Source organism: Neolamprologus brichardi, chromosome 19, assembly GCF_056152115.1.
Source record: "Neolamprologus brichardi isolate AB-2024 chromosome 19, ASM5615211v1, whole genome shotgun sequence".
Taxonomy (NCBI): domain Eukaryota; kingdom Metazoa; phylum Chordata; class Actinopteri; order Cichliformes; family Cichlidae; genus Neolamprologus; species Neolamprologus brichardi.
In genome coordinates this window covers 8,879,804-9,016,519 of record NC_142122.1, presented here as the reverse complement: position 1 = coordinate 9,016,519, position 136,716 = coordinate 8,879,804, and the positions used below count along the sequence as shown (strand labels likewise).

The window sequence follows — 136,716 nt, the reverse complement described above, 5'->3', positions numbered from 1 at the left end:
GGGAAAGAGAAGGAGGCAGGATCTATGGGAAGAAAGCTACCAGGTGGAGGTAGTGTGATGCTGGGTATTGTTCTGCTTGGACACACTGTGTCCTGGTACTCATAGTGATGTTACTTTAATCTCTACCATCTATCTTAAGAGCTCAATACAACTGAGCATCTGAAACAGGGGTCAGGGGGACCTACACTACAGGCAGGTACTTTTAATTAATATAGATTCATACATACGACACATTCATATTGGTTAATACTAATGGTAAGCCAGAAAGTAAGACTTAACACTTCACATGAAAGCTATAACTTTCCACATCCCTCTGTGGCTGTGGCTGTTTAAGCTCCTTTACTGGGCATGTGAGACCACAGAGTGAACTGAGGTAATCTGCCAATCACTGTCATCCTCTAATGGGAGTCGATTTAGCCAGGAGACTTTGTGGCTGTGTATCACACCTGTGCACGTAAGAGGTTTCCCAGGATAGTGCTAATAAGGAGATTATCGTGCAGGGAGGGACGTCTGAGGATTAGGCTTCGTTAATCGCTCTGCGCAGACAACAAGTGCAGACACTCAGCGGCACGGGAGAGAGGACACGAAGCTTGGACAAAAAGAGCAGAAAAGCCCGTAAAGGTGAATAAATAACCATCAAAGATGTCCAAGGACAAGCTGGAGAGCCTGGTGAAGCGTATGGAGGAGACACTGTCGGAGATGGAGCAGCTGAAAACGCACTGCGGAAGGCAGAGCGAGGAGCTGAGCCAGCTGGTGGTGGAGCTCCGGCGAGAGAACCAGGAGCTGGTGGAGAAGTACAACCAGCTCGCTGTGGAGATGAAGGAAGCCAAGGAGGTTATAGAACAGCTACAGGACACAAAATATGCCTTCAATGCAAAAGAAAGGCAAGCTCAGAAGCTCAGCAGGCAGCTCTGAGGGCCCACACGCAGAGTGGGAACCCGATGTGACCCAGTCCTGTAGGAAAATCAGACTGGAAGGCGAATGGAAAAAGAATAAAAAAACTGCTCATTGAAGATGATGTCTAGAATCTGGGTGGGCATGCAAAATAAACTGGGCACAGCTGTTTCCTTTAACATATAGAGTGAACATATGTGTACATTTAATGCCTGTGGCAGAGTGGCTGTAAAGCTTAGTAATTTGAATGTAACTTAAACCCTGTGGCTTAGAGTCCTTTTAAAGCTGCAACAAGACTTAATGACCAGGAATAAAAACCGAAAGTCTTTAAGAAATGTGGATGTGGAAAGTGTGGACTTGAAAATGCTCATTAGATTTCTATAATTAAAACAACATTCCTGGAAGCTAAGATACACTTCCCTGTAAAGTTATTACAGGATAAAAGCCACTGGATATTATTTTTAAGTGGGTGGTCAACTATTTTTGGTTGTGTAAAGGACTAAAAATAACTTGCTATCCCTCCCGCCCACAGAAAGAGTGCAAACACAAGAAAAACAGAGAAAATGTGCTTTGATTTGTTGTTCAGCATGTTTAAATTCTAAACATCTTATGCATATAAGACTGACAGTTGCTTGTGTTTAAGGCTTTTTGCATCATGTTAATTTACAATTTTAATGGTTTTACACTGCATAAAAAAATGATGTAGTCAATCATGTGCATTAAACATGCATTCTTTCTGAAAGCCAGCAGGTGGCGACTTCACTGATTTTGAAAGGAAGTCCGATTGTATAAAAGGTTCTGAGAAATGATTTTCACTTGGTTTGTTTTCTCTGTAAAGTTTTAATTGCTAGTTTAAAGTCTCAAGGAGCACAATCTCACGATCATTTTCAAGTTATAGTCATATTTAAAGCAAAACTAACAATATATCAGGGTACGTGTTAGGGTGCGGTGACTTTGTAATTGCTCTCATCATGTATTGTTTTTGGGGTTTCAGTCAAATCCACCCTTTGCCTACTTTTAACAAATCCAGATAGGGATGATCACCACAAGGCTTAAAATCAATCCACAAAAACAGTCTGTGGGCGTGGCTGACGTAGCCTTAAGCCTTCTCAGGAGCGAAGGAGGAGACTCAGTGCTGACAGCTATACAAAAAAATCTTTCTCTCTCAAATCTTATTTGTGGCATTTTGTTGTTTTCTTGTACTTTTGTCCATAAGAGTAAAATTCCATACAGCTGTTTTGAAAAACATTTGACCAATCACATCTCTGCTGACATCTTGTGAGACAGCAATGACACACGTGTGCCTAGATTTTTAAAAAAATATTCCACAACTCTGACTTCAAATCCTCTTCACCTGTTAATGTTCAGTTAGTATATTCTACAGAACACATCAGGGACTTTAATTTGCCCTGAAATCTGAGCTCACTGCCGTGAACCACAGCACAGATCTTCAAACATGCACTGAGATTCATGTACTGTATGTTTAAAACTCATGTCACAGGTGGCCTTTTGCCTTCAAGGACAAAACATATTCAAGATGATAAAGGACATTACTGTAAGATAACAACAGGAGACTTCAGTCACTGAGGTTTGCATTTTGCTTGTTTCACCTGACTGCATCCTGACTTTGGATCCTCTCTTCAATATTCCTCACAAGCTTTCTTAGTAGTAGAAATCCAACACTCTGATTGTGAGTATGTACAAAGTGAGTGGTATTGGAAAAAGTTCCTTTAACTCTAGAGAGTTTTGCAGTGTTGAAACTGTAGAAGATATCAAAATTGTTTGGATTGTAAAAATACTTTAGGAGGAGTACAATATAGATAAGAAAAAGGCCAGTTCAAAGACGTTCGTCATCAAATGAAAGCATGTTGGAACAAGCTTGTGTAGCATGCTTTCTTCCAATGACAACAACTCTGAGCTACTTTGTTAAGAAGAGTAATAGTAATGACCATGTACCAAATGACAATCAAGGTGATTTAAAGAGTTTTTAATTTAATTAAAGTGCACCTATTACCCTTATTTTAGCTCAATATTTTTTTTGTCATCACTCATCCGAGTCACTTCTTCAGTCTCAGCTGACTGCAGGTTTCCCCAACCTTCTAAACAGTACATTTGCACAATAACTGGAACCAGCCCACTGAATGAGCAATGGGCTCTGAAATCACGTCCTTGATCATTATGCAAAATTGTCACGACTATTCAAGCTCATTTTTCATAGATCCACGGTTTCTGAGAGTAGCACTAGCTGTGTTGTGAGATATATAAGTCTGAAAATGTATCTATCAAACAATATCGCAATGAGTTTTTTTGCTTTTGATGGTTTAAAGTACGTTTACCAAAACAGGCTGCTGTGGTCTCTTTAAACAACGGCCTTACCAGTGATAAAATAAAAGCACGCTTGTGCAATGTATAGGAAACATGTTATTGTAAATGTCATACACTGGATTGAAGACACAGAGTCTTGAGAGCTATAACTAGATGGTATATTTGATTTGGACCACAGGAGGTTACTCAGTGTCTTGTTGATGGTCCACTGAATTTAAGCAAGGTGAGAGGTGTGCCAGGTTTGCCAAGTTTGCACTAAGGTAACTGAAATTCTACATATTCATTCTTAGATTTGAGAGCCACTTAGTCTGGCTTAAAGATTTAAAATGAGGTTTCATTGTAAGGAGAAAAAAGCGCTTTTTGGAGCCAAAGATTCAGCAACAAAACACTTCAGGAAGGTTTCTGGACCACAGTGTCTCTCTGGACGAAAAACAAATGATGTCAACTGTAGAAAGCTGGCTCAAAACAACTACAAATCACACCCAAGCTGTATTTTTATGAATCCCAAACTATATAATTTTAGATGGTTGTGGAGTTTTCAAATTGTGGTTGGGAAAAGAAGAAGTGGGACAGAAAAAAAATAATTATGTTACATACTTGGAGATGTTTATAGATCTGGTTTTGCATTTAAAACCCAAAGGAAAGAAACAACAACCTTTTTGTGCTCGTATCTTCTAGTTTTAACATTTTCAGTAAGCTTTGAAAATGAAATCACCAAATTCTTCAAATAGACTTTTTGTCAAGTTTGAAATCAGATTTAAGAGTTATAGAGTTTAAAAATGTTCACCAATTTCACTGGGGCCCAAGTAACACTGGACAATGACTGCTATGATTGGACAACAAATCACTCTGAGGGACTGGAAGACACCCAGAAAGGCTTTGATACAAGACTGGGTGATTAGGTAAAGTGGCAACTTATAAAAGTAGCACAAATATATGTCAAAGTGGGGCATGTAGGTGGACTTTTAATCCACGCCAGTGTAATTTGATAAAACTGTTATAGGTATATTTACTGTTGTTAAAGCCTTGAATGTTTTGGTGCTATCAAATTACACATGTGTCTTTTTTAGTTAGTTTTCTTCAGTCTGTTTTTCCTGTAAGAACGGTAAGAATTGGGTGATTGTAATTAAGATGACCTCTTTTTGTTTGAGTAGGAGGTTATCAAAACACTTTGTTAGACATATGTCTGTTAAATTGTTTTGAGTATGAAAAAATGCAAAAAAAAAAGAGGAAAAAAAATCAGACTTTTGAATTATTGACAGCAGTTTTCAGTGTAGGGGAGACCGGGGATAGTTGTAACATTTTTGACATTTCTGTCTGTAAATTGGAGCTCTTTTAAGGTAGTGGATTCAAAAGGTAATGCAAAGTATTTACATGTCTCGGCTATTAAATAGTGCAGCTATTTTCTCTGCAGCACAATTACCCATTGCATAGTATGGTCTCAAACACAAAGAGTGAAATGTTACAATTAACCCCATAGTCTGGGTTAGTTGTAACATATCCTGGGGTGAAATGTAACACAATGAAATAAGGGTACTGACAAAACATTAACATGTATTTTTGTTTATTCAACACATGAATGCACTTAGAGCCATTTATGTATGTGTTTGTGTGACAAAATGCAGAAATTTAGCTTTTGAACATATGTCAACCCCCCAAAAAAGACAAATTATGGAATTTTCTGCAACTGAATATTTCATTAATTTTGGTTGGTCTTCGTGGAGTTTGGCCTCATTGGCTCAGTGGGCATTATAACCTACAACTCTTGCACCAATTTTGAACATAACAATGAAGCTGAAAAAATGTAGTTGTTCACCAGCATCGCAATTCCATTATTTTTTTTCATGGCTTACCTTGGTGTGGTTTGCAAAGTGCTTCAGAAAGATGAGGAAATCTGTTTCTTGCACCCATCCTGATTTATTTCCATTACCAATACTTCCTACTGGTCCATCTCTGACACAGTGGTCTGCATAATGTATGTGTGGGAACACAAACAGTGGAGGAATTGTGTTGCCAATGGCATTAACCGCATATACAAATGCGACCAGTGAACCTCTCTCTGCTGATGTCGTTGCCCCAACTTGTTTAATATAAGTTAAAGTAATAGTGTGGTAAGTTGTAACATCTGCATTATTGTTACAACTGACCCAGACTGTTGCTGTTACAACTGACCCAGACTCCTATAGCCATGAACTAGCTAACATTACAGCCAACGGCTAAAACATTAGCACTAAAGACCTACACAGAATATATCCCCATGGACATACAAATAACATAATTTAAGTTTGATGAGTTTAACTGCAAAGCAGATAATGCTATTAGAAACTGAAATAAAGTAGAAAAACTTTTTGGCATACAAATTACTTTTTTTCGTGTTAAATTGTCTGTGTTTGACAAAATGTGCTGATTTTTCACATGTGATAGCAGAACTGAATTGGGCATGCACAGGATGAGTCACATCATTTGAAACTTAGCCCTGATTGGAGAAATTGGAAGTGTTACAACTGACCCACTTTACAATCCCCGGTCTCCCCTACATCTTGACTGATTGTGCGGTAATAGTGGGAAGGTGGATATCTGAAACTAAAGAAAAGGATTTTCATGTTTTGTAATCTGTGACTTCTTTTTTCTATATTAGTCTACTTGGATTTCTGTTACTGCAATTCTCAGTAACGGACCACACAACCCACAGAGAATTTAGCATAATGTACAATTTTTCTTCTGAAAAAGGAAATCTATATTTGATGTAATTATTTATTTTTTAAATTTCTTTGGCTGTTTCTATTCTCAAGCGCAATTTCTCAAGACATAAAGAGGCAAAAGTAAAACACAAAGATTAAACCAACACATTCCTGCTGAACATACAATCCAGGGAACATTTGGGACCTATTTTCAGTTTTATAATTTGTAACTGAGCATTTAAAATAGAGCCACAACCTCCAGGAAAGATGACTTTGGATGATTACCTTGGTGTTACATGTTCTGTATTATATGTTCGGTGGGTACAGTGGGGGAGCATGATAATAACGCGTTTGGTTACAGCAAAGCGGGTCTTTTTCTTTTAGCGTTTGCTTGTGGGGAGCCTAGAACAAGCGAACATGCTGATTAACCCTTTTTTTAATTTTTATTTTATTACAGTTTGAAATTAGAGATGTTGAGTAAAATGTCCCCTCCTCTGCAGTTAGGGGGGGGCTGAAATCGGGTTGGATGAGCTCCTGGTTAAAAGGCGCGGTAATGACGCGGATGAGGTTTAACCAACGGGGCTTTCTCTTCTCCTCGTAGGCTGGGCGCACGGCAGAAAGAAAGAATTAGAGAGGGAGCGAGAGGTTTCCTCCCAGATAACTTTCCTCATATATCCAGAACACAGCACCGGTAGCATCTTCAGGTCAAAACTCGGAGAGAGAGAAACCAGCTGTCAGGTCTGCTGCGCGCTGCAAGCTCCGACGGGGAACTCCAAGAAAACATTATTAAACCCGCTGAACACGGTGAGGATCCAACATTATTTTACCTGACTTTACTTTAAGTTTTTAAAACTAACCAGTTCACGGTCACAGAGTCACCGATAGTGCTCTTGTAAATATCACTGAGGTACCATAGGAGGTAACATTTATTTTAATAGTATGTTTTATTATTATTATTATTATTTAATATGGAAATAGCACAAATAGGCTAAATTGTTATAATTTTCCCGGCTGATCAGGTGCCTGATGCAGAGATTCTTCACCCACAGTACAGAGGACACAAGACACTGCATGCCCTCGCTGCCTGGCGAATAATTGTTAATTTGGTTGGATAAAAGCATGCAATCGCCCGAGGATAAAGGCTTTATGAGCTGGCACAATAAAAACGGAGCGAGGCAGGAATCTCATAGGGAACTTCTAAATAGATCAGTGACCGATTATAGTCGGGATCAGTTTACAATCGCTGTTAAAACAACTAAGATTTATTAGCTTAAAACTTTAATCAATTAATATTTGACTCTAGTACTTTGTTTCAGGATTCATTAATATGTTGTAATACTTTTAATAAAGCTATAATATAATGATATGAAGTTTTTTTTTATTAGATGTTTCTGTGGGGGTATTTCTGTGTTTCTATTTATTTTCGAAAGTGCTTAATTTGGCGAGTTTATTTCTAAATTATTGTTTCTGAACTAATATTTATAGCTGAATTCACCGAAACAAATGAAAGCAGAAATTCACGATTAATGTGGTTGTTGATGGGTGTAAAATGAATTCATTAAAAAAAAAAAAAAAGTTAATAGTTATTAAGGAAAAAAATGACAAACCAGCCTTGAAGCCAAAAATAATAATAATCAATAAATAGAAATTATAACAATGTAAATTAAACATTACAGGGTTTGGATCAGAGATTTGTATTTTATTACCTATTTTATTAACTCATTCATGAAACCAGTTACCACTCCAGTAGTAAATGACATGACAAGTTTTATGTGGAGTTGCTGGTTTCATCATCAAGGACTGCTGCGGGTCTAGACAGAACAGCCTCAGATTAACCCCACCCAGGCCAATTATGGCATTAAGTTACTCAATTTTGTCCCTATGGCTCAGTAAGTGTTTGTGTATATATGTCTGAGACAGACCAGCTGACACCCTGTATTCTCTTCAATTGGGCACCGCCATCCTTTTTGTTTTGTTTTGTGTATTTGCTGTGAAGTAACTTTCCTTTCAGTTTGGTGGTCATGGCGAAGAGGTCAGGGGTAGTTTGGCTGCTACAGCCAACCCCCTTCTCACTCTCAGAGAGGCAGGAAACATGCAATTTGCCCTGGAAAAAACAAAACAAACAAACAGCCTCTCCACATGCAACAAAGGAAACATTTTAGCTCAGTTAAGCAATTAAGCAATGAGATAGCAGAGGGAAGTGATGGACATCTGATAAAAAGTGTTTTTCCTAAAGAGGCTATCTTCATGTCTGCATTCTTCCTGTCACTATATGTGCATTTTGGATTGTGAATGTCCAGTTTTAACAATAACTGGAACAACAAGTCATAAATTTGGTGAATATTTTTTCAATAATCACTATTTGGACCAGTGGAAAACATATTAAACTTACTGTTATAGAGGACTAAGAAAAACAATGCATATCTAAAGATAAGCCAGTAAATGTTTTTGCATTTTGCCAGGAAAAAAACTTTGTAAAAGTCTGTCTGTAAAACTGTCAAAGTACCCAACACTGAAGTACAAGCAGTGCAGAAGCACCACAAACTGATTGATGTACTAATTTTAGGAAATGCTGCAAGGCAACAAAAATTATGTCTACTGAGTGTCAGCCGGCAGTGTTTTGCTTAGTCTTTCCCCCTCTTCCTTAGAGCTCTGTTCTGCGTGTGTTAACCCATTTGTTGTGCGCCTAATCAATTACTGTTTCTCTCTCACTCTTGGCTTGTTTTTGAAAAAGTTTGCTGCATGTGCAGTCATCTTTATTAGTCACAGTGACTAACTCTGGATGCCCTTTAATTCTTCTTTTTTTTCCAGGGAATAACGAAAATGCTCCTGCCTTTGGCAATCCTACAGCTGCTCCTGACTCCAGCTCTCATGGTAATTTCCCAGCTAATACAGAAAAGCACAGGAAAAAAAAGTCATTTTAACAAATTCTGATGTCTAATTTTGCACCCAGGGGCCCAGTGTGGATTACTGGGACTCATGGGGTCCATATGGAGAATGCAGTCGGACTTGTGGCGGGGGTGTGACTGTGAGAACTAGGCGCTGTATTACTCACAGGTAAGTCTTCTGCACACTAACTTTATCCATTTTAATGCATCTTGATGTACATAAATACATGTATAAACTTATAACACACACACACACACACACACACACACACACACACACACACACACACACACACACACACACACACACACACACACACAGTTTCTTCCTGTTTGAATAAAGCTAATTGTGAGGTTCACGGGCACAGACTGTGTATTTTTATTGTGAAAGAATGCCTTGAAGTCACGAGGATGTCGGCTTGTCTTACTCCCAAAAAGCACACTGCAGGGAGGGGCCCTTTAATATTAAAAGGACGTCTCTGTGTTGTCTGTTGTCGGTTGTCTGCTGAAGAGGATCAGGTGGGAGGTGAACATTTCGAGCTGCCATTTTTTTGCTTCAGTAGTGGTTTTAAAAGTCAACATTAAATCTTAGGTTTCCTTTGCGGCACACGTGTCGTTACATTTAAGTAACACGTACAGTTTTTCTTTAGTTTTTGGATTGGTTTTTAAAGCTTCTCCTCTCACATGTGACTAATATGTAAGCACGCTCCCAGCTTTTCCCGTAAATGTTGCAGTATTGCTGGGGGCCGTCTGGCATATTGCCATTTGGAAGAAGTACTCAGTTCTTTTACAGAGATACAAATATGAGAAAATTGAAGTAAAGATACTATATTACACATAAAACTAGCATTCAAAATTCTACCTGGATATTGGGATTAAACTGCACTGCACATATAAAATTAAACACGCTTGTACAGTTGAGTTGAGTGCATTAAAATTCTGCATTATGATTTTTTTTTAATTAGCTGTAGATTTTATTGTTAACTTACTGGCTGAAGGATTTCAGGTGTGTGACAGACTGCTGTGGCAGCACTGACGGATCATTTCATTTTGAGACAAAGAAGTGAATGCTAGGTGAACTGGCGAGAGTAAATAAGCTATAGTTGAGAATGTAGGCAGGAATGATTGTCTGTCTCTCTGTGTTAGCCTTAGATTGGCAACCTGTCCAGGGTACACCCCCGCCTCTCTCCCTTGTGTCACTTCCCCGCTTTGTTTCCTGCATTTCCGCTCTTTTTCTCCAGTGTACCTTACAAAAATAGAGAAAAAAGTCTATCTTAATATAGCCACGCTATAAATAAAACTATCAAAGAGGCTTAAAACAAAAGTCTTCCTATAAAGTAGACGACGGAGTATCTCAGCGACCTATAATTTAGCTTAATATACTGAATACCTTTCCAAAAACAACAAGTCTTATTTTCTTTTGCGCAGAAATATTCCCACTAGACAGAACAAGTCTGTGAGGAGCTGTTTTTAACAGGCCCAAGTACTTTGTTTTACTTTGTGTCATATCTTGTTGCATTTACCTGACCACAAGCTGTTAGATATGTTGTTTTTTTTTATCATAAAGTGTTGATATAGCTGTTTGTGCAGCTTCTACATCTCTGTAGAAGCTTGATGGCAGTGTTTTGATGTCTGATGTCTCTTGATGCTTGTTTTCAACATGTTCGTGCAGTCAGTCAGTGAGTCAGAGCCTTATAGTGAGTCTGTAGCCCTTCTTTAGGAAAATGATGAATAATAGGGAAGAGGTCCTACCCATTGCCAGTCCGATGAACTCTGTCATATCTTGTCTGCCAGGCTTGCTGAATCACCCCTTTAAACACAGTGATTTGACAGCTCCCTCTGTGCTTTACAGGAACTCCCATGTCTCACCATACATTCATTTTAGTAAAAAAACCCAACACATTCATAAGAAAAACAAGCATGATTGGGGTTGTCATTTTGTCAGTCGGGGCTATAATCAGTTTCAATTATGTGCAATCAATAATTTTGCATGAATAACTGCCACTTTTCCACATTTCTGTTTTGTATCATTTTAAACCGAAAGTAGTGTTTAATGTGCTGTTTTCCATTACTAAGTGAAAAGCCGTTGTTTTGACATGTTTTAGTTTCAGTTCAGGTGTGCTGACAGGAGCATGTCTTGCTTTACGGCTTAAGGCCAGGTACTTTTGAAGGTGACTAAATCATGAATTATCAGCAGTGCTGGAATGGTGAGTGGCGAAACAGTCTGCTATCTCGCAGTTTACTGGCATGTGCACGGATGTCTGTGCAAAGCTAGGGCTTAGCAATGTTGATGTTGAAGCTTCTGCTGTGCTGAGAGGTCATTTTTTTAACAGGTACAGATTAAAGAGGAATGTTGTTTAATGTCAGACCTGAAACTTGTTATTTCTGCTTGTGCAGACAGTCTCTGCTGAATTTGCATACATTCATTGCACCTACTCATTAACTGTTTTTGTCTCGCAATGAGAAGCTGTCAAGTTTTAATGAAACTTTACTTGGGAAAGATGTGAGAGAGTTTGATGGGAAGTTAAGGGCAATTACTTTATACTGGATCGTCAGCCCATTTTCAATTCAGTTCAATTAAATTTTATTTATATAGAGCCAAATCACAACAACAGTTGACTCAAGGCGCTTTATATTGTAAGGTAGACCCTACAGTAATACATACAGAGAAAAACCCAACAATGAGCAAGCACTTTGGCGACAGTGGGGAGGAAAAACTCCCTTTTAATAGGAAGAAACCTCCAGCAGAACCAGGCTCAGGGAGGGGGGGCATCTGCTGAGAAGGAAGACAAGATAAAGACAGGATTATTTGTGAACATCTTCTTTTAACAGAAAGTCTGTGATACAAATTTAAATGAAGTGGTCATTCAGAAGCACAGAGCATCTAAAGCATCTAAAGAAATGTATCTATGATGTTGTGGAGTGTTTTTAAAGCATAAGGAGTAGTAGAAGCAAAGATAAAAGTCAGTCAGGAGGTCTTAGTCTCTTCTACTCTTGTGGAAATTGCTCTCACTATATCGGGCAGATCAGGGTTCATTCATAAAACTATTACATGAAATGTCATGTTTATGTTTTATTTTATTTGCACTCAGGGAGGATGGAGGGCACAACTGTGTGGGACCAGACAAGTCATATCGGTCCTGCAACATCCAGGTGATCACATGTGAAACTAATTTGGATTCACTTTTATTTTTATGTATACTTTTATATTTAGACCTCTACATTTTTTTTTATATATCAAAGGGCTTTTTTTTTTTAACACGATAACTTGATAGCAATAATCACTATGATGCACTAAAACCTAAGCCAAAGTACAAAAGTGTGTTTCTTTCTTAAAGAAGACATTGTAAATATATTTTTTTGAATTTGTATTAAACCTGTAGTTATTTTAGGATTACTGACCTTTGACCTTTGCTGCATCTCCTTATTCAACTCAGGACTGTCCAGAGGGATCCAGGGATTTCCGTGAAGAGCAGTGCTCCCAGTTTGATGGGACAGATTTCCACGGGAAACGCTACAAATGGCTTCCATATTACGGAGGTCAGAAACAAAAACAAAGCCGAGAGTTTGCTTTGACAGGCCATATTTATGTATACTATTGACTGAATTTTCTTGTGACATTTGCCAAGCACCAGCTATTTGTCAGCATTTGTATTTCTAAGTTCTTTAAATTGTTAAAATCAGCCTTATGTCTGTGATAGCTGAGAACCCCTGTGAGCTGAACTGCATGCCAAGAGGGGAAAACTTTTTCTACCGCCACCGCAGAGCTGTGATTGATGGGACGCCCTGTCACCCAGGGCGGAGGGATATCTGTGTGGATGGAGTGTGCAGGGTAGGATGCCCCGCCAAATATTGCGCACACACTTGCACACACACAAAGAAATTAATATCTGACAGGTAACGAAAACAGAGAGGGTGGGAAGGAGGTTTGTGACATCTAAATGTAATTCTATGTTTTCCAACTTGTCCTGAAAATGTCCTGAAAGCGTAACTTTTTATTAGTCCATACTTCTTGAGAAAGAGTATTAATAATTCTAATAATCAGTATTTTTTTCTGTTGGTTATAGGTTATGTAACGGGAAATTTATTGTATTATTGTAAGTGGTAAACTTTCCAAATATGAGTGTACTGTAAGTTCTTTAGTCTCAACATGCTCCTGTTGGCTTCTCCTCAGCACTTACCCCCAGGGCAATCCCTGCTGACATTTTTACCCCGGTTGTACCTGACACGAACGTGTGATTTGTATCTGGGGTTTTTATGTGGACAAGAAAACACGTGTTAAAGCAATTTATAATTGCACATAACACAGTTATATGCAGTAGTAATAGCTACATGCAGTCGTTAACGCACAAAAACACACAAAAGATTGTGTGAGAGTTTGAGAGCCAGCCTCAATGGGGCACAAGCTAGTCTACTCCTAGTGTTGGCCCAAGCCTGGATAAATGGGAGGGTGGTGTCAAATAAAATATGAAAATCCATCCGCTGTAGTGACCTCTTGGGAAACAAGGAGACAGCTAAAAGTACTCCTTCTACTAATGTACTAAATGTAATGTACTAAAAGTAAATTGCCTTATACTTGCATGCAGAATACGTAGTGACCAGCAGAGGTCAAAATATATTTGGGAAAACATGATTGCTAAAAATATATTGGTTGCAATTTAATAAATGTGTGCATGAACGTTTCAATTATAAAGTTGCAAGGCACATGTTTTGTAGTTCTGCTCTCTGCCCTGCAGGTGGCAGCTCAAATACCATACAGTATGTATAACATATGCAATTTGGTGTTTACCACACACTAAAGGAATGTGAAGAGCTGTAGAGGTCTTATTTAAAAAATGCAACACATAGCCTGATATGAGTTGCCAGTTAGGTCTAATGATTTGATTAGTCTGCCCATCCATGATTTGGGGTTTGACGACTTCAAATCTTGGAGTGCAGCATCACTTTGTTAATCAGACAGGACACAATCAGTGGAGCTGAGCAGCAGGATGAAAGATTAGCTTCACTCTGTGGTAACATCAAACACTTCTGCTCTTGTTCTTTTCTCATGCAATTATTGCTGCAACTTTTTCCTCATGAGTAAACCTTTTAATTTAACCTCTGACTTCATGTCTCTATCACCTTCCCTGAAGGGAACAGCTGTCCCAAATCCACTCTTTTCTCGGGTCTTTATTTATTTATTTTCAATTATTTCACCTCCAACCATGTTTTTCTTCAAACTACACGTTTCACAGAAATAATGTTTTAGCACATATATTCTCGGGACATTTGCTCAGCAGATGATTTCTAATCTCTTTCAGTTTATAGTGGAGCAGTGACTTTGACAGCTATCATACAAAGACAGGAATTTTACAGGATGAACACATCAGATTTTGATTAAGATCAAGATTTCAAGTTTTTAAATGATGTTATTTGTGCTTGTTTATATCTGCAGAAGACAACCTAAATGACACAGAATAAAGGTTGAGGTGAACTGTGGTTTTCATCTTCTTTTTTGATCATTTTTTCCAAACTTTTCCTTTCCTCAGCGTATGGGCTGCGACAACATGCTGGAGTCTCCTCAGCAGGAGGACCCCTGTCTGCAGTGTGGGGGTAACAGCCAGTCCTGCTACCGCGTCAAGAACAGCTTCTCAGCCCGCAACCTGCCAACCGGTATGATTCATATTTCTAATTTGGTCACGCTTACTCCCAAATGATATGCCAAATGATATATGTACCCAACATGTACCTGATAAATGTCATAAATCATCATCATCTAAATATGTGTCATTTAAATCCTCTCCTAAAGTTTAAACCCCAGTTTCTTCTTTTTTGCCACTTTTATTTCAGGCTACAACCAGATGTTCATCATCCCCGTTGGAGCCACCAGCATCAGCATCAGAGAGACACATGCCACACGTAACTACCTCGGTAAGTGTGTGTCAGACCTTTTAGAAAACACACTACAAGATAATCAAAAATAATTTACATTTACAACTTCTTTACAGCTATCAAGAATCTACGTGGAGAATACTATCTCAATGGCCACTGGGTAATTGAGTTTTCCAGAGCCACACCTATTGGCGGCACCATGCTGTACTACCAGAGAGGTGCTGAGGGCGACAGTGTCCCTGAAACCATCATCGGCCGTGGCCCCACCACCGAACCACTTGTTGTTGAGGTAAAAAACAAATGACCATTCACGATCAAATAGACTTCACAGAGTTATAAATATGAAATTGTAGAATGCACTCCACACACACAATGGTTGTGCTCACAGATGTCAAGTTTGTTTTGGTTCTTATACAACGACCCATGGTCTTGTCTGCACTGGTCTCAGCTTTCCATCCTCCCCTCTCTTTCTTTCTTTCTTACATTTGTATTGGCAGTTGGCAAACAATTGAAAGGTGCATTACCGCCACCAACTGGTATGGAGTGTGGTCTGGAACGACGCCCAAAAAAATAAAAAAATAAATTAAAAAAAACATCCTCCCCTCTCTCGTCTCCTGCCTCACTAAAAGGGGAAAAAAGACTGTCATCAGTCCAAACGCCACCAGCTGTGTTCTCACCTGCCTCGCTGGCACCGCCCCGTTGAGCTCCCTCCCCTGCAGCTGAGCCAGGGACCACACCTCCGCCACAGAAATATATGAGAAACATTTCCAGAAAAGCGAAACATTTAGTTTCTTCATGCCATAAGTGTTTGTTTAAAATTTTAAACTTAAGGTAGCGTTTTGGATGTGTGGATAAAAGTAGGAGTTAAAATGAATCAATAAGTATGTTTAACCCTGTCCCCTCAGCTGATCAGCCAGGAGCCCAATCAGGGAGTGGAATATGAATACTACCTTCCAAATGGACGCTCCAGAGAGGGCTACTACTGGAGCTATGGATCCTGGTCTGCTTGCAGCAAAGAGTGTGGATCAGGTTAGACTGCAACTTTTATGTGCTGCCAGCATAATTTTATTTAAAATGTTTTAAACATCCTTGTTTTTGGACAGTATAATAGCTCCATACCTTCCTTTATCAGGCTACCAGTCTCGTTTGGTCTTCTGTTCAATCGACAATGAGGCCTACCCTGACTACCTCTGTGCTTCTCTGCCAAGACCACAGAGCAACCGTACATGCAATCCTCAACCATGCCCACAAATCCGCAAGTAAGTAATGCTTAAACTTCTCAAATGAAATGTGTTATTTCAGTAAATGTAAGTTAAATTTTAGACGTTTCCAGAGTTTACTTTGCTCCACTCTTAATGAATTTAAAGAGTACCATAAATAACTCCCAGAGCAGCATTTTGACTGTTGTTGGTATGTTATGCCTGTCTGAAAGGATGGCGTACCTGTATCCACCACAGTTGTTGAGATCCTCAAAGAGGCCTAGAGCCTCTGTGTTCAGGTAACCCATGGTCAGCGGTCGTAGAGGAGTTTTAGGTGACTGCAAACACCGGGGGAAGATCTAAATAATTAAACACTTTCACTTATTTCCTTGAAAAGATTCTTTTATTAGCTCTGTTAGATCATTTCCATGCTTTCTGTCAAACAAACACTTTTACAACAAATCATTTTTGGCTACTTGTCCATAAAATTGGGCTGAAAATGTCAAAAATGACCAGAAATGTTATAAATGTTGATTGAAAGCGCGATCTCTCCCCCTTTAGAAGTGTTTGACTCTAGTCGAGTCCGTCTTTAGTGCCAAGTCTGTTCTGTCCATGTGAGATAAGGATGAAGGCATGGGGCAACTGTCCAGCTCAGAGATCTCCTTTCAACCTTTTAATGACCCTCATTTACCTTAGACAACATCCAGCACTTTGTAAAGTGAGTGATGGATGATTGGATGTAGCATTCCCCCCCAAAGAGCCAACTCTTCTTTAACCTTTAAGCTGTGGCACCTGTGTCTGATTCCTGAGCTGGGCTGCTGCCTGATCTCTTCAGCAAACTGTAAAGCTCTCTGTTCCTGTGCAATATTGTAGCCAATGTGTTGTGAGGCGCTTAGAGGTTAAAGATCGTCATGCCGTGGGTGTTGGGGATTGTGTACTTTTCAGGCTGGGACACAGCAGTAGTGCTAAGTAGTAAATAGTCGCTTTAGTCTGTGACTTTCTGGTATTTCCTGCTTTCTTTTCTTTCATGCTGCTGCAGCTTAGAAACCTGAGATGTTTATGTAGCTCAAGTGACTCTAACTGCACCCTCAGTATCCATTAAAGTTAACACCTAAAGCCAGAATCAGTAGATGCTTAATTTGCGGAGATGCGGGGAATTAAATTGCTGTTTATTGCTGCTTTCACTTCTGCCTGTGCTTCTAGCAGCCCCATTAGTGCCAGTTCTAACCTATTATAGTGAGAAAAACACTGTCTGAGTATCATCTGGGATCAGCTGGTGTCTCGACGTCTGTCTCTGAAAGTGTTGTTATCAGTGTGTATGTGTCCAGTAGTTTTTCTAGCTGCATGTGAGAGGCTTTGTTCAAACAGCCTCTTTTAAAGGCATTCGGAGGTTTCATTCCAAACAGCGATTTGCATCAAATATGAAATAATTATTGAATTTGTCAGTCAAAACAAAAAAAATGCTGATATGTTAACACAAATAGGTTTAGCATGTAGGTCATAGGTCAAGTTATTCTGCTCATTTAAAAAAAAAAGTAACATAAATGTCTTTGTATTTCTCACTGCTGAAAATCATAACGCTTCTTTCCCGTATTAGTTTATCCATGCATCCAACCAAAAATAAAATTTAAAATATATACATAATTTACTAAAAATTTGAATTCATTAGCCAAGAATTTTTGGCTAATGGAAGACTGTGTCTCTGGTCAGGTACTGATGAAGAAATGTTTACGTTATAGTTAAAGTAAAACGTAAAAAACCGGCTCTGAAGAGCAGTGAAGTCAAACTGGACAGTATTTGTTCAACTCATTTGTTTTTCCTGATTTTGGAACGAAACTCTTCCCATCACTCCTCTCCTGGCTGAAGCTGTGTATGCTGTATGTTCAGCTGTACAGTGTCTATATCAGCAGCAAAGAGACTGACTCCTGTTTCTTGTCTTTTGGTGGTTTTCTCAGCTGGCAAACTGGGGAGTGGAACGCCTGCTCAGTTACCTGTGGTGGAGGCTCTCAGGTGCGCAGTGTGCAGTGTGTTTCCAATGATGTCTCTGGACCCCGCGTGGTGGAGGATGCTGTTTGTGCCACTTACGGTGACGCTCCTCCTTCTCTGCAGACCTGCAACATGCAGAAATGTGCTGAGTACCATGTGACTGGATGGAGCATGGTGAGCAAACTGTAGAACTCTATTTAAATCCTGGTAAAAGACTTTATAAATAAATTAAATAAAGAAAAAATACAACCAGCACACAGTAAAAATGTGGGCTCTCTCTTCTACATAACATGTAGAAGAGATAGAAAAGATATCAAGGAAGTAGAACTTTAAGAGCATTCACATTTATCAAGGGAATTTCTGACAGTTTCTGGCCGTTGTGTCGATTACTTTGGGGAAAAAATAGGCTGCATACTTAAAAGCCTCTGGCCTCTGACTCTGGGAACAAATGTAATATATTGTGAGGGTGAAGATGGTACTAATTGCAGTCCCTAAAACAGCCTAAACAAAGATTTATACATAAATAATATGTTATTCCAACTAACTACAAAGCAGAGAAGCTGGTTTTTGCTCTACTGAGCTATAATAAACACTGGTATCTAATCTACACTCTGTTAGAGTAATTTGTTTCTAGAAAAAAGGGGCTTACCTCAACTCAGTTCAATTCATCCATCCATCCATCCATTCGCTTCCGCTTCTCCTTTTCAGGGTCGCGGGGGGCGCTGGAGCCTATCCCAGCTGTCATAGGGCGAGAGGCGGGGTACACCCTGGACAGGTCGCCAGTCTGTCGCAGGGCCAACACACAGGGACAGACAACCATTCGCACTCACATTCACTCGCACATTCACACCTAGTGGCAATTTGGATTATCCAATTAACCTATCCCCACAAGCTGCATGTCTTTGGACGGTGGGAGGAAGCCGGAGTACCCGGAGGGAACCCACACAAACACGGGGAGAACATGCAAACTCCACACAGAAAGACCCCGGCCTGATGTTGGAATTGAACTCAGGACCTTCTTGCTGTGCGGCAACAGTGCTAACCACCGTGCCACCGTGCTGCAGTTAAAAATTCAGTTTTTTTAATATAGCACCAAATCACCAAAACATAGACCTCAAAGCACTCTCTACTGTAAGATGCCATAGTATTCTGGAAACAGCCCTCTATGAGCAAACCTTGGCGATGGTGGGAAGCAAATACTCCCTCTACACAGGAAGAAACCTCAGATCAGATCGAAAGTCCTAAATGTAAAATTACATGATAAGCACATTTGACTATAAGGTTAAAATACCACACAAACATGTAAGGTTGGGTTATATTTAAAAATTTTCATCTTTCTTGGGTCTTTATGAAAAAGCGTAATCTATGCACTTTATATATAATCCTTGTGTTTGCAGTGCTCAGTGACCTGTGGTTCAGGTCAGCAGACCAGAGAAGTGACCTGTATGGGTTCAGATGGTACGAAGCTGGATGAAACATCCTGCAGTGCTTTGCTACGCCCGGCCGCTGTCCAACGATGTGAGATGGCCCCCTGCCCCCGACAGATCAGCTGGCACGTAGGAGATTGGGGACTGGTAAACCTGATGCACACATGCAACCAAACAAGGACTCATAAATGTAGTTATAGCAGCTGTATGGGTGAAAAACTCTCTCCATTTACCTGCAGTGCTCTAAGAGTTGTGGATCTGGCTCACGAGAGCGCCAGGTGATCTGCTCTGATCAGGAGAGGAACCTGTACCCTGTGGACCAGTGTAACACCCAGCCCAAACCATTCACAGTGGAGCGCTGCAACACCCAGCCCTGTTACAGCCCACAGGGTGAGCAAATGCTAACTAAGCAAATAAACAATACACCTGTTGTTATTTTATTTCTCAAGTTAAGTTGTGAAATTTCCATTTACTTAATAGACTGCAATCTATAAATACCATGTGCAGACTTACATTTAACATTTTGTGACTGCTGCCAGTCTTCAGTTAAGTTGCAATGGCATGCTTACACTGTTCTGCGTTTGTTTTATCCACACTTTGTGCAGTCGTCCCCAGCATTCAGGACCCACGGGGACATGACAGCACTCAGATTGGCTTCCAGCCTTATGTGCCAGATCACGCAACAGGTTAGACTCCACCTCTCAAAGGCATCTCATAATCACATCAGCATTGAAAATAAGCTAGTACATAAGCATTTTTAGCTACGTAGTTACTCAGAAAGTAAACAAAAAACCACTGAAAAAGCCCAATGTGACATCACCAAGGTGACATCACCAAGGTAACATCTTGTCAGCCAGTTGTTAACAATTAAAACTACCAAAACATACCATCTTCTTATTTTGGTGGGAGCATTAAAAGCTAATTGTAGGTGTGATTGCCCTTCTGTTGCTCAGCATCCCCTCTTCTCTGCTGATATAACTCCTGTCACTTTGTCCCCAGCAACCCCTCCACCCCCCTTCATCCCCATTCAGCCTGTCCCAGCACTAATTATCTGGGCCTGATTGACATGTTTTTATGGTTCCATGGTCATTGTTGGCCTGATTAAAATATTTCTGAAGCACTGAAGTCTGCTAGTGCTGGCAGTGGCGTTTCTGGCATTTTCAGCATCATGTGCTGTCCCAGTGGTCAGGAATTTTAAGTTTGACGTCTTGTGTGTTTATTTCCCTTCAGATTGTTACGTCAGATTGCTGATCATGATTTCTTTTATAATTTCCTCTGCTTTGTTAGCCCATAAACAAAAGGAGTATGGCTTTTTTTTGTTCTTCAGCATCCTGTACAGACTCACTGTGTGGTCTCAAACACAATGACAGACTCTATTGTTTATTCAACCGATGTGTGAACGTCCCTATTGCTTGTATGGTGTTGTCTTGTGAACCATGGTGAACTATGGGGTCTGTTTTGCATGTACAATGTGTGAATTCACCGCTCACTTGGCTTTGCCTGTAGCCCGCAGGCCTGAGACAAGAGATCCAACCCAGACGAATGCAGTGTACGACCCTCACAGCTCCGCCCCGGCTCTCCACTGCAGCCAGTCTTATTATGGCTGCTGCTCAGATGGGCATACTTCAGCCAGAGGCCCCCAGGGTCTGGGTTGCCCATCAGTTCCAGCTCCCTCTCCTGTCCCAACATCCTGCATTCAGACCAGGTATCCACCTGCACTCTGTTATTGCGCTGCAGTTGAGGTCATATGCAGAGCCTTTTTTTTTTTTTTTTTTTTTTTTTAGGTCGCTGACTTGGTTACTAACCAGGGACTATGTGGCATTATACGTGACCAGAAGCTCAAACTTTTAATACCAACTGTTCTTGCTCTCTTCCTGTTCTGTTTGTCAGTTATGGCTGCTGTGAAGATGGTGTGACGGCCTCTCAGGGCCCCAATAAGGAAGGCTGTGCGGAGTATGTGAACCCTGCACCAACTGTAAGCAAAAGCACACAAAAGTCTGAATGAATGAAACATTAGTCAAATGTCAGTCAAATTCTTTAAAGAATAGGAAAATATTGCCTTATTTCATGTGTCATGCCTTTTCAGGTTACACCTTCTCTCCCTACTGATAATGCAGTAGAATGCCGCACCACCACCTATGGCTGCTGCTATGACCGCACCACACCTGCAGGAGGACCCAATGGGGAGGGCTGCCCCAATCCTCCAAATTATAGTAAGTTTTCTAAACTCAATGAAGAGAAATCTTTTTTTTATTTTTATATTATTTCCAGTTAAGATATAATTTTGTGCTGTTGGTTACTGAGATGCTCCAATTTAGAGGTCACTCTAACAGTCGCTTTTATCCAGTTGATCTAGATCACCTGCATCTCATGGGCATGATTGATATCATGGCCATGATGGTGTTGTAGCAATTGGCAGTAATAATATGAGAAGAAATGATCAGACAGAGAAACAAAAAAATGGTATGCAGCAGAGGACGCATACTGAATAGAAAACATGGGAGTTGTTTTTCATGTTTACTCCTCAGGCCCCATAGTGCTGTAGTAAGAAAACCGACTATAAACAAATATGTGACTGCAGTAAACTGTAACATTTTAGTAGTAATACTGAACACAAACATTCAAATTATACTTGATAAAAATACTATGATATTGTTTTTCCTCTGTATTTGCACAATACATCTATGCAAGACAGCCCTGTTTGAGAAAATGCTTGACAATGACAAACAGCTGATCTGCATTGTGTTGTCTTTGTGCAGTTGAGCGATCAATCTGCTCCCTGCCCCGTGCTGCTGGCTCCTGCAGCAGTTGGGTGTCCCGGTACCACTTTGATGTGATCTCCTCCAAATGTGTGCACTTCTGGTATGGAGGATGCCACGGCAACAGCAATAACTTCATGACCCTAGCAGAGTGCAAACGGGCATGTCCACGACCTGCACCCAGCCGGCAGGCCCCGCAGCCTGCAGCTCCCTCTGGAGAGTCTACAAGAACCGCAGCTGGAGAACACAGCACGACTGGAGCAGAGACCTCAGCTGGAAGAGGATCTACAACGGATGGGCGGTCACGCAACATGGGGAGGATTTTCATAGTCCAGCGTGGCTCGACCAGCAGCACCAGCAGACAGGCTACAAGTGCAGCCACTAATGCCCACAGAGGTAGAGTCTACCTGCGGGTACGCCGGCCTTCACATGGCACAGCTGCACAGCACACCGGCCCAGCTGCGAGGTAAGACCCCAAAGACCCAGGGAGAGCAGTGAAAAGCTAACCCTACCCGATCCAACCCCACTACTACCACTAATGGCCTCGTAATGCTGTTCAGAGCCTTCTAATTCATGCTGAAGGAGCCCCAGTTCACTCTACCCTGCAGGGCCAAAGAGTGGGCTAGAGGAGATGGAAACGCAATCAAAAGACACATTCACCTATCCTGGAAATATGACGGTGGAGCTGAAGCAACCAAAAATCATATATAAGCAAATTATATTTTATGCAATCCAATTTTTTTTTTAAACTTTCTTTAGTAAAATCTATCAGGGAACAAAACGGAGAACATTAGCTAACTTAGTCTTACCCTCGATGTGGTTAAGCTCTCACTCTGACACAGCAGGGTGTGTCATTTTCCTGTAACATCTGGTGTAACAAAGCACACCTCTGACCACATCTAACCTCACCCACAAGTAAATCAGGCTGTGTGCTTTCCAGCCTGGTGTTGAGTTTCAACAACCTTTCCCATTTTTCCTGGATTTTGTTCAACAAAATACTTAATGTACTGTGCTTCTGTGTAACATGCTGTCTTTGTAGACTCTTTCGATGCTCATATAATCTAAACTCTTGCTTTATATTGAAGCCACAGCTCTTTCCAGCTCCACAGACTTTCACTCTCATGCCTGCTTATGTCGCAACACCTCATTTCTTCCTTTAACCTCAACCAAATCGGGAAGAAGTCACCAGACCTCACACACCTTATATGGACATCAGTGCTGTTTAATGCTTTTGGGACTCACTGCTCTCTGTCAGTCATTATTGTTGGTGCTTATTTGTGCATGCTACCTCTCTGTGTCAGTAACCACCATCACATCTGGGCTTTGGTGTCTTCACCTAAATGTCATGAAATCAAACTAATAAAAATTCTGCTGTGGTAATTCAGTCATCCTATGTGTGTGGTCCCTAAATCTCTCTTTCTTGTTTAGATGGTATTAGATTTAGATTTCTTTAGTGGTGTTTGGGTACTTTACATGAAAGGTGTCCTTGTCTCTTTTGTATGTTAGTGGTATTTTGTATTTGGGTTTTTTTGCACTGTTTGTCTCGTCACTTTTTGGGCTGCATGTGGATTTCTCTTCTCTGAGCTATATCTGACAAACTCTTAAAGCCAGGTTGTGGGCGCTCTTTATGCTTGCTTTGGTGGCTGCTGATAAAAGTACCAACAGTGGAGCATAAAGTGACTTTTTTTCTCTTCCCTTCTTCAAATGTCTCTTCCTTTGTCCTTTTTCCTTTCACATTTCCTTCTTCCTGTTCTCCTTTGTTTTCCTTCTGTTTCCTTTCCTTTTATCACTCCCTATTCTTCAGCTTGACTCTGGGGGGGGTAACGATTGATAAGACCGACCCATCCACAGTCGAGGCTTTAGTTGGCCAAACAGTTGTGCTGCCCTGCCGAGTCAGCCCTCCACCTTCCTCCACCGTTGTCGTGGAGTGGAGGAGGGATGGTATACCTCTATCAACTCACAGGTATGTAGAGAAACATACTCAGTGACTTAATTTACATTCAAGTTGTTTTTCTGTTTCCATTTTTATTTATATCTATCTTTTAATTGCATTTAGGCATCACCAACAGCCCAATGGCTCTCTGTTAGTAGGTCCTGTCTCTAAGCTGGACTCTGGCTGGTTCCTGTGTGTGGCCACTCGAGAACGAGAGAGAGACCACCGCTACATTTACCTGGCTGTCTCAGGTAATTACATTTCAGCCACAATCTCTATGGTCAAAACAAGACTGGTAGGTTCACTTGCAGATAATTATATCTGAAGGTAAGTAAGTTAAGATACAAAGTAGTGGAAAAATTTGAAAAACATTACTATGACAGTCCAAACAAACTGATATGTGGGACATGATCTGAATTACATATTCTTATAGTTGATGTCAACAGAGTGACCTTTGCTGACAAAGGGGAAATGGCATATTTTGGAAGAGGCTCAGAGTGATAAAGAGCTTTTAATCGATAAGCATTTTTGAGGGAGGTGATATTTAAAGGCTTTTATCTGAAGTCTTCATTTGGTGGTATGTCTCTGATTTCAGGACTCACCTGTTATACATATCCACAGACTAAATGGCATTGCAATTCATTGCAATTTCCAGGCCATTTCATTGGGAATCAATTCAAGCCTGGAAAAAGTAAAATCTACCTTAAGAAATGTTTCAAAATTCCTACAGAGGGGTCTCAGATGGTCTCAATTGAGAATCTGTGTGAAATGACATCCTATATATACTATGGAGTCTGTGTGAATGTAACATTTTGCTTCAATAAAAAGACAAAAGTTGTAAAAATTTGCACCTGATTGTAAAGGGGTCAGTTTGGAGGCTGATTTTTCATGGAATGACGTTCTCACACCCTGATATACAATCGGCTAATTGGGGCTGGATTCGGTCAAACTGCTAATTTGACTGACTTTGACCCCAATTAGTCTGTCACATGAACATGTAGAAAGTTTGGGGTGGGTCTGATGTCATAGGTTGTGTCAGAACATGCTGATCTTGCAAACTCACTTGGTGTTTATGCAATGACATTGTGCAAGTGCTCACTGCAAGTGTGTTGAATTGTTTGCGAGCATTCATATGTGCTTGTGTTTGTGTATTCGGCCACAGAGGGACCATCTCCTACCTCGCTTCCCCGAGACGGTCCATTTGCAAGGTGAGAAGAATATCTGTGGATCTGTGCACCTGAAGATGGTTATTTACGGTTTCTGTTGATATTAAGAGCCCGGGCACATGGAAACCTCAGTATTCTGATTTATTTCTAACAGTATAAATGAATTACTTCACATTGTCTTTGCTTCCCTGTAATTTCTGTCAGGTTCAGTATTGAGCGCTCAAGCTCAGCCCAGGTGGAAATGCGAGCAGGACAAACTGCCAGACTGCCCTGCACTGTTGTCCCCTCCTCAGCTCGGCAGTCTGTCAGCATTGGGTGGACTAAAGATGGACAGATAATCAGTGATCCCAGGTAATAATTGAAGACATTCAGAATTTTATGAACCCTTTATTAAAAACATTGCTAGCAGTGAAAGTTCTTTGATTTTATTCACTGGTCTTACTATTAGTATTTTTATTTTTGAGATCTATTACCTTCAAGCTGAACTTTGGAGTCTAAAGAAAATAACCTGATCTGTCTTTATCCATGTGAGATTGTTTTATTATCCAAGAGATGCAGACACTGTTAAAGCCAGCTTGGTATAAATTTCCGTGGTTTGCCTGTTAGGGTTTCGGTAGTTTATCATTTTAAACCATAAAAACGAGTCATTTACGAAGAAGTCGGTGTAAACTGAGGTCCTGTCTGCTGGCTGTGCTGCAGGTTTACTCAGCATTCAGATGGCACCCTCATCATCGGCCCTCTGAAGTCTGATGACTCTGGTGTCTACACATGTACAGCCTCCAACCAGCAGCAGCTGGAGCAGCGACAGCTGCAGCTCAGAGTCCAGCGTAAGTTTTATTCATAGCCTCATCATTTTTTTTTTTAAAAACATGTACCATTTGGATGCTTGTGTGCAATAGATACATAGCTAGATAGGTAGCTTATCAAACTCAGAAGGGAAATTATGATTGCGAGACTGAAACCCGAGGCTGCAGTTTCAGATAATCACCAGCAGAGATCAGTAAATGTCACTGACTGCCTGATTCTCTCTCTGCTTGCACTGTTCAAATACAATGAACAGTGCTGAAATAGAATGTATGAGTGTGTGTTAATAGACATAAACTGTAGTAGAAGTCTCATAGAAATATATTAACTAAATTACTATTAAACTAAATTATTATTATTTTATTATATAAAACCATATTTTAAGTCTAACACATATTGTAAACGGATTGTTTCCTTTCCGTTCAGTTCATTCCCGACTGTGTGGGAACACCAAATAAACACTAATCCAATGATCCAGACCATGAACATATTATTTATGAATTTACATTCCTAAGATTTTACAGCTGAGTTGATCACATAATTAAGAAATCTATTTCTCTGTCAGACCAATAAACTTGGGAAAGAAGTGTTATGAGGAAGTAAGGCTGTGTAGTTTATTTAAAATCAACAATTATACATCAAATATAAAACTGGAGTGTGATTATTATTGCTTATGAAACATTCCTTTATTGTTAATAATTTGCTTAAATCTTGTGGTCGTTTAGAATATGCACTGTACAAAGGGTGGGTGTAATAGCTAAGCTGTTTTTTCTGTTTAATTTAAGTATTTGTTGACCAATTTTATTTTGGGGTATTGTTGTTGTTATTGTCTTTTAAAAAAATCTTTTACCCATAGGGCAACACCCAGGATAAAACTGTAAAAACTGAATATGAGAAAAACGTGACATTAGTGATCTTTTCTCTTGGTTTCTTTGTCCAGCTGATCTGAAAATCACAACAGCTCCCAATAACATCCAAGTGTCAGAAGGCAGCACGGGCATGCTTCCCTGTGTGGTGTCAGGAGACAACGTCAATATAGGCTGGTCAAGGTGAAAACTACTTTATTAGACATCATTAAGAATAAGTGGAAGAGATGCATGAAACATCTGTTAAACTGTCTGATTTTAGGTTATATAGCATTCAAAAAGAATCCCAAATAAAAGTAAAAATGACCCCAAAAATACACCCTATAACTTTAAAGACTTAAATGTTAAATAAGGTGATATTTGCCTACAAAAAAATATATAAATCCAGTTCTTGTTGTCATCAACACTGACATTATTTACTTTCATGGCCCTAAAATCCAGAAATAAAGCCATGAGTTGTATTTCTGTTACTTGCAGTTACAGAGCACACATGCATTAATATAAGCATTAAAAAAAGTGAACTGATTTTTAATTTAAGTGCTTATTGAATGCATTTAAATAATGTACCTAAACATTTCCTGTCGCTCTCTTTAAATACAGAAATGGTGTACCGGTGCGTCCAGATGGGCGCAATATCCTCTTGTCTTCTGACGGCAGCCTGATCCTTAATAATGTCAAGCCTTCTGATCAGGGCACGTACACCTGCAACGCGTACACCGGCATTTACTCTGTGAGCGCCACAGCTGAAGTAAAGGTCATTAAAGAAACACAGCAAGGTGAGAACGCTAAATCAGCTCAGACCTGTTATCTGCACTGCAGAGGGAATGTAGAAAAACTTGATGATATCGTGGAGAATAAATAATGTATTTATTTTTTTTAGCTTGAGTTTAAACAATGATTTTGCTTTAACCCTTTAAAGTGAAGTGTATCATATTTTATATGTGAGTGACTTTGAGTTTTTTAGATTTCTACATCACCAGTGTGACTTTTCCTCCTGAAAAAAAACAACAACATAAACTGCACGGTGCATTTTTAAGAAATCAATTGCAGAAAAATGACTGAATATTATCTACATTTTAACAGATTAAAATGATTTAAATTAATTTGATATATGCAAATTAATATTTAATAAAATTTTATTTCATCATAGGCACTCCATTTTAAAAAGAAATTGAATTTTCTGGCAAATATTTCATTGCTCAGGCTTTAAATTTTAACGTTTTTTTAATTAAATTAATTTTTTTAAATTTTTTTAAATTTTTTTAAATTTTTATTTTAGCTTTTTTTTAAGTATTTAAAGATCCACAAAGGATCAAAGCAAAAAAAATTAAAAGATTTAACAATACATTTTATACGACATAATAAACAAGAAAGCTGTTTAATGCAGAGAACAAACAGTTAAAAATAAAGTGTAGAACCATAAAAAGTGTTATATGTAGCTTGATTAATCTGTTGTACTTATATTTATGTGACTCTGATCCTGTCTACTGTGCTGCTGCAGGCGCTGACATCCCGCCAGAATGTGTGGACCAGTCTGATCTTGCCAACTGTGAGCTGATAGTTTACGCCCGACTTTGCTCCAACTCATACTACTCCAGTTTCTGCTGCGCCAGCTGCACCAGGCATTCACAGCAGAAACGACAGGTTTGGTCGACCAGGTTAAAGCCACAGAGGGTGTAAAAACTATGTGATGTGTGGTGGTGGACACTGGGGTGGGATCTGAATTCCCATTTAGATTCTAAAAAACTCGAGCTGTCGACTGCGAGCTGCTGCATTTGCCAAAAGGACTCAAAAAACCCTGAGCAGATTGTACAGAAATGTAATTCAATATTGCAATCTTAAAAAAGGGACGGATCACTGTAGATGCACAGTAGTTAAAGCTACAAAGTAAGTGGTGTTCAGGGAATCTTATGGAGCGATAAAAGATGGGCCTTAAAATATAACGTAAACCTGTGTAAAGTCTGAATGTGATGAGACGATGAACTCGTTCTTACTCTGCCACACCTTTAAAATGAGTTATGCTCTCACTTGATCTATATATTCTCTGTTTTTTGAGAATCATGATGATAATAACTCTTATATATGTTATTAAAAAAGGGGAAATTACTTTTTTCATGCCAGTAAATCACTGATACAAGGCTGCACTCATTGCTACTTCTGTATCATATAATGAAACTCTACAAGACTTTTCCACTATTTTTTTATTTCTATGTAATTATTTGACAATAAAGGTCATATTTTGATAAAAAACTTTGGTTGACTTCAATGACTGTATGTTATACACCTGTGTGCTGAATTGTTCCAGTTTCTACCACAAGGTGTCGCACAACATGAGAAGCACAGTTTCTCATTCACTTGATGGAAACTGAACATGAACATAACTGAACCTTCACTGGAAAATAATTCAGTGACATCTCTAAATTTATTAGAGATGTTTTCCACTGCATATTGCAGTATCTACTCAAACCGTCAAGTCAAGCAATGTCTAACAGTAAGAATAAACTTTAAGATGAACATTTGTAACATCTCTCAGCAATCAGCTTTTTTTGCTCTTGTGTTGTTTTCATAAACATAATTTAACTACTTACATTCTAGCTTTAAGATGGATTTGCTGGCTCTACAAACAACAATCTTTAGCTAACTATCAGTATTTAATCTCCTCGCCGTGGTGTATATTTGTGGAGCATTCTCTTTATATCTTGAATATTCTTTAGTATAGTTGTGAGCTATAGTACGGCACATCTGGTTCAGACAGACAATAAACGGTATAGTGCAATATTTTACTTTTTTTTTTACTTAGCCACTAAGTAAAATAAAACTCATTGTTTAATAATCTTTATATTTACAGTTCAGGTCCAAGGCTTTGCACATTAGGATGTCATAAAAAAATAATCTGGCCCTTTCCCTAAGATTATGGAAACACAACCTCAGACAAACATCATGTTATGTCATGTTATTGTTTAACAAAATGTGAGCCAACATGAAGAGGTAGTTTGAACTGATCAATTGCAAGTGCTCCTTTATAAATGCAGACATTTAGGAAGCTTGCTGGTCTGGAGCGTTCAGGTGTGTTAACACAATACTAAGGAGGAAAAACGGTGGTGCTGATCTGAGACAAGCAACTGTTGCTGCCCTTCAGTTTGGGAAAATGTATGAGGTAATTTACAGATAATCTGAAATCCATTTCGCCAAAGTGACAAGACAAAACATTTGCCAATCTTCTCAGCAGTGGAAGTCCCAGCAACTTGACTCCAAGATCCTTCTGTATTACTGGGGGAAAAAAAGAGCTTCATCTCAGACTTTACAGGCCTCAGTTAGCAGGTTAAATGTAAAGTTCATGACAGTTTAATGAGAGTAAGACAGAATAAGTATACCATATTTGAAGAGCTACTAGGAGAAAGCCTCTTCTCTCTAAAAACAACATGGCAGCATGGCTTAGGTTTGCAACGTTCAACTTGAACCAACTACACAGCACTGGAATGCACAGGATCACATATGATTAAAGCCAAACACAGCATATCAACATAAACGCCTCATATCAACTGTCAGATACGGTGGTGGAGGGAAGAGAATTTGGGCTAGTTTTGCAGCCATAACACGTGAGTACCTTACAGTCATTAAGTCGACCGTGGCCTGCTCCGTATACCAAAGTATTCTGAAGTCAAATGTGAGGCCATCTGAGGGACAACTAAAGCTTGGTTGAAAATGGACAATATAAAAGAACAATAATCTCAAGCACAGCAGCAAATCTACAGCAGAAAGACTGAAAAAGAGAATAAGTGGTGCTGGAGTGGCCTGGATAAAGTCCAGACTTCAACCTGAGTGAAATGTTGTGCCTTAAGAGAGCTGTACGTAACAAATGAGTGAAAAGCTCTATGAATTGAAGCAATACTGTAAAGAAAAGTGAGCTAAAAATTAATCTACAGTGATGCATTGTGGCTTAAATTTAGTGTAATAATTTACGTTTTGTTACCAGCTTATAAGATCTGGTATACACTGGCTATTTTTTTTATTCGCTGACATGTAAAACCTTAGAATTGACAGGGGATGTAATTTCTTTTTGTCATGTCTGTACCCGTCAGCTGTGATTGTGTTTTTAAGACGAAAAACCCAAACACTGGCTGTTTTCTTTATGAGCTCCACACGTGTGAGGTTTAAATTAGCAGCTTATACATTCATTTAAGGATCACATTCAGGGGAAGTTAAAATTATTTTCCTAACAGATGGCAGATGTGCCACATTTCTGTTGCTGCTTCAAAGACTACGCTTCCTGTTTATTTGACTTCAGGACAAGAAAACATGTTTTTCAAGGAAGCAACCAGGGAAAGCAGAATGTGACGGTTTGAACTGAGTCCTGTAAAAAGGCCAGATTATCTTTGATTGCAGTCCCACACAAACCTTTATCTTATAGTTATATACATATATATACATTTAAACACTGTCAGTTATGTTTTTAAATGAGCTGCTGATATTTGCCTGAAGTTCTGTGTCTTCCCCCAAGTCTGATTTTATCTGGTGCAAAATGTTGTGCCAGATCACTGCAAACAGCTTTTGCATAATGTATGACATTGTTTTTGTACAATGCGTAACTTCAGTTGACACAGAAATGGAAGTTTTCCATCTGTTTGCTCATAGATGTGCAGAGCGGGGGGGTCGGTGCAAAGCTGCAGGTGCACACAGCGAGCCGGAGGTTGTGGTAAAGTGAAGGTTGCACCTCCGCCGTTTCTCAGCACGGAGAGCGAGCTGCAGGCTGCTCTGCGACCACATCCTCTCCTCTGCTGTTGCACTCTCCTCTGCAGGGTTTCATGCCCTGGTTTATCTTTCTCACCCACAGCAGCTTTGACCTTCTTCAGTACACAGATGAAATGCTGATTTCCTGTTATGGGTTAGACTCGTGTTCTTATTTTGCTACAGAGAGTGTTTGAACTAAAGAAAGATATTCTTTGTTTAAGAAAAGAATGCATGTTGTCACACACTGTTTGTGTTTGTGGAAAAGGTGACTCAAAAAGTGAATTGATTTCCATGAAAAGTAAAGAAAATTACTGGATGAAATTTAAATTTACTAGTAGATTTTACCAGACACTTTTTAGTCATCGGTTTTCTGAATGGAAAATCCTGTTATGAGTAAAATTAACCATCTTAAGAAGTTCTCCTGAGGTGAGATGTTTCAAGATTATGGGGGAGAAAATAGACGACTTCTCAGAAAACAGGCTAGTTGATGAAAAATACATTTTACAGTATCTCTGGAAAAACCTGACATGTAAAACCAGAGAAAGGCGATGATATTCTTCACAAGTTTGAGCAAATGACACTTTATATTCAACCTGTCTCATCCTATCTTTTTCAAATTAAGTAATAGTGTTTGATATTATGATATGAAGACTGATTCACAGCTTTAAAAAGTTTTTCCAGGGCAAACTACACAAGAACAACACAGCTTTAAAATAATCTAAGATACTTTTATTAAGAAGAAAATCAAGTTACACACAGAAAATCCCTTTGTGTCTAAAGAAATTGACATCAGTCTATTTGAAAAGCAGTTATTAATTATATAAAGACAAATAAGCACATAAAAATCCACAGCAGAACTTGAACAGGCGATTAACAGTGTGTACTTTAACAATAGACTATGTTTGCGAACAATATTTACAGAGAGCAAGGTAACTCGTGTCCCAGAGTTATTTTTTGAGGCTTCAGCTCAGCTCTCAGTACTTCTGCTTTCCACCAAAACGCTGCAAAACATAGAAAGAACGCAGAAAGTAATAAGTCATTTGTGTTACTGTTATTATTATAGAGAGAGACAATTTGTATTTTAAGAACAGTTCATCAGAAGTGGTAAGATTTGGACAAACCTGAAGCTTCCACACCAAAATTCCAACGAAAGCTCCATAGGCACAGCTCTTGACAGTAAGCACGCTGTAGACGACCTTGAAATTTTGTGTAGTTGTCAAATACTTCTCTGTAAATAATAAGAAATATTTAGTGATACAACACAGCTTCTGTATTTCCAAGTGATGACAATCATGCTAGAACTGATTCACTGAAGGAATAAGCTATAATATTTACCTCTTGACATAGACTTTGTCTCAGCTGTTTGAAAAAAAGAAGAAATTATTAGTTCACAACAGATTTGCTATATAATATGTGCATATAAGAGCAAGACGATTAAGTTCCACAAGAATTTACCCGTAACTCCGGAAATAAATGCTGGATAATCTGTATATACAGTGCCACTGAAGAAATTGACAACGCATTTAAAGGTATTGTCAGGATTTTCCCATTGCTTGGCATAGACTCTCAGCCTGCTGGTGATTTTGTACACGGTCTTGTTGTTGTGATCTTTTCCTTCACGCGCAGCTTCATCTGTCGCCACACCATCAGTGACCTTTTTTTCATTCATTTGCCAATACACTTTGACGTGGTCAGGGTAGAAACCAGAGGCCACACAGACGAGGGTCTTCTTCCTTTTTTTGTCTTTGCTGTTTCTGCACTCATGTTTTGAAGGTCCCAGTATTTTTACTTCTTGTGGTGGAGTGCTTTCCCTGTTTTCTTCTGCAAGGACAAACGACAAAGAAGAATCACATTAACACACATGACTAAAACTGCCTTTAGATCCACAACAAATGTTAGGGCACCCAAGTCTCATGCACATGCCAGGCAAACATTACAATTAACGCACAAAAACATCCAGGAGAACTTTTTTTCACACATATTAACACAAAGGATGAATTCAGATTACAAAACTCACATTTTCTTTATTACTAAATTATTGTGGTGATCTTACCCAGAACTGTTAGCTTGGTTCCCTCTCCAAAATAAGGAGGATAAGTGCCAGAGCACAATGCCAAGTCACAGTCACAAAAACTCACAAGACTTAGAACACTTGGATTCACCTCAAGCATTTGTTAGTTCACATACAAAGCGATTACTCTGCTATGTGCAATTTAAATCACTTTTTGATAAAACAAACTGCACTTTTCTGCCAGCTGTTCCATAACACAAATCTTCCAGACTTGAAGCCATTTTTTTCAAATATCACAGTTTTCTGACACATTCTGAGACGTTTACTCATCAAAATGCAATTTAAAGGTTTACAGCATGGATGACGACATCTTTACAACTCTAAAAACAAGTATTTATGCACTATTTTGTCACTTTCTTACCCAGTACTGTGAGTTTGGTGCCACTGCCAAAGTAAGCAGGGTCGTAGTTGTTCACACTGATAAACTGCTGTAGAAAAAACTGCTCTAGAAAGCTGCTGTCTGTCTTTGTTCTCTTTTTTCAGTGTTAAACAACTTTTACACCCAAACATATAGAAAAGACCTGAGGAAAATCATCTGCTTGTAGCATTATTAAGCAGATTTTAACCATGTAAGAGAATTAATTTTTGAAATGCACAAATCTAAAATAACAGACATTAAAACCAACTAATTTACAGAATGATCCCAATGAATGTTTCATCAGAAATGATTACTTTAATGTTAATCCATCTTTGCACTCTTACCTAAAACCGTGAGTTTAGTTCCAGCTCCAAAATAAGCTTCTGACTGGAAACTCACAGTATTTCACAGAGCTGATAAGAACTGAGTGTGAGAACAATATTCTGGGCGCAGAGCCAAACGTTTTATAGGCACAGTACTTTTACTGGAGAACACAGATAACACTTTTTTCTCCTGGCACAAGAAAACGTCAACATAAATTACTTTTAAACTTCAACATTTGCCCACTTTTTTCACTACCATAACATAGATATATATAAAGAAATTAAACATATACTAAATGTTGTCATTCAACCAACATATAAACACCATGAGAGTAAAGCCCAGCTGAGTTTTGTTGTAAGTTTTCTTACCTAAAACAGTGAGTTTAGTTCCAGCTCCAAAGTAAGCCTCATTGTAGGAACACAGAGACTTTGTACTGTGACAAAAACCCTTCCTAGTGCCTCTCTTTAGCTTTGCCACATTGAAATTATTCCAACTGTCACTTTTTTACATGTAAAGACTTTGACTTTAGCTACAAGTTTTTGGTGTGATTTTAAAGTTTTAGAGGCAGCTTAACAAAATCAGTCCTCAACATTATTTAGTGAACTTTAAAATGTGTTCTTACCTAAAACAGTTAATTTTGTTCCTCCACCAAAGTGAGCCTCTGAAGCACCAGAGTCACAGTGCACCTGATCAGTGCTCAAAACAGCTCAACACATGCTGCTTCTGCTTTGTTTCTTAATTCTTTGCTTGCTTCTAATAAACTAAATGTTACTTTTCTTTAAATTAAAAATCCCACATATGCTGCACTGCTCTTTTAAGTTTTTACAAGTTTAATATAATGCTAAATGTTTGTGTTTGTTTTTTCAGGCAACACTTATTCTTTAATTGGTTTTAATTTGAAACATTTATGAGAATAAATTTTGATTCGTCACTTACCAAGAACAGTTAGTTTTGTACCCTGCCCGAAATAAGCTTCATTCTGACACAGCATTTAAACCTCAGAGCAAAAAGCCCTGAGCTGAGACTACAGAGACCTCAAATACAGTTTGTTTAATAATGACTCCAGTTGGGAATTTTTAACATCTATTTGGATTAATGTCGCCAAGACCTTACTGCAAATATACATATACTCATGTATAGTTTTTGTTTCTTACCTAAAACGGTTAATTTTGTTCCTCCACCAAAGTAAGCCACTGAACCAGCACCAGAGTCACAGTGAAGTTAATTAGTGCTCAAAACAGCCCAACATGCTGTTTCTACTTTGCATCTTCATTTTTTGGTCTCTTCATAAAAAATAGTTTCCTTTTACTTTTTTTTTCTTTTAAATTAAAAACTCTAAATGTGCTTGGCTGGTGGAGTTTTTGTTGTTGTTGTTTTTACAAGTTTAAATGCCAAACACCTTACTGAAACACTTTTTTCAGCTTTCACTAGTTTAACTATGTTTATGAAAAGACATTTAGATTTTTCACTTACCAAGAACAGTCAGTTTTGTTCCCTGGCCGAAATAAGCTTCATAATTGGCACAGTGTTTAAGCTTCTGAACAAAAAGCACTGAGCTCAGACTATAACGAGTCCAAGTACAGTAAGTTTGTTACCAAGCTGCTCATGTAAGAAAGTTTTTTATATTAGTTATTCCTCTGGCCCAAATCTTATTACAAACTTTATGTATAATTTTTCTTTCTTACCTAAAACAGTTAATTTTGTTCCTCCACCGAAGAAAGCTTCATAACCACCAGAGGCACAGTGAACTTAATCTGTGCTCAAAACATCACGATGCTTCTTTCACTTTGCTTCTTTAAGCATTTAAGCTACTATTAAGAAAAGAAATCTGAAGCAACAGCTGCCGTTTAACATGTTTTAATTATTTCTGTGTTGAATTCATGTGAGAGAAAAGTTTTACTTACCAAGAACAGTCAGTTTTGTTCCCTGACCGAAATAAGCTTCTCTATTGACACAGCGCTCAGGCTTAATGTCAAAAAGCACTCTAAACATCTGAGCTCCTTACATTTCTTTTTGCAGCTTCACCCTTGAACATCTTCATGCATTTATTTGATTATTTCCATGCTTTACTTACCTAATACAGTCAGTTTGGTTCCTTTTCCAAAGTAAGCTTCGGTGTTTGTCACAGTGCAAAATACTCAGCATGAAACTCTTTTTCTACCACACTTCTGTTTGGGAATAATCTTTGCTCATACTTCTGCCAGCGCTTTTACTAATCCTTTAAACAAACCGATTTTCATCCAACACAGTAGAAAAAGTGAAATATTTACCTAAAACTGTCAGTTTGGTTCCTTTTCCAAAGTAAGCAGGACTGCCCATGGTCACAGTGCAAAATACTCAGCATGAAACCCTTTTTGTTCCAGAATAACCTTTGACAAACGTCTTTGATAATACCCCTGACAACACTAAGTCTCTAATCAAAATTGCATTTATCAAAACACAGAAATAAAGTGAAATATTTACCTAAAACTGTCAGTTTGGTTCCTTGGCCGAAGTAAGCTTCGTTAGCATTGTCACAGTGCAAAAATACTCAGCATGAAACTCTTTTCACACTAGAATTATCTCTGAGGGTTGTATTTACTCTAATCCTGTCAATACTAAGCCTCTGATGAAAGGTACATTTTTCAGAACAGAGTAGTGAAGTGAAATATTTACCTAATACAGTCAGTTTTGTGCCTTTTCCAAAGTAAGCTTCGCTGCCCTGACACAATGCAAAAACACTCAGCAAGAAACTGTTTTTGCACCAGAATTATCTCTGCGGATTGTCTTTACTAATAATCCTGTCAGTACTAAGCTTCTGAATAAAGGTACATTCATCAGAACACACACAGAAATAAAGTGAAATATTTACCTAAAACTGTCAGTTTGGTTCCTTTGCCAAAGTAAGCAGGTTGGCCGGTGGTCACAGTGCAAAATAGTAAGCATGAAACTGTTTTTGTATCAGAATAATCTTTGACAATAGTCTTTACTAATACTCCCGTCAATGCTAAGGCTCAAAACAACATTACAATTCACAAAACGCTTCAGTAAAGTGAAATATTTACCTAAAACTGTCAGTTTGGTTCCTTGGCCAAAGTAAGCAGGTTGTGTGTTGGTCACAGTGCAAAATACTCAGCATGAAACTCTTTTTTTCACCAGAATAACCTTTAGTTAGTATTAACGAACATTTATGTTAACACTGAGGCTGTAGCCAAAGTCATATTTGTCAAAACATGGAAGTAAAGTGGAATATTTACCTAAAACTGTCAGCTTGGTTCCTTGGCCAAAGTAAGCAGGATTATTGTAGCTCACAGTGCTCCGTTTTTAGCTCAATATTTTAGATTTTTATGAGAACAGAATTTTCCTTCACTGTCAAACCAGCATTTATACCAATTTATGTTTAATAGGACGAATCAAAGCTTTGAGATATCCAACTTACCTAAAACAGTGAGTTTTGTTCCTTTTCCAAAGTAAGCTTCAGTTCCAGAGTCACACTGATGTCGTCCTCTGCCAAAAACTCTCAAAACTTTCCAGAAACATCCAGTTTACACATATTCTAATAATCCAGATGATCTTTAAACACTTTAAACATGGAGGGTGAGCTTCACAATGACCAAATTTGTTTTGTGTTTGTTGAGATAACAATACAAACATCCAACGTCTGCAAATATAAATTGCAAGTCTTTAAAAACTTATTTCCCATTAAAATTTCTTCTTAGGAATAGGTTTTCACTACCAAAGTGTTCCTCCATCCCAGACACCTTCAGATTAGTGATTTTTCTGCTCTAACAACGTTTTAAGTTGCATGTAGCAGTCTTCACAATGCATTTTAATGGGAGGAGGTTTTTGTACGACGGCTCTATAGGATTGTATCACCGTGGCCCCCTGTCCCCACGGTGAAAAAGCATCACACAAAAACCTTGCGTCTTTTTCGTTCTCTCCTCTCTCCTTCCCCCACCCCGCTTCTCCCTATCTCAGCCTCCATCTCTGTCTGCCTGTGAGCGCAGCTGTGCAGGTCGGGCTGACTGACGGATGAACGCGCTCCAACCTGACTGCTGCTATTTCTGTGACAGCTAAGAAAAGAAGCAGGAAGGGAGGGCAGAAAAAACACAAAGAGACTTTTTTATTTGTGTTTGTAGTTGATCAGAGGAAGTGACATCTCTGGTGGTCACAGCGCTTTATCCAATCAGTTATCGGCAAGCAAGATGAGAAATACTATAAATGGATGTTCACGCATTTTGGTAACTGTAACCTTCAGATAAGACCCCGCATAGAACGCTATAAAAGCATGGTAGGCAAAACAACCAAGCACTAAGTATTTGATACCAGTAATACCAGTAAATGAAAATCTTATTGTTTATGGATGAACTTCTGCTGTCTGGTCGAGTTCATAAGAGTAAATTTATCACATAAATGATATAGTTTGTATAACTGAAAGGACATTTTGACAAATTATAACATAATAGTGGATTGTGTTGATATAGAATCATAGAAATAAAAGAGCAAAAGTTATTATTCTGAAGTGAATTGTAAGATAATAGTCATAGTCAAGAACACAATGAGCCATTTCATAATAATATAAAATTGTATGTAGGTACTGATGTAAAAAATATTTATTTGATATATTTTACACAACATAACTTTGAGCTAACTAAAGTAATCACATACTGAGTAACGTAGTTATGTACAGATTTCTTAAAACGGTATTTATGTCTAAATATATTTATTTAGTTACATTTGCTCCACTGCAAATTAGCCTGGGCTATACTTACCTTATAATAACTTACATTTTAATTATTCTTATTCAAATTTCTAATTTATTGCTAACTTTTATGATGTATTTTGGAACATTTCAGAACTTACTTAATTATATATTCAAACATCCCATCAGATCAATGTGTAAAAGCTGATGTATATTTACATGTTTGACATTTACGGATGAGTAAATAATTAGCAGCACAAGAATTGTTCTCATGTTTAAACCTAAAATTTCATTAAGAACAGACTTAATAGTGCAAACTAAGCATTTTTATGAGACCATGTGTACAGTAGCTATAATATTTAGTATAAATTACACTTTATTTGGATTAATTGTTATCCCGTATAAACCCAGTAGAGGTCAGTGTGTGATAATCTTCTGAACTTGATCTGATCAAACCGAACACATCAAAATAAATAAATGAATGAAGTAGAAACTAAAGCACATGGATGTTGATAACAAACTGTTTGTGAGGATAATACTGAATGTAGTAAAATATCTTTACTGTACCAACACCTGCTCACTTATCTGAACAGATCAGCGTTGTGGTGATGCAGGGACATGACTGAACTGTGAAATGGCAGTTCTTGTACTTTATGTGTATTTATAAAGGTTATTTATTTGTTTTTTATAAAAATATTTGTATCTGTTCATGTCATATTGGTATTTCCTTTAAATTCATTTTAAGGGACCATCAGAGTTAAACACATAATCATTCCTATTTATTCATCTTCCCCAACTCGTCGTGTTTTTTTCATTGAGGTTGTTGTTTAGCTGCTCAGGCTTCCTGAACCACTGTGCTATACTAGAAGCACAGTAATACAGAGCCGTGTCTCCAGCCCCAACGAGGTGTATCTTCAGGGTGGATTCAAGCAAGGAAGGCCGAGACATGGTGTACTGTGAATTTTTAAAAGGAGCTTCAATGTTCCAAGAATCTTTACTAAGAGAATATGTCACTAACTCCAGTTTCCCACTACTGCTTTGTCTGTACCAGTACATGTAGTAATAGCCACTGTCATCTTGTTTACAATCCAGGGTCACATTTGCGGTTCCTTCATAGCTGAAAATAAACTGAGGCTGATCAATTTTAACACCCCGGGAGAAATCTGGAAAACACAGAAAACAAAAAGACAAATCAACAAATTCAGTGAAAAAATATGATGAAGAATTACCGGATATATTACAGTTATCTAATATAAGTATAAATGTTCTTACCAGTGAATATAAAAAGCACAAAAAGGGGGAAATTCATTTTTACAGTGATTATATTATTTCAAATAAAATATATCTTTCTGCATTTGTTTTTCTAACAGGCTGAGCAGGCACAGCACTGATGCAACTTATTGAACTGCTGCAGTTAAAGCTTCTGAAACAAGATGAACAACCCACAGTTTTTCATACAAACAATCTGAAGGGGTTCATTTTTACAGCAACCATATCCCAGTGGCCACCAAGCCAACTGCAGTTTAATTTAATTTCTTCAGCGTAATGAGACAGTGCTGCTTGCAGGACTCAAGGGGGCAGTTTTTTTTTTTTTTATCACTAACCACTGTATCTGCTAACTACATAGACTGCACTTATGTTAATTCTCTTCCCTTTTTTGTATTCTGTATTAGATAAATTGTGGAGTGCAGATGGTGATGCAAAGCTGGGATTTACAAAAAAAGCTATTACCTCCAATAACGACTGCATGGTCTAATCGCTTTTGTTGCAAACACACAGAAGTTCTTGTTCAGGGATGTCAAACATGAGGCCCGGATGCCAAAATTGTCGTGGTGAAGACTCTGTTATGCTCCATTGGATGGCTTTGAAAAATGTGAAGCAATGCTGACAGATTTCTGTCGTTACATTTCATTGATCTGATGTCAAAATGTAAATGTAATGTAAATTGTAAATGTTCTAGAATTTCCACATGATTCTACATACGTTTGAAGAGCTGATGTCTGTTCTATCTTGTACTTATGTTTCCACCAGGACAAAGGTGCTCTGACATTTACAACCAAACAAGCCACAGCTCCTTCCTGCTTTATGCCATCTGTGACAGACAGGCTGGTTATGTGTATGAGTGTCTGGTCTGTGTGTATCACTGTGACTGGCAGCGCAGTAGTAGGTGCTGCTGTCATTCATATGCAGCTCAGTTATTTGTAGAGAGAAGTTGTTTTTGGATGTATCAATAAATGACTCTAAGCGTCCCAAAGGTTTCTCATATTCTTTTACAAGGAACTCGATTGGAGCTTCGTGGTGCTTCTGTCTGTACCAGAGCATGGTGTAGCCACTCATGCTGAACCCTGAACCCATTTTGCACTCCAGCATCAATGTTCTCCCTGGGTCAGAGATTTGATCTTCAGACTGAAGAACAACAACAGTCAGACCTAGAAGTCATGGGAGAGAACACATAGAAAAAAATGTGAATTTACTCAGAGTTGTCACTTATTAGGCAGTAAATAAAGTGTGAGTAAATACACAGCCAACACACCCACCAGAGTGAATAAAAAACGAGAGGTAAATAACTGCGACAACCATGTTAGTATTGAGCTGTCTCCAGTGAAATGATGCAGCTGTTGCAAACATCACTGTATTCAGTACAAAAGCATCATGAGGTCACACGACCACGTGATTTGGGGGACGTATCATCTACAATTTTCTTCAATGCGACCACTTTGAAAACACATGTTGACATATATTTATTGACATTTTATCAATTGTGTAGGTGTACATATTTAATCATAACAAACCAAAGGTAATGGAAACAATCATTTTTTAAAAGGTAATGTAATGTTCAATATTACTGCTTTATATAATGAGAATCTTGTCTTATTACCTCGTGAAATCTTTGCTTAAAAAGTCTTTATTATGTCACCCTTATGATGTTTTGGTATAGGACTACTTCCACAGTTGAAAAACTCCTTTGCAAACACTTTTTGTCTAAATAATTAGAGTAATAAATCATTCTTTAAAAACAGCTCATTGCATCAAAACCAGTGCGCATCAAGTCTGTCGAGTCTAAGTAGCCAGAAGTTATAAGATCACATGAACTTTAATATATTTTACTGTTTATTAAGATTACAGCAGACATGAAAAAAAAACACAACATTGGAAAGAAACAGCTAAATTAGCATTGTTGTACTGTGAAGCACATATTTTATAGAGAAAAAAGTTTTTCACATAAAAAGACTAAAGCTGAAATGAACTTAAATGAAGTTAAACAGGGAAATTTGTTACATATATATAGGTACAGTACACTTCATAAAGAATACATAGATTTGTTATACCCCAATTTTGCCCTGATAAAAAGATGAACAGTTTCAACTTCCAAAAAGAAAAAACAGTGTGCCACTGTCATTAGTTTTCCATCAGAGGTTTTTAGTATAGCGGCGCAATGAAACATGTCACTGTGTGCTGGCAGCACAGAAATACACAGCTGAGTCTGACAGATTAAGGTTTTTGATGATCAGAGAGCCTTTCACTGTGTTGTTTCTTTTTATCTGAAACCGGTCTGTGAACTGGCTCTCATAGTTTGGTTCACCCATAAGCACTGTGTACCCAATGAGGCTCATCGCCTGATCACTCTGCTTGTGCTGGTACCACAGCATTACTTGTAAGTTGCTGTCATCATGACTGCAGTTAATCCTGAGCTCCTCAGTCCCTTTGTTCACAACTTGAGCAGACGACTGTTCAAAGGTAACACTCTCCACTTTTCCTGTGAGAAAAACAAAGGTGACGTGAGGTGAATTTGAGCATTGCAATTCAACAAAAAAAGACAAAACTGTTAAGCTTACTTGTAAGCACCACGAGTATAAATCCAAATGTGTACAGAGCTGGAGGCATTCTAGAAAGTAAACCTAAATGTAGATATGTGAAATCACACAATAAACTGCTTTCACAGCAAAATTACAAAACTAACATCTCTGCGGTGAAACATTTACATGTCGCTCGTGTCTAACAAACTTATACATGTTGAGTTATATCTTCTCTCTTCTTTACACCACACCCCTTCATTCCTGCCTCCTTAAAACTGCTCACGTGTCCCTTGATGCACATGTTCCTTCATGGCCACTAAAAATTATTTACTGATTTTGAAAATAATTTAAAGGATATGAGAAATATCATCCAAAAGGTGCAAATCCAGCTTGTAGTAGTAAATAATTAAATGGCATAATTTTATTTTATTTCATGAAAACAATACTGAACGTGGTAAAATATCTTTACTGTACCAACACCTGCTCACTTATCTGAACAGATCAGCTTTGTGGTGATGCAGAGACATGACTGAACTTTGCACAGGCAGTTCTTGTACTTTATATGTGTCAGTAAATGTTTTTAATTATTGTTTATAAGATTTCTTTTGGCCTATAATGTCACATTGGTATATCTCTGAAATTTATTTTAAGAGGCTATCAGAGTTACAGATACAAGCCTTTCTATTTATCCATCCTCCCCATCATGTAGCGATTTTTTTCACAGAGGTTGTTGTTTAGCTGCTCAGGCTTCCTGAACCACTGTGTTCTACTAGAAGCACAGTAGTACAGAGCCGTGTCTTCAGCCTTAACAGGGTGTATCTGCAGAGTGGAGTTAAGCACGGAACGCCGAGACATGGTGTACTTCATTTTTTCAAAAGGAGCTTCAATGAACGAGTTATCTTGACCAGTAGAATATGTCAGTAACTCCAGATTCCCACTGCTGCTTTGTCTGTACCAGTACATGTAGTAATGTTGTCTGTCATCTTGTTCACATTTCAGAGTCACAAATGCAGATCCTTCACTGCTTGAAATAAATTGAGGCTGGTCAATTTTAATACTGTGGGAGAAATCTGTAAAACAAGAAAACACAGAAAACAAAGGCAAAATCAGCAAATTCAGTGAAAAATATAATGTAGAATTACCAGACATATTACAGTTATCTAATATAAGTATAAATGTTCTTACCAGTGAACATAAACGGCACAAACAAGAGGAGATTCATTTTTATAACAAAACATAAAAATTATTAATTTTCTGCATTTATATTTACAACAGTCACAGCACTGATGCAACTTATTGAACTGCTGCAGTCAAAGCTTCTGTAACAAGATGTCATCAACCCACAGATTTCCACAGCTTCCTTTTTACAGTAACAGTCTCCCAGTGGCCACCAAACCAACTGCAGCTTAATTTCCTCTCCCCAGTGTACTGTGACAGTGCTGCTTGCAGGACTCAAGGGGGCAGTTTATATCACTTTACTGGTAAATGAACTAATGTTGATTTCTGCTTGCCACCCTTCCTTTTTTGTCCTGTTTTTTGATACTTTTATTTATGACCAGTCAGTTTATTGGATGCTCTTTTCATAATTTTATACCCAGTAAAAGCTTCAAACTCACAGTTTTTGTCCCATATTAAACTAATTATGCACCTCCATACAGAGTGAGGGCAGATTGTGATGCAAAATTTGGATTTATAAACAAATTTATTACCTCCAAAAATACTGCATGGTTTTAATCTCTTTTAGTGTACCAGAAGCACATGACTTTAATATGCTTTTGTATGCTTATTTGTGCAAGACAAATTTGATATTAGTTATTAGCATTATTCTAATATTAAACATAAATTAATGTAATTATGCTAGCATGTCTGCCTAATTCTACATAGATTTCAAGATCTGAAGATGTTCTGTCTTATTTTTCCACCAGGACATTCACAACCAAACAAGCCACAGCTCCTTCCTGCTTTACGCCATCTGTGACAAACACGCTGGTTATGTGTATGAGTGTCTGGTCTGTGTGTATCACTGTGACTGGCAGCGCAGTAGTAGGTGCTGCTGTCATTCATATGCAGCTCAGTTATTTGTAGAGAGAAGTTGTTTTTGGATGTATCGATAAATGACTCTAAGCGTCCCAAAGGCTTCTCGTATTCCCTCATAAGGAACTCGATTGGAGCTCCGTGGTGCTTCTGTCTGTACCAGAACATGGTGTAGCTGCCCATGCTGAACCCTGGACCCATTTTGCACTCCAGCAACACTTTTCTCCCTGGGTCAGAGATTTGATCTCCAGGCTGAAGAACAACAACAGTCAGACCTAGCAGCCATGGGAGAGAACAAGGAGGAAACTAAATTTAATGTAGAGTCAAGTAGGTATTAAGTAATAAATAAGGCTTGAGTAAATACACAGCACTCACCAGAGTGAATAATAAATGACAGGTACAGGTAAATAACTGCCACATCCATGTTAGCAATGAACTGTCTTCAGTGTAATGATGCAGCTGCTGAAAAGTGGCGGAGATGGGGAGGAGGTGTGTTGCATGACAGACACTTTTTTAGGGAGAATGATGAAGAGCTCATATTTAAAACATGAGAAGACTCATTGGCTCAAAGAAGGCAGGCAAGAAGATGATTGGCCTAGAGTAATGATGTCAGTATTGACAGTGACAGTGTGAGAAAGTGGTAGTCATGCAAAGAACAGAAAAACAGCCAAACACCCAGGAAGGCAGGCAGATGAGTGATTACAGATCTCAGATCAGGTATTGTGGAGAGTTGATAGGTCAGAGCTGCTCTGTTGGCATGAACGGTATCTTACCAGGATCAATCAAGTTTTAATGTTTTTAGTTTTGGTGTGTCTGTTCCTGCAAGTGGTAAAATGTCAGCCGACGGAGCTAAAGAAAGAAGATATTTTATTCTAGTCCTGAAAAATGAAATCATAATTCACCCTAAATCAAGAGTTCCACCTCCTTTTATAGTAGTTTGAAATGCTACTTAGAAATAGACAGCGGCATTTTAGTGTATTTTTTTTTAGTTTTTGTGCCCTAAAAGGAAAAAAAAAAGATTATTCTCCATCCATTAAAAACTACACCCTGTTGTTAAAGCCAAATCAGCCATTTGTTTTGAGGCATATTCCATCAGCCTAGAGGAGTAACAACAAGGTTTCTAGCATTGACGTTACACCAAAACACATCACTGTGTGCTGGCAGCACAGAAGTACACAGCTGAGTCTGATACAATCACACTGCTGATGCTCAGAGCTCCTGTTTGGATATTTTCTCTTGTAATATCAAAGTGATTTTCAAACTGCTCCTCAATGACAGCGACACTGCCTATGTAGCTGTATCCTATGAAGCTCATTAAGCCATTTTCTTTTTGCTGGTACCAAAGCATTAAATTGAGGCCATTATCATCATGACTGCATGCAATCTTAACATTGGCTGTTTCAGTGACTATTCTTGGATGAGATGCCTGAAAGGTCACACTGCTGGCTTGATCTGTGTGGGGGAAAAGCCACATGTTAAAAGAAGCTAATGTAGGAGTCATGTTAAACATCGTATAAGTGTTGTAAAAAGTACAGGAAGATTGGAAATAATTACTTGAAAGGAAGATGAGAAGAAATCCGATCACAGCTGACATCCTCCAAGTTTGTGCTGTTGCAGGATAAACACGGCTTCATTCAGCAAAGGTCTGTGAAAAGAGTCACGTCACGTATGAGCTTATAGGAAAAAATGCTTTTAGTAAGGGAGTGGCATTAAGCCACATCGCTGTGTGCTGGCAGCGCAGAAGTAAACAGCAGCGTGTGACAGTTCTGCTCTTTGAATGATAAGTTCCCTCTTGCATTTTGATATCCATTCTCAATGAGGGTCATAGACTTATTCTGTTATATATGCTGATACCAGAGCATTAGAGTAAGGTTCTCATCATTATGACTGCAGTCGATCTGGACTTTACTTTTCTGTTCCACTGTTTGGTGAGGAGATTGCTGAAATGTGGAGAAAGCAGAATAAAAATTGAATGCATGTATTTCAGGCAGAGACAAAAACCAAACCAAAACAGGAAACCAGATCTCTTTCAAAATAATAATACAAGTGAAAACTTATGAAATGACAGGCTCCTTATGCTGACCCCTGGAACAACAATCAGTGGAAGAGTCACCTCACAACTGACAGAACTGAAAGGATCTGCCTGATACTATTAGACACCAGCAGAGATCGTGGAGTCCAAACCTTGATAGGTCATAGTTTTTTCTGGTGGCATAAAGTGTTTTTGACCAGAATTAATAGAGTGGAAAACTGTCAAAGCCATTATATTCTGGATATTCTGTTATTGCCAATTTCAAACTTCTGGGTAGATTTATCAGTAATAACACTCCAGTATTAAATCATTATTATTTGCAAATGTTACAGCTAACTAAAGTCATATACTGAGTACCAACACCTGCTCACTTATCTGAGCAGATCAGCTTTGTGGTGATGCAGAGACATGACTGAACTTTGCAGAGACAGTTCTTATACTTCATATATAAGATAAATGTGCTTTATTTGCTTTTATAACAATTATTGTTTCCTTTTATGTCATGTAGTCCTGATACTTATTTTATGGGGCTCTTAGAGTTAAACACATCAGCTTTCTGATTTATCCATCTTCCCCTTATCTTCCAGTTTTTTCTTCCTGTGAGGTTGTTGTTTAGCTGCAGAGGCTTTCTAAACCACTGTGCTATTCTGGAAGCACAGTAATACAGAGCCGTGTCTCCAGGCTCAACAGGGTGTATCTGCAGGGTAGATTCAAGCACGGAAGGCCGAGACATGGTGTACTTTGATTTTGTAAAAGGAGCTTCAATGTTCCAGGAATTTTGACCAGTAGAAAATGTCACTAACTCCAGTTTCCCACTGCTGCTTTGTCTGTACCAGTACATGTAGTAATATTGATTGTCATCTTGTTTACAATCCAGGGTCACATTTGCGGTTCCTTCACGACTGAAAATAATTTGAAGCTGATCAATTTTAACACCACGAGAGAAATCTGGAAAACAAAGAGACAAAGGCAAATCAACAAATTCAGTGGAAAAAATATGATTAAGAATTTTCAGAGATATTATAGTTATCTAATATGAGTATAAATGTTCTTACCAGTGAATATCAAAAGCACAAAAAAGAGGAAATTCATGTTTACATTGATTATATTATGACAAATAAAATATATCTTTCTGCATTTAAATTTCTTACAGGCTGAGCAGGCACAGCACTGATGCGATTTATTAAGCTGCTGCAGTTAAAGCTTCTGAAACAAGATGAACAACCCACAGTTTTTCATACAGACAATCTGAAGGGGTTCCTTTTTACAGCAGCAGTCTCCCAGTGGCCACCAAGCCAACTGCAGCCTAATTTCCTTTCTCCAGAGATTCGGATTCTGATTATTCTCTTAGGTTTGTTTTTTTCTTACTTTTCTGAAGATTTGCTTGCTCTTTTCACAATTTTACTAAACCTCAAACCTGCTGTCTTCATCCTTTATTGGATTGACTGTGCAGCTGCATGTGACGGCTGATGGTGATGCAAAATTGTGATTTACAAACAAATCTATTGCTTCCAATAATTATGGTATGGTCTAAACTCTTTTGGTGTGCACAGACACACAGATGTAACAGTTAGACATGTGCCTTTAAAATGTTTTGGCTTATTCTTTGTGCAAGAGGTAATTGGCGTTAGTCATTAACTTTTATCTGATATTAAAAGTAAATGCACCAAATTGTTTTAGGTCAGTTCTGTGTAACTTTGAAGATTTGTAGACTGCTCCGTCTTTATAAAAAGTTTATATCAAACCAAACAAGCCACAGCCCCTTCCTGTTATATGCGATGTGTGACAGACACACTTGCTATTTGTATGAGTGTCTGGTCTGTGTGTATCACTGTGACTGGCAGCACAGTAGTAGGTGCTGCTGTCATTCATATGCAGCTCAGTTATTTGTAGAGAGAAGTTGTTTTTGGATGCATCGAGAAATGAGTTTAAGCGTCCCACAGTTTTATCATATTCATTTAAAAGGTAGTCAACTGGAGCTCCATGGTGGTTCTGTCTGTACCACAGCATGGTGTAGCTGCCCATGCTGAACCCTGAACCCATTTTGCACTCCAGCGTCACTGTTCTCCCTCGGTCAGACATTTGATCTTCAGACTGAAGAACAACAACAGTCAGACCTAGAAGCCATGAGAGAAAAAACAGAGAAAAAAAGTGAATTTACTCAGATTTGTCACTTATATAGTAAGTATAGTAAATAAAGTGTGAGTAAATTCACAGAGCACCCACCAGAGTGAATAAATAATGAGAAATAAATAACTGCTATAACCATGTTAGTGATGAGCTGCCTTCAGTGGACTGATACAGCGGATGCAAACCTCACCACATTCAACACAAAAGACATCATGAGCTGAGATCACATGATCACATGATTTGAGAAGTATCATCTATAACCCTCCTTCATGATCGACTGCTTTATTTTTGTTCTTTTTGAAGTGTTGCCAGTATTCTGTGCTGCTGTGACATTAATCTTTTGTTCCCAGCGTCATGCAACATCATTGCAAATAAGAAAAAGTTAGTGTCTACATTTTAATTATATTTAAAAAATATATTAAATTATATGAAATTATATTACCTGCCAAACTTATAAGATGACTGGTTTTGATCAACTTATTTTTACTTGATTAAAGCGAGAAGCAAAACATGATATAGTGATATGAGATTGTCACCACATTGTCTTTAAAACTCCTTTTTGAACATGTTAATTATAATGGATATTATTTAACTGTTTTTGTATTATTTTAACAAGTTCAAATTAAAGCCACACATTATGTTACATTACAATACACAAAGTTATAAGATCACATATATACTTTAATAAATTTGACTGTTATAAACTACAGTAGAAACTCAAAAATGACACCAGAATGGAATAAACATGGAAATCCCTTTTTCTGCTATGTTTAGTTCATTAGACTGTTTATGCTAACAATTACAGCTTGACCTTTTAAGGTAAACATTTGGTTCTTTTTACACCATGTAGCCTGCAAATTGAATAATCATGATGACGTACCACATGTACCAGTTAAGAAGTTAATTATATGTCAGCAAGTGAAGTTGATGTGTTGTAAAAAGAAGTACTTGGCAAGTGTAAAAACATTTTTTAAAAACTTTGACAAGGACCAAACTGTAAACAATGAATTCAGAGGGTCTCCAAAACTGGTTAAAGGAAGTGGGCACCCCAGGCTCACTGGTGTGTATGTGGAGTAAAGATACTGTGAGTTTGAACCACTGAAAATTTGGCTAAAAACACATTTTTTGAGCCACATTTCAGCAGCCTGGTTCAGAAAGAACAAGGTTTTTAGCATTGGCATTACACCAAAACACATCACTGTGTGCTGGCAGCGCAGAAGTACATGGCTGAGTCTGATACAATCACGCTGCTGATTCTCAGAGCTCCAGTTTGGATATTTTCTCTTGTAATCTCAAAGCGATTGTCAAATTGTTCTTCCTTGACAGGGACACTGCCGAAGTAGCTGTATCCTATGAGGCTCATTAAACCATTTTCTTTTTGCTGGTACCAAAGCATTAGGTAGAAGTCATTTTTATCATGACTGCATGTAATTTCAACATTGGATGTTTCAGTGACTATTCTTGGATGAGATGGTTGAAAGGTCACGCTGCTGGCTTGACCTGCGTGGGGAGAAAGGCAAATGTTAAAGAAGCTAATGTTGAAGTCATGTTAAAATAACAAGTGTTGTAAAAAGTACAAGAAAATTTGAAATAATTACTTGAAAGCAAGATGAGAAGAAACCCGATCACAGCTGACATCCTCCAAGTTTGTGTTGTTGTAGGTTAAACACGGTTTTTATCAGCAAAAGTCTGTAAGAGACGCATCACACCTGCAGGTGTAGGAAAAATGCTTTTAGTAAGGGAGTGGCATTAAGCCACATCACTGTGTGCTGGCAGCGCAGAAGTAAACAGCAGAGTGTGACAGTTCTGCGCTTGGAATAGTAAGTGTTCCTGTTGTTGTGCTTCCTCTTGTCAACTTGAATTGTTCTTCAAACTGACCCTCAAATGTTTGTTGGGTATTCTGATATCCATACCCAATGAGGGTCATAGACTGATTTTCTTTTATATGCTGATACCAGAGCATTACAGGAAGGCTCCCATCATTATGGCTGCAGTTGATCTGGACTTCACTTCTCTCTGCCACTATCTGGGGAGTAGATTGCTGAAATGTAACAGCACTCACCTGACCTGCAGAGAAAATACAATAAACATATTTGTGCAGAGACAAAAAAGAAACCAAACAAACAAACAAAAACAAAATAATCCAACAAAATCACCTCTAAAAAACACATATTTTGAACATGATTGTTTAGGCATATAATGATGTAAAAAATAAAGACTTTCGCAAAGACCTGAAGTTTGACATCTTACAGTAAAGACTGATGAAGAAAGAGCCAAAGGCATACAATGAAGACATCGTCAGGCACTGATGTGACAGGAGTAGTTCTCTGAGATTAAGACTGTGAAGCAGTAGCAGTGTCGGGTTAATTCATCACCACATCCTCATGATAAAAGCTTCAAACTACGTGCTGTGCCTCCACCTATCGGTTGATTTGGTTTAGTCCTGCCTCTGTTGTGCTGCTTTTTAAATTCTTGATCCTAATTAAACCAGTTTGAATGTGCTCCCTTCTAACTTTCCACTTCTTATTTGAAATAATGAATGTGACAGTTCTTTCACCTGCTTTTTTACCAAGTTATTTATGTCACTAATGCTATTTCAAACTGTTCAGTGAATGTTCATTACCTCCTTTATTTAAATGCACTCTTCTTCTATATTAAATCCATAGCATGTAAGTGCAGTGAAATGTTATTTCTTTACAAGTCCAAAGAATTTGTCACCCGGTTAATTTGTAAAGATAAACTGACAAATAGAGAGATACTTATTGATCCCACAAGCAAAATTATTGTATTACAGAAGCAAGATTTTAATGGCAAGGATTTTCTGATATGCTCTGCCTGATGTGGCTGCTTTTCGACCATATTTAGACATTTTTCTGGCCTAGAGAGTTAAAATGAAGAGTATCACTGATTGTTGGACTGATCTTGGCTGAACTAGATAGTTGGAAGATAAAACTTATAGTATCCTTAAGTATAGATTCTCATATATTTAGATTTCCTGACTTTTTCTGTGCAGTAAAGAAAGTTGAACATTTAAAAAATCATTTGGATTTCTATCTAACTTTCATAGCATCATGCTGATGTTTTTTTTCAATCCTTTCCTTTTCTCAAACTTCTTCTTCTTAATATTATCATTACCTGTAAAACTTGCTTCCAGTTCTAATAAAGACTGTTAGAGCACTGATATGGTGTCACATGGTTTCTGTGGTTTCCTGTTGGGGTATTAATATCTGCTTGACTATTATGGAGGTTTTTGTATTGGAGGATGAGCATATTTATCACTGTGCTTACTTGCTGCTCCAAAATATTCTCCGCTGTCTTCGGGGTGTTTTGGGTTCAGGATGTGCAGATAACCAGTTTTCTCTCCATCTCCGCTCACACTGAAACGACTTTCAAAACCCGGCTCAACTTTCAGGGTTTTATAATATATGTAGGCAACCAGTTTCATGGAGGTGTCTCCTGCTGAGCGGTGATACCACAGAATTGTGTCATAGCCCGAGATGTTATGAGTTAAGGTCAGGTTTATTTGAATGTTTGGTTTTCCTAAGAGTTGAGATGGAGACTGAAAAACCTGGTTTTGTTTATTAGGGTAAACTCCTGTAAAGAAATAAAGAAACACTGTTAGATATTGCTGTAATGTGCTGCTGCTGAAGAATAAAAACCTTCAGCTTTATTACTGGAAAACAGTGGTAGAGAAGGTGTAAATATTTCACCTCCAATTCCTCCATAGTAAGGTGTTTGTAGGGGGTTAATTTACAAATACATTAAAGAAGAAGGTTAACTGATTAATTACCTTTAATCCAGAGAAAGGTGATGATGGTGATGATAAGATAAGCTGGTGTCATGTTGAATCTCAAGAACTGAATGAAGTCTTTACTGTGCTTTGAGAAACAGAAGGAGGAACAGGAAGTGATGTAAAGAGATCAGCGTATAAGATGAGATATAAAATAGTCTTCCAAGAAGCCAGACTTTCATTTCATTTTTGAAGTGGTCTGTAACAATAGATGTCCTGTTTGTCTTATTTTGAGTTTCTCAGTTAAGATACTGACTCCATTTTTTATTTGTCATTTATCTTCTAGCATTAAAAAAAAAACATTTGGATTGGCTAATTACAGTATGAATACTATTTTCATCTGAAATGCTTTTATTTTAGTATAAAGGATGTTCAGTTACGTTTAAAAATGGTTTTCCAGGTGTTTTAGATGTGTATCAAAGCGTTTCTTTGGACACTGGTTACTTTTGCTATTGTAGTGACTTCTAAGAAAAGCTGTCGTAATGATGGCTAATGTTCATGGCCTATCATTACATGTTTCAAATGATGAGCCATGTATGAGATCAATGAAATTAAAGGCAAATGTTTTTTTTTTACAAAGATGTCACCTTCTTAGGATCATCTGCCAGGCTGTGTGAGACTCTTCTCTAACTATTAGGGATCAGGTGTATACGCTGGCTGACAGGTACTGTTGGACTGGTTACTGGACTGGACTGGTACAGTTTCTCTCTCAGATTTCACAAGCAGTTGTTTTGTAGTCTGATCTTGGTAGCTTGAGTGTCCACGGTTTTGTGTGGAATCTCGTGTCTGACGGGTGTTTTCACCTAACTGATTAATCATTTATTAGTCATTTGCAAAATTTGTGATGGTAAATATTTTCTGATTTCCTTTGCCAGATGTGGCTGCTTTTTGGCTGTATTTGGGCTTTTTAGTTGGTCCAAGACTTTATTGAAAAGTCATTTGTGAGTTGATTACAAAAAGGAGAGAAGATCTGAAGGCAAACAGATCTTCTGTTTGGTGCACAAAAATAAATAAAACTTCATATAGAAACATAATGTACAGAGCTTAGGTTGCAATCTTACCAAAAATGAGTAGTTATTATTCATTTGTTGTGTATTTAAATTGTATCCAAGTTGCAAATCACCCATAAACGACTCTCCAGTACGAAGATTAACATCACCTGTAAAGCCTACATCCAGTTCTAATGAAGACTGTTGTTAGAGCACTGATACTGTGTCACATGGTATCTGTGGTTTCCTGTTGGGGAACTCATATCTGCTGGATCATTATGGAGGTTTTTGTATTGGAGGATGAGCATATTTATCACTGTGCATACTTGCTGCTCCAAAATATTCTCCGCTGTCTTCAGGGTGTTTTGGGTTCAGGATGTGCAGATAACCAGTTTTCTCTCCATCTCCACTCACACTGAAACGACTTTCAAAACCCGGCTCAACTTTCGGGGTTTTATAACTGACATATGCAACCAGTTTCATGGAGGTGTCTCCTGCTGAGCGGTGATACCACAGAATTGTGTCATAGCCCGAGATGTTATGAGTTAAGGTCAGGTTTATTTGAATGTTTGGTTTTCCTAAGAGTTGAGTTGGAGACTGAAAAACCTGGTTTTGTTTATTGGGGTAAACTCCTGTAAAGAAATAAAGAAACACTGTTAGGTGGTGCTGTAATGTGCTGCTGCTGAAGAAGAAAACCTGTGCATGTCAGCTGATTTCTGGGAAAATGGTGAAAGTAAATATTTATATACCACCTCCAGTTCTTCCATCTGTAAAACATTTTAAGGGTATTCATTTACAAATATATTAAAGAAGAAGGTTAATTAATGAATTTATTACCTTTAATCCAGAGAAAGGCAATGATAAGATAAGCTGTTGTCATGTTGAATATCAAGAACTGAATGGAGTCTTTACTGTACTTTGTAAAACAGAAGGAGGGACAGGAAGTGATGTAAAGAGACCTACGTATAAGATGACTGTTCCGCCCTTCTGCAGCCCTTAATCTCTTTGCAGGGGCAGTGCAAGAGTGTTCAGCTGTTGCTAATTGATCACACCTAGTCAGGTGTGGATGAAGGCATACCTGAGGCAGGCTTTCAGGAAGGCTTACTAACTTTATCATATTTTAGTCAACTTGTTATGTAATTTAAAATAACACCTCTTCTCTGTGAAACTCTGGTATTAGTCTGTGGCTGGGCGTGGTTTGCGATACTGCTGCATGTGAGATGGACACACCTGCGTGGCATCTACAATCATGCCTCGCTGGCATGTTAGAGGTGAACAAAACACAGGCAGGGTTATGGGCTGGTACTAGCAGTTGTTTTGTGTTATGATCTTAACTGATCTTCAAGTAAATATGGCAGTTTAATCCACAAAATTTGAGTAATTGTAATTTTAATTCAAACTATTTATGCAGACTGTCTCCATGTTGGAACATGACAACATGGAGACTAAGGGGCTGAGCCCAACCCCTGGAAAACAATCCCACACCATAATTTACAATTGGCACAGCGCAATTAAGCGAGTATCATTCTTCTGGCAAGTGCCAAACCCAGACTCATTCATCAGACGGAGCCAGACGGATGGATTTTTCACTCCAGAGAACACATCTCCACTACTCTAGACTCCAGTGGCGGCACACTTCACATCACTGAATCCAACTCTTTGCATTATGTGTGGTCATGTAGGGCTTTGATGTAAGTAAAATAATCTTAATCTAAATTAATCTGAAGGCCACATGAAATGTGGAGGTCTGCAGCCATTGAATCTGCAGAAACTTGGTGACCTCTGTGCACTATGCGCCTCAGTATCGGGTGACACGGCTGTATGATTTTATGTTGCCTGTTGCTGTTGTTTCTAGTTGCTTCTAGTTGACATTATACCACCAATAGTTGACTGTGGACTTGTTGCACTGATGGCATACTGTCAGAATACTATGCTGGAATTCCTGAGACTGAGCCATTCTTTCACATTGATTTTATGTACCTGTGGCAATAGATGTGACTGGAACCCCTGAATTCAATGATTTGGATTGGTGAGTTAATACTTGTGGCAACGCAGTGTAATACATGTGCTGATAAGCTGGGAACTCAGTAAACCACAAAAACAACCCATGATTGTATGGGAGATAACTTACTCTTTAACCTACATTCAGGGGTGAGCAAAAAAGAGGTTTTTGTTACGAGAAGATGGATGTTCGATGCAGTGTGCTTCCCTGGCTGCACAAAAGTAAGTCGCAGTGTGCTCAAGTGGTTTAAGGTTGATTATGGTAAGCAAGCTATGCTTTTTCTCTCCTTCCAGATCTCCAGATAATTTGAAATGTTTTCTAAATGGCTCCTCAACGCTGTCATTGTTGAACTTTGCATATCCATATCCAACAAGTTTCAGAGCCGTTCTGGTACCAAAGCATCACTCTGTAGTCAGATTTTTCATGTTTGCACAAAATCTCAACATTGGCTTCAGCCTTTTTGATGACAGAAGGAGACTGATGGATCTGAACCCCGAGTGAAAAACCTAAAAAAAACAACAACAAAAAAAACCCAACAACAACTTAGATTTACTTAAACAATGAAACAAAATAGAAACTTGCTGATCTGGAGGAAAGTTGAAATTACCCATAAGATGACCTAAAACAAGTAAAATTATCATTTTAGTTCTCTATCCTGTGGAGCTGCGAGGTAAATGTGATACTGATGAGGGTTGTCACTAGTATGTATGTTTAAAAAAGAAAAGAAAAAAAACATGAGGAAATGATGTATGTATCACATGACAGGGATCCCAGAGAGCAGCTGGATGGCTGAAGGTTGCTTAAAGACATAAAACCACAGTTGATAAAAGATGTATGCATTTAGTTTTTGTGTAACTAACAGGAAATCTGCCTCAGTGTGCATATCGCGCTGCGCAGTAATACACCGCGCTGTGCTCAGACTCTTTTAGACCCGCTATAAACAGAGACCCCTTCTTAGCTGTATTTCCACTTAAATCTCCAGTGATGTTGCAATACTTTTCAAATTCTCCTTCATATTTTATCGTGCTATAGTCCACATATCCAATTAGTTTCAGAGCTGTGTCTCCAGGTGACTGCTGGTACCACAGCATCATTCTGTAGTCAGTTTTTTCATGGGTGCAGATTAGTTGTACATCATCGCCAGCGTTTCTGATAGAAGCAGAGGGAGACTGACGGACCTGAACTCCCAATGAAATACCTGCTGTAGGCAGAGGTTGACACATCAATGATATAAAATGTGAAAGCAAAGCTTGTAAATCGCATTTAAGTGTGAAGCAGTTACCTGTGAGGAAAAGGCCAAAAAGAAATCTGATCATTGTGTCGAGTTCTGACATGAGCTACAAAAAAATATGCTGTATCGCAGCATTTAAACCAACAGAACTGAGCTGTAGGTGCTTTCTCGCAGAGCTCGGTGTCATTGCATGAAGAATCCAGTGTGATGTAGGCAGAGGAGGAGTGGCTTCATGTGATTTATCTGTATAAGCTCTCCTTTTATTCGATTTAACAACAAATAATGTTTTTGGACAGCTTTTCTTATAACAAACATAAAAAACAGTCACAAAATACGTTAGCCAATGAAAACACGATTACATCAAACCATAGTACAACCACAAAAGCAGGTGTATGTGATCAGTTTATTCCCTATCTTCTTTTTAAACCATTCCACATTGTGCAGTTTTTGTAAGGCTCAAGGAGCCTTTTTGTCATTGTGCTTCTCTCGCAGCACAGTAGTAAACTGCATTTTGCTCTTCTCCTGTAAGTTTAACTATGAGAGAACTCTTCTTTGCTGTATTCCCAGTCAGGTCTCCAGAGATGTTGAAATTATTTTTATATATCTCTTCCATTGTGACATCTTTGGAGTATAAATACCCAATGAGTTTCATAGCTGTGTCTCCAGGTGGCTGCTGGTACCAGAGCATCAACCAGTAGTCTGTTTTATTATGGGTGCAGAAAATCTGGATTTTGTCACCAGGTTTGCCACTAGGTTGTGCGATAATATCAGAGGGAGTCTGATGAACTCTAAGACCCTCACAAACACCTGTATGAAGAAAAAAACTGAATATTATTAGTTATGCTCTGATCAATACTGAACAAAAAAAACTAAACTAAATGTACAGTATTAATGAAACATCAACAAATATAGTGGAAACAAGTTTTTACCTGCCAGGCAAAAGAGGAGAAACGTGATCATTTTGAGAAACTGCTCAAAAGGCGACTCAGACAACCCATGGGCTTTTGCACGAGTTGAAAGTGACTAATAGTGGCTGATAGTGATGGTAACTGAAGTGATAAACACAATCACTCCTAGACAGAAAAAGGCTTTAGCTACTTGGGAGGAGCCAGGAGTTCAAGTGAATTTATGAGGACTGAGAGAGCCTAAAAGAAAAACCCATTTAATCAAAGCTCCAGTCAGTGTAAGTGAGGCAAAAAGCTTCTGTAGCTTCTTAGAATCTACATTTTGTGATGAGATAGATGGAGAGAAATTTATCAACTCAGTGGCTGTAGAAGTAATTCTCTCTTACTCTCTTAGTAAAAGATTATCACTGAACAAAATTCATAGTTGACATTTAAAGTAGTTTTGTTTGCTGTAAACTCTTTGTTTGTGCTTCCTTAAAAAAATAACTACCTACTTTATATTTCATTTGCTGCATGTTAAGGTGAAGTGTTTCTTGAGCCCTAGTGCCACCTGGTGACATGATATAAAATGCTTGTTTTTTCCCTAATATACATCTAATTGATTAGCAGTTTTTGCTCAGCTTCTCATGCTTCTCACATCACTGTGTCTGCCGACAGCACAAAAATACACCCCACTGTCATTAAACTGCAAGTGTTTCACAGTGAGAGTCCCGATGTCAAAGTTTTTTTTGCTGGCTAAATATTTTGCTTCAGAGATGTCTCCATATTCGATCTTTCCCCCAAGAGCTTTGGAGAGGATGAAGGTCATGGTCTTTCCCAGTCGCTGAATGTACCAGTATGTCTGGATATAGGTAAAGTCTTTGTTATGGCTGCAGTTCATCTCTGCAGAAGTGGACACATAACTCCAGCTGATTTTAGGATATTGAGTAACATCCTGGCAGTGACCTGTGCAGAGAAAATACAACATTCAAACAGAATTTGATATCTTCTTATATAAGCTGAAACAAAAAAGTGTATTTACTCATTTTTTCCCCTGATTTAAACATTTTTCATATTCATTGATGAACTATTACAGCAATCTGTTTTTAAAATAAACAGAAACTATCTCAGGTATTAGTTGGCAATATTTTAAATAAATAGTTTAAATGTTCCAGGTATTCCTTGACAGAGAAAAAAAGAAGCCAAAACAAAAATAAACTTGGTTGTTGCAGTGCACACCATGACTATAGCAGAAAATATTTGCATTTCAAATGTTAATTATTAATTACTACCTTGAAGCCAAAGGGGAAAAAGTACAAATCTAATGAAAACCTGCATCATGATAGTGCTCCAGTTTCCTGAGATGCTGCCACTGCAGATATACTGAATATCTGAGGGCATTTAAATACTGTGTGTTGCCTGACAGAAGGAAGCTAACTTTGAAAAAAAGGAGGGGAAAAAACCCTCTTGACAGGTGCTGGTGCAGCACCGTGTGCTGAGGGGAGAACACATGGTGAGGTTTTTGTACTGAAGTGCAGTGCTTTCTAGCATTGTGTTGAGTGACAGCACAGAAGTACACTGCGCTGCTGTTTGGGCCCAGTTTTTCGATTGTTAGTGTGCAAGTCTTATTTATATTTGCATCTCCTTTTAATTTCACATCAAGTCCTTTCTCAGGATTATCGAACGTCCCGTACATGTATCCCAAGAACTGCAGATGTCTGTTGTTCATTTGCCTATACCAGAGGATTCGATCATAGCCCTGAATACTGTGAGAACAGTTTATTTTGACTTCTTCTGTTTCCCTTGAAATGTACAGCTGGGCTGGAGTCTGGTAAATTTGGGAATTCAGAGAAGAACCTGTGGAAAAGACATAAAAAAAACTCTGACTACAAATGTGACAAATTTTCCACATGTCAGTTTGTGCATGTATGATTGACTAGATTAAGTTGAGTAAGTAACCTTTATAAAAACCAAGAAGAGCAACACTTTAACAACAATATATATTTGCAGCTCCTCATTACTTGTAGAAACAAGTGCTGAAGAATAAAAAAATGACCAGAAATAAAGTGTTTAAGTTAATACAACCGATCTACTTCTTCTGACAATTAATCCTAGTTTTAGAGACCATAGGAACCTCATGGTTGCAAGCAAATACCTCTTTAAAACATTTTAAAGAATAAATACAATACAAATTTTTACCTGAAACATGGAAAAAACCAACAAGAGAATAATACAAGAGAATGATCATCATTGTGTTTTCTGACTTCAGTTTAAGAGCAGTCTGGTTATAGGTTAGCCTTTCAGGAATACAAGAGACCAGGTTTTTAAGGTGGGTGGTGTCTTCCTGCTCTTCTATATGTTATGTTAAATGCTGCTAACCACCATACACCGCTGCCTCAACAAAGATATGCTGCCATCTTGTGAAAGAAAGTAAAACAAACCCGCAAGAATATATTCAAAGTTAGTCAGACAACAGTCCCTTTGTAAAATCATTAACTTATTATTCATTAGTAGATATGAATGTGTTCATTCATATCTACTATCTTGCTTCACCACACAAGTTACTTGTCACGTTATTAATAATAAAATGTCTTAAAGGTATTCAATTGTCCTAAATTGTCCAATTTGACTGGGTCTTAAATGTTAGTGAGAAGTAAACAAACTTTTTGTTCCTGCTACATATACAGACCATAGTTCCTCCATCATTAAGGTCATGCTTTATAGTTTGACCAGTTCTTTCACGCTGCTTTATGTGTAAAAACTGCTAACTGATACTGTACATTAGGTAAATGAATGGTTACAGCTTATGTCAGAAAGGTAAAAAGCAGATTTCCAAAAGCAAGGGAAGTGTTTCTGGGGAGACAATAATTCGACGGACCAGTTGCAGGAACCAAAATATACAAAGAATTACGCTGGGAGACACAGAAAAGAAGTGGAAGATCTATCGGTTTTGTGAGGAAAGAAAATATGAGAGGTAAGTGTGTTAGCTTAAGTATTAGCATAAAAATCCGTCATCAGTATTATATGAATCATGAGATTAAAATACACTTACCTAGCATATTTTGGTTCCTTCAACTGGTCCGTCGGGATATTGTCTCCACAGAAACACTTCCCTTGTGCTTTTGGAAATTTGTTTTTTCCTATTTCTGTTTTCTTTTTTCCTATTTCCGTTTCCGTTTTTCCCTGTTTCCCTTGTGTTTTGTGTGCTTTTGCAGCATTTTTTATTGCATGTATTTTCTTAAGTTGAAGTCCAATTTGGCCTCTCAGGGCCACCGTAAAATTTTCTGTTCCGCAAGCATGACAGTTGGCTACTTCAGGCCCCGATTAAGACCAGACAGACCTTGTCAGTCACTTAAATTGATGAGATGCAAGTTTAATGAAAAATACATATTGATTAATTTCTTTTCCTTTTTTAATTTTATTTTTAACATGGTTAAAACCAGCCTTTTAATCTTTGAATTCAGTTGTTTTTAGTCCCATTGCCAAAGGTGTGTACAGTCAAGCACATAGCCATTTAATCTGTCTTTGACAATGTTTGTGGAAAAATGGGTTGTTCTAAAAAGCTTCAAGCACGGTTCATTAATAGGATGGAACCAATGTAACGTCAGTTAAGTGGTTATGTAAGTGTTATTAGTATTAAAGTGGTATTATTGCAAAGTCCATGCATCTGTGGCAAAAGCCACAGTGCATCAAATTCCCCAGTGCTCTGCTCACTCAATAACTGGGATGAATTTCAAAATAAAACATAGCACTGATAATTTAAAGTATTGGTCTGGCACCAACGGACACGGCTAAGACTAACCTGTTTATTTGACAGTAATATTTAAACTATGTTTGAATATAAACAGTCTTACTGAAGGCTTGAGGTGTTTGTTTACACTGTAAACCCGAATCAGTTCACTGAACTTAAAACATTTGTGGAAACTGATTACCTCAAAAGTTTTAAGTACACAAACTCATCTCTTCTAAGTATGGGGGTACTCAAAATTTGTATTTATTGTTAACTTAAAATTTTTTAATTATATTTTTATTTTATTAATTGAGCTTTACTTAAAAACTATATACTTTAATTTTAATATTTTTGTGTTTTTTGTAGTTTACTATTTTGATCCAACACAATGCAATTATATTACAACCTAAACGCAAATTATATGATTATTAATTAAAAGATATTTATTTTTAAATGTTTGAGTTTAGACTAGTAAAAAAAATTTGAGAAATTCATTTACTTTACATTTTGTTTATTTAACATTTTTTTATGGAAATGTAAAAACATCACAAATGTTTTTATAAAACCATTAACATGGACATGGGCACCATAAAGTGAGCATTATAAATTCGGTGTAGAACATCTTTTTGTAAAATCACAAAGGACAACATCAGTCCTAATAGCATCTTTCTCAAAATACACAAAAATTCAAAATAAAAATTCAAATACTAATCACTTTTGTTTGAAAAAGAAATAAAAAACAATTTTTAAAAATGGATACAAATAAAGATGATCATCTTACAAATAACAAGAACAGGCAGGCAAGTATAGGAAAATTAGGTAAACTGATGGAGTTAAATCCACCCAAAGCCTGTAGTAAACTTAAAGTGCTTTAAATAAAGTGCTTCAAACAAAGTGCTCAGTAACAGAGTGCATGTCCTAACAAACATTGCCTTATATTCCTTCCAAAACTACTCTTTCAGTAACAAATCATTTTTAAGAGCATGTAGGCAGGGTTTCAGGGGTTTGCCGTCATCAAGCCCCATGAAGATTTTTTGGACAAAGGTAAATGTGTGAACCAGCTTCCTGGGGTAGTCTAAATGCAGAGCATAGATCAAGCCAAACAATAAGGCAAATGCATCTGCAAATCTGGGAATATCACGCATCACCAAGTCGCCTTCCACCACAACGGCCATGCTTGAGGAAGTAAAATGGACAGAACTGGTCTGGGAAGTGCCGTCGGTAACCACTGTGAGAAGGGCAACTGGAGTGTCAATGAGGGTCGACTCATCCAATGTGTCCGCCTGGAATAGACACAGTATCAATAAGTAAGGTTGGTTTGAGAGAATGTGACAAGCAAGACCTGTAATCTAGCAAAAAATTCAGCAGTGTAGTGGGTTACTTTGTAACGGGTTAGGGTACTCTACTTTTTTGAAAAATGTACATTAACGCGTTAGCTTCTGTCATTACATAATTAGTATGTTTGTTATTTTTCTAAAAAAAAAAAAAAAAAGAAGTAATTTTTATTTTATGACTTTATCTCAAAAAGAAACTAAATCTTGACTTCAGCCTTGTTTTTGGGGCCACCTGCAGCGTAGCCGAAGTGCTGTGATACGCCTGTGCCCTGCTCCTGACTCTGTGTGTGTGTGTGTGAGGGTTTTCTAAAGAGAGGGTATTTTGCTTGTACAATTTGGTAGCTGCTAGGGTATTAAATTGTATTTTAAAAAAAAACATGGTGTTTTATCTCACTGGCAGAATTTAAGTGATGCAAAAATACACTTACATTACATGTCTTAAAGAATTCTGGGTCCTCCTCCCACAGGTATACAGGAAGGGCACGAAGCACTGCAGTGCGTTTCACGTTGACATCAGGCGCCTCCTAAAAAGGGAAAAGAAAAGTTCATTGAACACAAAGTTTTCAGGTGTCATTCTTTGGGGAGAATACATGTTTATGAAACTGCATGGCATGTGACTCTACATAATTTTGGAGACATTTCTTTTAAGACAACCTTTCTGTCTCTTATGACAAAGAGTCTGTATCTTACTCATTTGACAAAAATCCTACACAGTATTTTAAAATAATAACAGATCAGAGCTGTAATCTGTATAGAACACAGATGTTCAAAGCAAGGAAAAAATTGAGTTTTTATCAGTGAAACGTTTAATTTGTGTTAATTTTATCATTATCAATATTCACCTGAAGATCATAATGATTCAGGATGGTTCGCAGAGCCTCCGATATCTTGCCAGTCCGTGCAGCCTTCTGTCTGTATAGAGCCATGAGTCGTGGTGTGTGTCTGTCAAGTTCAGCGTAGAACTGGTTCTGCAGGTTGATGTTTGTGACTCGGTGGAACTCCGCACAAATCTAAAATAAAACAGGAACAAAAACATCAACATGAAGCCAAATTACTGACCAAATTTACATCTTATCATTAAAGAGGAATTGCCCAACTTCTGTCTAACCTTGTTTTATAGATGTCCTATTAAGTTTTTTGTTTTTTTTTAAAAATTGGACCCGAACCACAAGCACAAGTGTATCACAAAGCTGAAATATATTTTTGTTTGTTATTTATTATTTATTTATTTGTTATTTATTTATTATCTGAATCTGAAGAGATCTGCTGAACTTGCATTGTTTCATGTTAAACTGAAGAAGAAAAAAAAATCAAAGCACAGATACCTGAGAGTCAAATAGCAGAGCAGGCCATTTCTCTAAGAAGTTCTTTACCATTGGGTTGTCTTGAACAATTTCATGGCGACGAAGTGGAAAGGTAGTCTGCATCAGTTTTTCAATCATTATTTTGTTGGGCTCAGTCTTCTCAACCTCATTTTTTATCTGGACTCTCATATCCTCCAAACTGACCTGATCTTCTCCTCTTGGAAGGTTTGGGAGGTAGTTCACCTCAGCTCTACTGGCTCTTTTTATGTTTGAGTGGGGGTGCTCTCCTTCAGGGTTGTTAACACTCCTCCTGCCAGCGTTGACAGACACCTCCACACATCCAGATCTGGCTAGCTTGGTGCGATACTTTCCCATCTTGAATTTTAAACTGGTCTTCCAACCATAACTTCCATTCCTACTTCCAGGCTCTTTAAGACATGGATGAGTGGTAACAAGAGCTTCTGCTGCCAAACCGACATCTCCATCACTCGGATAGGCTTTGAAGGTGTGCATCGCTGAAGCCATGGTCTCCAAGATGTTGTGCTTTTGGGCTCGAGTCAACTTCAGATGTTTTCCAGACATCTCAAAGGCTCTATTTCCCTCCTCAAGTACATGTTCAACTTCGTAAGAAAAGGTAGGTACTGGGAAAGTGTCAGGCCAACACTTCAGACGCTGAGCTAAAGGCACATGAGGAAGGATGTCTGTATCAGAACTTGCACAAGAACTGACATCACTTTCAGATCTCACTACTTTTAGGGTGCCCTTCTCCGGCAACTCTTGAATATCCAGTAGGCAGGTAAGTTGCCCATCAAAGTCGGGGTCTTTGTATTGTAAGGTAAACTCAAAGTCCAGCCTAGGGTTGAGCTTCTCACGGAGTATGGTGATTAGTTCTTCCACCGACTCAGGCCGCTTAGTTAGAGAAACCTTCACAACAACATCTGTGGTGAGGTGAACTCTCAGCAGGAACTTTTGGGATACTGCCATCATCCTATGAATAAAACAAGGAATGGAGATGATTTTTAAAAAAAATGAATTGTCTCATAAGCACTGTACATCATACCATTAACCTTATTATTAGGGATGGGTTTTTATAATCGATTCATCGATTAAAATCGATTCTGGCTTGGATAACGTAAAATCGATTCATTAAAATCCTGAATCGATTTTTTAATATAAATTTATTTTGCCGGAAATGCCAGAATCTCTGGTGAAATCTCACAAAATTTCAACAACCACCAAACAGCTAAGACAGTAAATGAGAGCAGGAACACCAATTCTGCACAAAGACTTAAACACACAGCGCAACCCGCGGATCAGAATCAGTTAGATGTCGCCTTTCTCACAGTCGGGGCTGAAAGCCGACAGCTCACCGATTCTGATCTGTCGGCGGGTCCGCGCTTTGTGTTCACGCCCTTTATGAGCTGATTCTAAAGCTGTTAGTTTGATGTCTCTCCAAACAATATTGACCGAACCAGCAGCAAAAGAAGATCCAAACTATGCTTCACATTAACACCGTCATGTATTCACTCTTACTTTTACTGTTTTGCTTTGACCACGATGCACAGCTCTCTCTCTCTCCCTGTACTTCAAGAACAGTTTCCCGTCTAAAAATCTGTTTTCTGCATTATTCGCTTGCTGGTTACGCACAAGTCTACCGTTGTTTACAGCGCTGTCGGCCAACGTTTTTTTTCTTTGTTTTATATACTTCTGAAAAGAAAACCTAATTTCTGCCGTTCAATACTGAACAAATTTAAACTTTTTAAAATTATGCAAAACGCTTAGCCGTGTCTCTAATAAAACCGCTTTAACATCAGAGGTAATGTTCATATGTTGATTAATGGTTTTCTTTCGTTTTTGATGTACTGCAGAATATTTTTATAAAATCCCAGGCCAGGAAAATCGCCTTCATGTTTTTCTGTGTTTTATCCTCAGCTACTTTAACACAAAAGCATCTGCTGTGATGCTCACACCTTTGCTAAAGTCTTGCGTGTGTCAGCTTCCTTTTTATAGATACAAAAATATGTAAATATACTGTTCTGAATTATAATATTTCTGACTGTCAAAATTTCCCAGATTCAAATCGAATTGAATCGAATCGAATTAAATCGAATCGATTCGGGACCTTGTGAATCGGAATTGAATCGATTCACGAAATCAGTGACGATACCCAGCCCTAGTCCTGACACACAGGCTGGTGTTTGTACAGCTTCCACAAACACAATAATTTTGTATTTTTAAGAAAAATAAATGCAATATAATCATAGTAAACACACTAACGCTCACGAACACCACCTACTGCCAACAGCGCATAACATACAACTCCCTTCAGTTACATCACACGTCCAGATTATGAAACTTTCAGTCAAAATTTGGGTTTCTAAACATTTTTAATTTTGAAATACCCCAATCAACGTATGAAGACGGTTTTTGGGGGACATTTTATATGCATTTCAGCAACTACTGAAATCTGCACTTTAAGGGACTTAATGAATGGTTTCTTTTAAAAATTAAAAATGATTGAGTATTTTCACATCACATGAAAATATAAATTTTTAATACAAATTTGGCCCTACAAAAAAATGGAAACTCAGTAACCAATATAATGGAGATTCTTTAAACATGAGCAAATATCACAGTAAAATTGTTGATTGGGATTTACACATTGGATGTATCCTCAGTAATTTTGTACAATTATACAAAATTATTTTATAAGAACGCAACAACTGATGAAACAACTTACTTATGTGACTAAATATGAAGTGTTATAACTTACCACAAAGGTTGAACTGTGCCACCGACCCTTGGTAGATCTGCACATGATAAAAAGATGCATTATAAATAATAACACAGCTATTAATAATTATACTGGCGGGGTACATTTAAGATGTTAATGTCACAAAATAAAATAGACCGGTTGAAAGAAGTACAAGGTAATGGTAATGGGGGGAGCCATGAAAATATATCTTTTCAACATGATTCAGTGTGACAAAGCAGGGGCATGATTAAAAAGAAGAAAAAAAAAACAGGTATTTTAACCTACAAATGTTTTAATGGCCATGAAGAAAGGACTCTTCAATAGATCTTTCAACTCACCTGTGTTTACTGTCTCCACCTGAAATTACTTGCAGTCTTAAGTTTTTTTCTTCGGTCTTCAGCCTTGGAATAAAAAATAAAAATACTGAAAACCTTATCAGCACACTAAATATACAACACCTTGCTATATTTCAATCTGGGTATTACTTTTAATTGTTTAAGATAGAAGTTGCCACTGCTAGCTAAGTCACTTTTGAATGATGCTAATGAGAAGAAAAAAAAAACCTGCCGAACAATGAGGCTGCTGTTGTAAAAACGCCAACTTTCTTGCGTTGGCAATGGGTCGTTAAAATATCACTAAGACACTTTCTTTATGTGCAATTCTTATTAAAACTGTGTTTTAATCGGTTAAAAATGTAAAAATGACGACATCATCGGTTTGAAAAAGAGCGCGAACAACCGCGAACAACTATTCACTACCTGGGTCTGTGCTGTTTAACACAAAAGTGCATTCGAAAACAAGTTATTGGCTTCAACATATTAATATACTTGCTTTTTTACAGAAAAAATAAACATAACGAAGGTTCCGTTTTACTTACAAGTTTCTCCAAATGTGCTCTCCAGTCGCTCGAGAAGGGCAGCCATATTGAACAGAATTTTCTGTCAACGTCGTTCAGGTTAGAGAGAAAACGTCATGACGTCATGACGTACACATGCGGAGCTCGAAAAAAAAAACATTTACTCAAAAATCATAATTAAAAAAGCAGTATTTACTCTTAACTTCTAAGCCATGTACAATTATAACTGTTTGAATCGTTAACAGAACAGAAAAGTTTTAAGTTGTTTCAACTTTGTGACGAATTTCAATTGTTGTATCCACAAACTTTATAAGTCAGGTATACTGTTGGGGTTTACAGTGTAGTATAACAGGATGTGGCAACTGTATTTCATTATTGCTCAGAAGAACCTCATATTATAATATCTGATCTGGATGGGGAGCAAGACCAATGTTGGCTAGAAGTGTGATCCAGGTGCAGAAGGCTGTGAGCTACAAAACTAGTAGCTGACAGGAGGTTTTTGTATTGCGAAACAATGGAATATAGCACCGTGTGGCTAGCAGCGCAGAAATACACTGCACTGCTGTTCGGGTTGAGACCTTTAATTGTCAATGTGCAGGTCTCGCCTTTAGTTGAACGCCCAGTCATCGTCACGTTTACTCCAGTCTCTGGATATTCTTTATCGACATTCATGTATCCCAGGAGCTGCAGCTCATTATTCTTTGATTGCTTGTACCAAAAGATTCGGGTATAGTCCTGGATATGATGGACACATTTGATTCTGGCAACTGTTTCTTCAGATGTGTAGAAAGATTCAGCAGGAGTCTGTTGGACTTTGTCAATGTGAGAAGACCCTGCTGAAACAGGATTAACAGCATTAAAGAGACTAATGTATTACAATTATGCAGTAATAGAATATTTTAATTATAGACTTAATTAACGACTGGCATAAAAATAAAAGAAACAATAATATTTACCTGAAACCTGTACAAGTCTAAAGATTAAACACAAGAAGATGATCATGATGCAGTGTTTTCTGAGTCTCAGTCTATTTGATACTGAGTTTCTGCCTTACTGTAGGCTGGTATGGCGATTACTGTATTCCTACTTCAGAGGAAACCCTCCCACTATGTAAGCATACAGAACCTTTAAAGGTGGGTTGTATCTCATCACTTCCTCTTTTAACATTAAAGCCAACTACTCGTGCACACCACTCTGGACCAAAATGTGTGAGAAGAAGCAAAAAACCCACACAAAGCAGTTTAATAAAGCTTGCTTTTTACCCTAGGTAGTGTTGTAAGCTCTAGATGTAAAACCTTCAACATCTCACACGATGCCAGTATTTTCATACCTAAACAGTTTCCTTCTTTTCTCTGATACTACTAATTTGATAGTATTAATATACTGTTCAGCTTTTGTGTATTTGGATAATTAAACAACAGATAAGGCTTACTTAAAGTACAATAAAACTAAGGATTGGAGTCATCACTGCGGTCCAATCCTCAAGTTTAATTTACTGCAGACATATTGAATATTCAGGATGCTTTTTATACCAGGATGTGGTAACTTGAATGCTGCATTCTTGTTCATAATGAATCTTATATGTTAATATGTGATCTGGGTTAGAGGACAAATATGTGCTGGTTTGAAGTGTGATACAGATACATGGGGCTGTCAGCTGATAACTGAATTTGTTAGTAAGGGGTAAACGAAATGCTGCGTGTGTGTGTGTGTGTGTGGGGGGGGGGGGGGGGGGGGAGGTTCTATAACAGGACATGATAGCAACAAATGTTGCTTTGCTGCTTATGAGGAACCTTCTATTTTGATATCTGATGTTTGTGAGACCAACATTGGTTATAATGGCTGATTCCAGGTGTGAGAGGCTGTGAGCTGTAATACAGATATTAAAAAATGTGTTTGATAGGTTTTTGTATGGAAGTCTAGTGATGTGCACTACTGTGGTAACTAGCAGCACAGAAGTACACTCCACTGCTGTTCAGTTTGGTTTCCTTAATTGTTAATGTGCAGTTCTTGCCTTGACTTGCACTCCCTTCCATCACCACATTCAGTCCAGCCTCTGGATTACCTCATGTTAAAAGCATGTATCCCAGCAATTCCAATTGTTTCTTTGACTGTTTGTACCAGAGGATTTGGTTATAGCTTGAAATATTATGCGAGCAGGAGATTTTAGCATCTTCTCCATTTGTGTAAATATCAGCTGGAGTCTGGTAGACTTTGTCGCTGTAAGAGGAACCTGTTGGACAGATATCAACCAAAAGAGACAATTCATTAACTTCAAAATTCAATTTATATCCTGTTATATTTCTAATACTCTTTAATTCTGGCTTAAATATATTCAGCACAATTAAGCTGTTACCTGAAACTAGAATACAGTTTAAATGAAAGCTCAGGAGTAGAATGATCACGATCATCATCTCGCTATGAAAGGTGTTGTATGGTTAAAGTAAGACTAAATCTGCTTTAGAGCAAACAGTCTTTCAGTGGGTGGAGCTTATTATTAGAACTGTCATGGTGTCAGCCTTGTTCAATTTACAAGTCTTTGCAATGATATACTGGAGCGCCATGACAGGAAATGTTACAGGTGCACAGGCTGTGAACTCTGAGAAGAAGAGATGAAAACTGATGATTGGGAGGTTTATGTATTGGGGAGCAGTGATACATCGCACTGTGTGACTAGCAGCACAGAAGTAAACTGCACTACTGTTCACAATGAGTCCTTTAATTGTTAGAGTGCAGGTACTGCCTTGAATTGCACTCCCACTTATTTCCACAGTGGCACCAGTCTCTGGATATCCATCATTCACATTCATGTATCCCAGGAACTGCATCTGATCGTTCCTTGATTGCTTGTACCAGAGGATTTTATCATAGTGCTGAACGCTGTGAGAGCAGCTGATTTTAGCTGTTTCTTCAGCTCTGTAGTATATTTCTGCAGGATCCTGCTGGACTTGGTTATGGAGAGAAGAACCTGTAAGATGATTCATACAAAAAATATTTTCAGGACAGGAGTTTAAGACAAGAACAACTATTTTTTTCATTACATAAAATACAGTTCTTGAATCACTGGTACTCATAAACACATTATCCATTTGAAATATAAGGAACACTTAAGAATTTATTACCTGAAACCAGAATAACGTCAAAGCTTAGAAAGAAAAAAAATATCATGATGCTGCGTTTTCTGACTAGACTAAACATCAGTCTGTATAATGTTTCTGTAACAGTGTATACTGTCTCCTTATAGCTCCTCCCAACAAGGAAGTAGCACAACCTTTAAGATGGGCTGTATGGCCTAGTACTTCCTCCACTTCTTGACACTAACCAATCAACTACCACTGCACACCACATTTAGAATTGTGCATAATAACTGTTTCGGGTAAAAGTGACTGTTTAAGCTCCAAAGTAATCACATTTCTCGGTAGCTGAGCAACTCACAAACACGCATATGACTGCAGCCAGTTTAGACTGCTGGGTTGAAAGTGATACACAAATGTTACATGTTGATATGATTGCAATCAGACTTTTATTGACTCCTGTCCCATTATAAAGGTCTACCTATAGATATCCTGTCACTATGTCAAAGATAGTCATGCAGTTGTAAGAAGCTTTAAACTGTCTGATATGACTAGTAACTCTCCTACTCTGTGCTAAAGACCAACACAAATGCACTTATTTGCATTTCCATTCATCTTGACATCAACTTCACCCTCTGGAATTCACGACTTCCTAATACATATTAAAGAAAGATTTGGCTACTTGGACATGAACCTGTGAGAAATGACAAAAAACCCTTTTTTAAAGATCACAATAACAATGGAAGCACAACTCAGTGCAAGGCTGGGATGTTAAGAGGCTTGTGAGTTCATTATCATTGTTTTAAGACATGTATCTTATAAACTCTTATAAAGCCCTTTCTTTGTCTGCTTAAAACAGCATTTGGTTATAAGATCCGAAGGCTACATGAGCAGTAGATTTTTGAGCAATAAGAGCAGCCTTGTTTGTGTCACCGAAACAAAAACAGTGAAACAATAAAGAAATGTTCATCTGAACCCCAAAGATGAGAGCTGATTCAACTGAGAATCAGTCAAGTTTATTGTGTTTACATCTTTTTAGGTGCTGATTATATCGACCTCTGTAAAAACAGATACAAAATTCAAAGTATTTAACCCTTTAAGACCTACCGTAGAACCAAGTCCGCCAGAGCTTATATTATATGTTTACATGCTGTGGAGCCATTTTTGGGAGCATTTCAAGTTGTTATACATCAATACAACCATTACAGCCTAGATTTTAATAATATGTCTGCATTAAGTGCATAGTAATTACATAAATTGCAAAAAAGTGCAATAAACTACAAAAAAATGTAAAATCGTTTTTGTTTTTTTAACATATATTTCTAGTTAGAGAAATTTAAGAGGCTTATCCCTCAAAACTGTAAATACAAAAAAGTTGCACAAAATAGTTTCCCACCACAGGAAATTTATTTTGAGTGTCTTCATAGTTTTATTTTTGAAATACACCAATTTTTATACACTGCAGGAAAAACGAAAATAAATATTATAATGCAAATTTGCAAAAAAGCAGCATATGCATCAAAATAAACTATTTCCAGCAGTGCAATATGAGTCCTAAGCATCCCAGAAACCACACAGAAAGTCATAAAGTCAAACATAACTTTTAAAAACACCAGTATAGGCTCATGAGGCTCATGGTAAAAAACCTCCGGTTTCGGGCAGGTCATGGCGGACATGCAAAAGTTCACGCTGACGTCTATTCCAACATAGGAAGTGTTACAAACAGCTGATCGGATCGGCAAAGCGTGTTTCTGGAATATTATGTTTTTGTTGCTGCAAGTGCTTTTTATGCAGTTTTTGCAAAGCTATATGTGGAAGGAAACTGTGACCGAGGACAAGCTGATGGCATAAGATGGAAGTACAACTCCTCCGGTTTCATATGCAAAAAAAAAATATTGCACTAGCTCACGTGGTTGCAGAGCTACCGGGATTTAAAAATAGTTACGCAAAACAGAGCGTGCCCGCTCTGACCGGCTTTAAAGGGTTAAACTTTTTTTCTAAAATAACTACTTTGTTTAAAGGTCATCAGTCACAAATTCAACAAATTCAATTCAACAAGTTGATAATGACGTGTGAGAATTTTTAACATCTTCGTGTTCTTGCTGAAATAAGACAGCGCACATGTTTTGAATATTGGAGGATGTGGTGGTTCAAATAGTGCCTTGCTGCTCATGAGGAACATTCTGTTGTGATATCTGATCTTTGTGAGACCACGATTGGTTATAATTGTTGACTCCAGGTGTGAGGAGCTGTACAAAACTTGTGTTGTTAGGTTTTTGTATAGAGATGGAGTGATTTGCAGCGCTGTGGAAACTAGCTGCACAGAAATACACTCCACTGCTGCTCAGTTTGATATCCTTAATCGTTAATGTGCACTTCTCGCCAGTTCTTGCACTTCCATTCATCATCACATTCACTCCAGTCTCTGGGTTGTCGTTGTTTAAATACATGTATCCCAGAAATTGTAGCTGTGTCTCTAACTGTTTGTACCAGAGGATTTGGTTATAGCTTGGAATACTGTGTGAGCAGTAGATTTTAGCATCTTCTCCTTTTGTGTAAATGTCAGCTGGATCCTGGTTGACTTGGTCACTTAAAGAGGAACCTGCTGAAGAGATATCATTTAAAGTAAGCCACAACATGTAAGAATACGCCTTAAAATTATGCTACTTAAAAAATACAAATATACCAACATTATAATAATAGTGTAGTTTCTTATTAAAATGCAGTTAATGTATTCATTGTATTACCTGAAACTAAAATACAGTTAAAATAAATGCTCAGAAGTAGAGTAATCATGATGCTGTGAAAGATGTTCTCAGTTGTGACGAGAAAACAAACTCAAGTAAACCATCATTCAACAGGTGGAGTCTTATTATGTCCTCAGCTTATATCAGAGCTCTGACAGCCATGACTACACATTCAGCCTACCGGTTCAGTATAAAAGTCAAAGATAGACTGCCACCTTATGACAGGAAGTGTTACAGGTTCAAAGAGGCTGTGAGCTGTGAGAAGAGCTGAAGTTGGTTATTTGGGAGATTTAAGTGAAATGGAGCAACCTCGTTGTTTGTAAAAGTGACAGTAAAAACAATTTATAGCTGAAATCAATATAACTTTAAAGGTTGAATAGGAAGATGATGACACTGATGACAAATTTTATCTCTTTATAATTTGTAGATGTTACACTTGTGAACAAAATGTGCATTTGTTTTAGACTTCTTTCTACAGTGTTGTTGCTTGTAGTTTAATGACTTCATTAAACTACAGTGAAGTTGCTTTTCAATTCTTTTTTTCTTGTTTAGTGACAGAAATGTAGTTTGTTTTAGTACTGAACAAGTGCATTAAAGTCAAGTTCAGTGTCTTAAGTGAAAATTCAAAGGACAGCTGGATGGTGATTATCACTGAGAGAAGATCAGTGCATTTATGTATCTGCAATCAATCAACACCTTCTGTTTTTGCAGAGTTCTCTTCTCTTTAAGAGCAGAGTAAAAATCTACAATAAAATAGTGCTCATGTTGAAATCCTACACGGGAGATATTGTTATTATTGGAGGTTGATTTTATTTTATTTTATTTTTTTAGAGATGTGGCTTCTTAAATGTGTAATTGTGCTTATTAGGTTTTTGCATTGAGGTGCAGTGATGTGCAGCACTGTGGTAACTAGCAGCACAGAAGTACACTCCACTGCTGCTTAGTTTGAGATACTTAATCGTTAATGTGCAGTTCTCGCCTTTATTTGCATTCCCTTCCATCGTCACATTCACTCCAGTCTCTGGATAACCTTTGTCAATATTCATGTATCCCAGATATTGTAGCTGTTTCTTTGACTGCTTGTACCAGAGGATTTTGTTATAGCTTTGAATGCTGTGTGAGCAGTAGACTTTAACATCCTCTCCTTTTGTGTAAATGTCAGCAGGAGTCTGGTCGACTTGGTCACTTGAAGAAGAACCTGTTAGAAGACATCAACCAAAGAAAAGACGTAAAATAGAAAAATAATAGAAATGTGTTATAAAATGCAGCTTAAATACAATTATAACTGTAGCTGTGGATAATACTGTTCTAAAGTGTATTTAATACATTCATGCCATTACCTGAAACAAGAATATTGTTAAAATAGATGCTTAGAAGTAGAATAATCATGATTCCTTGATGCTCTCAGTGCTGCTCCTTTGTGCAAAAACGTTCTTATGAACAAACCATCATTTAGCAGGTGGAGTCTCAGCATGCTTATTATCATAATCGTCATAGTTTCAGTCACTACCACCAATTTACATTTGTGTTTCAGTGTAAACGTTTGAGTAAAGGTATACTGCCACCTAATGAGAGGAAGCGTTACAGGTTCACTGGGCTGAAATGTTGTTATTGGGAACAGTTAACAAGAAGAAGATGATTGTGATGTTGTGTTTTCTTGCTGAAGTAAATATCCATGTACTTGATATTGTGTTACGTCTTACTGTATGTTATTATGCTCATTAATTCTCCCTCCCATTAAGTAAACAGACCTAACCTTTTAAGGTGGTTTGAGTTACACAAATTGGCCACCATCCTAAAGTTTTCCCTTTTACTTTGAAGGTTGATATCTTTGTTTTGTACATTTTGTCCATAACAGTACCTCCTACTGTAGTTACTCACACTGTAACTGTAACTACTCCATTAATCTGTATAATTAAAAGAATCTCAAAAGTAATTCTTAGTGATTGGTAAAAGAAAAATTGTATATCCACATATTTAAAGAACATTTTTCAGTATAGAAGCTGCTACGTTATTTACAGCCTGCTAAAGAACAACTGAGGAACAACTCTATATGTAAATATTTGAGTCGTCAGCGTGCTGAAATCACACCGCTGATATTTTGAATATTAGAGGTACTTTTGACAAAAGGATGTGGCAGCTTACATGTTGTATTGCTGCTCATTGCAGCAACTTTCTATTATAATATCTGATTTTTGTGAGACCAACATTGGTTATAATGGTGGATACCAGGTGTAAGGAGCTGTGAGCTGTAATCCAGATATTGAAAAGCTGAGATAGGTTTTTGTATGGAGGTGCAGTGATGTGCACCACTGTGGTATCTAGCAGCACAGAAATACACACCACTGCTGTTCAGCTTGATTTCTTTAATTGTTAATGTGCAGTTTTTGCCTTGATCTGCATTCCCATCCATCGCCACATTCACTCCAGTCTCTGGATAACCTTTGTCATTAAGCATGTATCCGAGATATTGTAGTTGTTTCTTTGACTGCTTGTACCAGAGGACTCTGTTATAGGTTGGAATACTGTGTGAGCAGTAGATTTTAGCATCTTCTCCTTTTGTATAAATGTCAGCAGGATCCTGGGAGACTTGGTCACTTAAAGAGGAACCTGTTGAACAGACATCAAATAAAAATATGACACAACATCTTATGTAAAATATAAAATGCAGCTATACAGCTAAAATTGAAGCACTCTATAATACTGTGTATATATACTGAACATATTCATGGCATTACCTGAAACTATAATATAATTCAAATAGATGCTTAGGAGCAGAATAATCATGATGCTTTGTGATGAACGATGTTCTCAGTTGTCCTGATCATTTTCAGTTTTCTGTCTGAGTAAACTTTAATAGGAGGAAACTGTCATTCATTGGGTGGAGTCTCAGTAATCCTCCAGTTATTATTAGAATAATTCACATCAGTAAGTCTGACTAGCGATATACTGCCTCCTTCTGAGAGGAAGTGTCACAGGTGCGAGGGGCTGTGAAATGTGTACATAGGCATAAGCATGACCAAGACCAGCCTCATTCACTATAAAATTGACAAGTAAAAGAAAAAAGCAAAAAAAAGTCCAAAAATTTAAATGTTTCAACTTTTTATAACTTACAACAACAACAACAACAACAACAGAAGAACACACTGGATGGCATGTCTGCTGTTAAAACAGAACATTGAGGCTACTATTTACACAGGCTTATCAAGATTGGACAACAGAAGATTGGAAAATGTTTTTAGTCTGATGAGTCTCAGATTCAGATGATAATCAAAAAGATGTGTAAACAACGTGAAAGTATGGATCCACTCCGTCTCGTATTAACAATTCAGGTGGATAATGGTGGTGTAATGGGTTGGTGGATATTTTCTTTCAACTGTTGGCCGCTCAGTACCAACTGAGTATCGTTTAAATGGCCCATCCTACCTAAGTATTGTTGCTGCCATGTCCAGCAGGATAACACAGCATGTGACAAAGCTCAAATCACCTTAAACTATCAATATATCTGACATATATGTTTGAGAATTTTTGTCATCATTTTATTACGTTAAAGTAAAATAGTGCAGATCGTTTGAATATTATAGGTTTCTTTTTAAAAGAGGATGTGACACTTTTATTCATAGTCAAAAGCTAATAATAATAGTCCCCTACAGATATATTTGCCAGTGGAGATTGGCCTCTATTACAAGATGTGACAGCTCAAATGTTGCATTGTTTTTTGTTTTTTTTTGTTTTTTATAAGGAAACCTTTGTTATAATATCTGATCTTTGTGAGACCAACGTTGGTTATAATGTTTGATTCCAGGTGTGAGTGGCTGCAAGCTGCCATACAGAAATTTTTAAAATGTGTTTGGGAGGTTTTTGTATTGAGGTGCAGTGATGTGCAGCACTGTGGTATCTAGCAGCACAGAAGTACACTCCACTGCTGCTTAGTTTGAGATACTTAATCGTTAATGTGCAGTTCTTGTGCTGTCTTCCATCCCCGTCCATTGTTATATTTACTCCAGGTTCTGGATTACTGTTATCATAATACATGTATCCAAGCAGTTGTAGCTGTTTCTCTGACTGCTTGTACCAGAGGATTGTGTCAAAGCTTGGATTACTGTGCCAGCAGTAGATTTTAGCTTCTTCTCCTTTTGTATAAATGTTTGCTGGACTCTGGTGGACTTGGTCACGTAAAGAGGAACCTGTTAGACAGACATCAAATACAAATAAAACATAATATCTTATGTAAAATATATAATCCAGCAATACAGCTTTAATTGTATCACTCTATAATACTGTGTACATACTGAACATATTCATGACATTACCTGAAACTAGATCATAGTTTAAATAGATGCTTAGGAGCAGAATAATCATGATGCTTTGTGATGAACGATGTTCTCAGTTGTCTTGATCATTTCCATTCTTCTGTGTGAGTAAATGTTTATAGGAGGAAACCATCATTCATTGGGTGGAGTCTCAGTAATCCTCAGGTTATTATTACAATAATTCACATCAGTAAGTCTGACTAGCGATATACTGCCTCCTTCTGAGAGGAAGTGTCACAGGTGCAAGGGGCTGTGAAATGTGTGCATAAGAAATTAAATTTGATGATTGAAAAGTTTAAAAAGCAATACAGAGACCAGCCTCATTCCTTATAAAAATTAACAAGGAAAACAAAAAAAGCAAAACAATGTAAATAAATAAATGTTTCAATGTTTTCAACATCTGAAACCACAATAACTTTAAAAGCTATGTACAAGAAATTATCATGATGATTTACGTTTGTTTTTTGATGCTAGACAACAGATCTAAATGAACACACAGCTTCAAGCTAATAGAACGTCAACAGTAATTTAAATAAGCTTGCTATAACCAAGGCAGAATTCACAACATTTCATACCTTAAAGTTGATGACTACAACAACAGTAGAACACACTGGATTGCATGCCTGCTGTTAAAACAGGAAATTGAGGCTACTCTTTACACAGGCTTATCAAGATTGGAAAATGTTGACTAGTCTGATGAGTCAGCAGGATAACGCAACATGTGACAAAGCTCAAATCACCTTAAACTATTAATATGTGTGACTTATGATATGTGTGAGAATTTGTGTCATCATTTTACTATGTTCAAATGAGATACTGCAGACAGTTTTGGTATTGTAGGTTTCTTTTTAAAACAGGATGTGACACTTTAGAAGTTCTGTTATAATATCTGATCTTTCTGAGACCAACGTTGGTTATAATCTTTGATCCCAGGTGTAAGTGGCTGCAAGCTGCCAAATTTTTAAAATGTGTTTGGGAGGTTTTTGTATGGTGGTGCAGTGATGTGCAGCACTGTGGTAACTAGCAGCACAGAAGTACACTCCACTGCTGCTTAGTTTGATATCCTTAATCGTTAATGTGCAGTTCTTGTGCTGTCTTGCATCCCCGTCCATTGTCATATTTACTCCAGGTTCTGGATAACTCTTATCATAATTCGTGTATCCAAGCAATTGTAGCTGTTTCTCTGACTGCTTGTACCAGAGGATTGTGTAAAAGTTTGGATTACTGTGTGAACAGTGGATTTTAGCTTCTTCTCCTTTTGTGTAAATGTCTGCTGGAGTCTGGTGGACTTGATCACTTGAAGACGAACCTGCTGAACAGATATCAACCAAAAGGACCACACATCATATAAGAATAAGAATAAATAAAATATAAATAAGAATAAAACATGTAAATTATAAAATGCAACTATAAAGCTGAATTTATCAACCAAAAATATATTAAACATATTCATAGCTTTACCTGAAACCAGAAGTGAATTCATCAAATGTATAGCTACAAGTAGAATAATCATGATGGTTTTGCTGTGGAAGACGTTCCGAGTTGTAAAGATCTTTTCAAACATTCTTTCTGAGTAAACTCACTTTCAAGCAAAGCATCATTCAGCAGGTGGAGTCTTATTATATCCTCAACTTAATTGTGTAATTGTCAGTGTGTTAGTGATGAACATCACACTACTGGTTCAGTGTAAGAGTCAAAGATATACTGCCACCTAACGACAGGAAATGTTACTGGTGCATGGGGCAGTGAGTTGTGGGAGGAGATGAAACTTGTGTTTGGGAAGATTACATGTTGATGAAGAGTGATATGAATCACTGTGGTAAATAGGAGCACAGAAGTAAACTGCACTGCTTTTCGCAACAGGTCACATGCAAGTTGGTCCATTTGTTGCAGTCCCATCTATACAGGAACCATATTGGTTTGAAAACAATAAACTGCTATAGTGTAGATTGATAATGCTACAGTCATGTCCATGAGTTCTTAGACAGTGGCACAATTTTTGCAATTTTGTCTCTGTATGCCAGCAAAGTGGATTTTAAATACGCAACATGCAAACTTTCAAAGGTTTAACAAAAGAAATGTCCAGAGTGTCCAAATCAATGATCTGTCTCATGTTTAGAAAGAAGAGAAGGATTGGTCTGCTCCACAACACAAATAGGCCAAAAGACCACAGAAAAGGGGATAATCTGAAAGGCCAGACTTTTCCAGAAAATAGAGACTGTACAGTTCAGAGAAAGCGTTGTTTGGACATTTGAAACCAAGAGTAATTTTTACCAGAATGATGGAAAGAGCGAAGAGAAGGAGAGAGCGATGAAGGAGACAACTTTTGATCTGAAGCATATCATGATCTATTAAACATGGCGGAGTCACCATTGGCATTAATGACTGCCACTGGAGCTGGCGCACTGCATTGGAAGTGGGGCATTGCTTATAGAGAAGCAGGATAAACTGTGATGTGTACTGAGCTTTTCTCTTGGCTGAAAATGCAAATGAATGATGACCCACAGCATACTGCAAAAACAACCCAAGAATTTGTCAAGGCAAAGAAATGGCATATTCTTCAATGGCCAAGTCACGAAAAAGGGCCATCACAGTGATCATGTTGAAATTAAACACTACAGATATTTTCAACATATACATAGATATTTATAGATATATAGAGGCTGCTTTTTAAAAATGATGTGGCAGCTCAAATGTTGCATTTCTGCTTATAGCGAACCTTCTATATTTGATCTTTGTGAGACCACATTCATGATAATGGCTGATTCCAGGTGTAAGGTGCTGCGAACTGCAATTAAGAAGTTGTTTTTTTAAAAAAACCAAAAAAAAAAAAAAAACCCAACAACTTTGGTTTTTGTATTAAGGTGCAGTGATGTGCAGCACTTTGGTACCTAGCTGCACAGAAGTAAACTCCACTGCTGCTCGCTTTGATATCATTAATTGTTAGTATGCAGTTCTGATCTTTTTCAGCACCCCCATCCATCGTTACGTTCACTCCAGCCTCTGGATTACTCCTATCATAATTCATGTATCCAAGCAGTTGTAGTTGCTTCTCTGACTGCTTGTACCAGAGGATTGTTTCATAGCTTTGAATACTGTGTGAGCAGTGGATTTTAACTTCTTCTCCTTTTGTGTAAATGTTGGCTGGAGTCTGGTCGACCTGTTCACTGGCAGGAGAACCTGCTGAACAGACAACAAACAAAAATAAGACACAATATATAAAAACAAGCCAAATAATAAAATAAATTATAAAATTCAGCTTAATTATTGTTATACCCTTACCTGAAGCCAGTATACAGTTAAAAAAGATGCTTAGGAGTAAAAGGATCATGATTCTTGACTAAAGATATTCCCAGGTTTGCTGATATTTTCTCTTTTATGAATAGATTTCTTAAAAGCAAACCATCACTTAGCGGGTGGAGTCCTACAACATCCTCAGCTTATTATTAAAATCATCACTGTTTCAGCCACTCCACAAATTCACAACTGGTTCAGCGCAACAATCTGAGCAAATATATACTGCCACCTTAAGACAGGAAGTTTCATGGCTGCTTGGAGCTGTGAGCTGTAAGAGGTGAACAGTCAAGAAGAACAACCTTATCATTAGTAAAAGCAACAAGAAGATGAGTTTTGCTGATACTAAATTTAATTGTTAAAGACTTTTTCTTTATAACCTAAGTTAGTATATAATTGTAAGTTTCTTTCTTTAAAAGTTCATAACACTTCCTTTTAACATTTCATAACCTTTGATAGTAGATTATTGTAGCTCATCTGTATAAGTCTATATATTTAGAAAATTACTTTTGTTAATATTTTATAGTATAAACTTTCATTCTCGTGCAACTCAATAAGTAAACAAAATTCAAAGTTACTGGAAGCTTGCTCTTTGAATCCAATACTTCATTTTTGTTATAGCAGGGCTTTGAAGGATGTTTTTCTATTTTTTTTTTATCTTTAACTATTTTGCTGTTACTCTTATCTTGCAGCAGGATAACACAGCATGTGACAAACCTCAAATCACCTTAAACTATCAATATGTGTGTCATATGATATGTGTGAGAATTTGTGTCATCATTTTACTATGTTCAAATGAGGTATTGCAGACAGTTTTGTTATTGTAGGTTTCTTTTTAAAACAGGATGTGACACTTTAGAAGTTCTGTTATAATATCTGATCTTTGTGAGACCAATGTTTGTTATAATGTCTGATTCCAGGTGTAAGTGGCTGCAGGCTGCCAAATTTTTAAAATGTGTTTGGGAGGTTTTTGTATGGTGGTGCAGTGATGTGCAGCACTGTGGTATCTAGCAGCACAGAAGTACACTCCACGGCTGCTCACTTTGATATCCTTAATCGTTAATATGCAGTTCTTGTGCTGTCTTGCATCCCCGTCCATCATCACATTCACTCCAGTTTCTGGATAACCCCTGTCATTCAACATGTATCCAAGCAGTTGTAGCTTTTTCTCTGTCTGCTTGTACCAGAGGATTGTTTCATAGCTTGAAATACTGTGTGAGCATTGGATTTTAACATCCTCTCCTTTTGTGTAAATGTCTGCTGGAGTCTGGTTGACTTGATCACTTAAAGACGAACCTGCTAAACAGACATCAACCAAAAGGACCACACAACATATAAGAATAAGAATAAATAAAAGGTAAATAAGAATAAAACATGTAAATTATAAAATGCAAGTATAAAGCTGAAGTTATCAGCCAAAAATATATTAAACATATTCATAGCTTTACCTGAAACCAGAAGTGAATTCAACAAATGTATAGCTACAAGTAGAATAATCATGATGGTTTTGCTGTGGAAGACGTTTCCAGTTGTAAAGATCTTTTCAAACATTCTTGACATGCGGGACCAGACCTCATTCACGCCCCTTCCGGCCTCAGGCTATATATATGCCCTCTTCACCAATACCTGCTGTTCTAATTTTCATGCCTCCCACCCCTTTTCTTTTCTTCTCCTCTTCTCCTTTTTCTTTCATTCAGTTCTCGTTAGTACATGGGGATCTGCCTGGCCTGGGAGCCGCTGCCAGTCTCCTTCAAGGCCTTCCCCAAACCGCAGCACCAGTTCACAGTTCCCTCATTCATCGTTGCTCATCTTAACTGCAGATGTGGTTCCAGCTAGTGAAACTCCCTTTTAAGCAAGGCATCATTCAGCAGGTGAAGTCTTATTATATCTTCAACTTAATTGTGTAATTGTCAGTGTGTTAGCCATGAACATCACACTACTGGTTCAGTGTAAGAGTCAAAGATATACTGCCACCTAACGACAGGAAATGTTACAGCTGCATGGGGCAGTGAGCTGTGGGAGGAGATTAAGACCTGTGTTGGGAAGATTACGTATTGATGAAGAGTGATATGAGTCAGCGTGGTAACTAGGAGCACAGGTCCTTCAGTTGATCGCGTGCAAGTCGGTCCATTTGTTTCAGTCCCATGTATACAGGAACCACATAGTGTAGGTTGATAATGCTACAGTCATGTCCATAAGTATTTCACTAGCTGGACCCACGTCCTCATTTTAGGTTTGACAGCCTTTTAGTAGGTAAAGGTGAAGGCTTGGACATGAATTGAGCTGCGGTTTGGGGACAGCCTCAAAGGGGACTGGCGACGGCTCACGGGCCTGGCAGATCCCCATGTACTAACTAGAAGTGAAGAAGTTAAAGAATTGAAAAGGGGAGCGAGGGTGGGTCACATAAATGAGAGTGAAAGCTTGCAGAACTGGGGGAACCTATATAGATGATAACCGGAAGGAGAGTGTTTGGAGGTGTGGTCCTGCTCCTGAAATTCTGATACATAATCTCCAATTAGACAGTGATGCAATTTTTGCAATTTTGTGCAGACTTTCAGGTTCATCTCAAAGGAACAACAAAAGAACAAAAGAAATGCCCAAAGTGTCCAAATCTATGATCTGTTACATGTCTAGAAAGAAGAAATGGATCGGCCTGCTTAGCAACACCAAAGGGCTGAAAGACCACAGAAAAGGGCATAATCTGAAAGGCCAGACTTTTCCAGCATTGGCATTAATGACTGCCAGTGGAAGTGGGGCATCACATATAGAGTGGGTCTGAAATGACCTTCCAGCTGAGCAATATATGTGAGCATATGTGTCATCATGGTTATCATTAAACATTAGATACATAAACAGATATTTTAAATATATAGATATTTATCGATATATAGGGGTTGCTTTTTAAAAATGATGTGGCAGCGTAAATGTTGCATTTCTGCTTATAGCGAACCTTTTATATCTGATGTTTTTGAGACCACATTCATGATAATGGCTGATTCCAGGTGTAAGGTGCTGCGAGTGCCAATAGATATATTTAGAAAAACAACAAATACAACAACTTTGGTTTTTGTATTGAGGTGCAGTGATGTGCAGCACTGTGGTTACTAGCTGCACAGAAGTAAACTCCACTGCTGCTCGCTTTGATATCCTTAATCGTTAATGTGCAGTTCTGATCTTTTTCTGCACCCCCATCCATTGTTACATTAACTCCAGGTTCTGGATTACTCCTATCATAAGACATGTATCCAAGCAGTTGTAGTTGTTTCTTTGACTGCTTGTACCAGAGGATTTGGTAATAGTCTTGAATACTGTGTGAGCAGTGGATTTTAGCATCTCCTCCTTTTGTGTAAATGTTGGCTGGAGTCTGGTCGACTTGATCACTGGCAGGAGAACCTGCTGAACAGACAACAAACAAAAATAAAACACAATATATAAAAGCAAGCCGAATAATAAATTATAAAATTCAGCTTAATTATTGTTATACCCTTACCTGAAGCCAGTAGACAGTTAAAAAAGATGCTTAGGATTAAAAGGATCATGATTCTTTGCTTAAGTTATTCCCAGGTTTGCTGATATTTTCTCTTTTATGAATAGATTTCTTAAAAGCAAACCATCACTTAGCGGGTGGAGTCTTACAACATCCTCAGCTTATTATTAAAATCATCACTGTTTCAGCCACTCCACAAATTCACTACTGGTTCAGCGCAACAATCTGAGCAAATATATACTGCCACCTTAAGACAGGAAGTTTCATGGCTGCTGTGAGCTGTAAGAAGTGAACAGTCAACAAGAACAACCTGTGCGTCCGCACAGCACCGCAGACCATGCCCCACCACACAGTCAAAGGAAGGACTCACCTGCTCACCAGCCTGCCCACTCTCTGCCTTCTACTCTCACTAACTTTTGGTTTTTTTCCAGCCACCCACTGTGTGATACAGTAATGCCATTGATGGCATTACCTGAAACAAGAATGCAGTTAAATTGAATGCTTAGGGGAAGAATGATCACAATGCCTTGTTTTGAAATATGTTCTCAGTTGTTTTGATCATGTTATGTACTCAGTTATGCAATCATCACTGTGTCAACCATCATCACAAATTTACACTACTGGTTCCAGTGTGAAAATCAAAGATATACTGCCACCTTATGACAGGAAGTGTTAGAGGTGCACAGGTCTAACAGCTCACAGCCTGTGAGAAGAAGAAAACTGATGTTCGGGAAGGTTATGTATTAATGAGTAGTAATATGAATCACTGTTCACATAAGAAAAATTCACTGCTTTTCACAGTTAATTCAGTTGATAATGGCAGCTCTGTCCAATATTTACACTTCAACTTATAATGAACTGTGTAGGTTGGCAATGACATAGTTCAGTCTATACATATTTGGACAGTGAAAAAATCTTTATAATTTTGCGTGTGTAAACCAACAACAAAAATGTAGAATTGCTGCTCACAAGAAACCTCATATTATAATATCTGATCTAAAATGGCAGATTCCAGGTGTGAGAGGCATGAGCTGTTAAACAGATATAAAAGAAATGTGTTTGGGAAGTTTTTGTACAGAGGTCTAATGATGTGCACAACTGTGGTATCTCGCAGCACAGAAGTACACTCCACTGCTGCTCACTTTGAGATCCTTAATTGTTAATGTGCACTTTTCATTTTTCTCTGCACCCCCGTCAATCGTTACATTCACTCCAGTCTCCACAGAGCTTTTGCCTAAATACAAGTATCCGAGCAACTGCAATTGTTTCTTTGACTGCTTGTACCAGAGGATTAGGTCATAGCTTTGAATACTGTGTGAGCAGTCGATTTTAACATCTTCTTCTTTTGTGTAAATGTCAGCTGGAGTCTGGTCAACTTGTTCACTTAAAGAAGAACCTGCTGAACAGACATAATTCAAAAATAAGACAACATTTATAACAATTTAAATGCACTTATAACACTAGCACTGTATAATACCAATTTAAAATGCAATTAAAATGTTGATGGGATTACCTGAAACTAGAATACATTCAAAATAAATACTTAGGAGTAAAATTATCATGATGTCTTGCTATGAAAGATGTTCTCAGTTGTGCTGATTATTTCCAACTCTCTGATGAAGAAACTGTAATTTAGTGGGAGGAGTCTTAAACAAATCCACACTACTGGTTCAGTGTAAAAGTCACAGATAGCCTGGCATCATACACCAAGAAGTGTTTCAGGTGCTACAAGCTGTAAGGTGTGAGATCAAGAGATAGTCATTGGTTGTTGATAGTAGTGCTTTATCTTTTTAAGAAAATAATACCATGTTAATGTGAATGAAAACAAACTAAGAAAAACAAAACAAAACACAACAACAAAGATTAGCTTGAATGCTTTACACAAAACGAGCTATTTGTTAAAGCTTGTCACATAAGTACAACTTAGCTAATGGATAATGATATATGCAAAAACCGTCACGGTCCTCGGTCTGCAACCCAGTGTCTTGTGTTGCTGGTTTAAGTTTTCCTCTTTGAATTATGGTTTTCTGTTATATATTTATTGTTGCTGGTTTCTAGGTTTCTGTTCTGGTTCTGCGCCTCATGTTGCCATGCCTCAGTGTCAAGTGTGCGTCTCTGTGTCTGTTTTGTATTTCATGCTTTACTTTGGAGTGTCTCACATCCCGTGTTCAGTGTTTTGAGTTTTGCTTCTGATTTAGTTCAACTGTGTCCACTTCTGTGTTACCTCTTGTCTCCTGTTGTTCGTTGTCATGTTCTGTGATTTGTTCTGTGTTCTTCTCTGTAGTTCATAGTTATGCCTTTGTTTGTACCTGATTCTAAATTTATGTAACCCAGCAATAAGCTGCAGTTGAGTTTGCGTCTGTCTCCGGCGTCTTACAGCAATCTAATCTTTCTGTGACCAACATTGGTTATAATGGCAGATCCCAGGTGTGAGAGGCTGTAATAAACAGATTAAGAACACATGTGCAGCACTGTGGTAACTAGCAGCACAGAAGTACACTCCACTGCTGCTCAGTTCAAGTTCCTTAATCGTTAATGTGCAGTTCTTGTGCTGCCTTGCATCCCCATCAATTGTTACATTCACTACAGGTTCTGGATAACTTTTATCATAATACATGTATCCAAGCAATAGTAACTGTTTCTCTGACTGCTTGTACCAGAGGATTTGGTTATAGGTTGAAATACTGTGTGAGCAGTGGATTTTAGCTTCTTCCCCATTTGTGTAAATGTTTGCTGGAGTCTGGTCGACTTGATCACCGTCAGAGGAACCTGCTAAACAGACACCAACCAAAAATGAGACACAATCCATAAGTATAAGCCTTAAAATGATCTAAATGATAAAGTATAGATAAACAGATATACAGGATTATTATAGCATTGCATCCTACTAAAATATAGTGAAGATATTCATGGCTTTACCTGAAACCAGAATACAGTTAAAATTAATAGTTAGAAGTAGAATAATCATGATTTGCTATGACAGATGTTCCCAGGTATGGTGATTTCCAATCTTCTTTCTTCTGAATAAACTCCCTTTTAAGCAAGCCATCACTCAGGAGGTGGAGTCATATTATATCTTCAGCTTAGTTTTGTTTTCATCACTGTGTCAGCTGTTACCACAAATTCACACAACTGATTCAGCGTAAAAGTCAAAGACATACTGCCACCTTATGACAGGAGGTTTTAAAGGTGCTGTGAGACGAAGAGATGGAAACTGGAGTTTGAGAAGATTATGTTTTGATGAGCAGTAATATGAAGCACTGTTGTAATTTCAAGTGTTTTTCAATGCAAAGAAATGGGATATTCTTCAATGGCCAAGTCACGTGATCTTGACCAAAAAGGCCAGTTTTTTCATTATTTAATGCCAAACTAAAGGCATGAAGAACCACAAACAAGCAGCACTTAAAGGTGGCTGCAGTAAAGGCCTAACTGAGAATCTGAAGCAAGGACATGCAGCATTAGTTTATGCCTATGTAGAATAGAGGCAAAGTTTGTAAAATAGTACTTATATTTTAAAGTATCCCTTATCCATTTACCCTTGAGCCTCTGAAATTTGGATACTGTGTATAGAAGAAGACAGTTATTCCTGAACATTTAAAGTAGCACTTTTATTAAACCTGTTGACCTGAATCTGAAAGTCTAAACTTCAATCACAGATTGTTTGATTATAACTCTATTGTAGTGCTGTACAGAGAGAAGAAAACATGTTATTGACTAAATATTTATATTCCAAACTGAAACACATGAGATTTTTAGTTGAGACAGAGTTCATGGTAAATATTGGGTATGTCAGATGTTTTTAATGTTGGTTAAAAGGTTGCTCTTTACAACCTGCAGTTTAAATGTTGCATTGGTGCTCAAAATGAAACTTTTCCCATATCTGATTGTTCTGAGACCAACATTGGTTTTAATGGCTGATTCCAGGTGTGAGGGGTTGTGAGCTTTTAATAGAAATATATTTTTTAAAATGCATCTGGGAGGTTTTTGTACTGAGGTAGAATGATCTGCAGCACTGTGGGAGCTCGCAGCACAGAAGTACACTCCACTGCTGCTCAGTTTGAGATCCTTAATCGTTAATGTGCAGTTCTCATCTTTATTTGCACCCCCATCTATTGTCACGTTCACTCCTGTCTCTACAGAACTTTTGCCTAAGTACATGTGTCCAAGATACTGTAGTTGTTTCTTTGACTGCTGATACCAGAGGATCTGGTAAAAGCTTTGAACACTGTGTGAGCAGTGGATTTTAGCTTCTTCTCCATTTGTGTAAATGTTAGCAGGAGTCTGGTCGACTTGATCGCTGAAAGAGGAAGCTGCTGAAAATAGATAATTAAACAGAAAGAAACAATACATAAGAATCATAAAAGGCAGCTTAAAGTTATGTCATTAACAATGTATAATACTGTTCTAAAATAAATTGAACATATTCATGGTTTTACCTGAAACTAGGATGTTAGCATAGATGCTGAGGAGTAGAATGATCATGATGATCTTAGTTGTGTCGATTATTTCTCATCAATGAAGAAACTTTCTCATGAGCAAACTGTCGTTCAGCAGGTGGAGTCTCATTATATCTTAAGCTTATTATCATAAACATCAGTGTGTCAAAAGCTATTACAAATGTACATCTTTGATCGGTATAGACTTTTGAGCAAGGATATATACTGCCACCTTATGAGAGGAAATGTTAAAGGTGCAAAGGGGTGTGAACAGGCAAGAAAACGATCATGAAGCTGTGTTTTCTGACTGAATGAACATAAGTGTACTTGCTTTTGTGTTTCCATCTTAATCTGTGCTGGTATCTACCTATTTGTTGAAGCTGTTAAGTAGTGTGAGGTCATTAAAAGTCCAGCACTGAGCCAATATTTATTTAGCCATACAATATAACCAGCAAATGAATGAACAAAAGTAATAACACAATTTCATTTAACAAAAACCTTAATCGTAAACTACCATAACACTTTCAACAGAGTTCATTGAGAGAATTATCTTATCACTCATTTGACTGTATTAGATGATAATAGGAAAAAAAGAGAATTTTTTAAGATGTTAAAAACATTTTAAGTTACAGTAAGGTGAAAATGATACACGTGGGGAGGTTGTGTCATTGTTTTTAATAACAGGATATGACAGCTTAAATGTTGCTTTGCTGCTCATGAGGAATCATGTGCAACATTGGTTATAATGGCTGATTCCAGGTGTGAGAGGCTGTGAGCTTCAATACAGATATCAAAAAATGTGTTTGATAGGTTTTTGTATTGAGGTGCAGTGATGTGCAGCACTGTGGTGACTAGCAGCACAGAAGTAGACGCCACTGCTGCTCACTTTGAGATCTTTGATTGTTATAGTGCAGTTCTCTTTCTGATTTGCACCCCCGTCCATTGTTACATTCACTCCTGGTTCTGGATTACCCTTGTCATAACTCATGTATCCAAGAAACTGTAGATGTTCTTCTGACTGCTTGTACCAGAGGATTTGGTAATAGCCTGAAATACTGTGTGAGCAGTAGATTCTTGCTTCGTCTTCTTTTGTGTAAATATCAGGTGGAGTCTGGTGAACTTGATCACTGAAAGAAGAAGCTGCTGAAAAGACACGAATCAAAAGTAACACATGATATATAAAAATTCTAAAATACAGCTTAACCTTATGTCACTAACATTGTATAATACTGTTCTAAAATATATTGAACATATTCATGATATTACCTGAAACTAGGATGTTAGCATAGATGCTGAGGAGTAGAATGATCATGATGATCTCAGTTGTGTCAATTTTTTCTCTTCAATGAAGAAGCTTTCACATGAGCTTTCATTCAGCAGGTGGAGTCTTATATATCCCAAGGTTATTATCATAAACATCAGTATGTCAGTAACTATTACAAATTCACATTCCTGGTTCAGCATGCAATTCTGAGCAAGGATATATACTGCCACCTTATGAGAGGAAATGTTAAAGGTGCAAGGGGGTGTGAGCAGGCAAGAAAAAGATCAGGATGTTGCCAGTTTAGCTCAGTGGGTGAGCAGGAAACTAGATGCTGCATGGCCGGAGAGCAGCAGTCCACTGAGCCAATATTTATTCAGCCATACAATATAACCAGGAAATTAATGAACAAAAGTAATAACGCAATTTCATTTGTAAAATACCACAATAGTAGTGTTTATTAAGAGAAGTATCTTATCACTCATTTGGTTCTAATAGATGATAATAGGGGAAAATAATTTTTTTACAGTAAATTTAAAAAATTGTCACAGCGTCAAGTCAGTAAGGTGAAAATGATACATGTGGGGAGGTTGTATCATTGTTTTTAATAACAGGATATGACAGCTCAAATGTTGCTTGCTGCTCATGAGGAACCTTATATTATAATATCTGATATTTGTGAGACCAACATTGGTTATAATGGCTGATTCCAGGTGTGAGAGGCTGTGAGCTTCAATGCAGATATAAAAAATGTGTTTGATAGGTTTTTGTATTGAGGTGCAGTGATATGCAGCACTGTGGTAACTAGCAGCACAGAAGTACACTCCACTGCTGCTCACTTTGACATCCTTAATCGTTAATGTGCAGTTCTTATGTTGTCTTGCATCCCCATCCATCATCACATTCACTCCTGTTTCTGGATTTCCTTTGTCATTAAGCATGTATCCGAGAAATTGTAGCTGTTTTTCTGACTGCTTGTACCAGAGAATTGTGTAATAGCCTGAAATACTGTGTGAGCAGTAGATTTTTGCTTCGTCTTCATTTATGTAAATATTAGGTGGAGTCTGGTGAACTTGATCACTGAAAGAGGAAGCTGCTGAAAAGACACGAACCAAAAGTAATACACATTATATAAAAATTCTAAAATGCAGCTTAAAGTTATGTCAGTAACATTGTATAATACTGTTCAAAAATATTGTGAACATATTCATGTTATTACCTGAAACTAGGATGTTAGCATAGATGCTGAGGAGTAGAATGATCATGATGATCTCAGTTGTGTTGATTATTTCTCTTCAATGAAGAAGCTTTCACATGAGCTGTCATTCAGCAGGTGGAGTCTTATCATATCCCAAGGTTATTATCATAAACATCAGTATGTCAGTAACTATTACAAATTCACATTCCTGGTTCAGCATGCAATTCTGAGCAAGGATATATACTGCCACCTTATGAGAGGAAATGTTAAAGGTGCAAGGGGGTGTGAGCAGGCAAGAAAAAGATCAGGATGTTGCCAGTTTAGCTCAGTGGGTGAGCAGGAAACTAGATGCTGCATGGCCGGAGAGCAGCAGTCCACTGAGCCAATATTTATTCAGCCATACAATATAACCAGGAAATTAATGAACAAAAGTAATAACGCAATTTCATTTGTAAAATACCACAATAGTAGTGTTTATTAAGAGAAGTATCTTATCACTCATTTGGTCCTAATAGATGATAATAGGGGAAAACATTTTTTTTTACAGTAAATTTAAAAAGTTGTCACAGCGTCAAGTCAGTAAAGTGAAAATGATACATGTGGGGAGGTTGTATCATTGTTTTTAATAACAGGATATGACAGCTCAAATGTTGCTTGCTGCTCATGAGGAACCTTATATTATAATATGTGATATTTGTGAGACCAACATTGGTTATAATGGCTGATTCCAGGTGTGTGAGGCTGTGAGCTTCAATGCAGATATCAAAAAATGTGTTTGATAGGTTTTTGTATTGAGGTGCAGTGATATGCAGCACTGTGGTAACTAGCAGCACAGAAGTAGACGCCACTGCTGCTCACTTTGAGATCTTTGATTGTTAAAGTGCAGTTCTTTTTTTCATTTGCATCTCCGTCCATCATCACATTCACTCCTGTTTCTGGATTTCCTTTGTCACTAAGCATGTATCCGAGAAATTGTAGCTGTTTTTCTGACTGCTTGTACCAGAGAATTGTGTAATAGCCTGAAATACTGTGTGAGCAGTAGATTTTTGCTTCGTCTTCATTTGTGTAAATATCAGGTGGAGTCTGGTGAACTTGATCACTGAAAGAGGAAGCTGCTGAAAAGACACGAACCAAAAGTAATACACATTATATAAAAATTCTAAAATGCAGCTTAAAGTTATGTCAGTAACATTGTATAATACTGTTCAAAAATATTGTGAACATATTCATGTTATTACCCGAAACTAGGATGTTAGCATAGATGCTGAGGAGTAGAATGATCATGATGATCTCACTTGTGTTGATTATTTCTCCCAATGAAAAAACTTTCTCATGCGCAGACTTTCATTCAGCAGGTGGAGTCTTATTATACACCAACCTATTATCATATACATGACTGTGTCTATAACTATTACAAAGTCGCACTCCTGGTTCCGTATGCAATTCTGAACAAAGGTATATACTGCCACCTTATGAGAGGAAATGTTAAAGGTGTAAGGGGGTGTGAGCAGGCAAGAAAATGAAGAAAATGATGTTGTGTTTTCTGACTGAATGAACATCAATATACTTGTTATTGTGTTTCCATCTTAAACTATGCTGGCATTCAACTATTGCTAAAGCTGGTATTTTACCAAAGGTGGTGCTATTTAAGTTATAAAACAACTTAAGATCATTAAAGTCCGGCACTGAGCTGGTATTCATGTAGCTATATAACACAATCATCAAATTTACAGTTTCTTTAGAAAGTTAATAACAGTTTCTTTTCACAGAAACCTTAATTGTAAACTACCATAACACCTTCTTCACAGAGTGTTTATTGAGAGAAATAGCTTATTAATTTGGTTGTATTAGATAACATCCATCCATCCATAGATAACAGAACAATATAATTATTTTTCAATCAGATATTAAGATACTGGAAACTTTAAAAAAAAGTTGTGTCATTTCTTTTTATAACCTGATGTAGCAGGTTAAATATTGCATTGCTACTCATGAGGAACCCTATGTTATAATATGTGATATTTGTGAGAGCAACATTGGTTATAATGGCTGACTCCAGGTGTGTGAGGCTGTGAGCTTCAATACAGATATCAAAAAATGTGTTTGATAGGTTTTTGTATTGAGGTGCAGTGATGTGCAGCACTGTGGTAGCTAGCAGCACAGAAGTACACTCCACTGCTGCTCACTTTGAGATCTTTGATTGTTATAGTGCAGTTCTCTTTTTCATTTGCACCACCATCTATCGATACGTTCACTCCCGTCTCTGGAGTAACTGTGCCAAAACGCAGGTATCCAAGTAATTGTAGAGTTTTCTCTGACTGCTTGTACCAGAGGATTTGGTTATAGGTTGGAATACTGTGTGAGCAGATGATTTTAGCATCTCCTCCTGTTGTGTAAATATTAGTTGGAGTCTGGTAGACTTGAACACTGGAACCTGCTGAAAAGACATCATGTAAAAGTAATACACATTATATGAAAATCATAAAATGCAACTTAAGGTTATGTCAGTAACATTGTATAATAGTGTTCTAAAATATTTTGAAAATATCCAAAGTATCACCTGAAACTAGGATGTTAGCATAGATGCTGAGGAGTAGAATGATCATGATGTTCTTTCTTCGTCGATCATTTCTAAGCTATGAAGAAACTTTCTCATGAGCAAATGAGCAATCAGCAGGTGGAGTCTTATTACATCCTAAGTTTGTTATAATGAATATCACTGTGTCTATAACTATTACAAATGCACACTCTTTGCTCAGTATGCAATTCTGAGCAAGGATATATACTGCCACCTTATGAGAGGAAATATTAAAGGTGAAAGGGGGTGTGAGCAAGCAAGAAAATGATCATGATGGGATGCCAGTTTAGTTTAGTGAGTAAGCAGGCAACCAGATGCTGCATGTCCAGAGAGCAGCAGCCTGGGTCAGTGTCTGACCACTGGGTCTTTTCCTGCTTTTCTTCCCCCTTTGTTTCCCCCTGTTTTCCCATTATCTTCACTGCCTCTATCCAATAAAGGCAAAATGCCGCAAATGATCATGATGTTGTGTTTTTTGACTGAATGAACATCAATCTGCTTGTTATTACGTTTCCATCTTAATCTGGTATTTAATTATTGTTAAAGCTGGTTTTTTACTGAAGGTAGTGCTGTTTAAGCTATAAAACAGCTTAAGAACATTAAAGTACAGCACTGAGCTGGTATTTATGTAGCTATACAATATAACCCTCAAATTTACAGTTTCCCTTTCTTTAAAAGTTAATAACAGTTTCTTTTCACAAAAACCTTTAATTGTAAACAACCGTAATGCCATCATCACAGAGTGTATTGAGAGAAATGTCTTATCATTAATTTGGTTGTATTAGTTAACAGAAAAAATAAGTTTATAATATGTGATATTTGTGAGACCAACATTGGTTATAATGGCTGATTCCAGGTGTGAGCTGCTATACAGATATTAACAAATGTGGTTGATAGGTTTTTGTATTGAGGTGCAATGATGTGCAGCACTGTGGTAATAAGCAGCACAGAAGTACACTCCACTGCTGCTCACTTTGAGATCCTTAATCGTTAATGTGCAGTTCTCGTCTTTTTCTGCACTCCCATCCATTGTTACATTCACTCCTGTCTCTGGAGTACTTGTGCCATAACGCAGGTATCCAAGTAATTGTAGCTGTTTCTCTGACTGCTTATACCAGAGGATTGTGTCATAGTTTTGAATACTGTGTGAGCAGTGGATTTTAGCTTCTTTTCCTTTTGTGTGAATATTAGGTGGTGTCTGGTGGACTTTATCACTTGAAGAGGAACCTGCTGCACAGACAACAAACAAAAGTAAACACGATGTAAAAGAATAAATGGAAAATTATATATAAAATACAGCTTTATGTCATGACATTAACAATTTATATAACTGTTTTAAAATATATTTAACATCAATGACATTACCTGAAGCTAGAATATATTTAAAATAGATGCTTAGGAGTAAAATAATCATGATGCCTGTGTGACAGATATCCTCAGTGGTGCTGAATTCTTCTGTCTTGTTTCATGAAAGTGTCTTTTAAGCAAATCGTGATCCTGTGGGTGGAGTGTTCTTTTATCTTGGACATTATTTGTTTAACAACATTGTGCCGTTCACAACAGTGTGCAATTCAAAAGAAATACTGCCACCTAATGACAGAAAGTGTTACAGCTGCAAAGGGCTCTAAAGTGTGAGAAGAGATGAAATTCATGTTTATTCACTGCAAAAACTCTAAATCTTACCAAGGATATTTCTCTTATTTCTAGTCAAAATTATCTCATTACACTTAAAATGAGACACAATCAGCTAAAGGGCAACATTTCAGTAAGCTAAAGGAACTTGTTTCAAGACAGTGAATCTTAAAACTAGAAAAGAACTAGACAATTTTCACTTGTTTCATTGGCATATTTTTCACTTAATACAAGATATTTTAGCTTGAAATAAGTGAAAAAAAATCTGCCTTGATAGTACTAATGTTGAAATCAGAAATTGCAGATATTTTGTATATTAGAGGTTGATTTTTATGCCTGTATAACTTTAATGTACAAATACGATGTTTTTGGCCATGCTGTTGCCAGGTCCATCCTTTTATGATCACAATGCACTGATGTTCTTATGGTTGTTCCAGCAGGATAAGGCGCCATGTCACAAATCACAAAACTAAAACTGTTTTCGTGTACATGACAGTACTACTGTACTTAAATGGCTTCTATGGTTACCAGGTCTCAGTCCAAAAGAGGAACTCTGGGATATAGTAGAACTAAAATTCACATGATGATTGGGCAGCAACTGTGTGATGTTATCATATTAACATGAACCAACTAGTGATACCTGTGAGCATCTTTTTGCCATCATAGTGCTCAAGTTGAATTTGGACACTGTAGATATTTTGAATATTGGAGGTTGCTTTTCATGGCAGGATGCGGTTTAAATGTTACGTTGATGCTCGTGTGGAACATTCTCTGGTGATATCTGATCTTTGTGGGACCAACACTGGTTATAGTGGCTGACTCCAGGTGTGAGGAGCTGTGAGCTACAATACAGATATCTTACAAAAACAAAAAAAACTTTGGTTTTTTCCATTTTTGTATTGAGGTATAGTGACGTGCAGCACTGTGGTAATAGGCAGCACAGAAGTAGACTCCACTGCTGCTCAGTTTGAGTTCCTTAATGATTAATGTGCAGTTTTTGCCTTTATCAGCATTCCCATCCATTGACACATTCACACCAGGCTCTGGATTATAGTTGTTTAAATACATGTATCCCAAAAACTGCAGCAGTTTCTCTGACTGCTTGTACCAGAGAATTGTGTCATAGTTTTGAATACTTTGTGAACAGTTGATTTTAACATCTTCTCCTTTTGTGTAAATGTCTGCTGGAGTCTGGTGGACAGAGGAACCTGCTGAAAAGACATCAACCAAAAGTGAGACACATCATATTAGAATAAACCATAAATATTAGCATTACTATAAAATGCAATTATACAGATATACAGTTTTAATAATAGCTTTGTATCATTTTAAAGTATAATAAAGATATTCATTGTATTACCAGAAACTAGAATGTATTTAAAATGAAAGCTTAGGAGTAGAATAATCATGACGCCTTGCTGTGAAAGATCGCCTCCGTTGTGCTGAGTAGACTCACTTTTCAGCAAATCATCATTCAGCAGGTGGAGTCGTATTATATCCTGAGCTCTGTGACCACTAGGTCGCACTGAACATTAATCTAGTTGATACTATGTTTCACTTTCATTGTGTGGTAGCATTTGCATTATTGCTACCTCTGATGGAATTCTCTCATTAGGTAAACATGGACTGTCTTTGTGCTTTGTTTGAGTCCTTTCTCGTTTTGTTAAAACATTAAACCCGTTAAATTAGACCTACACAACATTCAGTACAAACCTATAATGTCATCATGTGAATAGAAGCAAAACAAAAAAAGCCTGTCTTCATTTTATAATGATTTCCACAAAACCATTGAGTTTTCAAAGTGATATGCACAATCTAAGTGCTCACATTTGAATACAACATTACAGATATTTTAAATATTCGATGTTTTTTTTTAATATAATAGGATGTGGCAGTTTAAATATTCTATTTTAATATCTGATCTTTCTGTAACCAACTTTGGTTATAATGGCTGATTCCAGGTGTGAGATGCTGTGAGCGTTGATAGTGATTTAATACAGAAAAAATGTGTTTGATAGGTTTTTGTATTAAGGTGCATTGATGTGCAGCACTGTGGTAACTAGCAGCACAGAAGTACACTCCACTGCTGCTCACTTTAAGATTAACTTAATTGTTAATATGCAGTTCTTATGTTGTCTTGCATCCCCATCCATCGTCACATTCACTCCAGCCTCTGGATAACCCTTGTCATAGCGCATGTATCCAAGCAATTGTAGCTGCTTCTCTGACTGCTTGTACCAGAGAATTGTGTCATAGCTTTGAATACTATGTGAGCAGTGCATTTTAACTTCTTCTTCTTTTGCATAAACATTAAGTGGAGTCTGGTTGACTTGGTCACTTACAGAGGAACCTGTTGAACAGACATCAACCAAAGATAATACACATTATGCAAGATTAAGCCTTGAAATTATCTTAATTTAAAATGTATGTAAAAAAAAATGCAGCTAAAGAGTTAAAATCGTAGCATTGCATCATACTATAATACAATCAGCATATCCATGGCATTACCTAAAACAAGAAGAAGAAAGAAAAAAGTAATAGTTAAGAGTACAATAATCATGATTTGCTATGATAGATTTTCCCAGTTGTGCTGATCATTTGCACCCTTCTTTCTTTGTAATCTTCCTTTTAAGTGAGCTATCATTCAGCAGGCGGAGTCTGTATCTTCAACTTAGCTTTGTAATCATCACTGTGTTAACCTTGACCACAAATTTACAAAACTGGTTCAGCGTTAAAGGTAAAGACAGACTGCCACCTTACGACGGGATGTTTTAAAGCTACACAGGGCTCTGAGATGGTGTTTGGGAAGCTTATGTACTGACGAGCAGTGATATGAACCCCTGTGCTAACTAACAGTAAGGAAGCAAACTGCACTGCTTTTAACAGTCTTTAGTTGATAAAGTACAGGTCCATTTATTAGCTGCACTCACATCTGTAGAGTGAAGCTATTATTTTTGTCTGTTAAATCATGAACTGCTACAATGTTGACATTGATACACTTGCTGTAGGTTTGTATGTGTAAACAACCATGCTGTATTTCAAGTCAAACAGGCGATTAAAGTGCAGACTTTCAGCTTTATTTCAAGGGGCTTAGTAAAGAAAATGCCTAAAGTGGTCAAATTAACAGTCTGGTACATTGTTAGAAGGAGGGAATGTATCTCAGCAACATGAAAAGGCCTGAATGACCACAGAAGACAACAAGTAAATTTAAGAAGCACCGTTTAAACTTTTCCAGAAACAATCTAAAGGAGGCCACACAGTTGTGAAAAAAATGTTTGGACAGATAAATAGAAGGTGATGGGAAAAGAAAAATATGGAGCAGGAGAGAAACCACTCCTTATCTGTAATGGCCCTGGTTATTCAATGTATTTAAAAGAATTAAATCACTAATTTTCTAGTACGTTATGAAATATAAGTCTTGAGTATTTTAATGGTTAAACATCTAAAACTTAAATAATATATCATAAGATGTTTTGTTTTTTCTTCTTTAAGCTGTTGTATTCATAGTCAGCAGCCAATAATAATCCTCTACAGATGTATTTGCAATTGGAGATTGGCTTCTATTAATATCTTATCACTCATTTGGTTGTATTAGATGATAATAGGAAAAAAAATATTTTAAGTTACAGCAAACTTAAAAAATTGTCACAAACTTAAATCAGTAAGGTGAACATGATACATGTAGGAAGGTTGTGTCATTGTTTTTAATAACAGGATATGGCAGCTCAAATGTTGCATTGTTGTTGTTTTTTTATAGGGAACCTTCTGTTATAATATCTGATCTTTGTGAGACCAACATTGGTTTTAATGGCTGATTCCAGGTGTGAGGCTGTATTAAAAAGATTAAGAACATATGTTTGATAGGTTTTTGTATTGAGGTGCAGTGATGTGAAGCACTGTGGTAACTAGCAGCACAGAAGTACACTCCACTGCTGCTCAGTTCAATGTCCTTAATTGTTAATGTGCAATTCTCTTTTACATTTGCACCCCCATCCATCGTCACATTAACTCCAGGCTCTATAGTACCTTTACCTAAAAATAAAAATCCGAGCAATTGTAGAGTTTCCTCTGACTGCTTGTACCAGAGAATTGTGTTATAGCTTTGAATACTGTGTGAGCAGTAGATTTTAGCATCTTCTCCTTTTGTGTAAATGTTAGCTGGAGTCTGGTCGACTTGATGACTGACAGAGGAACCTGTTGAAAAGACAAGAATTATAAAATGCAGCTTAAAGTTATGTCAGTAACATTGTATAATACTGTTCTAAAATATATTGAACATATCCACTGTGTTACCTGAAACTAGGATGTTAGCATAGATGCTGAGGAGTAGAATGATCATGATGATCTTAGTTGTGTCGATTATTTCTCATCAATGAAGAAACTTTCTCATGAGCAAACTGTCATTCAGCAGGTGGAGTCTTATTTCCTAAATTTACTATCATAAACATCACTGTGTCAAAAACTATTACAAATGTGCACTCTTTGCTTAGTATAGGATTCTGAGCAAGGACATATACTGCCACCTTATGAGAGGAAATGTTAAAGGTGCATGGGGGTGTGAACAGGCAAGAAAAAGATCATGATGGTGTGTTTTCTGACTGAATGAACATAAGTCTACTTGTTATTGTGTTTCCATCTTAATCTGTGCTGGTATCTACCTGTTGTTAACACTGTCACAACTGGTCTTTTACCAAAGGTAGCGTTATTTAAGTTATAAAACAGCTATAGGTTTTTTACACTCCAGCAACTGAGCTGGTATTCATGTAGCTTTACAACATAACCAGCACATTTACAGTTTCCTTTTCTTTAAAAGTTAATAACAGTTTCTTTTACAAAAACCTTTAATGGTAAACTATCGTAATGCCGTCATCATAGTGGGGTTTTTTTTCAGAGAAATATCTTATCATTAATGTATGCATGTGTTAATGTATTAGATCTTTATTAAGTATTAAGTCTTTAGTAATGGGTTGATTAAAAACATTCAAGATTACAGAAACCAACAAAAACTATTTAGAGATTATAGAGACTCAACTCAATGTGAAAACAAAGAGAAAGTGACATATACGGGAAATTTATGATGGCATGTTGCCCCCAATGAAATCAGACACTGCAGATAATTTAAATATTAAAGAGTGCTTTTTTTATCACAGGATGTGGCAGCTTAAATGTTTCATTGCTACTCATAGGGAAGCTTCTATTATAATATCTGATGTCTGTGAGACATTGGTTATAATGGCTGACTCCAGGTGTGAGAGGCTGTGAGCTGTAATATAGAGATATAGAGAAAACCAAGTGTGTTCGATAGGTTTTTGTATTGAGGTGCAGAGATGTGAAGCACTGTGGTAAGTAGCAGCACAGAAGTACACTCCACTGCTGCTCAGTTCAATGTCCTTAATTGTCAATGTGCATTTCTCTTTTACATTTGCACCCCCATCTATTGTCACATTCACTCCAGGTTCTGGATAACCTGTGCCAAAACGCAGGTATCCAAGCAACTGTAGAGTTTCCTCTGACTGCTTGTACCAGAGAATCATTTCATAGCTTTGAATACTGTGTGAGCAGTAGATTTTAACTTCTTCTCCTGTTGTGTAAATATTAGCTGGAGTCTGGTTGACTTGATCACTTGAGGAGGAAACTGTTGAGCAGACACCAATACAAGTAAGACACAATATATAAGTACAAACAAAATATTACATCAAAATTTGTGGCATAAAATCGTAAAAGGAGCAGCGTATAATACTTTCATCAGATATATTTAACATGTTCATGACATTACCTGTAACTAGATTACATTTAAAATAGATGCTGAGGAGTAGAATAATCATGATGCCTTGTTGTGACAGATGTTCTCAGTTGTGTCAGATACGTCTAACTTCTCTTATGTCCGCCTCTTATGAGTGGATCATCACTCGGGGGGGTTGGAGTCCTATTATATCCTGAGGTTTATTTTTATCTAAAGGATTGTGCCATTCACAACCACCAGTTCACACACCTGGTTCAGTGAGAAACTCAAAGATATACTGCCACCTTATGACAGGACATGAGAGGACATGCACGACAACCAAGGTTACACTGGTAGAGGAAACTCTCCTGTTAATTACAGAGACCCAACCAACCAAGTTTCTTCATCTTATTCAGTGTATTTAAAATAATTAAATCACAAATTTTCTAGTACTTTATGAAATATAAGTCTTGAGTATTTTAGAATAGAATAGAATAGAATTCAACTTTATTGTCATTGCACATGCACAGGTACAGGGCAACGAAATGCAGTTTGCATCCATCCAGAAGTGCTTTAGTGATATAGATATATTACAATATATATTAGCAATAATATAGATATGTAAGTATATTACAGAAATGGGTCTATTATGGTATGTTATAATGTACACGGTATGAAGTATGTTGTGACTATTCTATAAGTATGTACAGGCTGTTTAATGGTTAAACATCTAAAACTTAAATAATATATCATAAGATATTTTGTTTTTTCTTATTTAAGCTGTTGTATTCATAGTCAGCAGCCAATAATAATCCTCTACAGATGTATTTGCAATTGGAGATTGGCCTCTATTACAGGAAGTGGCAGCTCAAATGTTGCATTGTTTTTTTTTATAAGGAACCTTCTGTTATAATATCTGATCTTTGTGAGACCAACATTGGTTTTAATGGCTGATTCCAGGTGTGAGAGGCTGTAATAAAAAGATTAAGAGCACATATTTGATAGGTTTTTGTATTGAGGTGCAGTGATGTGAAGCACTGTGGTAACTAGCAGCACAGAAGTACACTCCACTGCTGCTCACTTTGAGATCCGTGATTGTTAATGTGCAGTTCTCTTCTTTTTCTGCACCCCCATCTATAATGACATTCACGCCAGTCTCTGGAGTACCTGTGCCAAAACGCAGGTGTCCGAGCAATTGTAGGGTTTCCTCTGACTGCTTGTACCAGAGAATTGTGTTATAGCTTTGAATACTGTGTGAGCAGTAAATTTTAGCTTCTTCTCCTGTTGTGTAAATATTAGCTGGAGTCTGGTCGACTTTATCACTTGAAGAGGAAACTGTTGAACAGACACCAAACAAAAGTAAGAACCAATATATAAGTACAAATGAAACATTACATAAAAAAAATTGTGGCATACAGTCATAATAGTAGCAGTGTATAATATGCTCATCAAATATATTTAACACGTTCATGACATTACCTGTAACTAGATTACATTTAAAATAAATGCAGAGGAGTAGAATAATCATGATGCCTTGCTATCACAGATGTTCTTAGTTGTGTTGATTACGTCTAACTTCTCTTATGTCAAATCATCACTCGGGGGTGGAGTCCTATTATATCCTGAGGTTTATTTTTATCTAAAGGATTGTGCCATTCACAACCACCAGTTCACACACCTGGTTCAGTGAGAAACTCTATGATATACTGCCACCTTATGACAGGACATGTGCCATCACCAAGGTTACCAAACTCTCCTGTTAATTAGAGAGACCCAACCAACCAAGTTACTTCATCTTAGTCAATGTATTTAAAATTATTAAATCACTAATTTTCTACTACTTTAAGAAATATAAGACTTGTGTATTTAAATGGTTAAACATGTAAAACTTAGCTAATGTATCTTAAAACTATTTTTTGTTTTTTAAGCTGTTTTATTCATAGTCAACAGCCAATAATAATCCTCTACAGATATATTTGCCATTTGAGATTGGCCTTTATTACAGGAAGTGGCAGCTCAAATGTTGCATAGTTGTTTATAAGGAACCTTCTGTTATAATATCTGATCTTTATGAGACCAACATTGGTTATAATCGCTGATTCCAGGTGTGAGGCTGTATTAAAAAGATTAAGAACACGTTTGATAGGTTTTTGTATTGAGGTGCAGTGATGTGCAGCACTGTGGTAATAAGCAGCACAGAAGTACACTCCACTGCTGCTCAGTTCGACTTCCTTAATTGTTAATGTGCAATTCTCTTTTTCATTTGCACCCCCATCCATCGTCACGTTAACTCCAGGCTCTATAGTACCTTTACCTAAAAATAAAAGTCCGAGCAGTTGTAGCTGTGTTTTTGACTGCTTGTACCAGAGGATTCGGTTATAGTTTGTAATGCTGTGTGAGCAGTAGATTTTAGCATCCTCTCCTTTTGTGTAAATATTAGCTGGAGTCTGGTCGACTTTATCACTGAAAGAGGAACCTGTTGAACAGACCAACATCAAAAAGTAAGAAACAATGTATAGGAGTTAAACTAAAATTGTATGTTTAAAAATGCAACTTATATACTGTTATAATATAGTACTGTGCAATCAAGTCCTAAACCATTAAGCACATTTATGGTATTTACCTGAAACTAGAATATAGTTTAAATGGACGCTCAGGAGCAGAAAAATCATGATGCCTTGTTTTCAGTTCTGCTTGGGATTTCCAACCTTTCTGAGTAAACTAGCTTTTGAGTGAAACTCCATTCTGTGGGTGGAGCCCACTGTCATGGTGTCAGCCTGATGTAAGATCCATGAAAGATATACTGCCACACCATAAAGGAAAATGTTATAGGTGCATGAGATTGAGCTGTGATACTGATTACTGGAATATTGAATTTTAGGGAGCAGACACACACACAAACACACACACACACACACACACACACACACACACACACTGTTACGTTCCCCTAAAAAGGTCCAGGGGATGAGGGAAAGTAACAAAAAGTGTCTGAGTGGGAAAAAAAGGAGACAGGGAGGCAAAATGGTTAAATTAAAGAGTTTTATTAATGCTTCTATTAGTAACACTAGTACTGTGGGATCAAGCAATGCACAAGTACAGTGCAATGCAAATACACAGGCCGAGTTTAAGTAAAGTCAAAACATTGTTATTGTATTAGTTCTTGTCTGTTAGTAAATCCTCAATAGAAAATTCTGGTACAACATATGCACAGCTATTTCTGGATCACAGCACAGTCCTGGGCTAAGGCTAGAAAGGAAAGGGAACTGGCTGAAGTTAATAGAGGAAAGGGAAAGAAAAGCTGAGGTTGTGGGTGAATGAAACAGATAGATGATTGTTGCATGGTGGGGCAGGATGTAAATACAGAGAAAGTAAGGAGCTAACAGGGAAGCAGTCTCCTCAATGCTCCTGTCACTATTGCTTTTTCTTCTTCTCTACCCATTTCTATTCCCTCCTCCTCTATTCCTTTGACTATTATCTCTTGTTTCCAGCCCTCACACTTCTCCTAATAACCCAGACTCGTCTTTTTCTTTGTAGAGAACTCCTGCTGTGTTTAAGTGTTTTGTATTGTTTCCTCATAATGAGGAATGATCATAATTCAAACAATGTGGAGAGCAACAGCGCTCCCTAAAGGATGAAATAATTATAGCTGTTTCATGGCATGACAGCTGTGTGAGCAGTCACTGATATGTGGTTTATTTGGTGCTCTCCAGAATAACTGCTGCTGTCTGCATTAGAGGAGGTTTTTGTTGAAGAAGGATAGTAGACGCAACACTGTGCAGCGCTGGCAGCACAGAAATACATGGCGCTGTCCACAGACTCTCTCAGCTTTGGAATGTGAAAAGTTGACAGCTTACTTCCTTCACCTGTCACTTTATAAATGTTTTCAAATGCATCTTCAACAGCTGTAAAGGTAAATCGTACATAACCGAGTAGAATCATTTCATTTTCCCCCGGAGACTGCTTGTACCACTGTATCATATCAAGTTTATTGTTTGAATGGTTGCAGTGTATTTGGATTTCCTCTCCTGGGGCCTTAATGAGGGCAGCTGGAGTCTGATGAATGCCAGATTTTGGGACTTCTGCAGAATAAAAGTTTTTAAAATAAAAGCTTTAGAGGTAACAAAAAACTTGAAATATTTTAAGAAGATTTTGTAAGTTTGAATTGAACATTACCTGTTAAACAGAACGACAGCGTTCCAAAATGGATGATGAGTCTGATCATGATCCCTACATTGATGAAAACAAAGGTGTGACGAATATGAACAGAGCTGCCTGAATGTAAAGGAAGAGGAGGGATCTACATTATGTGTGTCACTTCATCATCAATGCATTCTTCTGTGTGGGCTAACACAGGAAGAGATGGTTTTATGGCTGATATCACTGGTGATTTCCTGCCATAAACAGCAGCTAGATGCAGGTGCGCACTTCTTTGCTGCTTATTTATGTGGCGTGATATCATGTAGGGTTTTTGTAAAAGCAAGACGTTAACTAGCTCACTGTGTGTACTAGCTGCACAGTAATAACTACCGCTGTCTTCAGCTTTGAGTTTCTCCACTTCAAGCTGTGATTTTACTGACCCATCTCCACTAATTTTGAAAGATTCTTGGAATCCATCCTCAATGGTTGGGTTTCCATATAAAATATATCCAATCAGTTTAAGAGCAGAGTCACCCCTTGGCTTCTGGTACCACAATATTACGTTGTATGCGCTCTCTGAATGGTTGCAGCTGATTCTTGTTTCACCATGAATACTTCCTAATATTGATGATGGAACCTGCTGAACTCTTGTGCACAATGAAGGACCTGTGGTGAAAGTGAAAAACAATATAAAGTGAACCAAAGGAAAAATGCCAGTTGTGAGCAATAAGTTCAGTTTCAAACCTACAGAAGCAGAGAAGCAGAAGAATGATCCTGGTGATGATTCTCATCATAATGTCTTTATGTTCCTCTTTGTATCTGCACTGAGTGAGAGGCTGAACACTTGCTGCGGGTTACTTAAAGGGGAGGAGAGAAAAATTATGATACCAAGAAGGTAAGCAACAGAATGTGCCAGTATTGAAGCAAGAAGGTTTCTGGCTTGACTCTCCTGGTCAGCTGGGGGTGTTTGCAGATTCTTCCTGCAGCAGTGTAGGTTTTCTGTGCACCCTTAAATGGAATAAACCGCTTATATTCATTACACTGTCTATCAGTGCTCAAAACTCAAATGATATTTGGCTGAGTGATAGTTCCCCCACTCTTTCTTATCAGTGTGTTATAAAGTATATAAATATAATGATATAGCAACCAACTGTTATTGTAATGTTATAGCTCATCTAAAATGAATATCATGGAACTAAAGCAGGTATAATTACCAGAAACAGAGAACCAAGAAATGGATGATGATGATGATAGCTGAGTTCATGTTGATCTTGGTAAATGGCCTGTATTTATATAGCGCTTTACTAGTCCCTAAGGACCCCAAAGTGCTTTGCACATCCAGTCATCCACCCATTCACGCACACATTCACACACTGGCAAGCTACATTGTAGCCACAGCCACCCTGGGGCGCACTGACAGAGGCGAGGCTGCCGGACACTGGTGCCACCGGGCCCTCTGACCACCAGTAGGCAACGGGTGAAGTGTCTCGCCCAAGGACACAACGACCGAGACTGTCCAAGCCGGGGCTTGAACCGGCAACCTTCCAATTACAAGGCGAACTCCCAACTCTTGAGCCACGATCGCCCCTTTTCTTTAAAGATTACTCTTACACTGAGATATTTTCGGGAGCTGTTAAGCATGATGCTGTGCTGCAAAAGAGATAAATCATTACTGCTACCATGCACAATTTTAATACTAGGCAGTTTCAATTAGGCCGTGTGTCTTACTGTACAACACAATCCAAATTAATGTGGCCTTTATTCACAGAAAATTCCTTTTTCAGGTACTTGTCTGCTTGTGACTATTCATATAAAACGATCAAAAACATAAAGTAAAACTCAGATGTAGTATAATATTTTATTAAAGTTGCTGTGTTAAACACTGAAATAGATAAATTAGCTTGTAAATAAATAAAAAAAAGTCAAGCAACATTAATGCTGTTAAAAAATATCTATATTGTCATGCCAGTGTAACTGCAATAAGCCATTCTTATCATAGATCATTAAAAAAAGGAATGCTGAACCCTAACCAAGTCCTGACATCAGTAACAGGTACAGAGCTCCCCCTACAGACACTGATATCTTTAGTTTATCAGTGTGCTGTCTGTAGGGAGTATTTGTGCGGCTCTTTAATCCACCTGTATCACTGTGTTCACTCACAGAACAGAAATACACTCCACTGTCTTCAGGCACCAGCTGTTTTACTGTCAGAGATCCCGTCTCTTCATTGGTCTTTGTTGCTGGAAACTTTTCCTCACTGAAGCCACTTTCATATGTGTGAGTACTGTATGCAGTTGTAAAAACAATTTGCTTCATTCCCTTCCCTGGCAACTGCTGATACCAATACATCTGTCGAAATGCAACCCCCTTAGTGTGGTTGCAGTTCATTGTGACAGACTGACCCTCGGTACTCCACAACAGGGGAGTCTGTGAGACATCGCTCCCACCAGTTAGACCTGAGAATGAAAAAGTCACATCATGTAACAAGACCTCCAACAACTTTTCTATATGTTAACTAAAAAAAACAGCATAGCAGCTTTTAGTGTAAAATAACAACTTGTAAAGTACCTCCGATACAGAGCAAAGCTGCAGAGAGTTTGATCAGAGCAGCTGTGATCATCACTGTGTTCTGAGCAAACTGAAATAGAAACCACAGTCAACTGTCAGCGGGTGTGATATATGCAGAGATACATGTGGGAGTGTCACATTACTGTGAGAAAGTGTGTGTATGTACTTGAAGTTTATTTAAGTAGAGCAGATAATGGAAGCTGGAATGGAAATTGAATGTAGGATTCTGTTCAGCTCTCTGCTGTGTCTGTATCACTGTGCTTGCTCACAACACAGAAATACAAGCCTCTGTGTTTTTGGCTCCAGGTTCTTCACTGTGAATGTCCCACTCTCAGGAACTGACTTGCTGGCCGAAAATTTCTCTGTGCTTATTTCCATAGTCATGGTCATCATCATTTTTGGCTATACTTATGAACACAATTAGTTCCAGAGTTTGTCCTGGCAGCTGTCTATACCAGTACATCTGGAAATAGACATCACCCTGTGTGTGGTTACAGTTACATTGTTGCACTTCCACCCATCCTTTCCCACAGTATGGGAGTCTGTTGGACATCACTTCCATCAGTACCACCCGTGTGTACAACAGTTAAAGTTAATCAAGTAAACTTTTTAACTCTTGCACTTGACAGTTGTCGCCTTCTGATAGCTGGAATATATAAATACTGATCTTACAATATTTTACCCTCAACTAATGACAGGTTCATAAATGTTGTCACCTTATAAACTTTACCTTTAATCCAGAGCACAAATACCAACAAGCTGAGCAGACTGTATCCAATAACAGTCATGTTCTCTGTTGGTTTACTGTATTTACAGAGATGTATGATGTTCTTTGATCCTATAAGCTGGTGTAAGAAAAAAAATCTGCTCACACGTCAAGTAAAATGCATAGATAAAAGCTGTACAGGAGCTTCCCCTACATACAGATCAGTCACATTGATTAGCTCAGCGGGCCAGGCTTGAAGTTCTGAGCTGAACAAAGCATTACAATTGGCTTCAGAATCAGTCAGTTAACGAAGATAAAGAATTATGAAATGCTATCAGTTGAAATATTAAAATATCTGCTGTGAATGCTGGTCTTTCATAAATATAAAACTGAAAGTTGCAAGAAATTGATGTCTTATTTTTAGTAATCAGACATGTATACTAGTTGTAGTACTTCAATTGTCATAATCAAGAAATGTTGAAACAAAATTATGTTTTCATAGCTGAATGTTAAGTCTCTGTGTGTTGGCCCTGCGACAGACTGGCGACCTGTCCAGGGTGTACCCCGCCTCTCGCCCTATGACAGCTGGGATAGGCTCCAGCGCCCTCTGCGACCCTGAAAAGGATAAGCGGACGCGAACGGATGGATGGTTCAATATGTATGATAAGACACAGGCTAGGGTAATAACCATGTACTATTTCCCTGTAATCCCAGTCACTTTTGTACTGATACCAAAATTACTGGATCACTGTGTTGTTTGTGAGTGCTGAACACAGTACGGTCAGATAACTAACATTTGCATGGATGTGTTACATCGGCAGAACATAGTTAGACCCTGGTGTCATAGCTTTGGGCTCAGCTTTTCACATCTCTATTGGGAAGTGATGAGTAAATTTGTCCCCAGGCTCTACAGCTGTGTTTTGAGTTTAAACAGCAGGCAGCAGTGCAGATCAGAAGTGTGAGACGGTTTAAAATTTGGAACATAAACAAATCACCAAATGAGAGGTTGTGTTTTGCACATTCTGTGAAGAGACTAGGGAATTTTATGATGCCGTGCAGCTCACTCTGTCTGCCTTAAAGAGCTTCAAGCTTTGTCCCTCAAAACAGAGAGACATATCAGCTGAATAATTTTACAGGACTTCCAACAACTCTAAAATAACAGAAAGACATTGTTAGCATAACTACAAAGGTAACATAAGAGCGTATCTTGTGATTTGTAATGCAATGTAAGGTAATGAACTTCCAGTATAGCATCAGTGATCATTCTTGTGATCTGAGCAAACTGCAATAGAAACAACAGGTCTAACAGATATATGAAGAATTGTATTTGGCAGTTCCACAGTGTTGTGTGGCAGTACTTGAGGTTTCCCTACAGATGATGGGAACTTTGCCCAGAGGTTTTTGTTCAGCTCCCTGCTGTGTCTGTATCACTGTGTTGGCTCACAGCACAGAAATACCATCCTTTGTCTTCTGGCTTCAGGTTCTTTACTGTAAATGTCCCACTCTCAGCAACAGGCTTGCTGGCTGAAAATTTCTCTTTGTCAAAATCTCCATAGTCGTGCTCATCATCTTTTTTCCCAGTTGTTGCAAACACAATTAGTGTCATGGTTTCTCCAGGCAGCTGTCTGAACCAGTACATCCAACGATAAGTAGCATCTTTTGTGTGATTACACCACATTGTTGCACTTTGACCTTCCCTTTCCCACAGTAAGGGTGTCTGTTCAACATCACTTCCATCAGTCAGACCTGTGTGTATAACAGTACTAGTTACATAGGTGGACATTTAAACTCATGCAGTTGACAGCTTCATAAAGTTTGATCATTTCTGATTGTTAGAATAATATTGAATTTTACCTTTTATCCAGAGCACAAATACCAAAAAGCTGAGCAGACTGTGTCCAATAATAGTCATGTTCTAAAACTGAGAGTCACATTCATCTACCAGTGTAGTTACACAGCTATGAAGAGTTACAGGTAGGTGTGTCACTGCAGTGTGTGACATTCTGTGAAGTCGGTTGGTTGAGTTTGGTGACGTGAGAGTTGGTCAACTGAAACAAGCGTCTCTTTAAAATTCTGGGGAATCAGGCTTTAACTGACCTGATACAACACATGTGGTCAGTTCTGATCTTGAACAACAATATGATGAGCGCATTCCTTCTTTAAACAAACAGCTATCCAATTTAATTACATTTTTTTCAGGTAAATCAGGAGAAAGTGTCAAAGTTCATTTTCATTGTTTCCTGTGTTGTTTTTTATTTCACGTTTGTCGTTGGGGGACAGTTTCTAAAAGTTAGCTTATATATTGTAAGGGGCGTGTGAGCATAAAAATTGTACGATTAACACTGAAGGTAAGTATACTTCCTCTTTGTCCAAAATTAATGTTGTGATTTGTTTGTGCATTTATGCTTATTTTTCTCTTCATTCTGACTGTAGCAGTACAAGAAAATTATGCTTCCAGATTGCAGAGGAGTTTTATGATTGCATACCCATAGTTACTGCAGATATTGCTTAGTATGACTGAACAATGAGCATTGAGCGCCCCCTACAGATAATTAAACACACTGATGTCTTCAGTTCATTGTGAAACCATAGTCTGGGTATTTGTGCAGCCCTTTAATCCACCTGCATCACTGTGTTTACTCACAGCACAGAAATACACTCCACTGTCTCCAGGCACCAGCTTCTCCACTGTCAGAGATCCAGTCTCATAACTGCTCTTTGTTGCTGGAAACTTTTCCTCACTGAAGCCACTTTCATAAGTATGCTGAATTTTTGGAGCTGTGAAAACAATTTGCTTTATTTTCTGTCCTGGCAGCTGTTGATACCAATACATCTGAGAGTAATCAAAATTCTTAGTATGATTGCAGGTCATTGTGGCAGACTGACCCTCTGACTTCCATAGCAGAGGAGTCTGGGAGACATCACTCCCATCAGTTAGACCTGTAGGTGTGAAAAATTAAATTATGATACAGTGCCCCATGAACACCATGAAATTTTAGCATTAAATTAAAGCTGAAGACACAGGTTATTTAGTCTTCAGCATCACGATGAAACATACCTCCAAACCAGAGCAAAGCTGCAGAGAGTTTGATGAGAGCAGCTGTGAACATCATTGTGTTCTGGTAACACTGTGAGACCAGACTCAGTCTTTTTCTGTGTTGGGAGGTGTGGTATGACAGCAGAGATGAGTCACAGGTGGGAATGTGTTTGAATATTTTTATCTTGTAACACCAGGTGCTTAACTGTAATAATACAACCTTATGTGTGACTGCATCTTTAACAGTGTGAACCAATATTTTCATCTAATTGATCACTTCTGCTGCAATTCTCTTTGCACTATTTAATCTTGTTCTGTGATTTTGTTAGTAATTGTGCTAGGAATATGTCTGAGGGAAACCATTTATATCTGGGAATGTTTGTGGTGTCTGAGGTCCCCCTACAGTTTATTTAACAGTTGTGAACTGAGGTTTTTGTTCAGCTCTCTGCTGTGTCTGTATCACTGTGTTGGCTCACAGCACAGAAATACCATCCTTTGTCTTCTGGCTTCAGGTTCTTTACTGTGAACGTCCCACTCTCAGCAACAGGCTTATTGGCAGAAAATTTATCTTTTTTGAAATCTCCATAGTCGTGCTCATCATCTTTTTTCCCAGTTGTTGCAAACACAATTAGTGTCATGGTTTCTCCAGGTAGCTGTCTGAACCAGTACATATAACGATAAGTAGCATCTTTTGTGTGATTACACCACATTGTTGCACTTTGACCTTCCCTTTCCCACAGTAAGGGTGTCTGTTCAACATCACTTCCATCAGTCAGACCTGTGTGTATAACAGTACTAGTTACATAGGTGGACATTTAAACTCATGCAGTTGACAGCTTCATAAAGTTTGATCATTTCTGATTGTTAGAATAATATTGAATTTTACCTTTTATCCAGAGCACAAATACCAAAAAGCTGAGCAGACTGTGTCCAATAATAGTCATGTTCTAAAACTGAGAGTCACATTCATCTACCAGTGTAGTTACACAGCTATGAAGAGTTACAGGTAGGTGTGTCACTGCAGTGTGTGACATTCTGTGAAGTCGGTTGGTTGAGTTTGGTGACGTGAGAGTTGCTCAACTGAAACAAGCGTCTCTTTAAAATTCTGGGGAATCAGGCTTTAACTGACCTGATACAACACATGTGGTCAGTTCTGATCTTGAATGACAATATGATGAGCACATTCCTTCTTTAAACAAACAGCTATCCAATTTAATTACACTTTTTCAGGTAAATCAGGAGAAAGTGTCAAAGTTCATTTTCATTGTTTCCTGTGTTGTTTTTTATTTCACGTTTGTCGTTGGGGGACAGTTTTATGTTTCTTGTCCAAAATTAATGCAGTGACATGTATGTAGATTTATGATTATTTTTTCTGTTCATTTTGACTTACAGAGGAGTTTTATGATTGTATACCGATTGTTACTGCAGATATTGTTTAGTATTGCTGTAAATCTGAATAATGAGCATTGAGCGCCCCCTACAGATAATTAAACACACTGATGACTTCAGTTCATTGTGAAACCATAGTCTGGGTATTTGTGCAGCTCTTTAATCCACCTGCATCACTGTGTTTACTCACAGCACAGAAATACACTCCACTGTCTCCAGGCACCAGCTTCTCCACTGTCAGAGATCCAGTCTCATAACTGCTCTTTGTTGCTGGAAACTTTTCCTCACTGAAGCCACTTTCATAAGTATGCTGGGTTTTTGGAGCTGTGAAAACAATTTGCTTTATTTTCTGTCCTGGCAGCTGTTGATACCAATACATCTGAGAGTAATCAAAATTCTTAGTCTGATTGCAGGTCATTGTGGCAGACTGACCCTCTGACTTCCATAGCAGAGGCGTCTGGGAGACATCACTCCCATCAGTTAGACCTGTAGGTGTGAAAAATTAAATTATGATACAGTGCCCCATGAACACCATGAAATTTTAGCATTAAATTAAAGCTGAAGACACAGGTTATCTGGTCTTCAGCATCATGATGAAACATACCTCCAAACCAGAGCAAAGCTGCAGAGAGTTTGATGAGAGCAGCTGTGAACATCATTGTGTTCTGATAACACTGAGAGACCAGACTCAGTCTTTTTCTGTGTTGGGAGGTGTGGTATGACAGCAGAGATGAGTTACGGGTGGGAATGTGTTTGAATATTTCTAACTTCTGACAACAGGTGCTTCACTGTAATAATACAACCTTATGTGTGATTTCATATTTAACAGTTTGGAGCAATATTTTCATCTAATTGATCACTTCTGCTGCAATTCTCTTTGCACTATTTAATCTTGTTCTGTGATTTTGTTAGTAACTGTGCTAGAAATATGTCTGAGGGAAACCATTTATATCTGGAAATGTTTGTGGTGTCTGAGGTCCCCCTACAGTTTATGTCATAGTAACAGTGGTGAACACTGCGCTGAGGTTTTTGTTCAGCTCTCTGCTTCGTCTGTATCACTGTGTTGGCTCACAGCACAGAAATACAATCCTTTGTCATTTGGCTGCAGGTTCTTCACTGTGAATGTCCCTGTATCAGCAGTTGGCTTGGTGACTGAGAATTTTTCTTTACTGAACTCTCCAAAGTCTTGATCATCATCTTTTTTGCCTCTTGTTGTGAACACAATTAGTTTCATCGTCTCTCCAGGCAGCTGTCTGTACCAGTACATCTGGAAATAGAGATCTCCCTTTGTATGGTTGCAGCTCATTGTTGCACTGTCACCCTGATATTTCCACAGTATGGGGGTCTGGGTAACATCACTCCCATCAACGTGACCTATGTATAACAGTACAGAATGCCATATTGAACTTTGATTGCTCACATCCTTCAGCATCATATCAAAATATGATTAAAGTATATTTGTTGCAGCATGACAAATGCAACTCTATATAAGTTTAAATGTTGATTTTGTTGCAACTTACCCAATTCCCACAGCAAGAAGACTGCCAATGTGAGGAGAACTTGTTTAATGATGATGACATCCATTTTTTGTTGCACAGAAACTGAGCCACAGTCTCACACAGATTAAATGAAGAGCTGCTGATGGGAGTGTCTCTGCACTGTGAATTGTCAGTGATGTTGATAGCATAGTGGTACAGTGGGTCCCCCTTCAGGACATCCCAGTACATGATTATGATTATGTGAATTATTTTCAATAGATCAGGCAATCTAGGATCATTATTGTGCTCTTAGCTAAATAAAATCCAAGACCACAATCTACTGGTGTGAGTGACGGAGGTCTGACGTTACTGCAGACATATTTTAGTGCATCAGATTATAGTAAGAATGTGTGTGGTTGTACTTGAGGTTTCCCTACAGCAGAGCAGGTAATGGGAACTTTGCCCAGAGGTTTTTGTTCAGCTCTCTGCTCTGTTTGTATCATTGTGTTTACTCACAGCACAGAAATACCATCCTTGGTCTTTTGGATCCAGGTTTTTCACTGTGAATGTCCCAGTCTCAGCAACAGTCTTGCTGGCTGAAAATTTCTCTGTGCCAAAATCTCCATAGTCATGCTCATTATCTTTTTTGCCTGTTGTTGCAAACACAATTAGTGTCATGGTTTCTCCAGGTAGCTGTCTGAACCAGTACATCCAGAGATAGTCACTACCCTTCGTGTGATTACACTGCATTGTTGCACTTTTACCCTCCTTTTCCCACAGACTGAGTGTCTGCTGGACATCACTTCCATCAGCACCACCTGTGTGTATAGGAGTGAAAGTTAAAGAAGTAAACCTTTTAAGTCTTGCAGAAGACAGTTTCCCAGAATGTTAGATTTCTAGAATATGCATAATAGTCTAACACTACTACCTTTTATCCAGAGCACAGATACCAACAAGCTGAGCAGACTGTGTCTGGTGATAGCCATGTTCTAAAACTGAGAGCGTTTTTATTCTGTCAGTGTAGTTACACTGATATGAAGAGTTACAGGTAGGTGTGTCACTGCAGTGTGCCACATTGATCACATGGGCTGATGTAAAATATGCTTTCTTTCTGTAGGCTGGGTTTGTTGATGTATATAAATATGAGTATAGTATGAGCTGAACTGATTTTTGATTAACATAATTTTGCCAATAATTAATATATTTTTTATCAATATAAATTAAAACAGTGTAATCAGTAAATCTTTGAATGTGGTTGGTGCAGGTGGTTGGAGATGCAACAAGTTAATTGTAGTTGTTATGTTTCATTTTAATATTCAGACGATGTTAGGAATATATCAAAGAATGCAGTACACAAACCAAAAAGAATGTAATTTAAAAGCAAAAATACTCTAATTTCGTTAACAGTAATCTGTTTATTTTCAGTATTATATATTCAGTATTATTTGCAACTTGCAGAGGTTTTTGTTCAGCTCTCTGCTGTGTCTCTAATTCAACAGTATGGAGGTCTGTCTGTCATCATTCCAATCAACACAACCTGCGTGTGTATAACAGTGCAGAATTCCATATTGTCACAGCTTCACACAGATTAAATAAAGACCTGCTGGTGAGTGTGTCCCTGCACTGTGAATTGTCAGTAACTATGTTGGTGTGGTGGTATTGTGGATCCCCCTTTGGTACATCCCAGTATATTTGATATACTGGGATATATCATCATGCGATACAATGTTTGATTATCTATTTTTTTTTTTTTCAAAATCACAGACGCACATTAGTGCTAAAAGATGTAAAGAATAACACTTACTATCACAATTTAGTAATAATGTAGTAACAGTAGACTAACGATGTAGAAACAAGAAGGAAATATTGAAGTCTGTGAAGTTTTTATACATATAAATTGTTCAAATTGAATAAATAAATACAATGAATGCACATTAACAGGCTTCTATATATAGGCAATAGGGATACTGGGGAAATTGCAAGCAAGAGTGTAAGTAGCCGTTTTATTATTTCCTTAAAAGGTGTCTTCTGCAGTTCCTTCAAGTACAGTTAGTTTGGAAAGTATCTTGGAATTTTTTTGAAGATGTCTGCTGGAGTTTGTGGGTATTTCATGATTGTAAAACTTGCAATAGTTGATTTTCATACATGCTCTGAATTCAACAACAAACTGCTTAAAAGGCCAGTATGGACATTTAAATTAAGTCATGACAACAGTTTACATGAACAGAACTCTACTCTTACTTTACTCTCCTTGAAATTGCTGTCAGAGACTTTATGCTTTGACTGCTGTCACGCAGGTTTATCCAGCAGAGGTCACCCTGAGATCTGTTGAGCTGAATCCTGCAGTCTGTACACATGTACAGACTTCACTGAGCAGAAGTTCAGACAAGGTGAGTATAATTGTCAGGATGACGTCAAACGGTGCCAATAAATGGATCTGAAGAGTTGGCTGGAGAGGAAGAAGAAATAATATTGTGGAAATTCTGTTCATTTTTCATAGAATCTATACATCTGTTGTGCCTCTTTGTTTCTTTTAAGAAGTATACATATAATGAAGAATCAGCATACCCTTTGCCTGATATAATTTCTAATAGTTTTTTTTTTGGGGGGGGGGGGGGTTTGGATGAAGTGTAACAGATGTAACTGTTGCAATTCGAATGAGCTATTCGAATCCAAAATACTGTAATACAACTTCAGTACCCACACAAAATAAATGTGCTGCTTCTAATGTATGATAGATTAACTGAATTGAATCGATGATGTCTTCTTCACTATTTTTGCATCTCTGAATTTGTACCACAAGGGGTCATGCAGCATAACTAAGATTTCGTTTACAGTGATGTGCAGAAGTCTAAGACCACCCCTCCGTTTGCATTTTTGTTGTCTTGAACAATAGTTCCCAGTTCTTTTCTAGTTTGTTGAACATTGGCTCAACTTTGGCTGCTTTTTCTCATTACTTATTATACTTATTTTCAGTCTAGTCCTTGTACCTGTCTTTGTCCTGGTTCAGAGGAATTATTTTGGTTTTCCCAAAAAGACTGATTCTGTTCATCTGGACGTAGCGTTCTCAGTTGGAGAAACATTTCTTCAGTTGCTTGGATGAAAGCAACTGAAAATGCTACATCCAGATGAACAGAATTAACCTTTTTGGGATTTCCTTACCTGGATGATTGAGCCTCATTCAAGATATTTTTGTTTTTTTTTCTACTTAACACCACTAAACACCTGAGTCATTCATGCACAAAAAGGTACTTAACTCAAGGGATGAATGAAGCAATTTTAGATAGTAATAAATGTATAAAGATACAACCAGACTGTTCAAAAGCATAGAATTTCCCCAGTGTGGAAAATCTATCTTATCTCTTTATATGATTTCTCATTGAAACTGTGTGTTGGAGATCTTGCCAAAATTGACAGAACGAAGAACATAGAAAACTAATGTCAGATTTTAGTCTGCTTTTCATCACCATTTGGAACACATATTATTGGAAACAGATTCATTTTTCAGCATCAACAACCCATCAATCCGAAACACGCTGCCACACTTTTTAGAATAATTTTTGCTTCGTATTTTCAGTGCTTTTGCTGCAATGAGGGATGAGAAAGATAATTTCACTCCCATATTAGCTTCTCTTCATTGGCTCAGTGTTAAATTCTGAATTTAATTTCAAATTCTTTTCTTCACATATAAGGTTATGAAAAATCAAGCCCGTCATATCTTAAAGGGGTCCTAGTTCCATATTGTCCCAGAGCACTTTGCTAGGCTTTCCCTCCCTAAGCCTGGCTCTGCTCTGTTTGCATGTTTCAATAAATTTCTGCATCTATTTCCCATTTTCTTAAGAAAATATAAAGAAGGGTGCCTCAAGAGTTTTGCAGAGTACCTGCTTGAAACTGAACAGGAGGATGCAGCATTTTGTTTGTGTGTTTGCTGAAGTGAGTTAGCATCTGTTTTTTTATTATTTTTATTTCACCTTCAGTTTTATGTAACAAACATTATCCTATGAGTTACCTCTCTTGGTAAATGTGATTTTAAAAACAAACAAACAATAATAATGCATATTCATAGTGTTCTAGGAAACTTTCTTATTGTTATTTCTTTGTGACCTAAAAAATATTTGTACACAAACAAAACACACAAAAACAAAAATACCTTGTCAGTGTGAGACTCTGCAGTTTCAATACTTTTGTTACAGGATGTTTGAGCTCTCTACAGCTATTATAAAAATGACCAAAATAACTATACTTTAGATTGCATAGTTCTCTCTTTTAATTGAATCTTCAAAAACAGTTGATTATTAAGTTATTGTATAGTTTTTGGAATGCATTATCTTTGCTCTGTTATTCTAAAATCATAAATATTTACATTTAAATTATGAAAGATATGGAAAATTTCCACCTATAAAGATCAAGGTTTCCCAAAGGAGCTATAATTATCTTACACGTGTTTACGGCTCCATATTTTCGTTGCTGCCTCACAGATGTTATTTTCTGTTAATCTGACAGGAGCAACCGCAAACATGTTTTTAAAGGAAGCAAATGAGGAAAGTAGAACACATTCTTCATCTCACCAGGGCACTGACAAGAAAAACAAGATGTAGTGAACGGTTTAGACAAAAGCTATTGTGTAACTGCCTTCACTCAAACACCCTCAGTGGGTTTTGTTTTTCATTGCTTAAGCATGCATTAAAAAAATTGTTGCCATTTAACAGCAGCACAATTAACTTTACATTTCTTATCTGCTCCAACTAAAAAGATTCAAATAGAAATATCTGTTCCAGATCAGAGTTAAGAGCTGGTGTAGGTGTTGTAATTTTATTGCTTTGGTTAGCACAGAAATGGAAGTTTTTCCATCTGTTTGCTCATTGATGTGCAGAGCGGGGGGGTCGGTGCAAAGCTGCAGGTGTACACTGTGAGCCGGAGGTTGTGGTAAAGTGGAAGGTTGCACCTCCGTCGTTTCTCAGCACAGAGAGCGAGCTGCAGGCTGCTCTGTGACCACATCCTCTCCTCTGCTGTTGCACTTTACTCCTCTGCAGGGTTTCATGCCCTGGTTTGACTTTTTTGCTTTGACCTTCTTTAGTACACAGATGACTGTTGTTACGTGTACACTCACATTCTTATCATTTCCTACTGACAGCTTTTTACATAAAGAGAATGTAAAATGTAACACAACTGACTTATATGTGCAAAGTGAAAACAGAAACAATGAAAAACAGCCTACTTTAAAAAGGTCATTATGTATTTAAAATAGCAACGTTTCTCAGAAAATGTACATCACCTTTCAGTTTCTGTGTTTATGACCAAAAATTAACCAACTTCTGAAGCTTTTCTGAGTTGAGATGCTTCAGTGTTATGTAGGAAGAAAAGGAACTGACTTCTCTGAAAACAGTCATGATCGGCAAACAGGAAAGAATGCATTTTATCTCTGGAAGAAATCTTGTTCTGTGTGAGGTGAGATGTGGGTGCAGAGAGGGGGGAAAGGCACCGTCAAAAGGAAAGAAATGACTGAAAAGATCCTCTCATAAATGTTTATTGATATGAAAATGAAGCATTAAGTGAAAATTGTTCAGCAAGAATACAGCCAGTGTTTCATAAAAACAATAAAACAAAAATAAAATTAGCCAAACTTACTTTCATGCATTAGCTTTAATACTATATGAAGATTTAACTTTTGCATAGACCTGCATGCACCTTTTCCTCTATGCAAATGGGCTGCAGCACACAAAGTTGTGGCAATAAAATCAGCATCTTTTATAGTTTTTATTTACAAAAAACATAAATGATCCAAGTCCCAAATCTTTGGTCAGTCCACAGCTCAGCTCTTATTTTTTACGTTTTCCTGGTGAACTCTGTAACACACATAAAGAACAATCTGTGTTAATGCCAAGCAAACAGTTATATTTGTTTTTATTTTTGTTGTTTTTATTATTTTTTAAGGACAGTGTAATGTAATTGGAGTTCATGTTCAACAAACCTGCAGCCTCCACACCAAAAATCCAACAAAGGCTCCATAGAGGCAGCTCTTGACGATAAAAACGGCGTAGGAGACTTTGGCTGTATTTGTGATCTTCAAATATTTCTCTGTAAAAGAATAAATAAATAAATATCACAGGGGAAATGTTCAGTGTACTTTGTGGAGGCAGTTTTCAGTACAGATTTTGTTTAGACTTTTAGCAGAAAATTTGAATTTTAACAGTTTCTTGCATACACTGATTTTAAGTTTGTGCTTGTGATGATGATGATTTTAACTGTAATAAAACCACAAAATATGTATTTACCTCTTTCTATGCCTCTAAATTCTTGATCTAATGGAAGAATAAAATAAATTAGGAAAGAATACATTTATTTCCCATGTCATCAATTATGGATCATTCTGTGCTCCTAAACTTACCTTCAACACCAAGTTTTGTAGCAGGATATTTGGTGTTGTTCTTTCCATTATAGAAACTGACAATGCAGGTAAAGTTTTGTCCCTCCGTGTACCAATCTTTAGCAGAAACTCTCAACCTGCTTGTGATTCTATAGGATACAGGGGGGGTTTCAATGCGCTCTGCAGCTTCATCTGTCGCCACACCATTAGTGACATTTTTCTCATTCATTTGCCAATACACTTCGACATGGTCAGGGTAGAAACCAGAGGCCACACAGACGAGGGTCTTCTTCCTTTTTTTGTCTTTGCTGTTTCTGCACTCGTGTTCTGAAGGTGTCAGTATTTGTACTTGTGGTGGAGTGACGGCACTGTTTTCTTCTGCAAGGACAAAGGACAAAGAAGAATCACATTAACATACATGACTAAAACTGCCTTTAGATCTACAACAAATGTAAGACACCCAAGTCTCGTGCACATGCCAGGCAAACAAACATTAACGCGCAAAAACATCCAGGAGAACTTTTTTTCACACATATTAACACAAAGGATGAATTCAGATTACAAAACTCGCACTTTCTTTATTACTAAATTATTGTGGTGATCTTACCCAGAACTGTTAGCTTGGTTCCCTCTCCAAAATAAGGAGGATAAGTGCCAGAGCACAATGCCAAGTCACAGCCACAAAAACTCACAAGACTTAGAACACATGGATTCACCTCATTCACATACAAAACGATTACTCTGCTATGTGCAATTTAAATCACTTTTTGATAAAACAAACTGCACTTTTCTGCCAGCTGTTCCATAACACAAATATTCTTCCAGACATGAGGCCATTCTTTTTCAAATATCACAGATTTTCTGATACATTCTGAGACATTTACTAATTTAAATGCAATTTAAAGGTTTACAGCATGGATGACGACATCTTTACATTTCTAAAAACAAGTATTTATGCACTATTTTGTCACTTTCTTACCCAGTACTGTGAGTTTGGTGCCACTGCCAAAGTAAGCAGGGTCGTAGTTGTTCACACTGATAAACTGCTGTAGAAAAAACTGCTCTAGAAAGCTGCTGTCTGTCTTTGTTCTCTTTTTTCAGTGTTAAACAACTTTTACACCCAAACATATAGAAAAGACCTGAGGAAAATCATCTGCTTGTAGCATTATTACGCAGATTTTAACCATGTAAGAGAATTAATTTTTGAAATGCACAAATCTAAAATAACAGACATTAAAACCAACTAATTTACAGAATGATCCCAATGAATATTTCATCAGAAATTATTACTTTAATGTTAATCCATCTTTGCACTCTTACCTAAAACCATGAGTTTAGTTCCAGCTCCAAAATAAGCTTCTGACTGGAAACTCACAGTATTTCACAGAGCTGATAAGAACTGAGTGTGAGAACAATATTCTGGGCGCAGAGCCAAACGTTTTATAGGCACAGTACTTTTACTGGAGAACACAGATAACACTTTTTCCCCTGGCACAAGAAAACTTCTTGTTTTAAATGTCTTGTTCACTACCATCACAATATATATATATATATATGAACCACATACTAAATGTTGTCATTCAACCAACATATAAACACCATGAGAGTAAAGCCCAGCTGAGTTTTGTTTTTGTTTTCTTACCTAAAACAGTGAGTTTAGTTCCAGCTCCAAAGTAAGCCTCATTGTAGGAACACAGAGACTTTGTACTGTGACAAAAACCCTTCCTAGTGCCTCTCTTTAGCTTTGCCACATTGAAATTATTCCAACTGTCACTTTTTTACATGTAAAGACTTTGACTTTTGCTACCTGAGTTTTTGGTGTAAATTTAAAGAGGTAAATATTTTAGAGGCAGCTTAACAAAATCAGTCCTCAACATTATTTAGTGAACTTTAAAATGTTTTCTTACCTAAAACAGTTAATTTTGTTCCTCCACCAAAGTGAGCCTCTGAAGCACCAGAGTCACAGTGCACCTGATCAGTGCTCAAAACAGCTCAACACATGCTGCTTCTGCTTTGTTTCTTAATTCTTTGCTTGCTTTTAATGAACTAAATGTTACTTTTCTTTAAATTAAAAATCCCACATATGCTACACTGCTCTTTTTGTTCCACGTTTTTACAAGTTTAATATAATGCAAAATGTTTGTTTGTTTTTTCAGGCAACACTTATTCTTTAATTGGTTTTAATTTGAAACATTTATGAGAATACATTTCGATTCATCACTTACCAAGAACAGTTAGTTTTGTTCCCTGCCCGAAATAAGCTTCATACTGACACAGCATTTAAACCTCAGAGCAAAAAGCCCTGAGCTGAGACTACGGAGAACTCAAACATATTAAGCTTGTTCAAAAAAGACTTCACTCCAGGGATAACTAAAATAACATGTTTGGATTCATGTATCCAAGACCTTACTGCAGACATACATATACTCATATACAGTTTTTGTTTCTTACCTAAAACGGTTAATTTTGTTCCTCCACCAAAGTAAGCCACTGCACCAGTACCAGTGTCACAGTGAAGTTAATTAGTGCTCAAAACAGCCCAACATGCAGTTTCTACTTTGCATCTTCATTTTTTGGTTTCCTCATAAAAAATAGTAAAGTTTCCTTTTACTTTTCTTTTTACTTTTTCTTTTAAATTAAAAACTCTAAATGTGCTTGACTGGTGGAGTTTTTGTTGTTGTTGTTTTTACCAGTTTAAATGCCAAACCTCTTACTGAAACACTTTTGTCAGCTTTAACTAGTTTAACTATGTTTATGAAAAGACATTTAGATTTTTCACTTACCAAGAACAGTCAGTTTTGTTCCCTGGCCGAAATAAGCTTCATAATTGGCACAGTGTTTAAGCTTCTGAACAAAAAGCACTGAGCTCAGACTATAACGAGTCCAAGTACAGTAAGTTTGTTACCAAGCTGCTCATGTAAGAAAGTTTTTTATATTAGTTATTCCTCTGGCCCAAATCTTATTACAAACTTTACGTATAATTTTTCTTTCTTACCTAAAACAGTTAATTTTGTTCCTCCACCGAAGAAAGCTTCATAACCACCAGAGGCACAGTGAACTTAATCTGTGCTCAAAACATCACGATGCTTCTTTCACTTTGCTTCTTTAAGCATTTAAGCTACTATTAAGAAAAGAAATCTGAAGCAACAGCTGCCGTTTAACATGTTTTAATTATTTCTGTGTTGAATTCATGTGAGAGAAAAGTTTTACTTACCAAGAACAGTCAGTTTTGTTCCCTGACCGAAATAAGCTTCTCTATCAACACAGCGCTCAGGCTTAATGTCAAAAAGCACTCTAAACATCTGAGCTCCTTACATTTCTTTTTGCAGCTTCACCCTTGAACATCTTCATGCATTTATTTGATTATTTCCATGCTTTACTTACCTAATACAGTCAGTTTGGTTCCTTTTCCAAAGTAAGCTTCGGTGTTTGTCACAGTGCAAAATACTCAGCATGAAACTCTTTTTCTACCACACTTCTCTTTGGGAATAATCTTTGCTCATACTTCTGCCAGCGCTTTTACTAATCCTTTAAACAAACCGATTTTCATCCAACACAGTAGAAAAAGTGAAATATTTACCTAAAACTGTCAGTTTGGTTCCTTGGCCAAAGTAAGCAGGATTGCCAGTGTTCACAGTGCAGAATACTCAGCATGAAACCCTTTTTGTTCCAGAATAACCTTTGAGAAACGTCTTTGATAATACTTCTGACAACACTAAGTCTCTAATCAAAATTGCATTTATCAAAACACAGAAATAAAGTGAAATATTTACCTAAAACTGTCAGTTTGGTTCCTTGGCCAAAGTAAGCTTCGTTAGCATTGTCACAGTGCAAAAATACTCAGCATGAAACTATTTTACGCCTGAGGATTGTGTTTACTTATAATCCTGTCAATACTAAGCCTCTGATGAAAGGTACATTTTTCAGAACAGAGTAGTGAAGTGAAATATTTACCTAATACAGTCAGTTTTGTGCCTTTTCCAAAGTAAGCTTCGCTGCCCTGACACAATGCAAAAACACTCAGCAAGAAACTGTTTTTGCACCAGAATTATCTCTGCGGATTGTCTTTACTAATCGTCCTGTCAGTACTAAGCTTCTGAATAAAGGTACAGTTATCAGAACCCAGAAATAAAGTGAAATATTTACCTAAAACTGTCAGTTTGGTTCCTTTGCCAAAGTAAGCAGGATCAGTGGTGGTCACAGTGCAAAATAGTCAGCATGAAACTTTTTAGATCTGACTAATCTTTGAAAATCCTATTTACTAGAAGTTTTCTCTATACTAAGGCTCTAATTAAAGTGACATATAAGAAAACACAGTACTGAAGTGAAATATTTACCTAAAACTGTCAGTTTGGTTCCTTGGCCAAAGTAAGCAGGTTCAGTGTAGGTCACAGTGCAAAATACTCAGCATGAAACCCTTTTTGTATCCGAATCCTCTCTAAGGATAGTCTTCATGGATACCTCTGTTTATACTATGGTTATAGTTAAAGTCATATTTAACAAAAACTGTAGTAAAATGAAATATTTACCTAAAACTGTCAGCTTGGTTCCTTTGCCAAAGTAAGCAGGGTAGTTGTTGGTCACAGTGCAAAATACTCAGCATGAAACTGTTTTTGTATCAGAATAATGTGGAACAATAGTCTTTACTAATACTCCTGTCAATGCTATGGCTCTAAACAAAGTTACAGTTCACAAAACACACCAGTAAAGTGAAATATTTACCTAAAACTGTCAGTTTGGTTCCTTTGCCAAAGTAAGCAGGTTGTGTGTTGGTCACAGTGCAAAATACTCAGCATGAAACTCTTTTTTCACCAGAATAACCTTTAGTTAGTATTAATGAACATTTATGTTAACACTGAAGCTGTAGCCAAAGTCATATTTGTTAAAAAATGGAAGTAAATTTTTACCTAAAACTGTCAGCTTGGTTCCTTGGCCAAAGTAAGCAGGATCATTGTAGTTCACAGTGTTCTCTGTTCAGCTTAATATTTCTGCTGTTTTTATCAACAAATTTTTCCTTCACTCTCATGCTGACATTTACACTCTTTTAATTATAATCGACTGAACCGAAGCTTTGAGATATACAACTTACCTAAAACAGTGAGTTTTGTTCCTTTTCCAAAGTAAGCTTCAGTTCCAGAGTCACACTGATGTCGTCCTCTGCAAAAAGCTTTCAAAACTTTCCAGAAACATCCAGTTTACATGTATTCTAATAATTCAGATGGACTTTAAAAGCTTAGAATATCGAGGGTGAGCTTCACATTGTCCAAATTTTTTTAGTGTGGCAAGATGACGGGACAGACATCATAATGCTGCTCCTACGAACAAGAAGTTAGAAAAAAAATGTTTTTCCATTAAAATGTCTACATATAAACAACGTTTCACTAACAAAGTGTTCCTCCATCCCAGACACCTTCAGATTATATGATTTTTCTGCTCTAACAACGTTTTAAGTTGCATGTAGCAGTCTTCACAATGCATTTTAATGGGAGGAGGTTTTTGTACGACGGCTCTATAGGATTGTATCACCGTGGCCCCCTGTCCCCACGGTGAAAAAGCATCACACAAAAACCTTGCGTCTTTTTCGTTCTCTCCTCTCTCCTTCCCCCACCCCGCTTCTCCCTATCTCAGCCTCCATCTCTGTCTGCCTGTGAGCGCAGCTGTGCAGGTCGGGCTGACTGACGGATGAACGCGCTCCAACCTGACTGCTGCTATTTCTGTGACAGCTAAGAAAAGAAGCAGGAAGGGAGGGCAGAAAAAACACAAAGAGACTTTTTTATTTGTGTTTGTAGTTGCTCAGAGGAAGTGACATCTCTGGTGGTCACAGCTCTTTATCCAATCAGTTATCAGTAAGCAAAATTCACTGAGAGATACAACAAGACATTCTTTGCATTTCTCAGCCCTCAATTTCCAAATGTTTAACTTTCAAATGAATACAGAGCACAATTGCTCTTTATAATACAAACCAAGGTCAAAACTCTACATTTAGTATTTTCTCAGTGGTTGAGATGACCTGGTGTATTGTTATTGGTAGGTTTTCATTTTCTGTGTGATCCACAGATAGTTCTCAGACTTTTTAAAGCAAAAACCATAAAATAATTACCAGAAAATTCTGTACTTTTTAAATGGAGCATTTATTGAACCACTTGACAAATTTGTTTGAATTTGTTAAAATTTTAATTTCCACATATGACTTTTAATTTGTATTGTACATTGCTACATCAAAAATGTATTGTAGAATTTATTTAGGTTCTTTTTTGGATTAAACTATTCACACTAAAGTCTCAGAAACTCACAAAAACTGAACGTATCAAATATAAATCACTAAACTTTAAGGGCTTAAGGAAGCATTATAGCTTTTTAAAGTTTTTAAAGAATAAGTAAATTGCTTCTTTAAAAAGTATTATTGTTTTTTGGGTTTTTTTTTTAGCTCATTCTTCTGGTGGATATGGCTGCAATTTTAAACATATCCCCAGTCTCATTATTTGAATTTCTTTTTCAGGATCTAAATATCAACACTAGTTGTAAAGCACTACAGAGAGGACAGTGTTCTCCTTTTGCTGCTGAACATTAAAGATAATGGACCAAATATTTCCTTCTTAGCTAAAAGAAATCAATTATGTGCGTGAGGAAAACTCCATATGAATGCTACTGGTGCTCTGTGTACGCTGGGTGTGTAGGTAGTCTACATTAGTTAACAACATTACCATAACAACAGCTTATACTTCTGCCCCCAAGTGGCAACAAAAATCTGTCATATACAGCTAGGATCTTTTGGATCCTGTTGGTGGTGGATTGGAAAGTCCTTGGAGCTCTTTATTATTGATCAAGTCATTCCTGTGCAGTTTTTATGGTGTGATGCATTATTCTGATGGGAGAGACCACTGCTGTCCCGGAGTGCCAGGTGGGTGTCTCAAACAATGTGTAGCTACATGCCAACTAAACAAAACAACCAAAACAAATCCCAAGAGACAAAGTTTCTCTCCACTGTAAAAAGAGAAGGCCAAGTTTTTTCACCTCGCCTATCAATCATTATGTTTATAAAGAAGTATCTATATTTCTATAACTCATTGATGTGTGTGAATCATTTTTCTTTTCTAATTTCTATTTCTTCGTTGCTTTGCCATTAAATACATTTTATTATATAGGAATTCCTACATAATAAAATCATCTGTACTACAGGACTAATATGATACACAAGATTTACTCTTCATGATAATCTACCATTCAGCTTGATAGTACCTGTCATTTAAATGTAATGTGTAATTAAATGTAATGCATGATTAACCCTGTAGAGGTCAGTGTAAAGTGGATATAGTTTTATTATGGCAGGCTGTACCAAAATATTTAATAAGGTGCTGGTTTGAGCACAGAGTGACACAGATGATGCTGAAAAGGGTAATATTGTATAAGCCTCACAATGCTAATGCACCTGTTCTCTTATCTGAAAAGATCAGCTTTATGAGGTTTGCAGAAACAAAGTGTGGAGAGGTAGTTTTTGTACCTTTTGAGAAGTATCTGAATTCATGAATGTTTTTCTTTTCAATAAAGATTTCAAAGTTTGAAGTGTTTTAATGCAAGTTGTATATCTTTTTTCTGGTCAGAGTCTGACACTTTAATCCACTCTCAGATCTTCCTTCTTTTCTCTTCGGTTGTTGTTTAGCTGCAGAGGCTTTCTGAGCCATTGTGCTCTTCTAGAGACACAGTAATAAACAGCTGAGTCTCCAGCCGCAACCGAGTGTATCTGCAGAGAGGACCTCAGGAGGGAAGGCCGGGACATACTGTACTTGGATTTGTTGAAAGGAGCTTCAGTGTCCCACACTTTTTCACCAAGAGAATAGGTTATTAGCTCTATTTTCCCACTCGTGTTTTGTCTGTACCAAAACATGTAGGGATTATCCTCATCTTGACTACAGGACAAAGTTGCAGACTGATCTCCAATGTGACTGTTTATAAATGGATCCTGTTTGATTTTTACACTGAAGGAGAAATCTGGAAAACAAGATGAAAGGCAACAAGTGAGCATGCAAAATCTTCAGCACAGAAAAATATTTATCTCTGAATTTAAAGTACTTACTGGAGAAGATTAGTACTGCAACCAAAAAAGTGTACATCATGATCATTATTATACACTTAGGGGAAAAAGTAAGAACCATTACAGTTAGAACCATTAAGTCTGCTGTTGGGCTGAAGAGCTGCATGTGTCATTCACTGTCTTCTGCAATCAGAGCTTCTAAAATGAGTTCAGATCATCCTCCTCTTATTTTACCACAAAGCCTTCACTCACTTTCACATTTCGTAGGTTTTTACAGCTTTCTCTGCAGTTCAGCAGTCTCCTAGTGGACACTGAATAGCAACTGCAGAGCAGGTTCTTGTTATGGTAGGGCTTATGGTTAATAATGCTTCAACACGATTAGAATTGATTTTCTTTTTTATAACATAAAAAACACGATCGATTCTGAAATTTAATCAGTGCTTCTCAAATTTTTGATGTACATTTCAAATTTTACTTTTCCAACTTTAAAGAAGAAACTGGACACAGTCTTTGGAGATTTGTGTAGTAATTTATGCAGCATGTGGGGTTTTCACTCAGGTCCATAAGATCCAGTTATGAAGACAAAGCTGAAGTCACAGAGATCCACAATCAAGAAGCAACCAAAGACCTGACAGAGCATCTCAGGGGAGGAAAAGCAGCACTTGGAGATGTCCATGAAAAAGATTTTCAACAAATGTTTTAAAAATGGTTAAAATGTTACAGTTGTGTTATTATGTGTGAATGTCTTTGAAAGGCAATCATTAAAAAAAATATTTTCTAGAAAATTATGAGCTATATTGAATGTGCTTACTGTTTCTACACTGTGTTATATGACAGCAAGTGAGCATAAAAAAGTGTGAGACAAATACATTTTTAATTCTTTTGACAAAAAAACTCAGGCTGTGTTTTCTGTCCAAAGTTTACTCCAGGTTTACTTTGAGCTAAACTTTGAAAGCAGCATTTAGTGACTATACTGATTCTATTTTTAAACTCATGTTAGTATCACACTTTCCTGCTATTCAGCAAAAATCATAGTTACAGAAGTATAGAATAATATAATATTGTAGTAGTAATTAACGAAAAGCTTGACTTCAGCAAGGATAGGCTTGATATCAGTACAGTAAATTATGTAGATATATATAACATGTATCAGTAATTACCTGGAAACAAACACACTGGACAAAAACATAAGTAAGGCTGAAACTCGTAACAGATGAATCAGTGTACCTGGAATACCTGCCAGCCAGTGGTGAGAAAATTTTATAACTTAATACTGCCAATAGTTGTAAACTGTGATGGACCATGAGCTGCAATGTCACTGAGGTTTGTGTATTTCCTTTGTAGTCAAATTTTTTATATTCATATTTAATTTTTTTTTATTTTAGAATTGGGTTGATTTTTTTTTTTTTCTTGGGTTTATTTCAGTTTTTCCAAGCAATTTATTTATTTGTCTAATTGACGGAAACTTTTTTTTAATAACAGGGATCTCAGGAGTAGACACTTCGTTGAGCTGGTGGACTCACAGTCAGTTAAATCACATCTAAAGTCTAAATAAATAAAATAAAAGGCTGGTTGTGATATTTGACTAAACTGTCAAAAAAAATAAAATCAATTTCTTGTAGATGTTTTTCAAAATGTAATTTTTTGTAGATAGCTTTGTAAGTTAAGAATATTGTTTTAGTTATTTCTATTTTCCCGTTTTTCATTAGCTAGAATTTCATTTTCATCCATATTTTTAGTTAATTTAGTTCTTCTTTATTCATTATAACTGATGGTGCTGACGGGTTAAAGAGAGCTGAGAGTGTTAAAAGGAGCTGTTAAAAAACCCCAGCCAGAATAAAAGGAAGAAAACAGAGCAACGTAAGAAAACACATGTATACAAACGCATCAAATTATTTGTTTGTCTGCTTTGTTGACACCAACATTTTGACCCAGCGCTTGCCTCTCTGATGGACACACCCAGCGCTCACCTGTACGTGGCTGCAGGAGGCGTGGCTGTATGAATGTCTTGTAGCTGCAGGGTTTCACCTAATTAGAGCCCACGTTTTTTTCATTTCTTTTAAATTAAGTCTTTTCTGCATTGGTTTATGCCTCTCAGTTGCCTAATTTCTAACCCCTTACCTAATAAAAATATATCCAGTATCATAAACAGGCCTAATACTCTGTACTCCATTTCTAAAGCCGAGAGTTTAGTAATTTCTCCTTACAGGGGTTGCGTGGAGGATCCTTCCCAGTCCCATTTCCTGCAGCTTTTCTCACACACCAACGTCCACCTGCGGACTGGGAGTTTTCTGAAAGGCTACTTATTTCCGGAAAGCTGATGCTGTTTTATTTTCTTCCCAAGGTAAGCCCCCATTTACTTTGGTAACATGTAGTAGTCGTTGTTCATCAAGTGTTTAATGCTAAGGTAACATTTAGCCCTGCTAATTTCAGCTTGCTAATGCTTTTGGTTTTTGTGTACAACAAAGTAGTTAAATGTCATTCTAAAGAAAGTCGGGAAAAGCCGAAGAATCTGAAGTTCTTCAGTGGCACAAAAACTTTGAATCAAGCTTTGTATTTCCTTCTTCCTGTCATCTTACATTCCTCTCTCCTACTTGAGATTTCCTCTTCATTTGTACTTACAATACTATATTTACATAACATTTTAAAAATGTAAATATATATTGATCAATATTTCATGTTAATTTCAGCTATTTCTGAAAAAGATTCAGTTATTTCAGAAATAACCTTTGACCCCAACGACCTCATTACTTAGAGCCATGCAGCACTCACTAATCAACAACCTATGTCAGCTGAATTTTAACATACTGCAGGTACAAATTGATTTTGGATGGGCTTCATTTTTGTTGCCTATTAAGACCTTTATTGCCCTACTTTAGAGTGGGCATCTTACAAAGATCGCACCTGAGTGATGCACAAAAATGTTCTGTTCTGTGAACTGAGCAGTTTGTGACTGTATGTATGTGTGTGTTGTAGGATTGTAGTTTTAGGAGCTTTCTCTGTTAACACTAAGACATTACTATAAAAGCACTATCATTGTGACTGTAAATAAAACCCTCCTGATTCTGGTGTTCACTCTTTCCATCATCTCTGGGTTTAAACAGCAAAAGATACATAAGCTATGCTGCAGTGTGTGTGATAAAATTATTAGTCAAAGTTAACTTTTTCTCTTTATTTCATTACATACAGTAACAAACATTAGAACTAAGATATGGAAAAATTCTGTCCCCTTGGTTTGTTCTGCTACTCTAAGAATATGACTTCATGTGCACATCTATAACATCCCACTTGCAGAAAAATTCTGAGGGTTTTTAGTGAGGGAGCAGCATTAAACCACATCACTGTGTGCTGGCAGCGCAGAAATAAACAGCCGAGTGCAACACGTCTGTGTTTTTTATCGTCAGAGTTCCTTCTACTGTGCTGTTCCTCATGAGGGTAAATTGTTCTTTAAATTGACCCTCATAATTTTGGGATTGTTGATAATATCCAAAGCCAATGAGGGTCATGGATGTAGTCTCCTTTCTTTGCTGATACCAGAGCATTAATATACGGGTGCTGTCATCATGCTTGCAGTTTATCTGGACCTCTTGATTCTTATCCACTATCTGTGGAGGAGACTGCTGAAATATAACTGCGCTCGCCTGACCTGCAAAGAGAACAAAAAACAGTTTACAACGAGTCAGTAATGTATTTGCATTTAATTGATTGTTTTGGGAGTTCAAATTGAAATTTAAGATCTTACACGAAAACCAGATGATGACAAGAAGACTAGGTGAAGACATTTTCAAACACTGATGGGAGAAGGTGATTGCTCATTTTAAAAAGAGGCTCAGGGTAAAGGGGGAGGAGAATGTTTGTTGTGCTTAGTTCATCACTCCTGTTATACGGGCCTCATGCCATGTGCTGTGCTTCCATCTATTGGTGTAACAGAAAATCCAGGCATCTTCTAAAATAGCATGCATCAAGTTCCCTTATCCATTATTAAGAGAGAGGCATAACTTACATTTTTGAGGGGTTGTTAGTGATGAATGCCACACTGTGCTCTTCTGCACTGTGTGGTGGTGTCTGCCTAATGAACAAATTACCTGAGAATGGATGTTCAGTTTTTTGTGTGTGTATTGCTATGATTTCCAGATTGGAAAAACTTATTTCCAACCATCCAGCAGTGCACAGGAGAGGTAAGAAAGAGAGCACAGTCAGGATGGAGCGGGTGGAGACGAGTGTCAGGAGTGATTTGTGACCGAGTGAGAGCAGAAACATTTAATGGTTTTGATAGACTGCCCTCTCTAAGTTATGATACCTAAGGTATACTGCAGCGCACTTTGTATTTAGTCTAAATTAAAGTGCTTTCTGTTAATTTTTATAACAAAGATATTTCATGGAAGCAAGCTATGGAGGAATCCAGTCATCCTGGTTTGTTCTGCTACTCTAAGGAAAACCAGCAAAAAGCTATGTGCACATGTACAACACGAAAAAATGCTGAGGGTTTTTAGTGTGGGAGCAGCTTTAAACCACATCACTGTGTGCTGGCAGCGCAGAAATAAACAGCCGAGTGTGACACGTCTGGTTTTTTTATTGTCAGAGTTCCTTCTACTGTGCTGTTCCTCGTGAGGGTAAATTGTTCTTTAAATTGACCCTCATAATTTTGGGACTGTTGATAATATCCAAAGCCAATGAGGGTCATGGATGTAGTCTCCTTTCTTTGCTGATACCAGAGCATTAATATACGGGAGCTGTCATCATGCTTGCAGTTTATCTGGACCTCTTGATTCTTATCCACCATCTGTGGAGGAGACTGCTGAAATATAACTGCGCTCGCCTGACCTGCAAAGAGAACAAAAAACAGTTTACAACGAGTCAGTACAGTATTTGCATTTAATTGATTATTTTGGGAGTTCAAATTGAAATTTAAGATCTTACACGAAAACCAGATGATGACAAGAAGACTAGGTGAAGACATTTTCAAACACTGATGGGAGAAGGTGATTGCTCATTTTAAAAAGAGGCTCAGGGTAAAGGGGGAGGAGAATGTTTGTTGTGCTTAGTTCATCACTCCTGTTATACGGGCCTCATGCCATGTGCTGTGCTTCCATCTATTGGTGTAACAGAAAATCCAGGCATCTTCTAAAATAGCATGCATCAAGTTCCCTTATCCATTATTAAGAGATAGGCATAACATACATTTTTGAGGGGTTGTTAGTGATGAATGCCACACTGTGCTCTTCTGCACTGTGTGGTGGTGTCTGCCTAATGAACAAATTGCTTGGGCTTGGGTGTTCAGTATGAAATTTGTGTGTGTATTGCTATGATTTCCAGATTGGAAAACTTTATTTCCAACCATCCAGCAGTGCACAGGAGAGGTGAAGAAGACAGTGTAGTCAGGGTGGAGTGGGTGGAGACCAGCGTCAGGAGCGATTTGTGACAGAATGAGAGCAGAAACATTTAATGGGTGGGATGGACTGCCCTCTCTAAGTTATGTTACATAAGTTATGATTCTGTGCACTTTGTATGTAGTCTAAATTAAAGTGCTTTCTGTTCATTTTTATAAAAAGCATATTTAAAAGAAGCAAGCTATGGAGGAATCCAGTGTTCTTGTTTTTCGTTGCAACTCTAAGGAAAACCAGCAAAAAGCTATGTGTACATGTACAACACCTCACTTGCAGAAAATGCTGAGGGTTTTTAGTGAGGGAGCAGCATTAAACCACATCACTGTGTGCTGGCAGCGCAGAAATAAACAGCCGAGTGCGACACGTCTGTGTTTTTTATTGTCAGAGTTCCTTCCACTGTGCTGCTCCTTGCGAGGGTAAATTGTTTTTCAAATTGACCCTCATAATTTGGTGACTGTTCATATCCAAAGCCAATGAGGGTCATGGATGTATTCTCCTTTAATTGCTGATACCAGAGCATTAATAGAAGGGAGCTATCGTTATGCTTGCAGTTTATCTGGAGCTCTCGATTCCTATCCACTATCTGTGGAGGAGACTGCTCAAATATAACTGCGCTCGCCTGACCTGCAAAGAGAACAATAAACAGTTTACAATGAATCAGTACAGTATTTAAATTTGTACATTTTGTATTAATTTAGTTGAAATTTAAGATCTTACACGAAAACCAGATGAGGAGGAGAATAGTTGAAGACATAGTTAAGCACTGATGGGAGAATGGTTGGTTGCTCATAAAAAGGCTCAGTGTAAAGAGGGAGGAGGGTTCGTTTAGTGAGTATCTGCTGCTTGTCTCACCACTAAACTCCCATTGTAAAGGGCTTATGCCATGTGCTGTGCTTCCATCTATTGGCAGGATTTATTTAAAACACCTTGCATCATCACAAGCGGGTTAGTCTGAGGAAAATATCCATGTGTAAGAACATTATTTTGGGGAAAAAATGCAGATAGTGTTTTAATATTTTAGAAAACATTTTCTTACCTTTTATTTACTTAACAAACTTGATGGTAAAAATTGCTGTTATTATCTTCTCCACAGTGTGGTTTCCCATCACCCCCTCGAGTCGATTACTTATGCTTGAGTCAGGTGTTTTTGTCATGCTTCTGAGGTCTGCCACAGTACCGTGTAGCCTTGCAGCGCAGAGATAAACAGCCTCATCTTTTTCCTGAATGCTGGTTATTGTCAGAGACCACTGCTTGTCATTTTTCTCTGCCTGAAAACCAGATTTGAATCCCTCTTCGAACTGTGAAATTCCAGCTACAGTAGCCACAATTAGCTGGAAACTTTTTCCTCTAGGCTGTTTATACCAGTACAGATATTGATAGTCTGTGTCATTCTGGTAGCAGTGCATCTTTGCCAAGCCATTGGAAGGGTTAGAGATGTAATGGGGCCACTGAGTGATCAGAATGGATTCAGAAACACCTGAAACACAGTAAGCAGAAATCTATCTTTTATCATCTATATGGTAATAATATTTACATTCATTGAATGGACTTAATACAGGTAAAAAGAAAAGGCAAGGAAAGTGTGAAAATTTAGAGTATGTTTTTGTCTTTGTGTTGATAAACTTTACCTGCTGCTGAGATAATCAAGAAAGTCAGGGTGGTGATGCAAGGAGTCATTTTGTCTTTAGAACAGGAAATTGAATGGGTGGAAATTCAACACTGTAGGTAGATCTCTATGGAGGAGATGACATCAGAATCTGAGCAAAGACAGAAAGATTGTGTGAAGGCAGACTTTAGAACTGTCACGCCTCCTTTATCAATCATGCAGGTGTGGCTTTGATGCTGTGAGCCACCAGCTTTTTGTAAAGCAGGCAGAGGAGTTGAAACACTGTGCCGACTTGCAGCACAGAAGTATTGTGCTGTGTCTGCTGGATTAACATTGGAGATTTCAAGCTGAGCTTTGCCCGTTGCATGGCCTGTTATGTTAAATTTGCTCTTAAAGGTCTTTTCAAGAGTTGGGGCACCATATTCAAGCCGTCCA

General features: G+C 37.6%; 2 protein-coding genes and 2 gene segments (V, D, J or C); 1 reads left to right on the top strand and 3 right to left on the bottom strand.

Annotated features, from left to right (window-relative positions):
- Positions 1-6,618: 6,618 nt before the first annotated feature.
- paplna (papilin a, proteoglycan-like sulfated glycoprotein) lies at positions 6,619-28,979 on the top strand. The gene is given in 28 exon segments (XM_087832849.1): positions 6,619-6,704; positions 8,712-8,774; positions 8,854-8,957; positions 11,881-11,941; positions 12,226-12,328; positions 12,490-12,620; positions 14,317-14,440; positions 14,618-14,698; positions 14,776-14,948; positions 15,565-15,688; positions 15,792-15,918; positions 17,814-18,018; positions 19,242-19,418; positions 19,511-19,661; positions 19,877-19,957; positions 20,778-20,976; positions 21,162-21,246; positions 21,358-21,484; positions 22,031-22,496; positions 23,835-23,993; positions 24,087-24,214; positions 25,126-25,171; positions 25,334-25,480; positions 25,829-25,956; positions 26,874-26,982; positions 27,400-27,575; positions 28,301-28,431; positions 28,433-28,979. Coding segments are annotated over 27 exon segments (3,624 nt in total). The 5' UTR covers positions 6,619-6,704; positions 8,712-8,723; the 3' UTR covers positions 28,463-28,979.
- Positions 28,980-32,504: 3,525 nt separating this feature from the next.
- LOC102795878 (T-cell receptor beta-1 chain C region-like) lies at positions 32,505-108,331 on the bottom strand. The segment is given in 8 exon segments: positions 32,505-32,531; positions 32,652-32,758; positions 32,866-32,932; positions 32,993-33,351; positions 36,188-36,228; positions 91,847-91,850; positions 107,859-108,167; positions 108,289-108,331. Coding segments are annotated over 8 exon segments (957 nt in total).
- On the bottom strand, positions 62,078-68,086 carry LOC148097176 (uncharacterized). 2 transcript variants are annotated; one of them, XM_087832732.1, is made up of 7 exons: positions 67,854-68,086; positions 67,315-67,377; positions 66,995-67,031; positions 64,243-65,209; positions 63,760-63,927; positions 63,346-63,441; positions 62,078-62,866 (listed from the first exon to the last, which is right to left on the bottom strand). In XM_087832732.1, the coding sequence occupies exons 4-7, from the start codon at positions 65,206-65,208 to the stop codon at positions 62,534-62,536; spliced, it is 1,563 nt and encodes a 520-aa protein (XP_087688858.1). In that variant the 5' UTR covers position 65,209; positions 66,995-67,031; positions 67,315-67,377; positions 67,854-68,086; the 3' UTR covers positions 62,078-62,533. The 2 variants fall into 2 exon arrangements, with proteins under 2 accessions (XP_087688858.1, XP_087688859.1); XM_087832733.1 differs by lacking the exon at positions 64,243-65,209 and having other exon boundaries at positions 67,854-67,920.
- Positions 108,332-120,405: 12,074 nt separating the features above from the next.
- LOC102795297 (T-cell receptor beta-1 chain C region-like) lies at positions 120,406-136,352 on the bottom strand. The segment is given in 8 exon segments: positions 120,406-120,735; positions 120,861-120,967; positions 121,165-121,191; positions 121,278-121,634; positions 123,482-123,524; positions 126,069-126,077; positions 135,848-136,152; positions 136,304-136,352. Coding segments are annotated over 8 exon segments (924 nt in total).
- Positions 136,353-136,716: the final 364 nt, after the last annotated feature.

Bases quoted from the DNA above. Each gene is read 5' to 3' on its own strand.
- LOC148097176 (XM_087832732.1), bottom strand. From the start codon at position 65,208: ATGATGGCAGTATCCCAAAAGTTCCTGCTGAGAGTTCACCTCACCACA. The intron at 63,928-64,242 runs GTATCTGTGCTT...GTTTTATTTTAG, and splicing joins CTCTGCTATTTGACTCTCAG to ATTTGTGCGGAGTTCCACCG. The intron at 63,442-63,759 runs GTGAATATTGAT...TTCCCTTTTTAG, and splicing joins TGAATCATTATGATCTTCAG to GAGGCGCCTGATGTCAACGT.